Source organism: Athalia rosae, chromosome 2 (assembly GCF_917208135.1).
Source record: "Athalia rosae chromosome 2, iyAthRosa1.1, whole genome shotgun sequence".
Lineage (NCBI taxonomy): Eukaryota > Metazoa > Arthropoda > Insecta > Hymenoptera > Athaliidae > Athalia > Athalia rosae.
In genome coordinates this window covers 22,199,373-22,340,462 of record NC_064027.1, presented here as the reverse complement: position 1 = coordinate 22,340,462, position 141,090 = coordinate 22,199,373, and the positions used below count along the sequence as shown (strand labels likewise).

At 39.3% G+C, this 141,090-nt stretch overlaps 15 protein-coding genes and 2 long non-coding RNA genes across 24 annotated transcripts in view; 6 read left to right on the top strand and 11 right to left on the bottom strand.

Annotated features, from left to right (window-relative positions):
• Positions 1 to 13,606, bottom strand: part of LOC105689281 (serine-rich adhesin for platelets-like) — a 15,766-nt gene extending 2,160 nt beyond the window's left edge. Inside the window, exon 1 of the mRNA XM_048650420.1 lies at positions 11,809 to 13,606. Coding sequence (XP_048506377.1) covers positions 11,809 to 13,591 — 1,783 coding nt within the window. The 5' untranslated portion in view covers positions 13,592 to 13,606. The remainder of the gene's footprint in view (positions 1 to 11,808) is intronic.
• Positions 13,607 to 16,744: 3,138 nt separating this feature from the next.
• Positions 16,745 to 17,903, top strand: LOC125499943. Its single transcript, XM_048650425.1, has 2 exons — positions 16,745 to 16,983; positions 17,123 to 17,903. The coding sequence occupies exon 2, from the start codon at positions 17,189 to 17,191 to the stop codon at positions 17,561 to 17,563; it is 375 nt and encodes a 124-aa protein (XP_048506382.1). The 5' UTR covers positions 16,745 to 16,983; positions 17,123 to 17,188; the 3' UTR covers positions 17,564 to 17,903.
• Positions 17,904 to 18,221: 318 nt separating this feature from the next.
• LOC105689320 (venom acid phosphatase Acph-1-like) lies at positions 18,222 to 20,877 on the bottom strand. The gene is made up of 6 exons (XM_012406236.3): positions 20,478 to 20,877; positions 20,175 to 20,285; positions 19,834 to 20,099; positions 19,130 to 19,413; positions 18,798 to 19,006; positions 18,222 to 18,709 (listed from the first exon to the last, which is right to left on the bottom strand). Exons 1-6 carry the CDS (start codon positions 20,586 to 20,588, stop codon positions 18,572 to 18,574), a joined length of 1,119 nt encoding a protein of 372 aa, XP_012261659.2. The 5' UTR covers positions 20,589 to 20,877; the 3' UTR covers positions 18,222 to 18,571.
• Positions 20,878 to 23,611: 2,734 nt separating this feature from the next.
• Positions 23,612 to 26,442, bottom strand: LOC105689311 (venom acid phosphatase Acph-1-like). The gene is made up of 6 exons (XM_012406226.3): positions 25,818 to 26,442; positions 25,490 to 25,600; positions 25,142 to 25,407; positions 24,741 to 25,024; positions 24,416 to 24,624; positions 23,612 to 24,176 (listed from the first exon to the last, which is right to left on the bottom strand). Exons 1-6 carry the CDS (start codon positions 25,923 to 25,925, stop codon positions 24,039 to 24,041), a joined length of 1,116 nt encoding a protein of 371 aa, XP_012261649.2. The 5' UTR covers positions 25,926 to 26,442; the 3' UTR covers positions 23,612 to 24,038.
• Positions 26,443 to 32,964: 6,522 nt separating this feature from the next.
• Positions 32,965 to 38,991, bottom strand: LOC105689406 (SRSF protein kinase 3). Of its 2 annotated transcripts, none has more exons than XM_012406396.3 (6): positions 38,114 to 38,991; positions 36,423 to 36,633; positions 35,988 to 36,303; positions 35,325 to 35,912; positions 34,931 to 35,243; positions 32,965 to 34,465 (listed from the first exon to the last, which is right to left on the bottom strand). In XM_012406396.3, the coding sequence occupies exons 1-6, from the start codon at positions 38,317 to 38,319 to the stop codon at positions 34,174 to 34,176; spliced, it is 1,926 nt and encodes a 641-aa protein (XP_012261819.1). In that variant the 5' UTR covers positions 38,320 to 38,991; the 3' UTR covers positions 32,965 to 34,173. The 2 variants fall into 2 exon arrangements, with proteins under 2 accessions (XP_012261819.1, XP_012261820.1); XM_012406397.3 differs by having other exon boundaries at positions 36,423 to 36,615.
• A 639-nt stretch (positions 38,992 to 39,630) lies between these two features.
• LOC125499944 lies at positions 39,631 to 40,259 on the bottom strand. Its single transcript, XR_007277051.1, has 2 exons — positions 40,118 to 40,259; positions 39,631 to 39,963 (listed from the first exon to the last, which is right to left on the bottom strand). It is a non-coding gene; the product is annotated as an uncharacterized LOC125499944 (long non-coding RNA).
• A 199-nt stretch (positions 40,260 to 40,458) lies between these two features.
• LOC105689408 (WD repeat-containing protein 13-like) lies at positions 40,459 to 43,207 on the top strand. Its single transcript, XM_020854200.2, has 4 exons — positions 40,459 to 40,600; positions 40,840 to 41,645; positions 41,734 to 42,029; positions 42,104 to 43,207. Exons 1-4 carry the CDS (start codon positions 40,519 to 40,521, stop codon positions 42,354 to 42,356), a joined length of 1,437 nt encoding a protein of 478 aa, XP_020709859.2. The 5' UTR covers positions 40,459 to 40,518; the 3' UTR covers positions 42,357 to 43,207.
• Positions 43,208 to 46,177: 2,970 nt separating this feature from the next.
• LOC105689483 lies at positions 46,178 to 46,920 on the top strand. The gene is made up of 2 exons (XM_012406519.3): positions 46,178 to 46,415; positions 46,501 to 46,920. The coding sequence occupies exons 1-2, from the start codon at positions 46,272 to 46,274 to the stop codon at positions 46,660 to 46,662; spliced, it is 306 nt and encodes a 101-aa protein (XP_012261942.2). The 5' UTR covers positions 46,178 to 46,271; the 3' UTR covers positions 46,663 to 46,920.
• Positions 46,921 to 71,603: 24,683 nt separating this feature from the next.
• LOC105689326 (acetyl-coenzyme A transporter 1) lies at positions 71,604 to 75,003 on the bottom strand. Its single transcript, XM_012406243.3, has 7 exons — positions 74,379 to 75,003; positions 74,015 to 74,304; positions 73,590 to 73,935; positions 73,334 to 73,518; positions 73,153 to 73,270; positions 72,871 to 73,086; positions 71,604 to 72,786 (listed from the first exon to the last, which is right to left on the bottom strand). Exons 1-7 carry the CDS (start codon positions 74,580 to 74,582, stop codon positions 72,607 to 72,609), a joined length of 1,539 nt encoding a protein of 512 aa, XP_012261666.2. The 5' UTR covers positions 74,583 to 75,003; the 3' UTR covers positions 71,604 to 72,606.
• Positions 75,004 to 75,317: 314 nt separating this feature from the next.
• LOC110117187 (keratin, type I cytoskeletal 9-like) lies at positions 75,318 to 78,339 on the bottom strand. 3 transcript variants are annotated; one of them, XM_048651217.1, is made up of 7 exons: positions 77,709 to 78,339; positions 77,363 to 77,501; positions 77,003 to 77,155; positions 76,299 to 76,704; positions 76,030 to 76,203; positions 75,648 to 75,847; positions 75,318 to 75,551 (listed from the first exon to the last, which is right to left on the bottom strand). In XM_048651217.1, exons 1-7 carry the CDS (start codon positions 78,145 to 78,147, stop codon positions 75,431 to 75,433), a joined length of 1,632 nt encoding a protein of 543 aa, XP_048507174.1. In that variant the 5' UTR covers positions 78,148 to 78,339; the 3' UTR covers positions 75,318 to 75,430. The 3 variants fall into 3 exon arrangements, with proteins under 3 accessions (XP_048507174.1, XP_048507173.1, XP_020709929.2); XM_048651216.1 differs by having other exon boundaries at positions 75,318 to 75,560; positions 77,709 to 78,309; XM_020854270.2 differs by having other exon boundaries at positions 75,318 to 75,560; positions 77,781 to 78,300.
• A 4,129-nt stretch (positions 78,340 to 82,468) lies between these two features.
• LOC105689429 (tip elongation aberrant protein 1-like) lies at positions 82,469 to 112,371 on the top strand. 3 transcript variants are annotated; one of them, XM_012406431.3, is made up of 8 exons: positions 82,469 to 83,493; positions 90,261 to 90,421; positions 96,055 to 96,212; positions 106,107 to 106,263; positions 106,353 to 106,649; positions 106,901 to 107,211; positions 107,349 to 107,656; positions 107,743 to 112,371. In XM_012406431.3, exons 2-8 carry the CDS (start codon positions 90,265 to 90,267, stop codon positions 108,395 to 108,397), a joined length of 2,043 nt encoding a protein of 680 aa, XP_012261854.1. In that variant the 5' UTR covers positions 82,469 to 83,493; positions 90,261 to 90,264; the 3' UTR covers positions 108,398 to 112,371. The 3 variants fall into 3 exon arrangements, with proteins under 3 accessions (XP_012261854.1, XP_012261853.1, XP_048507172.1); XM_012406430.3 differs by having other exon boundaries at positions 107,322 to 107,656; XM_048651215.1 differs by lacking the exons at positions 82,469 to 83,493; positions 90,261 to 90,421; positions 96,055 to 96,212 and adding an exon at positions 104,541 to 104,871 and having other exon boundaries at positions 107,322 to 107,656.
• A 791-nt stretch (positions 112,372 to 113,162) lies between these two features.
• On the top strand, positions 113,163 to 115,968 carry LOC105689430 (ras-related protein M-Ras-like). Of its 2 annotated transcripts, none has more exons than XM_012406432.3 (4): positions 113,163 to 113,318; positions 114,008 to 114,347; positions 114,420 to 114,736; positions 114,820 to 115,968. In XM_012406432.3, exons 2-4 carry the CDS (start codon positions 114,158 to 114,160, stop codon positions 114,907 to 114,909), a joined length of 597 nt encoding a protein of 198 aa, XP_012261855.1. In that variant the 5' UTR covers positions 113,163 to 113,318; positions 114,008 to 114,157; the 3' UTR covers positions 114,910 to 115,968. The 2 variants fall into 2 exon arrangements, with proteins under 2 accessions (XP_012261855.1, XP_048507175.1); XM_048651218.1 differs by lacking the exon at positions 113,163 to 113,318 and adding an exon at positions 113,338 to 113,938.
• A 3,774-nt stretch (positions 115,969 to 119,742) lies between these two features.
• LOC125500046 lies at positions 119,743 to 121,948 on the bottom strand. The gene is made up of 3 exons (XR_007277220.1): positions 121,334 to 121,948; positions 119,980 to 120,242; positions 119,743 to 119,884 (listed from the first exon to the last, which is right to left on the bottom strand). It is a non-coding gene; the product is annotated as an uncharacterized LOC125500046 (long non-coding RNA).
• Positions 121,949 to 122,027: 79 nt separating this feature from the next.
• Positions 122,028 to 130,031, bottom strand: LOC105689282. Of its 2 annotated transcripts, none has more exons than XM_048649401.1 (3): positions 129,832 to 130,031; positions 123,133 to 123,337; positions 122,028 to 122,861 (listed from the first exon to the last, which is right to left on the bottom strand). In XM_048649401.1, the coding sequence occupies exons 2-3, from the start codon at positions 123,329 to 123,331 to the stop codon at positions 122,320 to 122,322; spliced, it is 741 nt and encodes a 246-aa protein (XP_048505358.1). In that variant the 5' UTR covers positions 123,332 to 123,337; positions 129,832 to 130,031; the 3' UTR covers positions 122,028 to 122,319. The 2 variants fall into 2 exon arrangements, with proteins under 2 accessions (XP_048505358.1, XP_012261619.2); XM_012406196.3 differs by lacking the exon at positions 129,832 to 130,031 and adding an exon at positions 123,867 to 124,148.
• LOC105689283 (cuticle protein 16.5) lies at positions 125,554 to 127,083 on the bottom strand. Its single transcript, XM_025746743.2, has 2 exons — positions 126,998 to 127,083; positions 125,554 to 126,386 (listed from the first exon to the last, which is right to left on the bottom strand). Exons 1-2 carry the CDS (start codon positions 127,007 to 127,009, stop codon positions 125,694 to 125,696), a joined length of 705 nt encoding a protein of 234 aa, XP_025602528.1. The 5' UTR covers positions 127,010 to 127,083; the 3' UTR covers positions 125,554 to 125,693.
• Positions 130,032 to 132,285: 2,254 nt separating the features above from the next.
• On the top strand, positions 132,286 to 133,322 carry LOC105689284 (prisilkin-39-like). Its single transcript, XM_012406199.2, has 2 exons — positions 132,286 to 132,426; positions 132,514 to 133,322. The coding sequence occupies exons 1-2, from the start codon at positions 132,418 to 132,420 to the stop codon at positions 133,096 to 133,098; spliced, it is 594 nt and encodes a 197-aa protein (XP_012261622.2). The 5' UTR covers positions 132,286 to 132,417; the 3' UTR covers positions 133,099 to 133,322.
• A 740-nt stretch (positions 133,323 to 134,062) lies between these two features.
• LOC105689285 (serum response factor homolog A-like) lies at positions 134,063 to 135,757 on the bottom strand. Its single transcript, XM_012406200.3, has 4 exons — positions 135,495 to 135,757; positions 134,926 to 135,205; positions 134,497 to 134,804; positions 134,063 to 134,415 (listed from the first exon to the last, which is right to left on the bottom strand). The coding sequence occupies exons 1-4, from the start codon at positions 135,504 to 135,506 to the stop codon at positions 134,245 to 134,247; spliced, it is 771 nt and encodes a 256-aa protein (XP_012261623.2). The 5' UTR covers positions 135,507 to 135,757; the 3' UTR covers positions 134,063 to 134,244.
• Between the last annotated feature and the right edge of the window lie 5,333 nt (positions 135,758 to 141,090).

Sequence of the window (141,090 nt, the reverse complement as noted above, 5' to 3'; positions counted from 1 at the left end):
TCTCTTCAACGACTTGGTCGTGTGATTCCGTCTCCTCCACAGATTCGTAGGTCTTGGTGGATTCTTGGGTCTCTTCGACTATTTCTTGGTTCGATTCCGTCTCCTCCACAGATTCGTAGGTCTTGGTGGATTCTTGGGTCTCTTCGACTATTTCTTGGTTCGATTCCGTCTCTTCTACAGATTCGTGGGTCTTGGTGGATTCTTGGGTCTCTTCGACTATTTCTTGGTTCGATTCCGTCTCCTCTACAGATTCGTAGGTCTTGGTGGATTCTTGGGTCTCTTCAACGACTTGGTCGTGTGATTCAGTCTCCTCCACAGATTCGTAGGTCTTGGTGGATTCTTGGGTCTCTTCGACTATTTCTTGGTTCGATTCCGTCTCCTCCACAGATTCGTAGGTCTTGGTAGATTCTTGGGTCTCTTCAACGACTTGGTCGTGTGATTCCGTCTCCTCCACAGATTCGTAGGTCTTGGTGAATTCTTGGGTCTCTTTGACTATTTCTTGGTTCGATTCCGTCTCCTCCACAGATTCGTAGGTCTTGGTGGATTCTTGGGTCTCTTCGACTATTTCTTGGTTCGATTCCGTCTCCTCCAAAGATTCGTAGGTCTTGGTGGATTCTTGGGTCTCTTCGACTATTTCTTGGTTCGATTCCGTCTCCTCCACAGATTCGTAGGTCTTGATGGATTCTTGGGTCTCTTCAACGACTTGGTCGTGTGATTCCGTCTCCTCCACAGATTCGTAGGTCTTGGTGGATTCTTGGGTCTCTTCGACTATTTCTTGGTTCGATTCCGTCTCCTCCACAGATTCGTAGGTCTTGGTGGATTCTTGGGTCTCTTCAACGACTTGGTCGTGTGATTCCGTCTCCTCCACAGATTCGTAGGTCTTGGTGGATTCTTGGGTCTCTTCAACGACTTGGTCGTGTGATTCCGTCTCCTCCACAGATTCGTAGGTCTTGGTGGATTCTTGGGTCTCTTCAACGACTTGATCGTGTGATTCAGTCTCCTCCACAGATTCGTAGGTCTTGGTGGATTCTTGGGTCTCTTCAACGACTTGGTCGTGTGATTCCGTCTCCTCCGCAGATTCGTGGGTCTTGGTGGATTCTTGGGTCTCTTCAACGACTTGGTCGTGTGATTCCGTCTCCTCCACAGATTCGTAGGTCTTGGTGGATTCTTGGGTCTCTTCGACTATTTCTTGGTTCGATTCTGTCTCCTCCACAGATTCGTAGGTCTTGGTGGATTCTTGGGTCTCTTCAACGACTTGGTCGTGTGATTCCGTCTCCTCCACAGATTCGTAGGTCTTGGTGGATTCTTGGGTCTCTTCGACTATTTCTTGGTTCGATTCCGTCTCCTCCACAGATTCGTAGGTCTTGGTGGATTCTTGGGTCTCTTCGACTATTTGTTGGTTCGATTCCGTTTCCTCCACAGATTCGTAGGTCTTGGTGGATTCTTGGGTCTCTTCAACGACTTGGTCGTGTGATTCCGTCTCCTCCACAGATTCGTAGGTCTTGGTGGATTCTTGGGTCTCTTCGACTATTTCTTGGTTCGATTCCGTTTCCTCCACAGATTCGTAGGTCTTGGTGGATTCTTGGGTCTCTTCAACGACTTGGTCGTGTGATTCCGTCTCCTCCACAGATTCGTAGGTCTTGGTGGATTCTTGGGTCTCTTCGACTATTTCTTGGTTCGATTCCGTCTCTTCTACAGATTCGTAGGTCTTGGTGGATTCTTGGGTCTCTTCAACGACTTGGTCGTGTGATTCCGTCTCCTCCACAGATTCGTAGGTCTTGGTGGATTCTTGGGTCTCTTCGACTATTTCTTGGTTCGATTCCTTCTCCTCCACAGATTCGTAGGTCTTGGTGGATTCTTGGGTCTCTTCGACTATTTCTTGGTTCGATTCCGTTTCCTCCACAGATTCGTAGGTCTTGGTGGATTCTTGGGTCTCTTTGACCTCTACTTGGTACGATTCAGTTTCGGTCACTCTGGAGTTTCCTTCGTTGGATACAAATTCAGAGGATACGTTTTCGGCAGATTCGAGAGAATCTTGATTGGATGATGATTCGGAGAACTCAGAAGAGGAAGAAGACACTGAAGATTCAGACGACGAAGAAGATTCAGACGACGAAGAAGATTCAGACGACGAAGAAGATTCAGAAGACCCAGAGGAGGCAGAAGAATCCGCAGTATTGGATTCTACAGATTCGTAGGTCTTGGAGGATTCTTGGGTTTCTCCGACTATTTCTTGGTTCGATTCCGTCTCCTCCACAGATTCGTAGGTCTTGGAGGATTCTTGGGTCTCTTCGACTATTTCTTGGTTCGATTCCTTCTCCTCCACAGATTCGTAGGTCTTGGTGGATTCTTGGGTCTCTTCAACGACTTGGTCGTGTGATTCCGTCTCCTCCGCAGATTCGTAGGTCTTGGTGGATTCTTGGGTCTCTTCGACTATTTCTTGGTTCGATTCCTTCTCCTCCACAGATTCGTAGGTCTTGGTGGATTCTTGGGTCTCTTCGACTATTTCTTGGTTCGATTCCTTCTCCTCCACAGATTCGTAGGTCTTGGTGGATTCTTGGGTCTCTTCGACTATTTCTTGGTTCGATTCCTTCTCCTCCACAGATTCGTCGGTCTTGGTGGATTCTTGGGTCTCTTCAACGACTTGGTCGTTTGATTCCGTCTCCTCCACAGATTCGTAGGTCTTGGTGGATTCTTGGGTCTCTTTGACTATTTCTTGGTTCGATTCCGTCTCCTCCACAGATTCGTAGGTCTTGGTGGATTCTTGGGTCTCTTCGACTATTTCTTGGTTCGATTCCGTCTCTTCCACAGATTCGTAGGTCTTGGTGGATTCTTGGGTCTCTTCGACTATTTCTTGGTTCGATTCCGTCTCCTCCACAGATTCGTAGGTCTTGGTGGATTCTTGGGTCTCTTCAACGACTTGGTCGTGTGATTCCGTCTCCTCCACAGATTCGTAGGTCTTGGTGGATTCTTGGGTCTCTTTGACTATTTCTTGGTTCGATTCCGTCTCCTCCACGGATTCGTAGGTCTTGGTGGATTCTTGGGTCTCTTTAACGACTTGGTCGTGTGATTCCGTCTCCTCCACAGATTCGTAGGTCTTGGTGGATTCTTGGGTCTCTTCGACGACTTGGTCGTGTGATTCCGTCTCCTCCACAGATTCGTAGGTCTTGGTGGATTCTTGGGTCTCTTCGACTATTTTTTGGTTCGATTCCGTCTCTTCTACAGATTCGTGGGCCTTGGTGGATTCTTGAGTCTCTTCAACGACTTGGTCGTGTGATTCCGTCTCCTCTACAGATTCGTAGGTCTTGGTGGATTCTTGGGTCTCTTCAACGACTTGGTCGTGTGATTCCGTCTCCTCCACGAATTCGTAGGTCTTGGTGGATTCTTGGGTCTCTTTGACTATTTCTTGGTTCGATTCCGTCTCCTCCACAGATTCGTAGGTCTTGGTGGATTCTTGGGTCTCTTCGACTATTTCTTGGTTCGATTCCGTCTCCTCCACAGATTCGTAGGTCTTGGTGGATTCTTGGGTCTCTTCGACTATTTCTTGGTTCGATTCCGTCTCCTCCACAGATTCGTAGGTCTTGGTGGATTCTTGGGTCTCTTCAACGACTTGGTCGTGTGATTCCGTCTCCTCCACAGATTCGTAGGTCTTGGTGGATTCTTGGGTCTCTTCGACTATTTCTTGGTTCGATTCCGTCTCCTCCACAGATTCGTAGGTCTTGGTGGATTCTTGGGTCTCTTCAACGACTTGGTCGTGTGATTCCGTCTCCTCCGCAGATTCGTAGGTCTTGGTGGATTCTTGAGTCTCTTCGACTATTGCTTGGTTCGATTTCGTCTCCTCCACAGATTCGTAGGTCTTGGTGGATTCTTGGGTCTCTTCAACGACTTGGTCGTGTGATTCCGTCTCCTCCACAGATTCGTAGGTCTTGGTGGATTCTTGGGTCTCTTCAACGACTTGGTCGTGTGATTCCGTCTCCTCCACAGATTCGTAGGTCTTGGTGGATTCTTGGGTCTCTTCGACTATTTCTTGGTTCGATTCCGTCTCCTCCACAGATTCGTAGGTCTTGGTGGATTCTTGGGTCTCTTCGACTATTTCTTGGTTCGATTCCGTCTCCTCCACAGATTCGTAGGTCTTGGTGGATTCTTGGGTCTCTTCAACGACTTGGTCGTGTGATTCCGTCTCCTCCGCAGATTCGTAGGTCTTGGTGGATTCTTGGGTCTCTTCGACTATTTCTTGGTTCGATTCCGTCTCCTCCACAGATTCGTAGGTCTTGGTGGATTCTTGGGTCTCTTCAACGACTTGGTCGTGTGATTCCGTCTCCTCCACAGATTCGGAGGTCTTGGTGGATTCTTGGGTCTCTTCGACTATTTCTTGGTTCGATTCCGTCTCCTCCACAGATTCGTAGGTCTTGGTGGATTCTTGGGTCTCTTCGACTATTTGTTGGTTCGATTCCGTTTCCTCCACAGATTCGTAGGTCTTGGTGGATTCTTGGGTCTCTTCAACGACTTGGTCGTGTGATTCCGTCTCCTCCACAGATTCGTAGGTCTTGGTGGATTCTTGGGTCTCTTCAACGACTTGGTCGTGTGATTCCGTCTCCTCCACAGATTCGTAGGTCTTGGTGGATTCTTGGGTCTCTTCGACTATTTCTTGGTTCGATTCCGTTTCCTCCACAGATTCGTAGGTCTTGGTGGATTCTTGGGTCTCTTCAACGACTTGGTCGTGTGATTCCGTCTCCTCCACAGATTCGTAGGTCTTGGTGGATTCTTGGGTCTCTTCGACTATTTCTTGGTTCGATTCCGTCTCTTCTACAGATTCGTAGGTCTTGGTGGATTCTTGGGTCTCTTCAACGACTTGGTCGTGTGATTCCGTCTCCTCCACAGATTCGTAGGTCTTGGTGGATTCTTGGGTCTCTTCGACTATTTCTTGGTTCGATTCCTTCTCCTCCACAGATTCGTAGGTCTTGGTGGATTCTTGGGTCTCTTCGACTATTTCTTGGTTCGATTCCGTTTCCTCCACAGATTCGTAGGTCTTGGTGGATTCTTGGGTCTCTTTGACCTCTACTTGGTACGATTCAGTTTCGGTCACTCTGGAGTTTCCTTCGTTGGATACAAATTCAGAGGATACGTTTTCGGCAGATTCGAGAGAATCTTGATTGGATGATGATTCGGAGAACTCAGAAGAGGAAGAAGACACTGAAGATTCAGACGACGAAGAAGATTCAGACGACGAAGAAGATTCAGACGACGAAGAAGATTCAGAAGACCCAGAGGAGGCAGAAGAATCCGCAGTATTGGATTTTACAGATTCGTAGGTCTTGGAGGATTCTTGGGTCTCTTCGACTATTTCTTGGTTCGATTCCTTCTCCTCCACAGATTCGTAGGTCTTCGTGGATTCTTGGGTCTCTTCAACGACTTGGTCGTGTGATTCCGTCTCCTCCGCAGATTCGTAGGTCTTGGTGGATTCTTGGGTCTCTTCGACTATTTCTTGGTTCGATTCCGTCTCCTCCACAGATTCGTAGGTCTTGGTGGATTCTTGGGTCTCTTCGACTATTTCTTGGTTCGATTCCTTCTCCTCCACAGATTCGTAGGTCTTGGTGGATTCTTGGGTCTCTTCAACGACTTGGTCGTGTGATTCCGTCTCCTCCACAGATTCGTAGGTCTTGGTGGATTCTTGGGTCTCTTCAACGACTTGGTCGTGTGATTCCGTCTCCTCCAGAGATTCGTAGGTCTTGGTGGATTCTTGGGTCTCTTCGACTATTTCTTGGTTCGATTCCGTCTCTTCTACAGATTCGTAGGTCTTGGTGGATTCTTGGGTCTCTTCAACGACTTGGTCGTGTGATTCCGTCTCCTCTACAGATTCGTCGGTCTTGGTGGATTCTTGGGTCTCTTCAACGACTTGGTCGTTTGATTCCGTCTCCTCCACAGATTCGTAGGTCTTGGTGGATTCTTGGGTCTCTTTGACTATTTCTTGGTTCGATTCCGTCTCCTTCACAGATTCGTAGGTCTTGGTGGATTCTTGGGTCTCTTCGACTATTTCTTGGTTCGATTCCGTCTCCTCCACAGATTCGTAGGTCTTGGTGGATTCTTGGGTCTCTTCGACTATTTCTTGGTTCGATTCCGTCTCCTCCACAGATTCGTAGGTCTTGGTAGATTCTTGGGTCTCTTCAACGACTTGGTCGTGTGATTCCGTCTCCTCCACAGATTCGTAGGTCTTGGTGGATTCTTGGGTCTCTTCGACTATATCTTGGTTCGATTCCGTCTCTTCCACAGATTCGTAGGTCTTGGTGGATTCTTGGGTCTCTTCGACTATTTCTTGGTTCGATTCCGTCTCCTCCACAGATTCGTAGGTCTTGGTGGATTCTTGGGTCTCTTCAACGACTTGGTCGTGTGATTCCGTCTCCTCCACAGATTCGTAGGTCTTGGTGGATTCTTGGGTCTCTTTGACTATTTCTTGGTTCGATTCCGTCTCCTCCACGGATTCGTAGGTCTTGGTGGATTCTTGGGTCTCTTCAACGACTTGGTCGTGTGATTCCGTCTCCTCCACAGATTCGTAGGTCTTGGTGGATTCTTGGGTCTCTTCGACGACTTGGTCGTGTGATTCCGTCTCCTCCACAGATTCGTAGGTCTTGGTGGATTCTTGGGTCTCTTCGACTATTTTTTGGTTCGATTCCGTCTCTTCTACAGATTCGTGGGCCTTGGTGGATTCTTGAGTCTCTTCAACGACTTGGTCGTGTGATTCCGTCTCCTCCACGAATTCGTAGGTCTTGGTGGATTCTTGGGTCTCTTTGACTATTTCTTGGTTCGATTCCGTCTCCTCCACAGATTCGTAGGTCTTGGTGGATTCTTGGGTCTCTTCGACTATTTCTTGGTTCGATTCCGTCTCCTCCACAGATTCGTAGGTCTTGGTGGATTCTTGGGTCTCTTCGACTATTTCTTGGTTCGATTCCGTCTCCTCCACAGATTCGTAGGTCTTGGTGGATTCTTGGGTCTCTTCGACTATTTCTTGGTTCGATTCCGTCTCCTCCACAGATTCGTAGGTCTTGGTGGATTCTTGGGTCTCTTCAACGACTTGGTCGTGTGATTCCGTCTCCTCCACAGATTCGTAGGTCTTGGTGGATTCTTGGGTCTCTTCGACTATTTCTTGGTTCGATTCCGTCTCCTCCACAGATTCGTAGGTCTTGGTGGATTCTTGGGTCTCTTCGACTATTTCTTGGTTCGATTCCGTCTCCTCCACAGATTCGTAGGTCTTGGTGGATTCTTGGGTCTCTTCAACGACTTGGTCGTGTGATTCCGTCTCCTCCACAGATTCGTAGGTCTTGGTGGATTCTTGGGTCTCTTCAACGACTTGGTCGTGTGATTCCGTCTCCTCCGCAGATTCGTAGGTCTTGGTGGATTCTTGGGTCTCTTCGACTATTTCTTGGTTCGATTCCGTCTCCTCCACAGATTCGTAGGTCTTGGTGGATTCTTGGGTCTCTTCGACTATTTCTTGGTTCGATTCCGTCTCCTCCACAGATTCGTAGGTCTTGGTGGATTCTTGGGTCTCTTCAACGACTTGGTCGTGTGATTCCGTCTCCTCCACAGATTCGTAGGTCTTGGTGGATTCTTGGGTCTCTTCAACGACTTGGTCGTGTGATTCCGTCTCCTCCACAGATTCGTAGGTCTTGGTGGATTCTTGGGTCTCTTCGACTATTTCTTGGTTCGATTCCGTCTCCTCCACAGATTCGTAGGTCTTGGTGGATTCTTGGGTCTCTTCAACGACTTGGTCGTGTGATTCCGTCTCCTCCACAGATTCGTAGGTCTTGGTGGATTCTTGGGTCTCTTCGACTATTTCTTGGTTCGATTCCGTCTCCTCCACAGATTCGTAGGTCTTGGTGGATTCTTGGGTCTCTTCAACGACTTGGTCGTGTGATTCCGTCTCCTCCGCAGATTCGTAGGTCTTGGTGGATTCTTGGGTCTCTTCGACTATTTCTTGGTTCGATTCCGTCTCCTCCACAGATTCGTAGGTCTTGGTGGATTCTTGGGTCTCTTCAACGACTTGGTCGTGTGATTCCGTCTCCTCCACAGATTCGTAGGTCTTGGTGGATTCTTGGGTCTCTTCGACTATTTCTTGGTTCGATTCCGTCTCCTCCACAGATTCGTAGGTCTTGGTGGATTCTTGGGTCTCTTCGACTATTTGTTGGTTCGATTCCGTTTCCTCCACAGATTCGTAGGTCTTGGTGGATTCTTGGGTCTCTTCAACGACTTGGTCGTGTGATTCCGTCTCCTCCACAGATTCGTAGGTCTTGGTGGATTCTTGGGTCTCTTCGACTATTTCTTGGTTCGATTCCGTTTCCTCCACAGATTCGTAGGTCTTGGTGGATTCTTGGGTCTCTTCAACGACTTGGTCGTGTGATTCCGTCTCCTCCACAGATTCGTAGGTCTTGGTGGATTCTTGGGTCTCTTCGACTATTTCTTGGTTCGATTCCGTCTCTTCTACAGATTCGTAGGTCTTGGTGGATTCTTGGGTCTCTTCAACGACTTGGTCGTGTGATTCCGTCTCCTCCACAGATTCGTAGGTCTTGGTGGATTCTTGGGTCTCTTCGACTATTTCTTGGTTCGATTCCTTCTCCTCCACAGATTCGTAGGTCTTGGTGGATTCTTGGGTCTCTTCGACTATTTCTTGGTTCGATTCCGTTTCCTCCACAGATTCGTAGGTCTTGGTGGATTCTTGGGTCTCTTTGACCTCTACTTGGTACGATTCAGTTTCGGTCACTCTGGAGTTTCCTTCGTTGGATACAAATTCAGAGGATACGTTTTCGGCAGATTCGAGAGAATCTTGATTGGATGATGATTCGGAGAACTCAGAAGAGGAAGAAGACACTGAAGATTCAGACGACGAAGAAGATTCAGACGACGAAGAAGATTCAGACGACGAAGAAGATTCAGAAGACCCAGAGGAGGCAGAAGAATCCGCAGTATTGGATTCTACAGATTCGTAGGTCTTGGAGGATTCTTGGGTTTCTCCGACTATTTCTTGGTTTGATTCCGTCTCCTCCACAGATTCGTCGGTCTTGGTGGATTCTTGGGTCTCTTCAACGACTTGGTCGTGTGATTCCGTCTCCTCCACAGATTCGTAGGTCTTGGTGGATTCTTGGGTCTCTTTGACTATTTCTTGGTTCGATTCCTTCTCCTCCACAGATTCGTAGGTCTTGGTGGATTCTTGGGTCTCTTCAACGACTTGGTCGTGTGATTCCGTCTCCTCCACAGATTCGTAGGTCTTGGTGGATTCTTGGGTCTCTTCAACGACTTGGTCGTGTGATTCCGTCTCCTCCACAGATTCGTAGGTCTTGGTGGATTCTTGGGTCTCTTCGACTATTTCTTGGTTCGATTCCGTTTCCTCCACAGATTCGTAGGTCTTGGTGGATTCTTGGGTCTCTTCAACGACTTGGTCGTGTGATTCCGTCTCCTCCACAGATTCGTAGGTCTTGGTGGATTCTTGGGTCTCTTCGACTATTTCTTGGTTCGATTCCGTCTCTTCTACAGATTCGTAGGTCTTGGTGGATTCTTGGGTCTCTTCAACGACTTGGTCGTGTGATTCCGTCTCCTCCACAGATTCGTAGGTCTTGGTGGATTCTTGGGTCTCTTCGACTATTTCTTGGTTCGATTCCTTCTCCTCCACAGATTCGTAGGTCTTGGTGGATTCTTGGGTCTCTTCGACTATTTCTTGGTTCGATTCCGTTTCCTCCACAGATTCGTAGGTCTTGGTGGATTCTTGGGTCTCTTTGACCTCTACTTGGTACGATTCAGTTTCGGTCACTCTGGAGTTTCCTTCGTTGGATACAAATTCAGAGGATACGTTTTCGGCAGATTCGAGAGAATCTTGATTGGATGATGATTCGGAGAACTCAGAAGAGGAAGAAGACACTGAAGATTCAGACGACGAAGAAGATTCAGACGACGAAGAAGATTCAGACGACGAAGAAGATTCAGAAGACCCAGAGGAGGCAGAAGAATCCGCAGTATTGGATTCTACAGATTCGTAGGTCTTGGAGGATTCTTGGGTTTCTCCGACTATTTCTTGGTTTGATTCCGTCTCCTCCACAGATTCGTCGGTCTTGGTGGATTCTTGGGTCTCTTCAACGACTTGGTCGTGTGATTCCGTCTCCTCCACAGATTCGTAGGTCTTGGTGGATTCTTGGGTCTCTTTGACTATTTCTTGGTTCGATTCCTTCTCCTCCACAGATTCGTAGGTCTTGGTGGATTCTTGGGTCTCTTCAACGACTTGGTCGTGTGATTCCGTCTCCTCCACAGATTCGTAGGTCTTGGTGGATTCTTGGGTCTCTTCAACGACTTGGTCGTGTGATTCCGTCTCCTCCACAGATTCGTAGGTCTTGGTGGATTCTTGGGTCTCTTCAACGACTTGGTCGTGTGATTCCGTCTCCTCCACAGATTCGTAGGTCTTGGTGGATTCTTGGGTCTCTTCGACGACTTGGTCGTGTGATTCCGTCTTCTCTACAGATTCTTCGGTCTTGGTGGATTCTTGGGTCTCTTCAACGACTTGGTCGTTTGATTCCGTCTCCTCCACAGATTCGTAGGTCTTGGTGGATTCTTGGGTCTCTTTGACTATTTCTTGGTTCGATTCCGTCTCCTCCACAGATTCGTAGGTCTTGGTGGATTCTTGGGTCTCTTCGACTATTTCTTGGTTCGATTCCGTCTCTTCTACAGATTCGTAGGTCTTGGTGGATTCTTGGGTCTCTTCAACGACTTGGTCGTGTGATTCCGTCTTTTCTACAGATTCGTCGGTCTTGGTGGATTCTTGGGTCTCTTCAACGACTTGGTCGTTTGATTCCGTCTCCTCCACAGATTCGTAGGTCTTGGTGGATTCTTGGGTCTCTTTGACTATTTCTTGGTTCGATTCCGTCTCCTCCACAGATTCGTAGGTCTTGGTGGATTCTTGGGTCTCTTCGACTATTTCTTGGTTCGATTCCGTCTCCTCCACAGATTCGTAGGTCTTGGTGGATTCTTGGGTCTCTTCGACTATTTCTTGGTTCGATTTCGTCTCCTCCACAGATTCGTAGGTCTTGGTAGATTCTTGGGTCTCTTCAACGACTTGGTCGTGTGATTCCGTCTCCTCCACAGATTCGTAGGTCTTGGTGGATTCTTGGGTCTCTTCGACTATATCTTGGTTCGATTCCGTCTCTTCCACAGATTCGTAGGTCTTGGTGGATTCGTGGGTCTCTTCGACTATTTCTTGGTTCGATTCCTTCTCCTCCACAGATTCGTAGGTCTTGGTGGATTCTTGGGTCTCTTTAACGACTTGGTCGTGTGATTCTGTCTCCTCCACAGATTCGTAGGTCTTGGTGGATTCTTGGGTCTCTTCAACGACTTGGTCGTGTGATTCTGTCTCCTCTACAGATTCGTAGGTCTTGGTGGATTCTTGGGTCTCTTTAACGACTTGGTCGTGTGATTCCGTCTCATCCACAGATTCGTAGGTCTTGGTGGATTCTTGGGTCTCTTCGACTATTTCTTGGTTCGATTCCGTCTCTTCCACAGATTCGTAGGTCTTGGTGGATTCTTGGGTCTCTTCAACGACTTGGTCGTGTGATTCCGTCTTTTCCACAGATTCGTAGGTCTTGGTGGATTCTTGGGTCTCTTCAACGACTCGGTCGTGTGATTCCGTCTCTTCCACAGATTCGTAGGTCTTGGTGGATTCTTGGGTCTCTTCAACGACTTGGTCGTGTGATTCCGTCTCTTCCACAGATTCGTAGGTCTTGGTGGATTCTTGGGTCTCTTCGACTATTTCTTGGTTTGATTCCGTTTTTTCCACAGATTCGTTGGTTTTGGTGGATTCTTGGGTCTCTTCGACTATTTCTTGGTTCGATTCCGTCTCTTCCACAGATTCGTAGGTCTTGGTGGATTCTTGGGTCTCTTCAACGACTTGGTCGTGTGATTCCGTCTTTTCCACAGATTCGTAGGTCTTGGTGGATTCTTGGGTCTCTTCAACGACTCGGTCGTGTGATTCTGTCTTTTCCACAGATTCGTAGGTCTTGGAGGATTCTTGGGTCTTTCCAATGACTTGGTTGTGTGATTTCGTCTCCTCCACAGATTCGTACGTCTTGGAGGACTTCTGGTTCTCTTCAATAATTTTACTGTTCGATTCTTTTTCTTCTACTTTCTCATAGTTTTGTCTGGATTTTTTCTTTTCTTCGAATTCGTGTTGGTACGAGTCCACCTGTTCTCTAGTTTCGTATGAGTTCGAGGACCTTTCGTCTTCCTTCAGCTTTTCCTGGCGCGAAACGCTCTCGCTTTCAGTTCTTCGAATATCAGAAGACTTCTGGTTATGTATTCCGGTTTCTGTGCGGGAGTAGCTTTGTTCATCGGTCTCATGTAATTCAGAATGCTCCCGGTTGCTGCCGTGATCCTTCTGTTGTACAGTATCCTCGTCCACAACTGCATAGGATGCATCGCTCATCTTGTGTGATCCATGACTGGAAGAGCTTTTTTCAGACAAATTCGAAGATTCGTTGGATGTAGACAACGATGACGATTCTGAGCTGACTGCACTTGATTTAGAACCTGTGGCGATCTGCGCTTCGGTTCGAGATGATTCGTGTCTTGAGGAGGATCTGGATGACGTGTTGCTAGACTTAGAGCTGCTTGACGAAGATTTTGAGCTTGTCGCTTTTGAATTTCTTGATTCATTCTTTGAATAACTTCGGGACGATTTAGAGGTTCCATCAGCCGAGTAACTTTTGTTCGTCTCAACCGTTTCGGATTTCTGTGAGTTGGTACTCGAATCATCTGACCTACTTACTGAAGTGGACTTTGATGATTCTGATGATGAAATAACTTCATCGACAGATTTCATAGTTGAGATTACAGATTCTGATGTTCCGTCGACCAAGTTTGTCGTTCGATCAGAAGTGTTTACAGTGTCTTCAGAATTATTTGGTGACCTGGTAACTCGGTCAGTTGTTTTTTCATTATCATCTCTCTCCGAAGAGGATTCATTAGTTACCTGATGTGATAATTCCGTTGTGGTTTTTTCACTCGATTTTTCTGAGCCTGCAGCCTTCTCATCCGATGATGCGTCTGTCGATGATGATTTGGTCGTTTTTTTATTTCTCATATCCTCATACCATATAATGCATTTCTTGCTCAGGTCATCGTCAGATGACTGAGTAGACGTTTGAACCTGCTTAAAATCAGCCGTTCCGACGGATTTATCACTGTTACTAGATTCGGATGTCGATTTAAATTCTTCCGCGGCCACTAAAGAAGGTACAGTCGATGAATCGGATTCGTCGCCAACCGATGATGTGACAGATATATCAACATGGATAGGTTGCGATATTTCGTCAGACGCTTCATGCTTTTTACTGTATGATAATTTTTTTTCTTCTTCTGGTATGTGTTGCGATTCTTGTTGATCCGCTTCATTTTTCACAGATGGTTGTTCCAAGTGTTCAAAAAATCTTGCAACATGGCGCTGCCATGCACTTTTGATGCTCTCCAAAGGATTGAAACCCTGGAAAATGCCCAGGTGTGGTTTAGCTTGAGACTGATGGCAAACAGTTAAGAGTGCCAACAGAATAATTAACTTCGTCGACATGTTTATTCTCTGTTGCCAACTTTCAACTCAATTCTTCGAATGAAAATTTTCTGCTTTTATACCAAGCCACAATCGGTGAAGTGTAAAAAAACAGTCGCTTCTTCATTGATGTGGAATAGATCCTCTTCAAAATTCGGCATTATGATATAAATCGTTCATTGCATAACGTGCAAACAAAAGGCGCTTTCGATATCGCCTAGGTATTCACAAATGTGAAATATTTAATCAACGTCAATATCATCCAGGCTCACACGCGTTTATTAGCGTCACCGCAAAATCTTCCGTAGTCAAAATATTGTGCTGTCATTTTTTGACATTCTGATTTCTGTTCAGGAGTTCGCCATACAGCACAATCATGAATTGAGGTCTCTTATACATTCTTTCAGGGGTTGATCCATGGATGACTATTTTGGTTGTGCACAACTAGATGATCATGTGCAACCTATTCATTCAATATCATCAACGGATGGAAAATGCGAAAGATATCTTTTGATCCCGAGGTTTCCGAGTATGATGATTAGCTATCATTTGCGCATGCAGCTACCCTCTACCTTCAACCCCTCACAAGTCCTGTGCCTCGTGCCGATTTTTTTTCTCATTGCAATTACTCAGGTGTTCCAATAACCTGAGTGCACGCGATACATTTGAATGCGAATTAATTCTAGTTTGGCAAACGGTGAATATTTACCCAACAGCTATAAATCTTTCATGATCGATGTATAAACACAATATCTTTTTTATTACTACGTCATTTGTTAACCCAACCTAAACCGCATAGGCCCAATGCTTCTTAATTAAAATAAGCTGCCTATAAAAATGTCAATATTTGCGTTCAAATCGGCGGTTAAAATATCAAAGCCAAAGTGTAAAAACACATTTTGTCTTTTTCAACTGTATTGCTACTTCAGACTCCGTATTCAATAGCGTCTTTCGTGCCAAAGATCCTGTACACCATTGCATACTCTTTTCGCATTCACAAGACCGGTTGTAGAACCAAAACAGCTACTATCGTTTCAAATTTGTTTGTTTGCTTTCAAACGAATAGTAACACGTCGAAGTGTCGCAGATTTAAAGTCACGAAGATCCATTGGACAGAACCTCATCCAAATTTCCCCCTAAAAGTAAACCATATAGAGTCCTATCTCCATGTCCGTAATTCAATCATCTGAAAAATGATGGTCTTAGGAAAGCTAGCTTGCGCCTACGAAAAACAAATGTGAAATAGTGGACGATATCACCATATATTTGTTTTTCTGTAAATAATTTTAATCTCTATTCAAAAAATCTTGTGCAACCAAAGTCCATCTAGATTAGTTAAAAAAAAAAGTTAAAAAGATTAGATCTAGAAAAAGTCTAGGTTTGTGGAAAAAAAATAATGAAGAATAAGAATAAATTTTAGTACTTTCTTGAGGATCTCTTTACTTTTCAAATTCAATCGGTTTATACGAAATGTAAAAGAACAGACACCGTTTTGTCGATGTGGGATAACGTCTTATCAGACATTCGATGGATTCGAACGGGCAAATAATTAATTTAAGCATGTTAAGATTGAACATGTTTGATCGACGTAAATATCTGATGTCAACTCTCCAACTGTCTAGAAATGGTATCTTGAAAATTTCCGTAACGTTCAGGAAGTATGAGATATCGATACCTTGAAGTTTTCGTAGAATTTTATTTTGTCCCCAGATTACTTCCAAAATCCATATATTTTTCACAATAAATTTTTTTCATTGGTACAAGTATAAAATTACTAAAAAAGGCAAATAAACAGGAAGCTATTTCCTATCGTTGCAGGACTCAGCTGGTTTAATAGTATATTCTTAATAGTATATGTAACCGTTGTACCTCACCAACTTTTCCGTCAACTTAGTATCTATCTATTTATACAGTTGCCGATAATTGATTTTACCCAGTGGAAAATGCTCACTGAATAGCAGTGAATTTCTCGTAATCCATGATGCGATCTTACAATAATCATACCTCTACTATGCAAATCTGTATTCGTCGAGCCTTACTCAAACTTCTACGCGATGAATAAAAATTCTCTGAATAAAAAAATTTTCACAACGCAAAATGAATATTGTTAGCAAAACCAGGCTGTCCATATAAAGTAGCTGCTGTTAGAGAAATTATTAACAGAATATTCCAGACTTCTTGTATTTTTCCCCCATTTTTCGTTCACAAAAAACATGCAAATCGAATGAATTCATCACTAGACAGGGTTTGATCGAAAAAAAAAAACGAAAGAAACAGCTTCGACTAAAAATGCTGCGATCAAACTTCTGTTCATGATTGCTCTATTCCGGCTGCAGAATCAATTTAATCTATTTATAAAACATTAAAATGGTTTTGCTATAATTACCGAGGGGCCAATGTAAAAACGAGCAGTAGTATACGGCACGGTGTTTTCTGTACTTCTACCACTTGAACGATTTTTCGCATGAGTTGTAAGTACAGCTGGTACAATTACATATCAGCGATATGTGTACAATTTTTCGGTTGTCGAAAAGTTTTTGGTAGTTGCGTAATATTGGCGATAAGGCGGAAAAATCACAGGTCCACATTACGGTAATCTTACGTCGCAATACGTTTCTTAGATTTATTCAGGACGATAGGAAATTTAAATAATAATCAATTGCGATAATTATATCAACGTTTTTTTACACTTTGAGTGGATTCATCATATTTTAAGGATGAAAAATCTGGCCAGTTATCAATATCTGATTCACAAAACGTGTAAATAAATCGGAAGCCTGAAGACTTATGCTTCGAGGATTTTTTTTTCTTTCCCAATTTCGACAGCTTGCTGATAAAATTATTCGAGGATAAAATTTGAATAGTTTTATTTTGCAAAATCGAAACTTCAAGCGTAGATGACATTGCTAAAAAATTTTGCAGCTACATCGGAAGTTTTCGCGCTAACCATGAAATTTCGTAGCTCGTGGCATCGTACGTAATAATACGAAAGGCAAAGATGGGATTCCCCCTTCGAAACTATCGTATCTGGAATATCTGTGAACACTTTTTACTGTTTCAGACCATCCACGAATAGGATCAACGCTGTTAAAATTAATTGATAGTTGGACGGTTAAAGAAACTGTAAAAAAAAATTTCATGGATATGTGGCCGCCACGTGCGTTACTGATAACAATTGCCCATTTTATAACTAAATATTTTTCCTTTTTATGTTTCATATTTATCACTTCCTTACTCATAAACTCACTTCCTGATAATGTAGTTGAAGACCAAACTACAGCAAACGCGGTAGTGATAATCTTTTCCGATTCAAACTGCAGCCGTAAGTTATTCGCCGTGTTAATTCGATAAACTTATATCGGACACCATGTTCGAAGAATCTGAAAACGTGACGCTTGGATATCTGTGAGTAGGTAATAAATTCATTATTCGCACCTCTTGTGGGCGATGAATTGTTCTGCTACTGAGATACATTTTAGAAAAAATCTATTTCACGCCAACAAAAACCCTGTTGTTTATTGCCTTCCTTTTATTACGTCTTGATGGTCGCAGAGTAATATAAAAGCAGCCGAGCTTCTCCCAGAGAATTAAGTTCCAAGTTCCCTACAAAGTTTCACCATGTTGCGGTTCGTTGTGCTATTCTCACTCTTGGCTGTCAGTCAGCAATCTCCTTTACTGGGGAATCTTCTCAATCTCAATCTAGACGCCTTACTCAACCTCGATCTCAGTCCTGTATTGGCCCTTCTTGGAAAAATAAACCTGGACGTGGACCTATTGTCAAGCGTAACAAACCCCGCGGACCTTCTCAAACGATTAGAACAAATCAATTCTCAGGCAGATGCAGCCCTCGAAAATTGTTTAGCCAACTTGTATGACGTCCAGTTGCTGGGCGACCCATCTGCATTAACTGCTGCCTTGAATGATTACTTGGATTTGAACAAAAATGTTGCAGAAGTTAAGAAACTGTATCAGTCACTTAGTACAGCGAACTAGGGAACCAACCAGCCAACTGATCACTCAACGCCCAAGGCTGTCGGTAAATTGACGTTTTCGCCGATATCGAGTCGGCATTACACGTCAACTCCATTACAGCTATTGTGAAAAGCTTTGAAATTTATTTAACGAATTTACATCTGCCTTCATCAGAGATGTTGCCTAAATACTTACGACCAATTGGAGGATTTATTATTGATTTTACTATTCTATCGGAAAATATGAAAGGAATGCCTCGACCTGGAAAAACTCTTATGTAACGATTCTAAAAACTTATGTTACTTATATTTGTAAAATACGTTCACTTAACTGGTAATAAGTAAAATGTGTATGATCATAATATGATGTTGACAATTAATCTGAGAACTCGTCATCTTCCTCATAATCTGTTCCTGGTGAAGTCAATGTTGAAAAGTATTGGCCCAACGTGATTTCCTAAATCCTGTCAGATCTAGATCATAAATTGCAGATTCAGAATCTTGTTATGGACGATCAGTTGCAAACTTCGTTTGTAGCTAGGGTAACTTTTTAAATCCACAAACAAAATGTGATAAACCAAATCCAGCGTAAAAAATCGTCCGCCAAAATTTTTGGCTGATGTACGAAAGTACGTATCGTGAATCATAAAGAATGGATCGAAGAGTGATGGGTAAATCAATTTTTTGATACCGTTGATTATCTTTAATTTGCCAAAACATGCCATAACACTAATTTTAATAACTCCATCGAACGATCGATAGATTCTGCGATAAAAAATGGCTCAAAACGAATTTCCAACAGACGAATATGGGAAATGATTTTGGTAACGATATTATATCACATTAATACCATATTGATTGGTTGATTACAGGGAGGTATTCGGTAATTATATTTTGCTTATTTTGTACGTCCCAAAAATTCGGAAAACGGAATGACCATTTTCTTTGCGTTCGAAAATTTCCCAGAATTTAGGCTTGATGCTGTGAATGAATTGGCTCACAATAATCATGTATGTAGGCAAAATTTTAATTATTCGCACGTGAGGTCGTCATTGGTGGCAATGAATTTCTTTCTCCGGATAATCAATTCGTCTAGAGGGCATAACTTGGCACACCCTGGTATTTGTAGTTCGGTAAACTTTGCGGGAATTCCAAGATAGTAAATCACCTGGAAAAAAATCAGTTCGAATTACGATAGGTGAGAGAATGTCGAATTGCAATTTTCAAAGTTGATCAATTTTTGCGTTAAAATCAACCTTGACGAAATATTGTTCGTTCTTTTCCAATAGTTCAATGATGATGGAGCTTGAAAATTGAGGTGTGTGGCGTTGCCAGAGACCAAGAACACCCAGGATATCGACGATGTTTACATCATGGCCACTGTAAAGATAGAGTTTTCTGGCTTTATCTAGAGTCCCGTTTCGATACTTGAGAAAGTCGTCGATGATCTTGCGCAGCAACGCCCCTAGAAGCAGGAATTTGATCATTTTCAATAGCTGCGGTTCTGTTCCGGATTCAATTTGTGTTACATGTATAATATATGCAGTGTTTAACGGAACATGAAAAAAAAAAAAAATTATCAGATAACCTCCGTGCAATCTCCTTAGTTCATCATTGCCGTTCCGTACTTGGAAAAAACTACTTGTAGCATCCATCAGCCGATGGCTTAAATAATTCGTGTCAATCCATTCTGGAAACTTCGATCCCTGAGCGTATCGCATGGCAATAGTATTGGCGACTAGAGATAACTGAGCAATATCTGTAAAAACCTTGCCAGTCATTCTTTTAATATAGGCCACCAGATCGCTGAGCTCGGTTAAGAGTTTATCATATTCGGTGCTGTTCCTAAAACGATTGTATGCAGCGATAGTTCTGAAAAAAGAAGAAGCCAAAACATGGAGAATCAAGTCTGTACCTATAGAACGATTTATGGAGTCTATTGGACGCTAGACAAAATGCAAAAGGATGAAAATTAGATACTATTTGCCCAAGATTGGATCACCGTCTGTGTGAAAAAAAAAAGTATTGGGTTTCATAGAAATGTATATTGGTAGATTCAAGGTTGATTAAAATTTTAAATACAGTAAATTGTGTGAACAAATATCAAACACAACAGAAATAGCTGCATGCGTTCCCGGTGGGCTTGGTTTTGCTGGACCCTGTTGTAGACAATGATCGGATATCGAAGGTGCGCCGTCATAATGTTGACGACGCGATCAGTGTCAACGGTTTTCTAGTCTACAAATGAAATTTCGTTTCATGAAAATCGACTGTAGCATTCGCTTTACTAACTTCCGACATATATGGGGCTGCATAAGCACGTCATTATTGGCACGATTGTATTTGGTGGAAAATGGCTGCCAGTCCACCCCGTCTTTCCATTGCTGACTCGGTACCGGAGGAAAAATACCATTTAAAACCAATTGAAGTGACATCTTTGTCCGGTCTATACTTGTGCTGCGCGCTTCGACCAGCTCAGGGCTATAGATAGGGCCCAAGAATTTGTCGTATTTTGATCTTATCGTACGTCCAAGGTTGAATTCTCGCAGTTTTCCACGCTGTGAAACCATTACAGTTAGTTCATTAAAGTGGTCGGTTTGGATTTTGGAGTGGTCAATTTTTCAGAGTCGAACATTTGTCAGCCCCCCTGGACCAATTGGGAAGAAATCATATTCCTCCACCAAATCTTGTGAATCTCCCAATTCCGGGATTTCCTCAGGAGTCCGATCGCCATGCCTGAAAAGCTGCGCCATGAAATAAGAAGAAAAAAAATTATACCTGACACGTCAATCACTCGGAATTATCAAATAACTGATCGATAATCATTGGTTTTTTGACTAGCGAGAATATTACAAATTAAAGATTTTATGATGTCATGAAGAGGTCCGGAAAATTTTCCGTGAAATACCAAAAATACTTGGTCCTCGAATACTTACGATAACGAGTAATTTTAATCGTGCCGTATCTCCAACTTCATCGCCAAATACGACTACTTTGTTCGTCACCGTCACGAGAGGAATTAACAACAAAATGATTCTCATGATCATTATTACTGTTACACTATTCACGAATCAGATTTTTGATAATTAGCATGAAAATTCAATCACAGATAATAAGTTCTCTTTTGACGTATCGATGAATGATATTTTCGAGTTTCAAATGAAAAAAATGCAATACCAGTATACTGAGTTAAGCTGGTTTAAATGACTGACAATGAAATATAATCAGTGAACGAATTCACAGATCTGCCCGAATACAGTCGTGTAGAATAAAACTTCTATTTCATTGACCACAATTTGGGATCTCCCACGTTTTATGCACAAAAATGATCATGTATACCATCAGTCGTGCGATGAGTGATACTCTGCAAATGAACATTGGTCATAATATATTTTTTAACCGACAAGGTCACGCTAACAAAAGTTTGCGGAAACATTTCAGTGTCGATAGTCTTCACGCAACCGCAAATTAAATTTTTATCACTACTAATTTCCGCAACAAAATCGAAGAATTTGCGATATCGAGGCGCCCCAGTAGCAAAATCGTATTATCATGTATGGTTTGCATTTTTTTTCTTTTACACTTTTGTCATGTTTCAATTTTTCAAACCGTGTTTCGTTTCCCATAACTATTTGTCATCGCAACGTATTGATACTTCTATCGCAATTATTCAAATCGAATAATTTCACGAGCTTGAACTGACTGGTATTGGAAAGAAAGATGTCACACAGCGTGAAGAAGTAAAATGTAAAAAATGAAACTACGATAATTCTAAACGAGCTAAATAGTAATTAACAAATTTGATACAAAAGCGATTGATATTAAAAAAATGGCACAGATGATTGCACAGAGTACAATGTTAGGAACTTAAATATTCTTTACGTGCCCAGGACATTTCATGGAAAATCTGTCAGCGACCAGAAACGGATGAATTACCTGAGTTCAAGGACCCTACCATATTTCAAATGTGCGGTTTCGGATAACCCTCTTTGGAACATGTCGGGACGCGGTAGCCACTCTTATTCTGAACGGAAGTAAGTGGTACGGATCAGCTGCCGGTCTACCCTATTCTTTCAGTGGTGATTCGGTGACAGAGAAAACATACGGTTCAAAACTTATTGAAACGACATTTTTGTCCGATCATGATCCGAGCTGTAACCTTGGCACACCTCGTATTAGTAGATGGACCCACATCTGTGGTAATTTTTTGGTTGTGAACTATAGTCTTTGCTAGTTTTTCATACGATTTCGAAGGATTTTGGGTGTGAAAACACCAAAGACCATGGTCTTCGCTGATTTTTCGAACGATTCTTAACGATTTCAGGGTAAGAAAAACTAGTCTTTGCTCATTTTTCGGGTGATTTCTCATGGTTTCAGGGTGGGAAAATCTCGAAGATTGTAGTCTTCAGTAATTTTTCGGGTGATTCCGGAGGATTTCGGGGTCTTTGCTTATTCTTCGGGTAACTCCGGAGGATTTCGGAGTCTTTGCTAATTTTTCGGGTGACTCCGGAAGATTTCGGGGTCTTTTCTTATTCTTCGGGTAACTCCGAAGGATTTCGGAGTCTTTGCTAATTTTTCGGGTGACTCCGGAAGATTTCGGGGTCTTTGCTTATTCTTCGGGTAACTCCGGAGGATTTCGGAGTCTTTGCTAATTTTTCGGGTGACTCCGGAAGATTTCGGGGTCTTTTCTTATTCTTCGGGTAACTCCGGAGGATTTCGGAGTCTTTGCTAATTTTTCGGGTGACTCCGGAAGATTTCGGGGTCTTTGCTTATTCTTCGGGTAACTCCGGAGGATTTCGGAGTCTTTGCTAATTTTTCGGGTGACTCCGGAAGATTTCGGGGTCTTTGCTTATTCTTCGAGTGATTCCGGAGGATTCCGGGATCTTTGCTTATTCTTCGGGTGACTCCGGAGGATTTCGGGGTCTTTGCTTATTCTTCGAGTGATTCCGGAGGATTCCGGGATCTTTGCTTATTCTTCGGGTAACTCCGCAGGATTTCGGGGTCTTTACTAATTTTTCGAGTGACTCCGGAGGATTTCGGGGTCTTTGCTTATTCTTCGGGTAACTCCGCAGGATTTCGGGGTGGGAAAACCCCAAAGATTTTCGTCTTCGGTAATTCTTCGGGTGATTCCGGTGTATTTCGGGGTGAGGGAATACCAAAGACTATGTCTTTGTTGGGTCTTGATACGATTTGGAAGGATTCTGGGGTTCGACAATGCCAATACTTTAGTCTTTGCATATTTCTCGGGTTTCTATTCTAACATAAATTGGTGATCAATTGATGCGACCGGTGACTAAGCGATACCTACTTTTTCCGATTCAAGCTTGCTTATTTCCGTTAAATCCCCCGGACCGACTGGGAAGGATTCATAATCCAGACATGGATCGTCGGAATAAGATTCGACGGTTTGCTGATCGAAAATCATGCCTAAAAAACTGAAATAAAAACAAAAAAGCACCGAGTAGAGCATAGTTTGGTCGAACCACTGATCACAACACCGATTCAATTGCTCATCTACGTTGAAATTTTTCCTGCTTAGCGATAAGATTGTGCTCATCATCAAAAAGTTCAGCTCGTTACAGCTCCCAGTTACAACGGTGACTAGTTTTACACGCACCACATCTTCGGTCGTATGTTCAAATACTCTATCGTTCAACATTATCCAGAAAATGAAGTAGACTAAAGAATCTTTCATGATCTCCAACTGTCTAACCGATACACGATAAGATGTTTCGATTGGCATTAGGTGTGATTAAATACTCAATCGTTCATGATACTACTGGATGATGTACGAGCTCAGCATAAAAATTTAGTCACAGTCGATAAGCTTCCTTTTGATCCATCAATTGATAATATTTTTCCAATTCCGAAGTGAGAAAGGAAAAATTCTCTACACACTGGTATACTTATTGTCAGATCAGTTGGTTTAAATAACTAACGTTGCAATATGATTATCGGCCGAATTCGCAGATCTGCTGAAATAGCCGTGTGGAATAAAAATACCGGTCATATCATATTGTTTCGGTATCGATAGGACTTCGGTCGATTAAAAATGTAAGAATCCATGATATCGAGTGGCCCTAATAGCGGAATAGTTTCCTTGTACGTAGTTTTTATTCATTTTCTTTTTTTTTTGTTGTTTTTACACTTTCTCGATTTAAACATTAGTGGACGGTAATAACTCTAGAGAATCATGTTTCGCTACCCATAATCAATTATAAACACTAAGTATTGATACTGTAATATTATTCATGAAACCGAATGGGATCACAGACTTGTACCTGTTTCTTAAGTATTCTAAGAAAATGAGGAAATCATCTACCGTGAACGACTCAAATCTAAAAAATACTGATATTACAACGGTTTTGAGAGAGTCAAATGGTGATTGACAATATCGATACAACTATGCGACTGAACTACACGTGCCTCGGAGAGGTTCACGTACCGTCACAAGCGAATGGTTCAGCACCTATTAAGCATAATAAGAAATCAAGATGCTATACACATTCCAAATCGTCATCGGTTGCAATGACGTTCTTCATGAGGAACAAGAACTTATCCATCGGGCATAGCTTGTCACACTGCGGAATGCGCACTTCTATGAACTTTGGTGGAATTCCGAGATACCGAACCACCTAGAAGAATGAATGAAAGCACAGTGGCAAAAAAACCTGAAATAAATGTTGAGGGGAGCTATTATAGCAAGCATATTTCAATGGAAATGAAGTCTGAGCGGGTGTCATGATGTGCAAAAAGTTCGTCCAGAACTTAATACAAAACGCACGAATGATTGGCCGATATTCGGAACTAGGATCATCCAAGCCATCGAAAATCTTTCTGGATTGACAATTCTGCTAGATACATATAGACTTACCTTGATAAAATATTCGTCATTATACTCTAATAGTTCCATGATGACGGCACTAGAGTATTGTGGCATATGGGGTTTCCAGATTCCAAGAGTACCCAGGAGAGCAGCGATGTTTACATCATGGGCACTGTAAGCGTATAATTTCCTGCCTTGCTCTAGAGTCCCATTTCTATAACTCTTGAAATCATCGGTAATTTTCCGCAGCAACATTCCTATACAGGAGGAAGTTCAGTTCTGAATTGAATATCCAATGCATCTCGAATACACATATATTGTGGTGTTCAAAAACAAAAACAACAAGTTTCTAAATGACAATGGTTTTTCTTACCCCCAGACAATCTCCTCAGTTCATCATTGCGTGTCTGTATATCAAAATAGAAGGTAGCGGCATCCAATAATCGGCCATTTGGAAAAATTCCTTTGGTCCATTCTGGAAGCTTCCTTCCCGAAGCAGCTTCTTGACTAAGATAGATGTACAACAAAGCCATATCAAGAATAGTTTTATACTCCTTGCCGGTGGCTTTCTCAAGACATTTCGACAAATCTTCCAGCTCGCTCAAGCGTTCACGATATTCCGTACTATTCACGTACGTATTTTTCGCAGCCATCGATCTGGAGGAACAAAAAACCGCTGGTTAAGAAATTGATGACGCAATCGCTACGAAAGTCTTACACTTTGCAAATGAATCTTTGCATAGTAGAATTCAATCGCAACATTCCCTGACTAACTTAGGACACAAATCGGGACGCAAAACCCAGTCTTCCTCCGCACGAAAGTATTCTGTAGGAATCGGCTGCCAGTCCACCCCTTTCTTCCATTGTTGAATTGGTGCCGGAGGAAATAAACCGTTCAAAACCAATTGGAGAGACATTTTGGTTCGGTCATAATCAGTACTGCGAGCTTTGAGTATCGCGGGGTAATAGATGTCGCCCAGAAATTCATCGTATCTTGATTTTAGTGCTCGTCCGAGATTATACTCTCGCAGTTTTCCCTCCTGAGACAGAATGAGATTATCACTTCGAGTGGCCAGTTGAGACTCGTAAGCTCTAAATTTTCGAAAAATTCAACCAGCTTACATTCAACAGATTTCCCGGACCCGCTGGAAACCAATTATTTTTCGGGCTCAAACTCGTTCGAAAATATTCGCCTATGCTTGGGTCGGGAGTGCGATCCCCGTGCCTGAATAACTGGGCCATGAAACAAAAAAATAAATAACAAACTTGTCGAATCATCTGAATTACATTATTAAGTAAGCTGATTCTAAGCGTTGTATTTCTATCCTGTGTCGAATGTGCGAGTTGCAGATTTATTTACCGATGTGCAATGTGCTAACGACAAATAATGTCGTTCAACTCGTGGTGTGTATTATCAAAATATACCCGTTGTCAGTAATCATGTACTTACGACCGCTAGTAATTTCAATTGTGCCTGATCTTCAACCGATGCGTCTCCAAACATGACTACTCCGTTAATCACCATCCACAAACAAATTGCTACTAAAAAGTTTCTCATGATTGCTGGCTATTATAGTTCGCTATCCACGTTTATCCATCCAATGCTCCGCTTGTTACAAACGATGGTAAATCGCACAATGATTCACTGTACTATTATATCGTATGAAGTCACCATTAGAATTCGTTTTGAATTTATATACTCTTGTCACGTTTAAAACAATACGGTAATCTACACTGACTATATTAGCTTAAAAAATATACGCAAGAGTAGATCCGCATTAGTATTCTGAGTTCACCTAGTTTAAATAAATAATAATGGACGTGGTTATTTACTTAATAGATCCGCTTAAATATTTGCGTATATATACAAAAACACGTTGCGTTCAATCGAACACTAATTATATGCCAGAATACTATCAACTATGCCACCAGCTGTTGGACAAAATTAAATGAAAATTGGTGACAAGGTCATACCGAAAGAATTCGCGAATATATTTGACCGTCAATATTTTTCATGCAGCAGTAAATTCTTAGTCCTGCCAAGTAACGAATTCGAGGAATTCACGATATCAAGTGACTCCAACCTCAGCAATTTCGTCATATTATAACTTGCGTTCATTTTTTATGTGGCCATTAAGTTTTTACGTTGTGAACCTATAAGCTCTGGAAATGCGCGTGTGATTGCGAAAATAGATCTGCTGAGCAAACGAGCACCTGAATGCGTGTCATCGGTCGAGATATACGCCGAATTAGCATAACAGCAGTTCTGCCGTTCACTTTTAACGAGAACGTGCAGGCGTAAGAGAATTTATGAAACGTAGAAGGAACAATGTTGATCTTGAGCAGAACCTCACACCGTATACAGGGCCGAGCCCTGATTGCTCAAGGTCTCGAATAGGCGCAACTGCTTACGTATTAGACTTATTTATTCATCTGATCTTGATAAATACCATATCACATTACTGCTCGCGACTACGAGTGGGGGAGTTTTCCTACCATATATACGGAACAAGTTCGAGTATCTCTGTTTCGAGGAATCAGCGAAACGATATTCGCTTTTTCGCTATTTCAACTCCAATTGCACGAAAATGAATTAATCGTATGACGTTAACTATGGTGGATTATTGCCACAAAATGTTGTTATTACAATCACACATATTCAGACCGAATTATGCTAGATACTTAGCCATCGTGCCTAAAAGCTGAAATACAAGTAAATAAGAACGAGCAAAGCATTATTGTATGATCGAACGGTTGGTTTCAACACCGCATCAAGTGCTTGTCTGTACGCTTGAATTTTTTCTGCTCGGCGATAAGATGTGGAAACGGTAAGACTCCTGTCGGAATCTTCTGAAAATCATCAATGAATCGGGCTCACCACCGCTTTCACTTACGACAATGACAAGTTTTGCCTGCGCCACATCTTCGGTCGTAAGTCCGAATGCCCTATTATTCAGACTAATCGTAAAACAGTCAAACGGCGAAATAGGGCGAGTTGATTTCCTTCTGTATCGAAGTAGAGTGCACAGAATCAATTCATTCGGATTGGCGTTTAGAGACACTTGATCGATATCACGTTAATCCGAATGAATCGAAATTCGTACAAATGATGGTCATCACGCAGGACTTAGAAGCGTATTATACCTTTTTCTTGGTAGAAATATTCGGCGTAGCATTTTCTGCCAGTCCGCACTTGCTGAAGTGACACCCCTTCCTTCCATTGATGAATTGATGCAGGCGGGAATAGACTACCGATCAAAACCAATTGGATTGATATTTTTAAATCGCTGGAGAAATAAAATTATACTGGTTTGACCACAGAGACAAAGACTTTTCAAAATTATAGTAAATGATTGAGATATGACTTGCTCTGTCTACGCACTTAATCGCTTTATTTCTTGTAAATTTCACACCACTTATATTTTAATGCATCGTGTTTATCTCATTCTCGTAACCACTGCATCGTACTATTATTATACTAATTAATATTTTCCGTTAGAATAATTGAATACAAACATGTTCAATGTATACTTATAGTATAACATAAAAGGTGATTGCAACATATACACAAACTTTAGGGGGTGGGGGTCATATCCATATCAATAATTAATCGGGCGCAATATTAACTGTCAATAATTTTCTCGATTTAAATAAATGTAGTGATACAATCCTAGTTGTTTTTATTATTATTATTATCATTATTCCAACTATTAATAGAGGATATCTAAATTAATGTGAACGTCCAAGTACACCGATTCAATTCCCGTCATGTTCCAATCCAATCAACAATTATTTATTATATACACATACTGCTTATTAGATGCGCGGAAAGATATTTTATCTAATTCAATCAAATATTTACAAAATCATTTATCTGATCTTATACTTAAATTAAAAACGTAAAACAGCCGGAGAATTAAGAGAAAAAAATTACTCTTACAGAAAAATCAAAATCATATAATAATAGCTCATACTTCAATTTATCTTTATTTTTGATAAAATAAGAATTGTCTTTTTTTCGTCCTTTGCATATCATTCTCATAGTTATTTGTTATCCTTATTCGCAATCTAGCACTATATCATATATTTCGATAATTTTTATGCCCTTGCACAGTCGTCGTTCCCATCGTAGAACTTTAGGATCATTCAAGAATAATTTGGATTTCTTGGCTAGTCGCTACATATCTACGTATAATTTTTTTTTTTTTTTTATAGTTATTTGTTTCATTGATTTCTGATGAAATCTTCAATCCACATACAGATTATACATGTACATAATATATCTATATGTGTATGGTTAATGTATCTATAGTATCTATATGAGTATTCGAATTCATCATTCACATAATAATTTATAACTTATTAAATTTATTATTTATCATCGATACAGTATACACTGATGACAGATATCAGCTAATTAGCATCATGCGGAGTAACAGGTATAATAATTCTAATTACAACGAGACTAAGGCTGTTATGTACCAAATGGATATTATTAATTGTGTTTCGAACATAATACATATTACTTATATTGTTACACTCGCCCTTCAGCCGATAACTTGTTTTTCTTTCATATCTCCTTAAAATGAGCTTCGCGCTGTCATGGTCTCTGAATCATTTACTGTAGGAACCTACTTTAATATTGCCACTGAGGGCGAGCGATCCGTGGATTTATAATCAACGAAGTAGGACAGTTTCCATGGATGAGGATCCTGGAAAGTGGCCGTGATTTGATTCTATATAAATAGTCGAATTTTATGCGAAGAACCACCGATCAGTGGGGTAGTATAGTCGTCATTGGAGAATCTCGCTTCAGATTTTAAACATGCGATTTCCTTTTATCGCAATGCATGTTTTTTTCTTCATACTTCTGGTTTTTTTCAACATCCAAAAATACAAAACAGGTATATTTTCGCACCTTCGACCATAAAATGCGAAACTCTCGAGTAGTTAGGAAAACTTTTTGAAAAAGTTTTCGAAATTTGCAGACAGACTATTATGTCAAATTTCAATTTGATGCTCGTATACCTATACGAACAGCTTTTCCAGTGGTCGTCAAATTGTATTATAAATTTTCATACATACTTTGCTTAAGTTCAATGATTGACTTCTTGTTTGCTAGCATTGAAAAATGTATATATGTATATGTATAGTTATTTTTTATCGTTAATCATTTTCATAATTATACAATTCATCGTATGTTTGTAAAAAATTTGAATGAGCCGGAAAAAATTGCATTAACTTATTGGTGTTACTTTTCATTACATGTCTCTTTAATTTTGAAATTTACGCATCGCCTATGCGTTTACGTAAAGCCTTAACTTCGCATACTTACGTATGTGTGAGTATATACATATTATACTAATGTGCAATCTCGTTGGAAATTTTTCTCCATCAGATTTCAAACAATCGTGTGTATTTATTATGAAGAAAACGTGTACGCTATAAAACATGTTCGTTCCACATTTCATGCCTTTACAGTTTTTTAACTCATTTATGTTGTTACGTGAATTTATATGTTTTTTTTTTATCACCATCGCCAGCGACAGTTAAAATCAGTAATAGCTGTAAACCAAGTATATATAACATTAGTTTACAGCAATAATTTTTTACGTGCAGTGCATCATAATTCAATATTTCTAATCGATTTGATCAGCATTCGTGGTCTCACGTCTCATAATAATTGTACTTTTCATATAGGTATGTACTTTTGTTAAGCATATATCTTCAGCTTGGAAGCGATTGCAGTCAATATACATATAAGTATAGTTATATACGTGGTTTAAATGTCCAATATTTCGTATCATGTTTATATTGATAGTCACCTCAAAACTCGACAATCAAAACATGATTTCAATAATCATTCAGCAGAATTTCAGAATATTATTTCGGGTTTGGTTGTTGAGGAAACATAAAATCATTACTATGCAAATAACATAAACCAAATATAGCAAGGAACGGGGTAGAATATCGTGGTCTTCTAGGCGATCGATTAAAAATGGACCCGCACTCATTTGATCAGCCGCAAAGATCGGATGTCGATAATTATTATCTCCAATGAGGTTTGTTACCAGTGAAATGAAATATCATTGCGTTTGAAAAGTCAATGTTGTTGAATTCGTTTTTCACTCATTACAGGCAGAATACTACCCAACGAAGCATCGGCTGATAACTCAATGTTGCAGATATATCACTTCGGAATCGAACAATTCCGTCAATCGGTATATCCCATCCACTGGCTAGTACTAAAAACGCTTACATATCTTGCTGAAAAAACTAAATCAAATACAGCCATAAAGGTGATACTATATGATAGTGAATTTCATCCAATAATAGAACTTCATATTCAAATTCCAAACTACAATGGATTGAAATCTCTGGGTCCCTCATATATGAATCAATAACATATATCCTCGTCTAACTTTCTGCACCTTCATTTCTTCAATATCAATGCCTAATAATATAATTCTCAAGTCACTCAGAATATAGCGCTGAACAGACCCGATGCCTGATTGCGGTCATTTCAAGTGGTCGGCAGTTCGCGAGAAACGGATAGCTGGTCCACGAGTACATGGAGAGATTACGAACAAATAAATTGTTATGAGGCTCCATATTTATCCATCAGTTATTTATAAGACAAGCCTCCTAAAGAGGACCCTAAATTTCATATTATTTGCGAACGGCGCTCTGTAATCAGTATAATAATAATAATAACAATTTTTATTATCATTAATATTATCATTCTTATTATTATTACTGCTGTTGTTATCATTATTATGAGTACTATTAATTTTTTTGTCATTTTAATTACATACTTTTTACACAGATTATAATTGTGATTGATGTTATAATTTTTCTTCAAGCATTTCAGGGTTTGAACATCAAACTATTGTGCATACGGTTATCATCCTTTTACCTAGTTATCCTATGGCTCAAATCTAGTATATTAAATGTAACACAGATATTATTTATAATAGATTGCTGTTGTAATCATTATTTTATGTGCGAACTACACGATAATACCCAACTCATAATCTGTGGCGTGCAAAGAACGTAAAAATACATGATAAACAATTACTGCTTCGATAAAAAAAATAACTATAAATACGATAAATAAAGAAATTAAAACAACATTTTAACGAAAAGGTAGTAAATCAGCATACGCTTTCCATATACTAGATAAGACAAAGAAAAACCTAGGACCTAAATTGAAAAAAAATTGTGAGTTTTTTTTTAATCTAGTTATTTGTGGGCAAAATTATGTGTATATATATGTACGCGTAGTTGGATATATTCATGTGGGTACTAAAAAATTTCAGTGTAATCTCATTACTGTACAAATTCACGTTGATCATTATTTATATATATATATATTCGTGTTTATTTTGTATCTAATGAAGTGAGTAATTATTACAATGTATTATTTTTATTATTAATATTGTTACTGAAGTATTGATAGAATCAGGGAAGAATTAATAGAGTATTATCGTCCGAAAAATAGGCGGATAGGTAGCCATGAGTTAATTCATGATCCAAGTTTTCTTGAATCAAAGATAGAGAATCATTAAATTGTTGTATCCTATCACACGGGTTCAAAAGTCGTCACTAATTTCAATGAAATCTTTGCAAAAAAGTATTTTTAAAATTTTTCCCACTTAAGGTCAAAAAGGTACGATTCTCAAAATGTAGCCGAATCCTTTTTTGAGGCACGAATATGGACTGAACATTCCATTCTTTTTTTGCATGGACTTATCCAATTATAATTGTTTATCGATCAAATTAGTTCGCCATGCTTTCCGATTATTTGGCCAATGACACAACTCATTTTTATTTATGAAAATAGAAAAGTAATATTATTAAATTGTATGAACTATTGGTGTTCAGACTCACAAATATCGAAATGCTTAATTTACATTTTTCAAAGACGGAAAATTCATGAAGTCGAAGTCAGTCGGCGTGAAGTCCCTTTTTTTGTGGTTCACCGTGACCATGCTGTGCGATATAACAGATATACATATGTATGAGGCAATGTTCATTATCATAACAGTCAACTTTAATTCAGTCAATTATTGACACAGCTATCAAATTTTGAGAAAAAACGAAATTATGAAACACTCAATTGTCCTTATATCAAAACACCAGATCTGCCTACCTACCTATCTTCCGCCGGAAAAATTTCCCTTACGGTTGACTGAAATCTGCTCTCGGAGCTTGATAACAAGGTCTGTAAGTAGCAATTCAAAGTGCGAAAAATCAAGCTGGCTTTTTTCACACTCGAATATGTTTTTATCGTATCGTACAACCTTGTTGAATTTTTGTCTAGTAAAAGAAGCAGATAATATCGTTATATTATGACTACACTCTGGCTCTGGTTCTATAAAAATGAGATGAAACTTTTGTTTACGGCGATGAGACTTCAGTCGCAGGACAAGGGCCGTCGCATTTTAATAAATTCTGCTAAAATATAAAAAACATGAAGAAAAGAAACAGTGTTATAAGTGAACTTGTCACCCTTGGACATGCAAGTATTAATTCGAATGGTAGCTAAATATGATACGATTAATTAAAAACTTATGGACGCAACAAAAGTGCAGATGTAACAAAGTACTAAGGATTTTAATTTAAGTCTCCATCAGTTATGATGAAAAAATATGATTAACAAAGACATAAATACAAATCAGTGACATCAATTGGTAATCTTGTTGCGAGAGTTAAATCGTACAGAGTTGCAAGCACCTCACAGCAATAATTCAAATACAGATATCGATGGAACATGCAAGTATTTTGCTATTCTACAACTGTGCAGACGATGCCGTAGTTGCTCTTCCTAGTACAAAAATATTTAAATTTTTTTGAGAATTGAACTGTTCCAATTGCAAAATTAGCCATGATCTTGTCAATTCGAATGTGTTTATTCGTGCTGTGCCATCTCAACTACAGACAAGAAGAAACGCTTCGATATTGATTCAAACATTATGTGATTATAACGAAAATTGTATTATCAAATCGCAATGTTACCAAATTTCAACATCGTAAGGTGTAAATTTAAAAACATTGGCAGCCATATGTTCGAATAAAAATTCAAAATGTTTGTTCTTCTTTGTTGGGCATAAAACCAAGCGGAAACAAGTTGGTGTTTTGCAATTTGCACAGTAATTCGAAAAAGGATAAATGCCTTACCGGCAAATCCGAGAATTCGAAAAAAATGGAGAACTGCAGATAATTTTGATCAGGTTACGGAAGCCTGTGCAAGTAATTTAATGAGGCACAAGTGTTAGTATTTCAAAAAAATTAAAGCGCGTTTAGACGCTGAAATTACAGAACGAAAAGTGTAAATAATAGACAGACAATTAGTTTGGAAAATATATAATTTAAAATGTTATTATAAATTACACGTCGTACACAACAAGTGACAGTTATCTGAACGCTGCCTGTGTATTATTTATTTTTTTCTTGTCCGTTTTACCGTGTGTCCAACCCAACTTCTTATTGGCACAGGAATTTGAAAAAAAAAGGAAAAGGAAATGGGTGATTAGAGTATATCACGGAAACTTCAGATTTTTGAGACATTAATCGAATCGAATTCTAATCACAACTATGACAACGTTTGCACGGCACACAAAACTGGGTCCTAAAATTTTCAAAGAGTTCTAAATAAATACACTATGCTATTCGGTACGGCTCGGGCGCTACGCTTTTGTATCTAATTAATCGGGTAATGATGATTGGGATTTGAGGTTCGCAAGTTTCAGGGAAACCGGTGGGGAGTTGAAAAATTTTTATGATAAAACAATTAAAAAACGCGATTATTTGACTTGGTTTAGCCACGGATGCTTCAGGCACTCTGCAGCTGTTGCCCGCTTACTGGGATCAAAGTCAAGCATCGGTGTTAGGAACTTAGCAAATTCACGTGCTTCGCTCGGCAGCCAGTCGTACTTCTCCGTTAGGACTTCGTAGAGACTCCAAGGCTTAAGACCGGTTATGTGCCTCAATTCTCCTTTTTTGTTGAAAAATATCCGAGAGTGCTTTCCGGAAAGTGCTATGCGCCGTGGAATCTCACCAAGTAACTCAATTATGTGGGCTAAGTGGTCCTCATCTCTGAAAACAAGAGAGGCGAGCAATTATGTCACGTCTTTAGAATCACTATGTGCTTTTGATTGAAATTTCGTAGTTTTTCTGCATTCCAAAACTCAGTTTGACATTAAAAATATATTCTGAAATTTTGGCAATTCTGCAATAACTCTCTATTATAGACATCCGCACAGAGAATGATTAGAACGAGTTAAATAAACTACTTCACAAAAGTAGAGCTTGGTATTTTGAAATTACGATGTATTCTAAGTACAACAAAGAATCTTTTTAGAAGGCAGAAGTCCCTGACCTCCTTTGACAACAAAAAGTGTATAAATCGAGTCTACATCAAACTAATAAGATTAGCTAACATGATACATAAATTTGCTATAGTGTTTCAGTTAGTGAATTGAGTGAAAAAGTATCTGAAACTAAAAATTTTGCATGCGGCTAATTGGGCTGATTCGAAATTCGTAGCTTCTAAAATCTTACCTAGAGTAATCATCACCACTATGAGGTTCGAATAGGTAATCACCAGTGGCTAATTCAAAAGCCATACAAGCGGTAGACCAAATATCTGCCGAAGTGTCATAGCCAGCTCCCAATAATACTTCGAGGGATCTGTATTGCCGTGTTTGAATATCCTCTGTAAATTTTTTATGAACCCAACAGGCATTCCCAAGATCTGCAATTTTCACCTCGACTTCACACTCGACTATCGCTGGATCCAAAGGTGCTACCGATGCACGTTTCAACTGCTTAGATTCCGGAGGGTTCAGAATATGCACACTAGTTAATGCGTTACCTGAGTTTAAAAAGTAATAAAAGAATATGAATTATTCAAATCTATAATTTAATTTCTTGATTAGGTTACAAATTTAATTACCTTCACCGCTCTCCTCAGTTTCCTCGGTATCAGGCGCAAGGGTGCCTTCACTGCAACTTTGTTCAATATCACAGAGTGTGATGTCTTCAACTTTTTGGTGTTCTTCCAATGACTGATTTTCTATTTTTTCTCCACCAGTAAAAACATCTATGCCGTTTATCCGCAGCGCTGGCTCCGATGTCGGAGGTTCTGAGATATCAGGAGATTCTTTGCTTTCTGTTGTATTATCCTCAATGCTTTCAGTGTTGACGTCTTGATCAGGGCTGTTGGTTTCCACTCCTCCATTTTCTACTGGGTCAACGAGCAGCTTGCTCTGCTCTTCAATTTCTTCTATTTGCTCCATCTGTTTCTTCAATAATTCATTCTGTCGTTTTGCCTTCTTCTTCAATTTTTTTTTCTTATTCTTTGACATTTTCGTGTTCGTCGTAGGCTCCTGGAATTCTTTTGGAGCGGTAGATATTAATGATACCGGCAATTTAAATCCCAAAGAATACAATTCTGTAGCTTCTGATGCCAATTTTCTAATGTATGTCTCATCTACGCATATCAATACGTTCTCTGGCTTTATGTCTGTGTGAATTATTTTACCTGTAAGTAAAAATAAAAAATCGTGACTTGGCCTGACTTGTTTCTACTAACAGATGATAATAGAAACTGGATTACATTTATTATGAAGGTAATCCAACCCCTCGAGAACCTGTCTAATGATGGATTTGACATTGTTCCTTGGAATGCCTCTATAGTTAGATTTTATGATGAGTTTGAGTAGGTTGTGTCCAAGGACTTCGAAAACCATACAAACATGGAGCCCATTGATACCGCTGATTTTAAAATCATTCAACAATTGAACAGTTTTATTCCTCTTTGGGTCATTTGAATCCGTGTCGCGAACATCTTTCAAAAGTTTTATTTCATCGAGTGCAGTCTCTGTAAAGTGTGATGCAGATTTAACAACCTTCAGTGCAACAAATCGTTTATCCTGTAACAGAGACAGATGACAAGATTAGAATAGAAAAGAAAAGTAGTCGTGAAAGATAGATCTGGATTTAAGGAGTCTATATTGACGTTATGTGTGATAAGTTAAACCATCTGAATTACCTGAAGGTCCCAACAGAGCCAGACAGTAGAAAAATGTCCCCATCCAAGTTTACGTGTAACATGATAGCGGTTGAGAAATAAATCTCCAATTTTTACAGGGTGATAACCTCCCTTGCAGTAGTCACTGCTATCTTCCTGCTCTTCGTCGTCGCTACTATAGATCTCATCATCCTCAATCGTCTCATTACTCGAGCTATGACAAGGCTCCAACCTGTGTTAATGTTTAACCGATTTTCATGGGCAATTAAAGGGTGCTCAAAATGATAAAAACTTTAAACTCTGAAGGAGTACAGGTGCTGTATTCCAAAACATAAAAAAACGTGGAATACTTCTCATAGACCACTATTGTAAAATTTTTTGATCAATACGTGATGATTTTAGGGTAGAAAAGCACCTGATAATGATATTGTGCCAAATTTACAACCTTGGTGTACAATACTTTTCAACTCTCACAGCAGTATTATCGTCATGTCATGAATAAAGTAATAGTACAAATCCAATACAGTCCATTTATAATACATTTCATGAACGTGCTGCATTGTTGCTTGATAAGGTTTTATCGCTCCTAACACTCTGATATGGTAATCTAGTTTAGATGAAATGTATTGAAGACATCGTAATGAATGAAAATTGTTCCACCGGAACAAGGAGATAGATGAAAGTTGAAACCCACTCAATAATTCAAATCAAATTGGATGAATCACTTCTGTTTGCAAACTAATCTGTTACAAGGGAAAAGACTCTCAGTGCAAGTCACCAAACTAAAACTTGACCGATAACTAACAAGAGAGATAAAAATTCACCACAACCATTAATGCTTGACAAAAATAACTTTTGTCAATTGTTTAATCAAATTTAGATCCCTCCATGAGGTTTTTATATTAATAAGGTCTGAGGTAAATCCAGATCAAAAGCCTCTGCCTTCCAGGCTTTGCATTTATTTGATTCACCATAAAGCATTTAAGAACAAGTGAAAAGCTTGCAGACTTTTGTCCTATGAATGAAATATTGATCACACTGATACACAAAAACTTGAATCTGAGACTCAATTATTCCGCCACCTAAATATGTGGATAATTATTCTAATTATCGAATGCAAAAATGTTTTAGCAACAGATGTGGAGGTCCTGAAAAGGTAAACGAGATTGGAAGCATTATTCATCTATCCAATGCTTCTTCTATTTATTCCAACCGCCCATGATTTGCTTGCATTCAAAAAAGAATCAGGAACTTGTGGCACAGTTTTTTAAATTCTAATCAGTAGTTATTCTTCGTCTATTTATGTCTTCCAAACAATAATGGAATGTCTCAAAAGTATATTTGTATTTTGATTCATCTTCTACTCTCTGGATTAATCCATCAGATCTCTGTTCCATCGTAAATCTGAAAAATGGAATCCAAATTTGCTTTGACGAGGGGAAATTCAACATATTTCTGTCTAGCCAAGGAAACTAATCCCCACTGATAGTGACAATCACTATAATTAACGACATTCCCTAGCAAAGGAAAAAGAAGCAGTAATAAGCTGCACTTCCGATTGATCGACACCTGCAAATGTGATGATTAAAGAAGAAAACAATCATTCCCTTTTGTCATTCCCTGTCGGAGGCGAACTTGAGAGACATTGGCAGCGTAGATAATAATAGTTGATGGTTTATGGCTTTATCAAGGGAAAATCTGACGATTCATACCTGCTTCCGTTGCCACCGGAGTACGGTCTTGAGCTGGTATTTTCTTGATTTGAAGAGGAAGTCTTTGGTCCCCCTTGAGGTCCGTTCGACCCGGGTGTATCTGTGTCGCCCAACGATCCTTTTACCTTCCGTTTTCCAGGCTTGTGCCGTTTTTTCTTTGCCTGAATAGCGAGAACTCGCCTATTAACATCGGTTTTGGCACTCATCGGTTAACCCACGATACCGCCGTCGCTATTACGCCACTTTTTTCACCGCCGTCCGCCGAGCGCCACGCTTTCCGAGGGATTTTAAAGCCGGAGAAAATAAGTACAAGAGGTTTTTTCCTTTTTTTGACACCACCAGCAAATCTTTCCACACAGCTTTTCAGTTATCAAATTTACGTTTTGAGGGTTTATTTTGTGATGCAAGACGCGATCGCGTAATGCGTCAGGTAAATTATTTATATTTAACCTGGGTTTTAGACATTAAATTCTAGTCGTCGTTCCTAGATGACGATCGGTGATTGTTTGAGTATGGCCGACCGATAGACACTTTCGTTTTGTTCGTTCGTTTTTAGTTTTAGTTTATTCCTTTTTAACCAAGAAGCGCCACTGACTAAAAGTTCGCGAAAATGACACACTGCTCGACGATTACCGGTAGGAAATGGGAAAAATTATTCTGCACGATTTCATAATGTCAACTCGGCCAGTATTTTGATGTGCATATTATTTAACGACCTATACGAAAATAAGTCGCAAATTCCAACACCCTCGATAAAAGGCTCTACCAATATTAGTCTTCTTAAAATCTTACTTACTGGCTCAAGTCAACCGATGTTCTAGCGTTTACTTCACTCTTTTGATTAATTCTGTCCTGCATTTCTACGTCCACAGAAGTACGTACTTCTACGTTCCTACGATTTACACTGGATAGCGGATGGCTTTACTTGTAGCGGTTGTATGTATATGTATACCATGGTTGACGACTTCAATGAACGAGTAGCAGCCATTTTGTAGGAAAAATCCTACCTTTGCGCGCGACATTCAAACAGAGAAGGAAACCGCAGTTGAGAACGCAACGCTGAGGAGCTGAGGATCTGTACGTTGACAGAAATCATCAGTCAACGATTTGTACGTTGACTCGTTAACTGAACATTAGTTGACTGATAATTACTAATTTGCGATTCATGAAATTAGTAATATCTATGGTGTAGGGTTATTTCCGAAATTATTTCTGATGAGAAAGTAAAAGAGTGGTGATACAGTACATGAGTCTGCTTATCGGAAACTACGTAGACCGGTTATAGTTACACGTTATTGATCTTCATGTGTGGCTGATGCATTGAAAATTGTTTGCTACTCTTAAAGTACACACAAATGGAGAACTCAATTGCTATTGTTCACCGATTATAATTAAACCTCCATTAACAGATCTCTCAGTAACTGAAAGACTTTCCACAGAAAAATTAATAAAAAACGTTCTGAACTTGCCTAAAACAAGATTTTTTGAAGAGTATCTAATATATGCTTTGCGCTATGAAGGTTCTTTATATTTTTATTCCATTTCTGTAAAAGCTGAGATTTTTACAATAGAAAACCTGGAATAATTCCGTTGTAGAACAAAATTTCAATACTGGATTGCAGTAGATCTCGGCAAGGAGGTTTCACATTTGCAAGAGATACAATATATCATAAAGCCAAAAATGTTTGGTACATTGTTTTGTTTTCAACCATGCGGAAAATCTTGTGTGGTCAAAGTAAGACTCTTTGACATGTACAGAATATAGTACATCATCACAGCTTGGTCTCCAGTTGTTTTCACTGTATTTTTCAACCCACTTTTCCAGTAGATACAGATCATTATGAGGCAATCTGCACATAAAATTATCATTGGAAGTTTAACAATCATCACTGGTTACTGGTCAAGAGCAGTGCATAAGTAGTTCAAGAACAAAAAATTACTTAACCTAAAATTTTTAATAAACTGGTGTGACTACTTTAGATCATTATTCTGTCAAAAACTCACCTGTGAAATTTCCTTCCGCTTTGCCTTTTCTTCCGTCAATGACAATATTCGCATCGGCCTATTGTAATTTTCACAAGGCCAGTAAAATTGGTATACAAACGAAAGAAACAAATAAACAGAGACAATAGAATAGAAATGCGTTGTTTACACCGATGTTGTACCGATGACGTAACAGCAGGGGTTTTCCCGACAAAATGGACAGACAAAATGGTCACAGCAGTCACACAGTAGGCAGGCTACACCATTGAAAGTAGATAACACTACAAAGCTAGCAATAGCCATACCAACGTCTGCATTCGTTGAGCCACACGCTATCCATTGTAGTCATTTGTGTAATTATCTATCTCAATGTTTATAGTACATCGGAGTTTACACCCAAAATACCAGGATAATTGTACAAGATGGGTTCCATGTGGCGTCAGCAGGTATTTGCGCTCGATGCTAAATACAATTCCCACCGAGCGTTAAATCAACCAAATCTCAGTACGTAGCATAAAAAAAAAATTCTGTCAGTTGGAAATAACCTGAATTGAATGACATATGGTGAAATCATCATGTCCCTTTGACATATTTGACACTTGCTTGACAGATGTCACATGTGAAAATTTGACATGATGAAGTCGGATGTCGATTGTATCGATCTCACTATCGATATTAGCGACTGGCAATTTTTCATTTTTAAATTTGAATTTTCGTCGATGAACAGTCATTCTTTTTTTCAGAAACTTTATACATACGTCGGCGTTCCCAACTACTCAGAGAAAAATTTGCCAAGGAATCCGATGTGCAAATACAGTATCTAAAGATACGCTCCCAGTTATTGCAGCGTAGATATGGAAATATTGGAGAACCTAGTGGTGCTAGTCTTAGCAGCCGGAGTCGATCAGCAAGCATTCGAAGCTGTAGCATTTCGAGATTGTCAGAGAATGACCTGAAAGTCAATTTCAATAGTCCAGGACTTCAATCACCGTTTTCAGAAGGTTCTAGTAGGTTACAAGGAATGTCACAGTCAAAAAAATCTATTGCTGAAAACTATGCCTTTGTTGGAGTTCATCACATATTTGACCAGCACTCTGCAGCTATTTCAATGCTCAAGTTTGCAAACAATGACAGATCAAAACTGTGCTGTTCCTCGTTAGATGGTGTTATTTCAATTTGTGAGGTAACTGGCACTACCGGAACGCCACCCAAAGTGGTTGCACTTTTGAAAGGTCATGAAAAAGGAGTTACTGCTATTGACTGGAGTGTCAGTAACGATTTGATAGTATCCTCCTCTCTAGATGCTACGATTCGACTTTGGGGCGTGCAAAGCACATCGCTTCATTCTGGTGCAGGTGATCCTGATCGCTCCAAAACATACTGTTTGCGAACCGTTAAAGATCAACTCCACGCCGCAATTCTGTGCTGCGCTTTTCTTCCAGCTAACAATAACTTGGTAGTAGCTGGCAACTCTCATGGACTTTTGCAAGTCCTGAATGTGTCCACAGGAATTTATCCACGAGGAGGTTCTGCAAAAATTGGAGGAAAGGTCGGTTTTCTGACATTAAATTTCTATTGTCGATGAAAGTGTTTCCATGGCCTCACAATTACTTATTCGTGGTTTTGTTCGATTTAAGATCTTAGCTCTAGCCTGTGAAGAAAGTGGTGGTGGTTCTTTAGTGTGGGCAGGAAATGACAGAGGCTCTGTAGTATCTTGTCAATTGGAGGTGGGTTCGGGTCATTTGACCAAGCTCCGACGGATTGACAGAATTGGGGGGGCTGTCACCGCTCTTACCTGGCGTTCTTGGCTTTCCAAAGAATTTCCGTGGCCCACGCTCTTATTAAGTAGTGCCTCCAACAGTGTATGTCTGTACCGGATCATTGATAATCAAGGAACGCTCTCGCTGTGGAGGAAATACCCTGTAAAGCACAGGTGAGTAATGAATTTTTATTCTTTCACATAGCTTCACCAATTCAGAGATTAAATGCATATTTCTCAATTACTAGACAATATTTGGTGCGTTCAACATTCTGTCCGCAAATGGGAGCATGTTTGATAGCAACGGGGTCCGAGGAAGGTGCAATCCATCTCATCGACTCTTCTAGAGAAGGAAGTGGAGCTTGTGTAAATCGTCTTCAAGGTCATGCTGCACCCACTCTTGCTCTTTCTTTCAACTACGACGAATCTTTATTGGCAACTGCTGATCATCAAGGCCTGATTATTGTATGGCGGAACCACCATCAACATCATCATCCATAAAAATACATATCAGTACCTGATCATTCTTGCTTTGAACACGGCTTTCAAAGAGAATCTGAAGAATGCATTTTTCCAATGCCAATTTGCGATCCACTGTGTGAAGTGACAACAAAAAGAACGATGGCTGTTGGTATCTCGATTGATTCAGGGATATTATTCAGCGATAAGTACAATGAATAACATTCAGAAAATTGAAGTTCTGTGCTATTAAATCTGTAAATAATTAACTGAGTGAATGCAAGTGCTCGATCAATCGTGTAATTCGCATGAATAATTGCTTTCAATTAGCAAATCTAAGCTACAAATTTATCAGAGATTTATACGAAGACGAATTAGTGAAATAAAAGTTGTGGATTCTATAATCCCGTCCAAGAAAATAGATCTGATGTGGGTCGTAACTTAAGATGATATGCGAATAATGTAAACTTGATTTCTTCTTTCACTGAAAGGTATTATCGTGTTGGACTGGCTCAGCATAAAATCATCCTTTCCTTTCCTCTCGTGACCTTGGGAGACGTAACTCTAATACCTGTAGTCAGTTTAGGTAGATCATAAATATGGTTTACGCAAATAGATCACATGGTTTTTATGAAATCTCGGGCGTGATATTATTGGTATTATTAATACTTTTTTTTGTCTCACCTTGAACTGGACGAATATTGAATTGAAGCACAGATCCTCCCAAAATTTGTTACTTAATCTGTATTTGTTTTAATAAATATGTAAGAGCGTTTTCAATAATAGATACCGCATCTGAATAATTCCATACCATTCCGGCTTAGTGCGTCTGATATGTTAAAACCGCTATTGCATTTTCGGAAAAGTCAATAAAGTCCAAAGCCAAAACATGATTAACTTTGTTTTATTGTTTGTGCTTTTGGCAGACCGCAGCCAGCAGGTCCTGTCAAAGCCGGATCCCATGATATCATGGGCGAGGAAATCTGACGGAAATCAGAAACAGAATACCGATATTCTTATTATCTTGAAAGAAAATGATGGAAGTCAGGAGCTCAACTACAATAGTCTTGTTATCTGAGAAGGAAATCATCGAAGTCAAAGGCAGTACGCTAGTCTTATTAATTACCTCTAGAAAAAATGATGGAACTTTGGAGCACCAAACTGATCTTCGTTACATTGTATAATAAACATATTTTTCAAAAAAATAACCAATAATGATTAGGCTTATAACTCATAGACTTGTAAATATTATATTAGGAAAACAAATAAATACAATACAAACATGGATAATTTTATGTATATTTAAAAAAAAAATAACGACATTTTTTCTGAATAAATTGAGGTATTGAAAAAATATATACTCTAAGATTGAAAATTTTATACGATATTTTACTTCTCGCCTCGATTGATTAGAATCGTTTTGTACACGAAGCATGACCTGAAAATATCGAAACGTACCATTCGTTCGGATGCACTTAACGGGTAATCTTTTCATTATAATATCATTAACTTAATATCGGAAACTGAAATACTGTTTTTGGAATAGCACATTGAACCTAAATTAGGGCGTTTTATCTGACAGCATTTCAGATACCGAAGCAGCACTATATCTAACATACGCCCGGTTAGGTGATTGTGAATCGTTTGGTGGCTAACATTGATCTAATCTTAACATTGGCTAATCTTACATTGAATTTGCTCAGATGTTGTACAGACGATTTGTTTTTTGACAGTCAATTGATCATAATTTTTCTATAAAAACCGTTGTTATTTTCGGAAAATTTTTTACCAGAGGTTCAAATCGGGTACGAAACATAATAGAAGTGTTCTTGATGATTGTATTTTGAGCGGTATGCAGCTAGCAAACACTTTCAAATCCGTACCCTGAACTCTCGATCTGGGGGAGTTCGGATGATGAAAAACAGAATTTCAACGTATCATCATCAACGAACAATATATACATGTTCAATATATCTATGGTATCATTGTTGTACACAACGAGGAACCACGACAGCGGAGAATTCAAATCTTTTGAGGATTCTGTATATTCAGAATTCTTTGAATTTCAGAGTTTAGTTCGATTGGAAGAATATGAAGCATACATGTAAGGACTCATCAATAGTTGCATTTGATGGAGAAGGGGAGAAAAACAAATACGATAAACACAGAAAATCCCGTCGTAGGCTCGGGAACATAACAAAGATGATGTTAATGCTAACGGGTCTGAAAGAGATCCAGATAAAGTCGAAATCATTGCAATCGCCGTTTTATCGTTAGTGAATGCCTATACAATAGTTGCGTTAACTAATGACTTTGCAATCGCTGCTGGTTTTGGAAGGGCGTTTTTATTTGACAACGCATTTTGAACGTCAATTGTGCCTACATTGTTTAACGAAGATCTGATTTTCAAAAGATTCCATCAATGTATCAATTTGTCATAACTTACAATATGACAGAAATCCTTTTAATTTTCAATATACTCTCACGTATTGCATTAGTGAGTCATATTGTTTTTCAAAGACGCAATTTATCGGGCATGGATTTTTCCATCAAAGTTATCATTGCACATGTGGCTGTTTGTATACATTCAGAAGACAAGAAAACCGTTACATAACTTCGCTGACATCGTCATAATCCTGTGCAAGTGGCTATTTTTGAATTTGCACAGCTGTCGAAAATGTCTAACAAGATTTCTTCACAGTTGATTGATTCCTCAGTGAGATAAAACCTCTTGAAGTATTTCGGGAGTTATTAAAATTTTAGTCAAACCCAAAGAAGAAACATGTCAAAGTTTGTCGTATTGCTTATACTTTTGTCTATCTGCAGCCAGCAGGCTCTAGCGAAGCCAAATCCTGCTCACTTGTTTTCAAAATTATCGACAACATTCAAATCTCTATGGGCCAAGTTAACGGGGAATAATGGCAGTGATTCTTCTTCATCTTCATCATCTTCTTCATCTTCTTCCTCTTCTTCATCTTCTTCCTCATCTTCAACCTCATCAGAAATGGATGAGAGTGCTGCAGAGGGAGTTTCGGATCAAAATCAAACGCCTAACTACGATGATTCAAACGAACTAGATTACGGAGGCGAAGATGAAGAATATGATGAAATTGTGCATGTGACTCCCGACTCCTTAAATAAGCCACGTGAAATCAAACCCAATGAGATTACTTCCGACGTAAATAATGCTGAAGTGGTATCTACGAGTTTGGACCCACCTGAAGATTCCGCTATCTCGGAAATGGACACTGATTCTGAAGCTGCTGCTGCGTCGTTCAATCAACCCACCTATCCAATCGCGACGGCCGTAGATCACGCCGATGCTGTGAAAGAATCTTCGATTGCAGACAACGCAAGTCCCGAATGCATATTATATGCGTAGCTGTCACAAATTGTTTCCGTAATATATAAACTGTAATTTGTAAACTGCAATTTCGATTGAAATGTACCAACTGAATAAACACCCTGCCTCGCAGACTAGAATGTCATTCTAACTGATCAATTCGATGACTTGAGATGCAAATTCAGATTCATCAACGATAAGCACTCTATTCTTGTTCGACGCTTTGCATATAATAAACTTAATTCGAAGGGTATTGCTTTTGAGATACGCTCAATTCAATCGAGCTACATTTGACGGTTGAATTGCATTTATTTTCTGACGGCACTCACATCACCGATAAAAGTCAATCAAAATATGATGGCCACCTTGACATTGATGTAACGGTCCTTGTTTCTTGTAAACTAGCTCAAAAACAAAAGAATATAAACTTTCTAAACGATCTATAATCTGAATAAAAACCTATCGAGTTTGCTAAACATCGCGTTTCCAGATTGCGTATAAAAAGGGTAGTACGATACATTGGAGGATATAGTTCAACAACCGTTTCGTTAAAAAGCGAAGCATATAAAATTAATCTGCAGCTCAAGCAATTCGAAGTTATTCACGATTTCAAAATGTACATACGCTTAGCTTTTTTCTGCATCGCTGTATGCGGCATGGCGATTGCAAATAACGTCGAATACATCCGCCAGCAGAAGGTAACAGCCCCTCTTGGAGCAGACCCGAATTTTGATTTGACCTCATTTCATCACAATTCGGTAATTATACTTCTTCTTATCTGCGGACAATGAAAAGACGATGTGATTGGATAGGCTAATATGTTTCTCGACATTTAAAACTCAGGGACACCGTCGTGAAACTGCAGAGGAGTTACAATTTTTACCGGAAATGGAACAGGTCAGGCTTCAGACAGACGAGCCACCAAAAACGTTCAAACGCTCCCCCAACGACGATGAACTTTCGACAAGCACTGTGGCCGCAGTTGCGCCAGGTTGCTGTGGTTAAAATCAAAAATCCGAAGCTGAACAGGTAATGGAAACGGGACGAAGGGCTGAAAATCGATGTTCACACATACTGTCGGAAAACAATGATACTTCTTTTCTCCAGAAATTAGGGTCCTAATGCACAATCTGTAATAGCAGTAATAGTATTTTATCTTCCAATGCTTATGACACTCTGTCTTAGCATCTTTCTTAATTTGATTTCACAGTGAAGATCGTTGTGCTACGTCAATTGGATCAATAAAATGATATTTCCAATAAACAAAATTGCGTAGATATTTAAATCCGAAGATCTTATGCTATCCTATAGTTCTTTTTGATCCTGAGAGATTGTGAACGTTCGATACTTAATTCATCAATTTGCATTACAACCGTACACTGTTATGCAAAAAGTTGATTGTATAAAAACCTTTAGACAGACCAACTACGGCGTGATAACGATTTTATGAACATTCACCTTGAGATGCAGCACTTATAAAACAATGGACGATCAATAAAACTCGAGTCATTTCACTAAGACGCAGTCAGTTAAGTTAGAACTTTCAGCCGACAGTAGTATCATTAGTGAATCAGTCCGTCCAAATTCACTATGATTAGCGCACAGCAATATCTGCTTGTATTGTCAATTGCTTATCCCACGTACGGAACCGCTGACTTCGTAACTGAATCGACGTGGACCCCTGAAAAAACGAAGTTTGATGGGGTGGAGCTGCCGCGTTTTGAACGAAGAGCCGCAGACGACATCGATGTGGCTGGTCCCTTGAAAGAACCGGAGCCGATACTCGCGATGGTACCGGAAACGCCCGTGCGAATATCAGAACCGTGTTTCGGGAGATCAGTTGAAATAATGAGGGAGCAGCCGGAAAAAATATGGGAAATCACTAGCGGCTTGAAACCAGAAAAAGTTCAAGCTGATGATACCCTCGGAAGGGACAAAGGAAGTACATAGAAATGCTGATGGCTGAAATTCAAATTTTAAAAAATCCACTCATTTTTAATTGTAATCGGGAAGCGAAAACAAAGTAAGGGATATAATTGCTGAATGATCTATGGCACAAAGTCGCAACTAATCATAAATAGCTTATTATCTTATTCAGGAGAAAATATTTGTAGTAAAGTGAAGAAACTCGTGTCTCGAGAACGATCGATCTGTCGGGTGAATGTACACCTCCGGGAATCCATCTTGTTAAACGGTTGAATTGAGCCTATAACTTGTTTGAACGTATTTGATGGGATTCGGGCCATAATTTTGTACGACGTATGAGCTTGTGCTTGGAATTTGAGTGGATTGACGCAACCGAGTGCAAACATGAACAGAACGACACATGTCGTTGAACGTAAAAACAAGTTAGGGTAGCCGATCGGAATCAATGAAGCGTTTGGTTCGGATTGCGTCAATTACTTATCAGTGCATGAATCATTCCTCCGTCTTGCACCTGTGTCACCTGATCCGAACACTTGCAAATAATCGAGGTTGGAAAATTCTCCACTACTTTTGGCAAATGATACAGCAGCAACTTATCGCGACGCGAGTGAATTTCATGGAACATGATGGAACGGACTGTTACAAGGATCGATTTGCAGTGGAGCTGAAATAATCTATTGACGGGTCATTGATAGCTTGTAAATAGACTTGCCGAAGCGGTCCCGCATTTACGTACTGGTAACAACAGAAACACTCGCATTTTTCCGCAGCAATGATTTTACCGTTGCATCGCAGCCGTTATGGTTTTCACCCGATAAGGATCATCGCGTAACGAGTAACAGGCAATGGAGAGACCGACATTGGGTTTGTCATAATTGTCGCATTCTTGGCGGTTGCCGCCGAGTCTCGACCCCAGTTCTTCGGACCTTTGCCTGGTGGAAGGCCCTTTTTAGGCTCTCCGATCTCCGTGCTCCACCTCCGGAACTCCCGATGCTACGGCATGCTACGGCCATCGGACTTGCTGCCGACTAATGCACCGCCTCGACCGGATCTAACGCTTGGACTAATCCACCAGCTGATGACCCCTGAACTTCTACAGTAATGAGACTAGGAAATATTGGTCAGAAAGAAATCTGCGTTGCACAGAGTGCAGGATTCAACGCCGGAAACAACGACGTCCCAAATGGCTTCTAATCTGCGGCTAACGCTGAACGATGTGGCACCCCAGAGAACGTCAACGCTACACAAGCTCCAGCTCAACAGTGGAACATACGACCAATACGACAGAGAAGCGACTACAGCCGAACCAGAATTACTCCAGCTGTACCATGTACTCCTACCTGACGAATCCTTGGGAACAAGATTTGTCGAACCATAGAAATATTCGACGAAATTTCGGAATTCGATTCAATTTATTTTGGTGTGTCAAAGTAGTTTGTAATTAGTGCTGGTTGATTAAAAATTATTATTATATTACATGTACATGGTTGTATTTTAGAATCTGGCGACAGTGGTGCGGGAAGCGGAGGATCCACCTTCCAACATTTCGAGGTATTCTTCGAGAAGTTCGATGAGACTGTTGAGGTGATTTCTAGCTGATTCATTAACAGTATTGCTGGCCTCAATTATGAATTCTCCCACTTTATCTTTGATATCTTGTATTCTATGCGCCAACAATTCTTCCTGGAACCCATCGACCCCGTTTTCCGCGTTTGCGATCATCTTTTTCAACTCTTTGATTTGTTGCAATGTGAGTCGTATTAGTTCTGATCCGACATTCACTTCGTTACTAAAACTAGACCAATTCTCCTTTATATGATCCAGGGCATCTTTGATATTTCCGATAATGAAGTTTTCAAATCCAGTTGCAGTTCCCAAAATTCTTTGACATAGACCAGAAGGATCAAGATCGGCCTGGGCCTGGTAGCCGACGGCCAAGAGCGCCAATAGAATGATGAACTTCGACATGTTTGGTGGTGTAGTTGTCGTGCAACTTGATATTTTTCGAACAAAATCCACCGCCTTTATAGTGAGCTGTGAGCAATGGTCTGTGAAAAAACACGTGTGCTTTCATTGAAGCGACGATTATCACATAACAGACATTTGTTACATGACGCACGGACGAAAATCGCTGCCAATACATCCCAAGTGAACGGAAATCGAAACGAATGTTATGTCGGGTTGAACATCAGCAATTCATATTCGTCCGTATCATATATTGCGTAATCGTTCAAATATTTTCTGTCCATACGCAATAGCGTAAATGAAATGTATTCGTTCGACAAATGAGATTTCATCAATAATTCAATATGGCGACCAAACTTTGAAAATAATCATCTCTCTATTGGCCTATCTGTTCGAAAAGGTGGACGAATTGTCCGATGTACGGGTATGGAATCTGGTTCTAGCAATTCCCTACTAATCTCACAATACATCTGAGAGTGTATTTTTATACAATGTGGATAATTTTGATGCACATTTGTGTCAAAATTCAAGGTATGTTTCAGCTCGCTATCAAGATCCGATTGATGTTTGAGTTAAATTTGAATCAAAGCGGGGTTTCGTCCCCCACTTCCCTGCCAGGGGCTGCGCCCCTAGACCCTCGCTGTCCGTAACATCAGTTCATTTATCTTGTGTTTAATGATTGTGATGGACTTAACGATGTGGTATTATAAGCGAGTTACCAATGTGTCGAATTTCGCGCAGCTCGTTGGAAAAAATAGTATACGATACAGGTGCGCATATAGGTGTCTCCCGCACCAATCCCTCCGACTCGTGCGGCAATCACCTACTTTGCGCTCTTGTATCGTGTAATATACTATTTTCGTTCTCCGACTAGGATTCGCCATTTCGTATTCACGAAATTACAACATCTGACTCCAGATTCGCAATCAGCTATGTGGATAACCCTTCATTATGCACTATGGTCAATCAAATGTTGAGTCTTAGCAGCAATTACTTGAGTGAAAGGTCATTGAAGCATCAAATGATGATTTGTTCGAACATCAGAAACTCTGACGTACTTGATTACTTCTTCACACACATTATCTGTTTCAATCATTGCACTTAATTTGTGTTCGGATGATCTTTTCATCTTCACACCCATAAATTTCCCATTTTGGACAATAATTGCAGCGGTCGGATTCTATTTGCAAACATTGTTTGAGACGGAAAGTCTATACTGTTCACGTTCTTCAATCGACGCTGTTCAGCAATCGAAAAGTATTTCGTGACACGTTGGAACGGATCAAACAAAGACCATCATTTAGACAGGATATCGAGATATTTCGAGGTCTCGTCACTTTCGATCAAGCAAGTCATTATAAACCAGCAAAACCGAAGGTACGTACAGTACGTATACGGGGTGAGATTTTCATTTTGGTATACTGAGATTCTTCATGCAAACACGTTCGGTATGAAAGGGGGAGAATCAGGTAGGGAAAATTCAAAGTCGCAATATGGATTGCAAGAATTATCGGGGTGGTGGCACGGTAGTTCGGGGGGGTAATTTTTACAACGAGTCAAAGAAAACGGGAGATTTTGGTACTCGAAGTGAAAAACCAAAAGAAGATTACACGGTATACACACATATGCTATGAATTGATCATTTATTTGCGGTCGATTACAAATATTTACGGGGCAACGTGCGTAATTCGTATGAAAATGTACATGAGTTTCCTACATTTCTAAGTCTTTCGAGTGGCTGGTGACAATCCGCTGAAGTGTGACCAGCGGTTCGAGGATAGTCGTGATGTTTTTGCGGAAGACAGATACATTTCTTACGAGCTAGACAGCGTAGTTGGCGTATTTTCAAATGAATTTTTAGATCTCGGAGACGGCGGAGCGGGCAGCAGAGGATTCATTTTCCAATTTCTTGATGTATCCTTCGAGAAGTTCAACGAGCTTGTCGAGGTACATATTGGCTGTTCCATTATTGTGCTTGCTGGCTTCGTTCACGAAATCTTTGACTTTATTTTTGAGATCTTGTATTTTCTGCGCAAACAGTTGTTTGGTGTTTTCGGCAACCTCGTGTCCGTACCATGCAGCTGCGTCTTGGAACTCTCTGATTCCTTATATTGTATCTTGTATTTCCACTAGTTTATTATTCAACTTATGACTCAAGTGTTCCAAATGCTCCATTACTTGATCCAGGGCATCTTGGAAGTTTCTGGAAACAAAGTCTTCAAATTCAGACGCAGCTTTTGAAATTTTTGCCCATAGATCAGAATTTTCAGGACGGGCCTGGGAGCCGACGGCCAAGAGCGCCAACAGAATGATGAACTTCGACATGTTTGATCACGAGTAGTAGTAGTCAACGAGCAACTTCATATTTTCCGAACAAAATCCACCGCTTTTATACCGAGTTGTGAGCAGTGGTTTGTAAAAAAACACATGTGCTTGCATTGAAGTGACGGTTGTCACATAACAGACATTCGTTACATAACGCACAAACAAAAATCGCTGCCAATACGTCCCAAGTGGACGGAAATCAAAATAAATGTTGGGTCGACTTAAATATTAGCGATTCGTATTCAACCGTGTTATCTATTTCGTAATCGTTACATTTCCTTCTATTGATACGCAATAGCTTCCGATAGCCTGAATTTTTATTCGATCAACCCGGAAGTTCCATTTATTTTATGAAGTTCCCAATTACGTGATCAATTATTCTCTCTCCCGATCAGGGGTAGATATTTTCAGGATGAAATGCATTCATTCAACAGATAAGATTTCATCAAGAATTCAATGTGGCGACCATACTTGAACACAGTCTTTTATCTGGTAATCTATCTGTTCCATTAAATGGTGGACCAATTATCCGATGTACGGGTTTAGAATCTGATTCTAGCATTTCCATACTATTTTCATAACACATCTTAGAATATTTCCACATTGATTCTGATCGGCTTATGTGTCATAATTAAAGGTTTTATAAGTATTCCAGTTGCTTTTCAAAATCTGATCTCAGTTTTATGATCTGTGACATTCTCACCGCAAGCGGAGCACATTTCTCTTCATTTTTTTGCCCCCACTGTTGCGTATGAGTATACCGATACTATCAATCGCTAATTCAATAATTGATAAATAACTAATGATAATACTAATATCAAGTTTGAATAGACCAAGTATCCAAGTTAATGACGATATTCAAGCTAAGAATTCGAGTTAATTAGCAATAAAATCATTCGGACCTGGAAACTTAAGCACTTGAACTTACGACATTCGAATATCATCCAAGTGTAAACACATAAAAAAGGGCGTGCAGTCCTGTAAGCAAAGGGTTCCCCCTGCCCTTTGACTCCATGGTCCGACAGTATACGTACGAACTGCATAAATGATTGCCGAAATTCATTCAAAAATCATTCTAGAAGTTATTGCTACACTGTCTTATAAAGAGGGTTACGGAGTTCTACTCCAACTATCATTTTATATTCTAATATTGTTTCACCGAAATATTCACTTTTTACATCTTATGAACTATATTACAAGTTAAAAGTTTAAAACGTTCATCAATCAACCCCTATACTATTGTAATATTTGCCGGGCTTTGCCCTTTTTCATTATATCCGCCTTCTGAACCAACCCCTAAATTATATCCAATTATTCGACACACGTTTTTGTTCCTTGATTACGAGATCTTTTTTGTCAACAGCGACAGTCAGTCCGAAGCCCGACTTCGGACGAACTTACTGCATTTTCAATGATTACAAAAGCATTTATTCCCATTGCATTTTTCTGCATTTATTGCATTTATCTATTTGGGATTACGTTTATTTCTCGTTGCCATTAGATTTGCCATAATATTTAGGCATCCCAAGCATTTATTTTATTTATTACCGTCGCTGTTAGGATTGTCTATTTGCTCGGCTTCGTTTACTTCTTTGTTCGGCATTGCATTTCATTTTGCTCTCATAGTTCGAACCCGTCTGATTCCGTGTTAGCATCTTAAATACCGCTCGAGCCGTCCTAACACCATCTTAACGAGAACTACTACGGGAACGAGAAGAATCAACAGTAAAACCATCAACGTAAGTCATAATCAAATTGATCTTTAGTTCTCAAAACTCTAACAATTACCGAAAACACCTATCACCAATTTACATGTTAGGCTTGCCAAGTGCTGAAATAAGCTCCTACTTTTTCTATTTTACTTGATATATAGATGCCCAAACACCCTATAAGCGGAGGTATCGAGCCGGAAGACGAATCCGCTCCGAAAGAGCTAGAGCAGCAATACGAACAACAATCAGAACCGCCATTCGGGTAGTAACGCAGCAAGCTGTACCTGAACCAAACGTAGAACAGGAGCCGCCACGTTCCCCATCTACGGATATTCCATATAAATATCAAAACGGACAACCCTTAGCAACGAAATTATACAACGGAATTCAAGATTTCCTGGACCGACAAGACAACGACGATGGCTATGAAACAGCTGATACAGGAATGATACCCCCTCGTCCACCATCGATCCCTATTAGATTAACTCAGCGTTTTCTCGACCCTCTACGCCCTTTCGTTCGATGATATCCACGTTGAATCATGATTGTATCAATATTTGTTACATTATACCCTATTACCCTATTATACATAAATTGTTTGTTGAGGTAGATATTTGAATAAATTTGTTACATTGCTAATGAACCTAGTTATTTGTCCAGGTCCTCGACATCCCAGCACCCAATACAAAGCGACATTGATTGTCCATTCGATGAACCAAAAGTTACGTACAGGTAAGGAGAATTCGATGTCGCTATAGATTCCGAAAAATTATTGGTATTGGTGGCATGGAAGTTTGAGGGGGGAACTTTGACTCCAAATCGAGGAAAACAGGAGATTTTGGTTACTCCGAATAAAAGACCGGAGAAAAATTCCGCGGTAGGTACACATATGCTAGGAATTATTTATTTATTTGCAGTCGATTATACATATTCACGGGGCGAAGTCCGAAATTCGTGTCGAAATGTACAATTCTCGCACGTTCATGAGTCTACCGAATGACTGGTGACAATCAACGAATTCATAAGTCTGAATTTGTTGGTGACAATCTAGGGAAGTATGACCAGCGATTCGCAGATGGTCGTGTCGTCTTTGTGGAAGACAGATACATTTCTTACGATCTGGACAACGTAATTGGTGTATATTCAGCTCAAATTTCAGTTTTCAGCGTCGTCGGTGGGGGGGGCAGCGGGGGATTGACCTTCCAATACTTTGACGTATCCTTCGAGTACTTTGATGAGACCGTTGAGGTAGAATTTAGCTACTTCATTGGTAGTCTTGCCAGCTTCGCTCGCGAATTCCTTAAGGTTATCTTTAAGCTCTTGTACTTTTTCCGCCAACAATTCTTTGCCGTTTTCAGCGACCTCATCTTCCACGCTTTCGATTTGGCTCTTGATCTCTCTGATGGCTTGCAATACCTCTTGTATTTTTTCGATTCTCGCCTTGACCTCGGCGCTAAGGCCTCGCAAGTACTCCTTCATTTTACTCAGGGCATCTTCGATGTGTTTGGTGATGAAGTTTTCAAATCCACTCGCAGCTTCTGACATTCTCGCCCATATACCAGAATGTTCAGGACGGGCCTGGGAGCCGACGGCCAAGAACGCCAACAGAATGATGAACTTCGACATGTTTGGTGGTGTAGTTATCGTGCAACTTGATATTTTCCGAACAGAATCCACCGCTTTTATACCGAGTTGTGAGCAGTGGTTTGTAAAAAAACACGTGTGCTTGCATTGAAGTGACGGTTGTCACATAACAAACATTCGTTACATAACGCACAAATAAAAATCGCTGCCAATACGTCCCAAGTGGATGGAAATCAAAATAATTGTTGGGTCGACTTGAATATCAGCGATTCATATTTGTAATCGTTCAATTTCTCTCTGTCTATACGCGATAGTTTTTGCTAGCCTGAATTCTCATTCGATCATCCCGCAAGTTCCATTGATCTTCTGAATATTCCGATTCATTCAACATTAGTATCGCTTTGTTTTTACGGTCATGTCAGGTATACAAATATCATTCGCATTTTCAGTTACATGATCACATATTAATATACTTTCTACCAATCACGTCTCCTAAGCTATCAGTACATCTTCCTCTAGAGTCATATTGACTGGTATACCATCCAAATATCAGCATGTTAGCGTGTTCATTCGTAAGTTAGTATACCGCAGTATTCCGAATGTAAGACATTATTACATTGCATGTACTCCCTTCGAGAGAACGAAATTGGCAGCAAGTAACGCGTAGTTCGAAGGATATTCTGAAGGTTTATAATTGATCATGAACTCGGATAAATTCTCCAGAGAATTTTCCCTTGAAGATGAGAGATTATACTCATCGCCTATGTAAGGCTGAAATATACTGATTTTCAATATAATATACTGACTTTTAGAAAAATGCTTTTCCAGTGTCGGCCTATTTCGGTGCAATTCTTAATTATCAGACTAAATTTCGGAATTTTCTGTCACATTTTAACGAACTCAGTCTGTATCACATCTCCGAATGGGTAACACACAGCTTTTCTTGCAAAAAATTATAGCATGCGTACGAGATAGCACAATCGTGATCATGTATTTCTGAGGAGAAGCCTGCAGCCCACCCTTATCGAGAAATGGAGTGTAGCAGCAGAAAATTATGTATGTAAATACATCACACGGAAAATACCGGCGCCATAGTGCTTCCCGAGAATGCTGATTTTCCGGAATTCTTGATGGAAATTATCTGTTAGACAACTTCATCGCATCCTGAGAATGAGAAGCCCTACTGGGATGATCGATTAAAAATTCAGGCTATCAAAGGCTATTGCGTATCGACAAAAAGAAATTGAACTATTACGCAATAGATAACACAGACGAATACGAATCGCTAATATTCAAGTCGACCCAACATTTATTTTGATTTCCATCCACTTGGGACGTATTGGCAGCGATTTTTGTTTGTGCGTTATGTAACGAATGTCTGTTATGTGACAACCGTCACTTCAATGCAAGCACACGTGTTTTTTTACAAACCACTGCTCACAACTCGGTATAAAAGCGGTGGATTCTGTTCGGAAAATATCAAGTTGCACGATAACTACACCACCAAACATGTCGAAGTTCATCATTCTGTTGGCGTTTTTGGCCGTCGGCTCCCAGGCCCGTCCTGAACATTCTGGTATATGGGCGAGAATATCAGAAGCTGCGAGTGGATTTGAAAACTTCCTCACTAAACACATCGAAGATGCCCTGAGTCAAATAAAGGAGTACTTGCGAGGTATTAGCGCCGAGGTCAAGGCGAGAATAGAAAAAATACAAGAGGTATTGCAAGCCATCAGAGAGATCAAGAGCCAAATCGAAAGCGTGGAAGATGAGGTCGCTGAAAACGGCAAAGAATTGTTGGCGGAAAAAGTACAAGAGCTTAAAGATAACCTTAAGGAATTCGCGAGCGAAGCTGGCAAGACTACCAATGAAGTAGCTAAAGTCTACCTCAACGGTCTCATCAAACTGCTCGAAGGATACGTCAAAATATTGGAAGGTCAATCCTCCGCTGCCTCCTCCGAAGAAGCTGAAAACTGAAATTTGAGCTGAATATACACCAATTACGTTGTCCAGATCGTAAGAAATGTATCTGTCTTCCACGAAGACGACACGACCATCTGCGAATCGCTGGTCATACTTTCCTAGATTGTCACCAACAAATTCAGACTTATGAATTCGTTGATTGTCACCAGTCATTCGGTAGACTCATGAACGTGCGAGAATTGTACATTTCGTCACGAATTTCGGACTTCGCCCCGTAAATATGTATAATCGACTGCAAATAAATAATTAATTCCTAGAATATGTGTACCTACCGCAGAATTTTTCTCCGGTCTTTTATTCGGAGTAACCAAAATCTCCTGTTTTCCTCGATTTGGAGTCAAAGTTCCCCCCTCAAACTTCCATGCCACCAATACCAATAATTTTTCGGAATCTATAGCAACATCGAATTCTCCCTACCTAATCCTCCCACTTTCATACCAAACGTGTTCGCACGGAAAATCTTGGTATACTAAAATGTAAATCTCACCCTGTGTGACCTTCAAATATCTCGATGTCCTGTCTAAATGATAGTTTTTATTCGATCCGTTTTAACGTATTACGACATACTTTTCGACAGCTGAACAGCGTCGATTGAGAAACGTGAACAATTTGAGTTTGCGTTTGGACCGCTGCATGCATAAATTTCTACCGAAAGCATCATTTTTCGATTGAGGTTGGCTGGCTTCTCCTCGGTAATACATGACTTCGATCGTGTTATCTCGAACGTTTTTCGAAGTTCTCTCTAGTTATCAGTGACTTAAAGATGTAATGCAAACTTTGTTCGTCAGGATGTAAGAGGGAATATTGATTTCCGATCTGATCATTGAGGATCGCACTGAAATAGGCCGATGTGTCTATTCGTTCAAAAAGAGCTCTGAACTGTTGACGACGCAACAGCAATTCTTTCAATTATGATCGGTGCTGTAATGTTGAAAAATCAATTCTTCCTTCTAGATTTGATGACACCTATACATTGCAATAGATACGTCATGGTCTTCCGTAGTTTTCAGATAGTTCATAGAACGAATATTCGATTATAACCGTATTTCGAAAACCTTTCGCATGGATTCGGATATTCCGATGGAAGCGAAAATGTCGACAGCTCGCATGGCTGTCATGAAACACCGGGGCAACGGATGACTATAGTGATAGGACACAATTGCAATGTTTCAACCGTCAGGAATTCTTCGGCGTCACACAAATCTAGCGGTATCACCAAGATTCGACGCGAAAAGTGAAATGCCCATCCGGTTCCGACATATGTCATGTGCAATCAAACTGTCCTCATCGACTGGATAACTCGAATGAGTCTCACCCTAAATCAATGACTTCAAGTTCCTCAGATCAAACTGTCCGATTGAGTGAGGAAGTAAACTTTAAGTAGGTATGCACACGCGTGAGGAGTAACGAATATTTATTTTAGGTCTATCATACATACAATAATTTTGATCAGAAATCTAATATATATTTTTACGAATGCAGACATCTTATTATGACTAACTGCCAGTCTGCACACTGCAGACAGTCAGGGTTGTCGACGTTTATTATAGTAGTAATATCTATGGTGGTATTTCTTGCGTATTTAATAGCCAACAATCTGATAGTAGCTGCGAAAGCATCATTTACACGATTTTCGAACCAAGTGGACTCAGTGATCGTCTTGGTGAGGAAACGGTATGAATGGATAGGGTCCAATGTTCACGCATGATGTCGAACAAAACAAAAAAAATTGCGTGGGAATTTATATCCAATGAACTCATGCTATCCTATGTTATTTTGAATCTATTAACGTTGCGAACGTTCGATGCTTGAATCATCGACATCACAAACGTACACTGTTATAAGAATAGTTGATTGTATAAACACCTTTAGCGCAACAGACCAACTACGGCGTGATAACGATTTTATGAACATTCACTTTGGAATGCAGCAATTATGAAACAATGGACGATCAATAAAACTGGAGTCATTTTGCTAAGACGCATTCAGTTAAGTTAGAACTTTCAGCCGACAGTAGTATCATTAGTGAATCAGTCCGTCCAAATTCACTATGATTAGCGCACAGCCATATCTGCTTGTAATGTCAATTGCTTATCCCACGTACGGAACCGCTGACTTCGTCTCTGAATCGACGTGGACCCCTGAAAAAACGAAGTTTGATGGGGTGGAGCTGCCGCGTTTTGAACGAAGAGCCGCAGACGACATCGATGTGGCTGGTCCCTTGAAAGAACCGGAGCCGATACTCGCGATGGTACCGGAAACGCCCGTGCGAATATCAGAACCGTGTTTCGGGAGATCAGTTGAAATAATGAGGGAGCAGCCGGAAAAAATATGGGAAATCACTAGCGGCTTGAAACCAGAAAAAGTTCAAGCTGATGATACCCTCGGACTGGACAAATCAAGTGCATAGAAATGCTGAAGGCTGAAATTCAAATTTTAAACAGTCCACTCATTTTTAATTGTAATCGGAAAGCGAAAACAAAGTAAGGAATATGATTGCTGAATGATCTATGGCACAAAGTCGCAACTAATCATAAATAGCTTATTATCTTATGCAGGAGAAAATATTTGTAGTAAAGTGAAGATACTCGTGTCTCGAGAACGATCGATCTGTCGGGTGAATGTACAGTTTCGAGAATCCATCTTGTTAAACGGTTAAATTGAGCCTATAACTTATTTGAATGTATTTGATGGAATTCGGGCCGTACTTTTGTACGTCGTATGAGCTTGTGCTTGGAATTTGAGTGGATTGACGCAACCGAGTGCAAACATGAACAGAACGACACATGTCGTTGAACGTAAAAACAAGTTAGGGTGGCCGATCGGAATCAATGAAGCGTTTGGTTTGGATTGCGTCAATTACTTATCAGTGCATGAATCATTCCTCCGTTTTGCACCTGTGTCACCTGATCTGAACACTTGCAAATAATCGAGGTTGGAAAATTCTTCACTACTTTTGGCAAATGATACAGCAGCAAATCATCGCGACGCGAGTGAATTTCACGGAACATGATGGAACGGACTGTTACAGGGATCGACTTACAGTGGATTTGAAATCTACAGGGTTCAGCCTTATCAGGCGCTATTCGATTGCCAAAAGGTAGTTAGCATCCGAGTGCGGTGCTGAAATAATCTATTGACGGGTCATTGATAGCTTGTAAATAAACTTGCCGAAGCGGTCCCGCATTTACGTACTGGTAACAACAGAAACACTCGCGTTTTTCCGCAGCAATGATTTTACCGTTACATCGCAGCCGTTATGGTTTTCACCCGATGAGGATCATCGCGTAACGAGTAACAGGCAATAAAGAGACCGACATTGGGTTTGTCATAATTGTCGTATTCTTGGCGGTTGCCGCCGAGTCTCGACCCCAGTTCTTCGGACCTTTGCCTGGTGGAAGGCCCTTTTTAGGCTCTCCGATCTCCGTGCTCCACCTCCGCAACTACCGATGCTACGGCCATCGGACTTGCTGCCGACTAATGCACCGCCTCGACCGGATCTAACGCTTAGACTAATCCATCAGCTGATGACCCCCTAACTTCTCAGTAATAAGATTGGGAAATATTGGTCAGACAGAAATCTGCGTTGCACAGAGTCCAGGATTCAACGCCGGAAACAACGACGTCCCAAATGGCTTCTAATCTGCGGCTAACGCTGAACGATGTGGCACCCCAGAGAACGTCAACGCTACACAAGCTCCAGCTCAACAGTGGAACATACGACAGAGAAGCGATAACAGCCGAACCAGAATTACCCTAGCTGTACTCGTACCTGATGAATCATTGGGAACAAGATCTGTCGAACCATAGAAATATTCGACGAATTTTCGGAATTCGATTCAATTTATTTTGGTGTGTCAAAGTAGTTTGTAATTAGTGCTGGTTGATTAAAAATTATTATCAAATCACATGTAATACAGGTTGTATTTTAGAATCTGGCGACAGTGGTGCGGGAAGCGGAGGATCCACCTTCCAAAATTTCGAGGTGTTCTTCGAGAAGTTCGATGAGATTGTTGAGTTGATTTCTAGCTGTTTCGTTAACAGTCTTGCTGGCCTCAATTATGAATTCTCCCACTTTATCTTTGAGATCCTGTATTCCACGCGCCACCATTTCTTCGAAGACCTCATTGCCCCCCGAGTCTCCCGCATCTGCGATGAGTTGTTTCACGTCTTTGATTTGTTGTATTGTGAATCGTATTTGTTCTGATGCGAAATTCACTTCATTACTAAAATTAAACCAATGCTTCTTTATTTGATCCAGGGAATCTTGGATATTTCCGAAAATGAAGTTTTCAAATCCAGTCGCAGTTCCTAAAATTCTTTCACATAGACCAGAAGGTTCAAGACGGGCCTGGGCCTGGTAGCCGACGGCCAAGAACGCCAACAGAATGATGAATTTCGACATGTTTGGTGGTGTAGTTATCGTGCAACTTGATATTTTCCGAACAGAATCCACCGCTTTTATATCGAGCTGTGAGCAATGGTTTGTAAAAAAACACGTGTGCTTTCATTGAAGAGACGGTTTTGGAATAACAGACATTTATTACATCACGCACGAACAGTAATCGCTGCCAATACGTTCCAAGCGGACGGAAATCAGGATAAATGTTGCGTCGACTTAAATATTAGCGATTCGTATTCAACCGTCTTATCTATTGCGTAATAGTTCAATTTCTTCCTGTCGATATGCAATAGCTTCCAATAGCCTGAATTTTTATTCGATTATTCCGCAAGTTCCATCCATTTTCTGAATATTTCGATTCCGTGATCAATTTCTCTTTTTTCCCATCAGGGTTCAACATTTTCATGTTGAAAAGCAATCAAGAATTCTAAGAAATTAGGAATCCCGGACAAACGGTATACCAAGCGATACCGGGAAGGCGCACCGAACCAGTACACTATGCAACAAGGGAATATAGCTAAAGTTTATTCCTGCGGACGACTGTACTGCCCGAGCGGAGCAAGGGCAGTATTCATCCGAGGCAATGTTCGGGAGGAATTCGGGAGTCAGAGGGAATAATTAGTTTCATTCCTTCATTGCATATAATACTTCATTCCCGACTCATCTGTAAAGATTACTTTTCATCCCGTTGATTCGCAAATTCACTTTTCTTCATAAAATGCGGGAGCAAAGCATAGTTAGGAATCAGATTCAACATCAGTCTCGCTTTCCAAGTCTGGTATACCATCCAAATATCAGCATGTTAGCATGTTCATTCGTAAGTTAGTTAACTGCAATATTCCGAATGTGAGACATTATTACATTGCATGTACTCCCTTCGAGAGAACGAAATTGGCAGCAAGTGACGCGTAGTTTGAAGAATGTTCTGAAGGTTCATAATCGATCATGAACTAGGATAAATTCTCCAGAGAATTTGCCTCTGAAGATAAAAGATTTTGGAAAACTATGTCTGAATCAAATCTCCGAGTAAGTAGCACACAGCTTTTCTTGCAAAAAATTATAGCATGCGTACGAGATAGCACAATCGTGATCATGTATTTCTGAGGAGAAGCCTGCAGCCCACCCTAATCGAGAAATGGAGTGTAGCAGCAGAACCTTATGTATGTAAATACATCACACGGAAAATACCGGCGCCATAGTGCTTTCCGAGAATGCTGATTTTCCGGAATTCTCAATGGAAATTATCTGTTAGACAACTTCATCGCATCCTGAGAATGTGAAGCCCTGCTGGGATGATCGAATAAAAATTTAGGCTATCAAAGGCTATTGCGTATCGACAAAAAGAAATTGAACTATTACGCAATAGATAACACGGGCGAATATGAATCGTTAATATTTAAGTAGACCCAACATTTATTTTGATTTCCGTCCACTTGGAAGGTATTGGCAGCAATTACTGTTCGTGAGTCATGTAGCAACTGTCTGTTATTCCACAACCGTCGCTTCGATGAAAGCACATGTGTTTTTTTACAAACCACTGCTCACAACTCGGTATAAAAGCGGTAGATTTTGTTCGGAAAATATCAAGTTGCACGTTAACTACACTACCAAACATGTCGAAATTCATCATTCTGTTGGCGTTCTTGGCCGTCGGCTACCAGGCCCAGGCCAATCTTGATCCTTCTAATCTATGTCAAAGAATTCTGGGAACCGCGACTGGATTTGAAAACTTCATTTCTGGAACCATCCGAGATGCCCTGGACGAAATAAGGGACCGTGCGTTGGATTTTGGTGAGGAGATGAATCTCGGATTGAATCGAGTACGAAGTACCGTGCAACAAATGAGAGAACTGAAAAAGCTTATGACCGCACATCTCGAAAACCTCAAGGAAAACGTCAAAGAATTCATGAATCAAGTCGACACAACTCCTAATGTTGATGATAGAATGTATCTTTACAATCTCATTGAACTTCTCGACGAATACGTCAGAATATCGGACAATGGATCCTCCGATTCTCAGTCCGTCGTCTACAGGGCCTAAAAATTCATTTGAAAATACGCCAATCACGCTGTCTAGCTCGTAAGAAATGTATTTGTCATTCGCAAAAACATCACGACTATCCTCGAACCGCTGGTCACACTTCAGCGGATTCTCACCAGCCACTCGAAAGACTTAGAAATGTAGGAAACTCATGTACATTTTCATACGAATTACGCACGTTGCCCCGTAAATATTTGTAATCGACCGCAAATAAATGATCAATTCATAGCATATGTGTGTATACCGTGTAATCTTCTTTTGGTTTTTCACTTCGAGTAACCAAAATCTCCCGTTTTCTTTGACTCGTTGTAAAAATTACTACCCCGAACTACCGTGCCACCACCCCGATAATTCTTGCAATCCATATTGCGACTTTGAATTTTCTCTACCTGATCCTCCCACTTTCATACTGAACGTGTTTGCATGAAAAATCTCAGTATACCAAAATCATAGATATATTGAACTATCTATGCCAAAATGAAAACTTCATCCCGTGTACGTACTGTACGTACCTTCGATTTTGCAGAACTTCAGAGTTCTACTTTATTGTAAACAATAAGACCTCAAAATGTCTCGATATCCTGTCTAAATGATAGTCTTCGCTTGATCCGTTCCAACGTCTCACGAAATACTTTTCGACTGCTGAACAGCGTCGACTGAAGAACGTGAACAGTATTGACTTTCCGTCTCAAGCAATGTTTGCTAATAGAATCCACCGCAGCATTTATCATCCAAAATGGAAAATTCATGGGTGTGAAGATGAAAAAATCATCCGAACACAAATTAAGTGCAATGATTGAAATAGAAAAAGTGTGTGGCGATGTATTTCAACTGCAGTCCTGACGTCCGTCAGAGTTTCTGATGTTCGAACAAATCATCATTTGATGCTTCAATTACCTTTGCAGTAACGTAATTGCTGCTGAGACTCAACGTTTAATTGACCATAGTACATAATGAAGGGTTTTCGACATAGCTGATTGTGAATCTGGAGTCAGATGTTATAATTTCGTGAATACGAAATGGCGAATCCAAGATAGAGGACGCAGAATGTTATTCTAAATCATATTTTGATTTGAATTTTGAGTCTTTGCTTCTGAAACTGCAATCAGATTTTGATAGGCAGCTCAAACAGACCTCCAATTTTGACACTTGTCTCTATTCGAATCATCGTAGAAATACACTGTGAGATATATTAGGGGGATTCCATGCGAAATCACCGAGGTTTTGACCCGGCCCCCTCCGATTTCGCTGAAACTTTCTCAACATTTTTCATGATTCTATTAAAGATATTTTTCTAAATTTTTCCAGATTTTTTTACACAACCCAAAAAAGTTACGTATTTTTGAAAACTTAAAATGTTGAGAGAAATTAATGACACTCCATATTTTACAATAAATATTTTGACTTGTCAAAAATAAATTAAATCTCCGATAGTACAAGTTACGGTTGTTTTCATCCAATTTTATTCAACTTCTCAGCTTTTAAAAACAATCCAAAAAAACTTCAGCGCAAAGTCAAAAAAAATAAGCCACATTTAGATATTTTGTCTTATTTTCAATGAAAAGAAATCGAAATCGAAGGGGGTCGGGTCAAAACCTCGGTGATTTTGCATGGAATCCCCCATTACCAGTTTGGTATGAAAATCCTGATGGATGAGCATACAATTCGGAAATGTTTGCTTCCGTAGCACCCATAAATTCTGTATCCTGGATCTGTTCCATTTGGACAATCATTACAATCGGATTCATATAACATCCATCTTCGGAGTAATCGTTTGCGTAAAAATTAAGGTACTCTAATACCATATTGAATTCAGAAATAGCCTAATAGAGCATCAATATATTGAATCGTTCGAATATCCGAAACTCAAATTAACGTTGAGGCTGCTGTTACGATACTCCGTCACACTCATCATTGTTCGAATCTTCATATTGAAATTGTGTTCGGACCCCTCAATTTCCTATTATGGAATATTATTGCAGCGGTCGGATTCTATTTACAAACATTGTTTGAGACGGAAAGTCAACACTGTTGACGTTCTTCACTCGACGCTGTTCAGCAGTCGAAAAGTATGTCGTGACACGTTGGAAAAGATCAAATAAAAACTATCATCGAGACAGGATATCGAGATATTTCGAGGTCTTGTCATTCTCAATCAAGCAAGTCATTATAAACCAGCAAAATCGAAGGTATGTACAGTACATACACAGGGTGAGAGTACTTTTTCGAGATAGTTGAGTTTCTCGACGACTAAAGATTTTCATGGAAAAACTTTCGGATCAAATGTAGGAGGATCAAAAAAAAAAAAGTTCAATGTCGTTTCAGATTTTAAGAATTTTTCGGTTGATGGCATGGAAGTTTGAGGAAGAGACGTTCTCTTAAAATCAGAGGGTATGAACGATTTTGGTAACTCAAAATGAGAAACCAAAAAAACCTCACGTTACATACTGTGAAAAGTATTTATTTGGAGACGATTATACATATTTACGGGGCAACGTCCGAAATTCAGAAATGAACAATTTCCACACATTTCTGAAACTTCCAAGGGGCTGGTGACGATCTGTCGATGTATGACCAGCGATTCGAAGATGGTAGTGTTGTCTTTGTGGAAGACAGATACATTTCTTACGATCTGGACAACGTAATTGGTGTATATTCAGCTCAAGTTTCAGTTTTCAGCGTCGTCGGTGGGGGGGGCAGCGGGGGATTCATTTTCCAATATTTTAATGTATGCTTGGAGAAGTTCAATGAGACTACCGAGGTATATTTTAGCTATGTCACTAGTGGTCTTGCCGGCTTCGGCCACGAATTCCTGAAGGTTATCTTTGAGCTCTTCTATCTTTGGCGCCAACAATTCTTTGTTGTGTTCAGCGACCTCCTGTCCCGCGCTTTCGACTTTGCTTCTAAGCTCATTGATTACTTGCATTATATCTTGTATTTTTCCAAGTCTCGACTGCACTTCGGCGCCCATACCTTGCAAGTACTCCTTTATGTGACTCAGGCCATCGCGGATGGTTTTCTGAATGAAGTTTTCGAATCCAGCTTTAGCTTCTGCAATTTTTCCCCATAGATTAAAAGGTTCAGGACGGGCCTGGGCCTGGTAGCCAACGGTCAAGAGCGCCAACAGAATGATGAATTTCGACATGTTTGGTGGTGTAGTTAACTTGCAACTTAATATTTTCCGAACAAAATCCACCGCTTTTATACCGAGCTGTGAGCAGTGGTTTGTAAAAAAACACGTGTGCTTGCATCAAAGTGACGGTTATCACGTAACAGACATTCGTTACATAACGCACAAACAAAAATCGCTGCCAATACGTCCCGAGTGGATGGAAATCAAAATAAATGTTGGGTCGACTTAAATATTAGCGATTCATATTCGTCTGTGATATCTGTTGCGTAATCGTTCAATTTCTTCCTGTCGATACGCAATAGCTTTTGACAGCCTGAATTTTTATTCGATCATCCCGCAAGTTCGATTTATTTTCTGAATATTCCAATTCCGTGATCGATTTTTCTCTCTTCCGAACAGGGCTTAAAATTTTCAGGATGAGATAAAGTTGTCTAACAGATAATTTCCATCAAGAATTCCGGAACATCAGCATTCTCGGAAAGCACTATGGCACCGGTATTTTCCGTGTGATGTATTCAAATACATAAATTTCTGCTGCTACGCCTCATTTCTTGATTAGGGTTGGCTGGCTTCTCCTCAGAAATACATGATCACGATTGTGCTATCTCGTACGCGTGAAATGATTTTTGAAAGTTTTCTCTAGTTGCTAGTAACTCGAAGATGTGATGCAGACTTTGTTCGTCAAACTGTAAGGGGGAATTTTCAATTCCGATCTGATAATTAAGGATCGCACTGAGATAGGCCGATGTGTCAACTCGTTTAAAAAGAGCTCTGAACTGTTGGCGACACAACAGCAATTCTTTCAATTATGATCGGTGCTGTAATGTTGAAAAATCAACTCTTCCTTCTAGATTTGATGACACCTATACATTAAAATGGATACGTCATGGTCTTCCGTAGTTTTCAGATAGTTCATAGAACGAATATTCGATTATAACCGTATTTCGAAAACCTTTCGCATAGATTCGGATATTCCGATGGAAGCGAAAATGTCGGCAGCTCGCATGGCTGTCATGAAACACCGGGGCAACGGATGACTATAGTGATAGGACACAATACTTCAAGTAGGAATGCACACGCGTGAGGTGTAACGAATATTTATTTTCGGTCTATCACACATACAATAATTTTGATCGGAAATCCAATATATATTTTTATGAATGTAGACGACTTATTATGACTGACTGCCAGTCTACACCGAAGACTGACCAGTTATTTCCAGCACATCTTCGTCAAAGGCAGATACATTCTTTACTTTCCAGCCGACAAAATCGACGCCGATCCCCACGAGTTAGGGTTGTCGACGTTTATTATAGTGGTAATATCTATGGTGATATCTTTTGCGTATCTAATAACCAGTAATCTAATAGTAGCTGCGGAAGCATCATTCACACGATTTTCGAATCAAGTGGACTCATTGTCAGTGGTCGTCTTGGCTCATTTTTCAATTTCTAGTTGAGGATATACCTGAGATTGGTTATAGACAACGCCAAGAGCAAGTTAATCACGCTTAGTTTTTGCGGTAGTCAACTTGCAGCTAGTCATATATGCTTCGAGTGATACTGTCTACCGCTTTTTACCAAGTTCTGCAGTACTGTGGATCGTAAAATGTCGGTTGTGCTCTCGTAGACGTGGCCTGGGCTCGCTTTTCGAATCATCACGACGTAACAGATATCCGTTGCGCAACGTGCAAATAAAAATTGTGGCCAACAGACCTCGAGTAATCCGAATTTCCAAATATTGGTTCCATCCAAACATGATAGAATAATTCACCTGCATATGTTTTACAGTCAAATTTTTTTTAGTTTGTTGTGCGTATGTGACATCTTCTCATATCGTGATTTTCTTCATCCTTATTCCAGATATTATTCAATATGTTTTCCAAATATTTCAATTTCACGTTAAATATTCTTAGCTGTAAGCCAAGAATGCTAGTAAGTACAAGATACGGGACGTAGCTGCAGGCCTGTTTGAAACCTCGGCAAATTAGGATTCATAAACAGCCCATTAAACAGCAATATAATTTTATTAGTCAAGTACAGGATACAATCAATTCAAACATTAAACTAGATCCAAATTCGTATAAATCTCAGCTAATCCTTTAATCGTAGATTAAAATTGTTCTCCCAACAAACTCAGTGGCATGCTTTCATCGCGCAATTCATCCTGCAGATCTGAAGTACTTTTTCAAAATCACGAGAAATGCGTTTTTCCATTTTACGAGAAAATTTTTAAAATTATTTTACAGGCTGTAAACCACCTCCAGTTGTAACTCTGTTAGAGGGAAAAAACGGATATTGGACAGCGTATGTAAATGTTTATTAGTCCTATCAAACCATACACCCTAGATTATAATTTGAAGTACAATTACTTTCAAGAATCCAATGTACCGATTTAGCCCCGTACGTGATGCATCCATAGTATCGAGATATTTTATCGTTTTCTATCTCTGCCTCAACAACAATCGAGGATTATAACGCTCTGTCGTTATACCCTTCAAATTGATTTTCATCAACAGGTTCCTCAAATATATCAGAAGCTTCGTTCTTATCTTCGATATTTTCTGCAGTTTCATCCGGATATTCGTTGTAAAATTCATCGAGAATTTGGGATATGTCGAAATAATCATCGGTGTTTTCATCAATCTCATCTTCATTCGAACATTCGTCTATTGCGTCATCTTCGTCAATGTCGTCGTTTTCTGGGCTGAGTTCACCACTGGAACCAACGGGATTCGGAGGAAACTGAACGTTGGACGTTCCTGGAGGAGATTCTTCCGAACTTTCAGATGCAGATGATTCGAACTGTTTGATGATGTCGTTCCCTATTTTTGATGGAGATAAAGATACGAACCAACGTTCTAGGTCACTCAATGAGGAACCTCGATTTATATTAATTTGGCTGTTTCCAAATAAAAGTGGTTTCGGAATTGACAGAGTCTGTTGGCTGCAAACTCCCAGAAGTACGAATAATAAAATGAATCGTGTCATGTTTCGTCTTGGGTAGATTCACAATTGATTATTCTTTTGGAAATGTAACGTGTTTTTATACTAAAGAAAAATCACTCAACCGCGATGTAATGAGATTATATAGATATATAATATATTTTGGAATTTATAGAAGTACAAAGGGTTATTATGTAAATAAATTAAGGTCATGCGACATATTCTAACGATATTTGAAGAGTCAAAATTGGTACATAGAATATTCGACGAAAATAATTCGTCACGAAACTATTTACGTCATATAAACATTGTTCCACTCCAATAACCATCCTCAAGGAACTGCGAAGTTTGATAAATAAGTTGGGCAAATGGCCAGTGATGCAATAAGTTTGAGTTAAATAAATGATCTATCAGGAATGAATGCTCCTCATGAATGTCAATACTTATAGTTAGCTCACAATTCTCAAGGTAAACCCTTCACACGCAGCCCGTTTTTCGGCCCTCAATTCTTATCAAGAACATCATTTTCGATTTTATTCGTCTCTGTGAATCGAATATGTCTTTTGAAATCGGTTGATTTTTCTGGGCATAATGTCAAAATTCCACTTTGTTGAACCGTTAAATCAATTGTCTCTTTTGTCCCAAGCAGCAATACTCAGTGATGAATAAGTTAGTGTTGAGAAGTCAATAAATTGACTCAATTGATAGCAATCATGAATCAATAAACATTTTGATCGGATGAGTGCTGGAACGTTGGTAGTAAACGTTCTGAAACAATCAAGCATCCGATTCGAAGTGCGTCATCAACTTATTGGATGATAAAAAATCTTTCCGTTTTGGATCTGTGCGATGATTGAATCAGAAATTATATACGGAAACGTTCGAGAAAGTTTTTCGAGTTTTAGGAATAGTATAACTTGAATCAGTAGTATTCGAATTTTTTCTGCCACTAGTAACGCGTTAGCATTCTAATGCGGAAAGTTTATTTGATATAGTTAAGCTGTTATTATAAAACTCCTGTATCATTTCACTTCGGTGAGTTCACTTTTGTGTAGAAGCTGGTGATCTTCATCCAGAAATTATCAAACAACGAGTAAGAGAGGGAACATGGCTGAGTTTTATTACAAAATTTGCACATTCGAATGTTCCTGGTTACTGTTGGCCCCAACCCTTCTGGTTCCGAATAAATTTTTTCACACCCTCAGAAAAGTTTTGTGATGATTTCGGAGCATATCAAGCAAATATTTTCCAATCATTGCCCAATAGCTTTCAAAATGAAGTTTTTGAACATAAGCCAACACCAAATAAAGAGACAATTATCCAGCCCAATGTTCTCTGGAACTGTAGTCTTTTGACCTACTGCGAATACACAACTACTATCTTCGTATACATATACCTACTATTGGTGGAGGATTTGAGGACTCTGAAAGTGTTACCTCTCATGGAGCTGCCACATTCAATTTAGTAGTCAATGATGCCAGAGGTATGGAGTAGTATCAGAGTCTGGAAATTTCATGTAATCAGGAATCACCATTGCACAAAGTGGCTTTCAATTCGGATACAAAATAGTTTCCAAACTAGAGCTGACACTAGACAAAGCGATCTTCCAGGTCTTTGACCTGGAAATGTGGTCAAAGCAACGGATATTCAAACTACCGGCGATAACAATGAAGTTGTATAAAATGGCATCAACTCAGGAAACGTAGGTGAGTATTAGAGATGGACCGGACTAATAAAAATACTCACAATCAGATTGGAAATGCGATCACCAACTTTTTCTAGTTGTACCCGACTTACCAATCCAAATGAGAGAAAAAAAATAGTTTTCTTGAAATCCAGCATATCGACAAACGTCTACGTATCGTTTCTTCTTATTATTCATGAATAACATGTATAATTAATCGTCAATAAGAAATGCAATGCATAATGGTTGTTGTCGTCGTCGTCGTTGTTATTATTATTATTATTATTATTACATTTCATTTGAATACTCGATTAAAATACAACACTTTGTGAGCGATTTTTCAATCGTACAAAATCCGTAGCACACAATACACCCAATTTTACCGAATAGGCAACAATTGACGAATACATTTTCACATAAGAACTTGTTTCAAATGAATTCTGAAATTCAATAAATAATCATTCATACACCTACGTAGTCATTATTATTATTAAGTGTTTTGAATACCCTAGTGTCTCGTAAAAAGTAGATTGCACTTGCGATTGCACTAACAGGTGAAGGAATTATGATTCATTTTTTCGGTAGATTTAGACAGATGTCACCGACATCATACATGGTATCAAAAATATTTATAATTATATTTTACCATGTAGCATTCAGGGTTGAAGACTATTGCGGAATCTTGGTTGTTGGGGAAAATAGCTGGACGAATACAGAAACTAAAATCGCCAATTACCCATATTAAAAACCCGTTATTTTTTCATTACATTTGACATGTTTACTTGCTGGGAATCTTTTCAACTCGACAAGTTGAACAGTCTAACACACGGACCGAGTGGAGCTCGTCAGTAAATTAGCTAACTTTTCGTGTGAACCTAGTTAACTTATCCCAAGCAATAACAAATTAAATTTCATTCATATTTCTCTTAAAAACTGAAGAGCAGTTGTACAATAAATAAGTTTATATTCGATACAGTTGTTCCTAATTTAGAACACTTCACACAGTTTAAAATTTCTGAACGATACAGTACTACGGTAGAGATAATTTTTATTTGCAAGAACATCACAAAATATTCGATGTCTCTTACCTTGTTTTATGTTTTGTGCTAACAAAATGAATGATGAGGGATATGCATATTATGACTCGCAATTTTTCGGAAATTCAAATTAACGAGTTTTTCGAATTTTTTGATCGAATCACACATGAAATTGGAATTGAAAAATCTAGGCCTTAAATTCCATTTGACGTTAACTTTTAAGGTATGGTGTCACTACTTGCCATGCAGAGTTCGGTTTCACTTGCAAATAGTTGATCTTTCTCCTCGACCACCTCAACCATGCAATACCAATTATTAGGCATAGAAAACTTTCTATGTAGTAACCGTCCAACTGTGTATGGCACTCTCCATTATTAGAATTCAAGCACAGCTGAAATAAAATCAAAAACATCAGATAAAATCCAATTAAATCAGTGGCGACAATATCCTTGGTTTATTAAATGTTACGCCTGACCTCTCGTTCTAAGGAAGTGCTACAATCGTTGTTAGGATCCGTTGTACACTGCCTGAAAGTGAAGGCGTCAACAAGCCACAGAGCTGTTGTAGCTGGCCAATTTCCGCCGAGGTTGCATAGTGTGTTTAGCAGTGTCATATATGTCCCTCCCACGGCAGGGTCACTTATTCTTGCAAAAAATGCCATCACTGATACAAACATGCTGTACAGTGTAACCTAAAATTTAGAAATTTTTCATACGTGACGTTTCCGACAATAAGATCAGTGAATCAAAGTTGTTACCTGATGTATGGAGTAAACAATAATGAGGGTTATGTAGTAGTACAAAGGGACGTCTCCACCCAGTACTATGAATGGTGTAAGCCACACTAGAAAAGCTGCCACTACTCCGAAAGCCAGTCTGTAAAATAAGTTCAATAACAAAATATGATGCCATAATAATCTGTAATGCATTCAGATTTACCTGTAAGGGATGGCTTTTAAATATATATCTAGTGGCCTCGGTCCTACTGTGTATTTTGATATCGCTAGTGGTAGAACAATTTGCAACGGCACCATTGGAACTGCCATAAGAGCCATTTTTTCTTTGGGAATTCCTGCGTCAACCATTTTGAGACCAGTCACAGCATCACAAGCTGAGAAACCAATCTGGAATAATAACAGTACTATTACTGGTCTGATGAGTGCCTAGCTGTACTGAATATTTATGGGTTACTGACCTTGGCAGTTAATAAAATGATTGCCAATGTTTGAATGCTGGGCAACTTAACGATATCCCATAACAGTTTATAGGCATGTGTAACATCCATGTCTGGTTCACCTTTTTGGGGCACTTCTTTATCTTCGTGTTTGAAAATAGCAATTAATGTAGTTGTACCGATGAATACGCATCCCCAGAAATACAGAAATCCTGGTAATGTGACAAGTCCTTCCTCGGATTGAACAGACCTCAAATATCCATTACAAAATTCAGCAGATTCCAGGGCTATAAATAATACGTAACCCAGAAAGTAGCCTGCAGTTTGACCCACACTATTACAGGTCGATGCATGGCCTACGTTGCATCTTGAAAAAAAGGAGATTCTTAGTACTTTGTAGTGTGAATAAATTGATTGTCCTGCTAGCTAACTTAATGGTCAGCTACCTTTTGAGCATAGTAAGAGCCCAACCATCCACAGCAATATCCTGCGTGGCAGCAAGGAAGTTGAGAGAAAAAAACAGCCCAGTCAATAATTCAATGTTAGGAGCATTATGCTGATCGCCTAACCAGACGTCTATATTTGCGGACAAGAAAAGCATGAACAGCCCCATCAAATACTGTGTAGGGATCAGCCAAGTTTTTCTTCGGCCAAATCTTTGGGAGAACATCGAATCCACAATTGGGGCCCATAGGAGTTTCAGTGAAAATGGCCAATTCACAAAGCTAAATTCAGCCTGAGATGTTTAAAATGATAATAAGTTTGTAAAAGGAGAATAGATGTTGCTTACACATTTAATCATCGTATTACCTGTTGGCGATATGATGCTCCTCTGTTTTGGAGTATCATAGGAATAGCACTAGACAAACCAAGGGGAACACCTTGCATAAGGTAGAGAAAGAAAAGTATAGCTATATTCTTTTCATCTCCCCTAGTGTCACCATGTTCCTGTACACTGAATGGTTCTCCACTACCATCTTCGATGCTACTTTTTTTATCAGCTCGACGCTTCATGTCTTTCTTGTAGCGAACACAAAAATACTATAAACAAGTTTCAGTGTAACACAAAATTTTGACTAGATATTTCAGGTGTATTTCTAATTGAGGATAAACATAAATCAAATGAAGTGGACACTAAAAAACTTATTCAAAAAAATTCATTGGCTTTTAAATTATCATTCCACAAAGTAAATTTCGAAATTCTCAACAAGCCAATGCAACCATAAGCTACTAATTTAACCTCAACAACGTTCCTATTGTACTATTAGAGAACGACACGTATGACAGTCGTAATGGTATACGAGTAAAAATAGGGAATCTATTATCTAAGCAGCTTGATAGTCTAGTCGAAAATCATTGTCATTCCACCCGACACTTAACAGTTGAGTGATTCTCGTTCAAGTTGACAAGCCCGCCTCCCATTCTCACTGGGTGCTACCAAGTGCCACGTTGTGTATTTCAAGGTTACTTGCATTGGCTCATAGTGGCCAGCGATCGGGATCGAGATTGGAACACGTCAGCGTTGACTGAAGATTGGTACTTCAGTCAACGATGTCAGTCTGTCTTAAGACGACTTACCCACAATTCACATCTCTGCACGCGATAGGTCTGTGCCGGAAAAAGACAGAAGTCAAAAAGTAAGATGGCACCACCGGCATGTTCACGCGTTGACTGCACATAAATTCAAATCTGAAGTACTTCGCTAATTATTTTCTTTTGATTCTCTTGGATTACAGTGTATTGTTTTACAGATGTATTGGATGCTTTCATTTCTATGAGGACACTAGTTTATACTTAATAATAATTGATAAGCAATAATCATGTCATCATTCATCCGATAGCCGCTATGGTATAATCCTCGATCACTCCTTCGACAAAGCACATGGGAAGATTTTGCAGTTTCCATCCCGCGCTCCAATAGCAAGCGCGAGTTTAATTTCTTTCTTCAGATGTTCGTTCACGTAACTGTTGTTGAGAACATTGCTTTGTACCCTAAAATTAATTCAGGATCAGGTCTAACAAACACAACGATCAGTTTCATCTTCCCGAATCAGTTTCTGGATAAAATGCGAGTCATACAAATCCATAAAACGTTGCTCCAAGTTGTGATATATACTATTCTCCCCTCGATTCTCCCTGTCTCCGACGTCCTTGTAACGCGCCAAATCGGCGAAGTATTCACGTTGTATTTCGCATGCCAACTTAGCCACGCATTTTCGGGATGCCAAAAATTTACTGAGCACAAGGATGTCCTCCTTTTTTATGTCACTCCTAGGAATCTATCAGAAATAGAATATGTATGTTTCATATAATCTGTGCCCATTTCGAATGAACACCAACCATTATTCCGCAGTAGAAAGTTTACCTGAAATAGAAACCAAATTATCAGTCAGCGAAGAGTTGTAATTATATTTACACTAATTTGCTAACTTTTCATTCGAATAGAAGGTCAATGAAATACCTGTGATATGTAGCCCTTGAGTAACATCAAAGGATGTTCATTCCAGAAATCGTCAGCAGCAGATCGTTTTTTTCTCCCATGAGCAACTCCCAGAGGAAGAAGGACGGGATTCGTAGCGAGGGCAGCAGCAGCCCCGATAAGTGCAACTCCAGCGAGTGCCTTTAGTGCCAAAGCCTGTGGAAATGAAAATCCAATATTGATCGAATTGCTGTACAAAATAATTTCACCGCTATACGCATTTTCGGCACCTGCCGCTCCATGTCACACACCTTCTGAGTCTTAATGTGCGCTTCCGAAGGAAGACCCATGCCACCTCCGCCGTCACCAACACCATAGTCTCCACCCCCGCCGAAATGATCGTATGATCCAAAACCGCCAATTCCACTGCCTCCCCCGAAACTTCCTCCTCCGAATCCGCCGGTCCCGAAACCTCCTGAAATTCCACCTCCACCTCCTCCTCCTTCGTAGCCACCTGAACCACCAGCTCCGTAGCTTCCGGCACCTGCACCATAGCCGCTGCCGAAAGCTCCTGCACTACCACCATTTTGGCTACCAAATCCTCCATAGCTGTTAGATCCACCGGCACTGAAACTTGGTCGACCATAAAGCCCACTGGAACCTGCACCTGGACCGCTTGGAGGCCCTCCTCCGAAACTGGGACGAGTACCACCATACCTATGATAAGTTAGCTCTATTATTTACAGGAATCGATTGAGGGATCATTCATTTTGTAGAGTAACTTTATAAAAATCTTTAATCGTGAGATCCCAGGAAACCCCATGAATATTTGTGTCATCTTACATGCAATCTGGTGAAGTCCTTGATATCTTCGAAATCTCAAAAACTCTACATCAAATTCTTCAAAGTCTGATAAAGTTTTACCAAATCTCATAAAATTTTATCAACTCTCGTGGAATTTTCAAATCCTCGACACATTTATGTTTATTTTTCATCGTTACATTGGTCCGTTTACCTGTCCCCATCGCTGCCCCCGCCATACGATCCACCTCTGATTGGTCCATATCTCGAAGGATAAGATCCTCCTGACCCCCCACTTCCGTACAGATCTCCCTCAGGTCGCCCCAATCCACCCCCAGTCAAACCTTGAGAATAACTCGAGCCGTATCTTAAAAAAAAAAAACAAATTGACCATAATTATAAAATAATTAACGGCGGACCTTTATCGTATGAACTACAAAATATCCAAAATGGACTTTCGATTTTTAAATTCAACTAGAAATAAAAGAAAACAAAAACTAGTCATCCGATTTATCTTCGACAGAAATGAAAGTTCAACTCTATTCCCAAAATTGTAAATGTTTCAGTCCATTACCTATCAGCGCCTGGACGTCTAGATGGTCTATCTGGATATCGTCCCCCATCAGATGAATCGCCATAGCCATAAACGTTGGGTCTTCGATCTGATTGCGAATAGCCGGAAAGTCCGTACCTTGTTCCACAACAGCTTAAACCTGTGGATTTATGTAACCCATATATTTTTCGTACGATTGAAAAAATGGCGGGTGTTATTTTTTCATTCACCAGAATCCGATATTACGATACACGCAATATTTTCAATGTTTCAAAAACAATCTTGCCATACACTTTGGAAGCTATTTTATGGAAGTGTAGCTTCCTGGACATGGAAAAAACCGACAAAAAAAAAAAAAATAACTAACCACCAGTGAAGCCACCAGCATCAAAACTGTCGCGAGTATCGTAGATGATTCCGCGTTTTGAATAAAACTTATCTTTCAAGTCCAAACTGAGTGGTCCAAAAAAAGTCCTTGGTTTTTTTTCTTTATTTTTAAATGGTTGCGATTGTTTTCTTCCCTGCAGATGGTGATCTTCTTTCATACCCGTTGTACTAGATTCTCTGATATCATCTTCGAAATTTTCCACCATCGACGACAAGTTTCTTATCCGATCAGCGTCATTTATAGTCAGGCCAGAATTTTTATCCAATAATACCTCAACGTCGTCCTGATGCTGTGTTGTTGGCGATGATCTTAACGTCCTTAATTGATCGCCATTTGATTTTGTTAAAACCGAACGAACGCTCCGGACGGCGATTAAAATCCCGACGATATACCGGAAATAATGCCCGATTAGAAGCATCGTGTCTTTTGTATTATTTATGTTTATGTTTATTTTTTATTTGATATTCTTCTGCCAGATAGACCAAACAAAAAACACTTGAGGATTTCCGTCCCCCCTGATCGTACAGAGGATTAAAAAGTAACTCCTTAGGTTGCAGAGAATTTCACTTCTTATATACCAGCACACGAAATCTCTCGGGCGGGAGAATATATCTCGGCTGATATTTTTTCATGCCCTTCAGGGGCGAAATGGAGAAAAAAAAATTTGTAGTAATAATATCCATAGTAAGATCCTCACCTATAGCAGTATTCGTGTGTGAAATTTTTACCGCCACTAAATATTTTTAAGTATTTTCATACTATTGGCGTATCTGAATGCCACAAAAAAAAATTAGGTCATTCGCCATCTATTTGTGCAGACCAAAAATAACGATAAGAACTACGTGTTTTTACGAGCTCTCAATAGCGCTGTGATGAAGATGCTCATTGGCGATTAATTTTTTTTTAATGAAATTCATCATCGATTTTCTTCGTTTTTTCCGTGTGTTAATGAGACTGAGATAGAAAATTCTTCATTCATTCTCCCATAATTCATCCGTCCCTGATGTGATCACAGGGTATGACGATATGATGAGTCTCAAGCTTTAGGTGAAAACAAAAGTGTGACGAAGAAACCAACCATGCGCTCATTGTCATGCGTCTTACCTTTATGAACCTCTAATTAGACTTTGTGAAGTCAACTTCTTTCTGCAATCTGTATACGCGGTAGCGGAGGCGGGCGGTGAAAAAATTTTTGCAATTCCAACAATAACGTACAACACATTCGTATAATTACGGGCATAGTATGTATGCTATAGGCCTACACACATAAACGTCCGTAAGTTCAACGAAAATCTGGCTGTATTTCGACATATACTTAAATTTTTATCAAGCAAGTAGAATCAAATTTAATTTTTTAAACGCATTGCAAACTCATCCTGTAGGAAAAGTATTTTTGCCAGCCAGCTCTAACAATAAGAGACACAACGACGCTTATATCAGTTCTTCCATGTGACTAACCCGTTTTTAAATACCTACATATGTTGACATTAGTTGATCCATGGGAATTTTTTCTTATCTCAAGTACGGCCTAAAAGCAAAAAGTGACATAAGAACCACAATGGATAAAAAATACACATGAAAATGATCGAAAATTACGTCATGGCGCGTCCATACGGTTGACGGACGTTTCCGTTGAAAATTATTACTCAGATTCGCTTTTTAATTCAATTAATAACGCTAATATAGACGTACGTATACCATGTATGAACGGTATAACGTAGGGGTATCCGGGATTATCGTACAGAGAGAGAATTAATGGAGCGTTTTTGTTTTAAAAATATTCTATCCAAGCGGTACGTAAACTTGTTTCCCATACTCATCTGCGAATGTACTTTTGTATATGTTTTGCTATTCACCCTTTGTCTCCTACGAGGCTTCTATGACGAAGGTCTCACGGAGGTCGAGTCGATCCGTCTTTGAGATTAATTTTAGTCTTGACGCCACAGATATCTGCCTTCAAAGCTCAAAGAAGATTATATTGAACAACCTTTAGGCGCTGCCTGCACTGCTGCACGACTTGTTATGTACGCTACCTATAGGTATACCCATGTGTAGAATTGTCCCTCGGGAAAACTCTCTCATCGGCTTTTATTTCTCACCTTCCTCTTTTGCTGCAGTGAATAACCTACTATTTTTTTTATTTTTACTTTTTTTTTCTCAGTCTTCCTTTTTTACACATTTATTCCCCAAACGGCGGTTCCCCCCCTCCTTCTCCTCTTCCTTGTCGCAGAACTCGCTTCTCCTATTTTTTTTCTGGTCACCAGCTATAGTCCCTAGGGATCGAAGTTTTAGCCTCTCCAGCTGGGACGCGCGTGCGACGTTAAAATAATGTGATCTTGCAGCTGAGAATGACATGAAGTGTTTGAAAAAACATCTAGCTGAAAACGAACTCAAAATCAGCCGCGAATTACCACAACGTCCCGGTTTAAACATTTTTTTAAAGAGAGAAAAATAAATAGAATAAAATAGAAAAATCACGCATTTGTGGAACAAGTTAGTACAACGAAGATAATTGGTTGTAATTACACACCTATTCGCGGTGTAACATCACGTGCAAATAGTTTTGAAAGACAATTTGGCTGACCCGAACCGTTGAATTACGTCCTGCTCGTTTGATGTGATGAATGCGGGTCTGAGATCGTGGTAAAATCTTCACGCTATAACGTTTATTACGAAATGATAATAGCTTGTAGAAAATTTTAGGATTAGTCGTTATCCGGCGCACACTATACGTATACATCATCTAGCGACCTTCATCCTCAGAAACATTTTCGAAGCTTAAGCCTCGAACTAATAATATAGTTGCATAACTTTAACAAAGTATGAAGGCACGTACAGATCAATTTTTTTTCAACGAATCTCTAAAACCACGCATTTGGACCTTGGAGATTTTTTTTTTTTTTCATATTTTGAAAGTAGTACTGATACCTTTGAGAATAGGTATGCACCTTATCTACCCTCAAAGCAGATATTGCATTGGACTTTCATTTTTCGTCCACATGATCTCAGCGAGAGGATCGCTAATAACTGAATCGTTGTGATTATTGATTAATTGATGACGGTGATCATTCGCAAATCGATCGCTTCGATCGTGAAATGTCACCGGAAAGCATGGAAGCTGTAGAGTTTGTGTTTCCCGATGCGTACTGTTCCTGTGCAGTATCCCGTAGGAACATTGGGAATCGGAAGCACGGGATTGCCGAGCAGATACGGAGATAGAGATGACAGGATAGAGAGTAATCAATACGCATTCTTGCGCGGTCGCTCCGTGTCTCCCTGGCAACGGACGCCCGGCATCGCGACGCATGCGTCGTGATCTCGTTGCTACCGCCGAACCACCGGCGACGAGGGGTAAACGCGTAACAAAAATGAGTAGTCGATGCTGGACGCAGATCAGCCACGACTTTCCAGTAGAAACGGTCTGCAATGGTCCGCCGCCGAGCTTCGCGCAACCATGTTCTCAACGATATTGTGAAGAAAAATTAGAGAACAAAAGAAGAAAATTCAGAGATCTAAAAAACCATGAACAGGTTTTAAGAAATGATGGAAATGATTGAGGCTTCAGACAGACAAACGAAATGCGCAATTGAGGATGGTCCATTCCTTGTTCCTTGATCTTACCATCAGATGCCTTGATATTTATTATGCTCAAGGGTCACGCGCGTCTTAGGGCACAATGAAAATTTTTTTTGCATTGTGCGCTCGCTTCTCAGAAATTTCAACTCCCTTCGACGTTGTATGAAATTACCTGTGCACACGTTCAGATGAGATGAAATTTCTTTGTGCTTTGCGCATCATTGCTCGCTGGGTTTCTTCGAGGTCAACCCTTGTCCTTTGTTCTTTTAAGATCGTGTACTCGCCCCTACGCGCAAGGAAGAAGTCGAGATTGATAAAATCATTTGCATTGTGCGTTCAACCACGTAGCAAATATGTATTCTTTGTTCGTTCATCGATTGTTTGGGAAATCGCTAATTTATTATGTTTAGCACAATGCGCACAAGGCTCGTTTCCTAATTTCAAAAATCCGTTGGCGCGTAATGATGAGTAATAATAATTGGCAAAGAATTATGGTTTGACGTAAACCCTGAGTATATGCCCAGTACAGTGCAGTTCAGGGAATAGCACACCATGTGTCTTTGTTCTTCCTTTTCATTACTGACAATGAATCTTTATATCGGTTGCCCCGAATAAAGCGGTATTCACTTTGACAAAAGGCATTTCAATTTTCCCCGAGATATAGACTCCATTTCGGCTAATCACTTCGCCGCAGGGTAAGATTTCGTCTTATAACGCGACACTTGGAATCTCGGTCCAATTAAGAAGCCGGACGTATACCTAATTGAAACGTCCCCATAAATACCAAGAGAATCGTCATAAAACGAACGATTTCGGAGCCAAGCGAGCAAAACGACAACGGGTCAATTCTTTTCCCGATAATCGAATTGCCGTGAAAATTCCACCCTTACGATAAAGATAAAGAATCAAACACGCGCACAAAAAAGTACCATGTACTTCGTACTCGGCGATTGGTCGTACGTGTTTTCGGTCAGATAATTCCCTTGTGCTTTTCAGGTGTAAAAGTCCAACGACAGAATTGTGCAGAGTAAATGACCGTCGAAAGTTTTATGGGGTGGTTTGAAGAAGCGCGTGCGCGACGTCGGGACGCCCGACGAGCGAGCGTTCGACGTCGACGACGTTCTAGGGGTCGACCCGGCCGTGCAGTAGAAAACCGACGGACGGTAGAGCGTCGTGTTCGGTATGTCTTCGGTTCGACGCTCCCAGATGAAAATATAAAATAATTGAAACGACAGACCGTCGTATAATCTGAAAAAAATCAGTACAATCGAAAAAAAACGTAAAAAATAGACGTCCGCCGGTACCTGACGGTGTTTCATGATTACAAAGATCGAGAGCTGAAACCTTGCGACAAGTGAGAAAGATCAGTAGTTAAGTTCGTGTTCAAATTGTACACATAAATGTAAACGCGAGCTGCCCTTCAAATTCCGTCGTTTTCGCGACCCCTACATGATCGGAACGGAGAAGATAATTTCTGAAGGGCAAAAATCCGCAACAAATAAAATGAAACATCGGTCGAAAAATGACTTCGTTTCCGATCCATCGCTTCCTTCATATTCGGATGCAGTTTAAAATTTGAGATTCTAATGACGATGCGACGTAATCGTGAAATTAATTTTCGTCAAGTTCATTCCGTAGATGCTCACGATGCCAAGTGAAGATTGTTCGTCAATCCCGCATGTAAACATCATCCGTATAAAGGTGTGAAGGGTACGCATAGTGTGTTTACATGACGACCTGTGGACCTACACTATTACGAATACTGTAGTAAATGATAATCATCGATAATTAAGTGATTGTCTTCAGAATGGAATATCGAAATAATCAAAAATTCGAATCCAATTTCCGTTTGAGAGGATGTTGAATGAGAAGGAAAAGACGAAAGAATAGTAAACATAAAAAATTACAGTAATAATAATCAATATTAATTGAACGCGACGATCGTAATTAAAGTCCAAACAAAAAAAAAAAAAAAGAGAGAGCGGCGAGCCAAAGAAGAGGAAACGGTATAATTAATTGGGAAAACGGTATGGAGTTGGATAAATTAAATAGAACCCTAAATTAAACTTGATGTGCAAAGCTTGCATGCATGCGTGGGTCATTTCACGGCATGGTTGCAGGAGTTGCAACTACTACACTTATACACAGAGCGTAATAAGATCACCACGGAGTTCACCGAGCTGAGGAGGTAAGCCTGTTAACCATGCGTTGTACTCATATCTACAGCCTGATGCGATATAAAATAGTACCATATAACGAGATGTGGAACCACGCATCCGTGCGATATTTATTTATTTTCGTGATAAGTTTCATTTAAAATTGGATATCCCGGGGATTCCCCTGAAAAGTTATCGCTTACTGGACGGAGGAGGGATTCGTTAGGAAACGAATTCATTCTCCCACGGTGAATAGAACTCATAATATTCAGTGTCCAAATTGCTTTAAGATCAAAAATTTCCTGAAAGTTCGTTGGTTTTGCGTGAAAAGGGTTCCAATGAAAATCTGGAATATGTTTAAAGGAGAAGGTCGCCTCAGAGTTGCTGAATCAATAAAACTATGATCAACTTCTTATGTCATAACTGCAAACACATCAACATCACTCGACGCGTAGATGCATCTATAAGTACATTTGCATCGTTGTTATGTAGGTAGAAGATTTAAGAATATCGAACGCCCTAAAAACACGGTTTCCTTAGGACAGTAGCCAGGACCATTATCTTGCATTCTCCTATTCGAAATGAGGTCTCCGATTGAAAATGTTTTTTGGTACCTCGTAAATAAATTCGATACAATTGTATACTCTCGTTATGCACATTTCTCTGGATAAAAAATCAGGCAACTAAAATACATCGGGCAAAAAATGCACGTTATACTTGTAGGTACCTATTAAACAAATAATTTGATCGGAACCAATGTTCGCATCTGATTTCCAATCACTCCCAAATGCAAATTCATTCGTCGTTTCAACGTCGTTATAATTAACCAACAATTATAATCTTCTGGTCAACGGTATACGGGATATCCGTTTTGTGCATCCATAACGGACTGCGGGTTAGGCAGAGACTGACGAACTGCACGAATTCCTATGCCACGTATAATACCGTATCCAATGATGGGTGTCTAGTTTAATCCGCAGACTATGCTATAGATTAACTACGTATAATTTGATCAACCGAAGGATTACATTTCGCATCGTCGATCTACAAAGAAGCCCTTTACCATCGACGTTATCCACGCATTAATCACTCTGCTCTCAATCACTCTCTGATATACGAATTGAGAATCTCGTTGTCTTGTTCGGACGTTGATCTGTGGCCCGGAATTCCACATTTAGTTTTTCCCTGAAAAAAAAAAAAAAAAAAAAAAAAAAAAAAAAACTCCAGCCTCCAATAATATGCGCAACGTGAATTAGCTACATGCGACGATGCAGGGAGAAAGTTCCGGCTTTCCGAACTAAAATGAAATCGATATTTTGATTAGTCGACTACGATTGTTATCACTGTTCAAAAATTAATGGACAGAGAATTTTTTCCTTCCGCGAGTATGTTATAATTCAAGTCCATGGTCGTTAAGTTGAGGTCCAATAATCGATGTCAAAGTGGAACAACCAATGTATATATTAAGGTTGTTACATGCAATGTATAACCAGGTGTTGACTGTCGTCGTTGAAGCAGGCACACAGGAAACAAGGACATGAGACACGTTTTAGTTTATAGCTGAAGTTGTTAACCTGTGGCATTTTTCCGGCCCGGCATGCACTTCGGCGCAATGATTTTTTCTCCCTCTTTTTCCGTTGTCTTTAGCCGATTTCAATCGTTGCGCGGTTCTTTGTCAGCGCGGTATCTTTCAATCCCAATGGGAATCGAACTAGTTGTGCGGACGTTCGCTTTTGCCTGAGAAACGAAACTGGCGGAAGAGCAGTAGCGAGGATGAGCTGAGATCTGTAAGGTACATCATCGGTGAAAATCAAATTAAAGAACATAGGATGTGATTCGAAAAATCCAAATGTTCTTTGACGATAAGAAACAAAAAAAAAAAAACACACTCTACAACGTCGTCTACGCAGCGTCTGATCCAACGATGAGTTCAGATGTGAGCATGTCAATTTTTCCGACCTCCGAGAACGTTATCTATCTCGTCCAGTGGCGAAGTGAATGATGTCGAATCGCAGAGCGACGAAAGGAAAATATATCCCCAATTTCGACGCCGCCACTCCCCTGCAGCTGAAAGTTTAAAAAGAGGCAACGGGGGTTCCACTTTTCCCCCGGCTCTTTCCTCCCGCCGAACACGAGGGGCCATTAGTAGCCCTAACTCCTGCTGCTGAAGAAACGCCCCGAACTTGCAGCGCTCGATGGGGATTACCAGCTTCACCCTTGCAGCTACAACTTTACTCCGCTACTGCAGCCCTTACCGAATCCTGCAGCCACGCTCCCTAAACAAACACTGCGGTTTTACTCGTTACCGAGTTTACACGAGGCCTACCTACTACGGTGTACGTCGTGCGGCGGGTACCCACTTTTTCTTCATGATGTCATCTCTTCTACGCGAATTTAGCAGAATTTAATCCTCGCCTTTTGTTTACATCGTACGTTCTAGAGGCCGGAAGGGACGAAGGAAGAGGGGCGATGATTAAACATCCCCATGCCGTATTAAGAACACTACAGAATAACTTTTGGGTTGAAGCTGGTATTTTTGGTTCGACTAGACGAAAACGACATTCGAACGCGAATGCGACGATGTACCCGCGTTCGAAAATCCCATATGTTATATTCGGGATCTTTTTTCCGCGCGAGGGTCTCCAGCGGTTAATCCCCCTTTTAAAAAAATGAGTTTATTGAACCTCGACCGAATTGCAAGGCGTAACCCAGGAGGGAAAAAATTCATCCCCAAAGCACGTAGTTCTGGGACCTGGACGGCGGTGGTAGCTTATGTTTCAGACGCCGAAATTACTAAAAGTTCGCCCTTATTGAGGAGCGTGGAATATTTTTAAAGAGCCGGATTTGAGGAGAGGAAGAAGCGGATCTTTTAAGGAGAAAGACATTTTCGAGGCAATCTTTTTTTCAGCTGAACTAAAATAAATCGTGGTTAGCAAATATTTAACAGCTGGAGTTCTCTTTCGAAGGCGGAGAAATTCGTTTCATGCATTAATTTATACAGGTATCAAGTTTTGTTTGATTTTTTTCTTTGTGTTTTCATTAAAAGATTAGTTTCTAGAAATGAAGCTTTTTCGAGAAGAGAGATTTTCGGAGCGTATCGAGTATTGTAGAAAGAGGAATTTTTGTCTTCATACCCCTGCGAATAAGTTTTGGTAACCGGATATTTATGCGTTGCAACGGGGTTAGCTGCTGCTGTATCGCAGGGATTATCCTCCTCTTTTTCCTCCGTATCTCGATGCTTTGCGGGGGTGCGTGTGGGGTTCAACTTTACGATTCTTCAACGGTTCAGAAGATCAGTTCCGAGATTGCCTTCGGAATAAGCAAACCCTACCGATAAATCCCTGAGCTTAAAGTGCACGCGACTGATGTGCCTGCGCAGTGCATTACACGGTGATGAAAAGTCTGACACTCTCAGTTTCCGGTTGCTAGAAAAAATCTAAAAATTGACGCAGATAATTTAACATCGCATACTTCGCTCGGTTATGGAAATTTTTTTAATTATTTCTTCTCACTCTGTATACCGAAGTGGACCGTTTTTCGGCCAATCTGTATACCTACAGAAGAGCTTGATCGCGCGCAAACTTCTCGTGAGGGTGCAAAATTAAGTAGTTTGCTAAAATGAAAGTTCGGTGCCGTTCTGACTTATTAATTCGTTTCACAGCTGGTCCAGTTCGTGCGGAACTTTCTTCAAAAGTTATCACTCACAATCAGACTTTGCGAACGTTTAATATATAAAATCATTCGAACTGAATACACATTACCTTCAGAGGGCCCATATAACTACGGTTCTATTTTCCACCTTTAAATCGACCATTTCGAGACTGGTGCTCGAGGTGCATGAAACTCGAGACAAAGACGTCATTAGTGAAGAAAAGTTGAAGCGAAACGATGAAAAAAAAAAATTAGAACGCCGCAATCGTCATCACTGACTCACGTGACCGAAATAAAAAAAAAAAAAAAAAAAACAAACTTTTGCAGGTCACTCGGTACGAAAAAGAAGTTTGTTTCAGCAAAGCAACCCCAAGGAACGATTTTTCTCGCACTTTTGAGTCTCGAGATTATGTGGATATTATGTACCTGCCAACATTATTTATTTTTTTTTTTCTCAACGACGGTGGCAGGTTGGATGAAGAATTTAATAGGAAAAGGCGCGACCGAAACGGGATCAGAAGTTACCGGGCTGGTAATAATTGAAGTGCGTTCCGTTGCGCCCCGAGAGTTAAGCGTAGCGGTGGAGAAATTGAATAACTCGAATATCCAGCCCTCCCTATAGTTTGTTGCTTAGCGTTAAAACCCTGCACGTCTGTAGTACCCTTTATGGTGCGACGCAACACCGCCTACCGTGCCCTTCCCTTATATTTTCGCTCTACGGACGCACTATACTTTCTGCTACTAAAATAATGAAGGGATAAAATTTCATCTCGTATATTTACCGTGCCATTAATGTACTCCGGCATTACGCGCCGACGACGGATAGAAATATATTTTTACACGATTTTTCGTTGACGAATTTTCGTGGCTGATGTGAATAAAAGTTTTCATTTCGAGCTTGATTATCCCTTCGTGACAATTCTAGATTTGTTCGAAAGGTGAAAAGTAATATTTCTTAACGCACTCGATGTCCATTTTTCTCGAGATTTTCCAATGTAACAATAGAAATAACAAGACAATGCGGAAGGTGTTGCGTGATTCGAGGCCTCGTAATATCCGTTTCCGGTTTCCGTATCACCGCGTAACTGCACGTACGGCTATTCTTCCTAGCTGTAGACATGCACGCGTGGCTAAAGTCTGCGGTCGTATGTGGTTCTCGTCAAGTTACGCGTTCACGTGTACGAACGGTTGATGTCGCAGCTGTTGCGGAATTCATCGAAATTCAGATCGTTTCGGCAAGTTTCGGGGAACCGATTTCTTTCAATGAATACAAGATCTGTTGACCCAAATATTCACCTATCCGAGGACCATCGTCACGCAGATTTTTAAAATCATACCTGACACCAGACTGATTCTGTTCGCGAGTAGTTACGGCCCAAAGATTGAGCTGCGTCAATAAAGCGACACAGTAGTTGACGGAGAAAGTTTCTGAAATGAAAATAAAAAGTTAGCGATAATGTGCCGCGCGGAGGAAAGTTCGCTCCAATTAGATTTGTTTCTTCCTGATTTGTAACGTACATCTGTCGACGTGAAAAGAATTTCGCAATTGAAAGCCAAATTCACAGAACAGTGAACATTTTATCGCACACTGGTTACTTCGATATTTAACTTCATTACTTCTCTTTGTTTTGTCTGTTGTATTTTGCGTTTTTTAATCAAAAAAAAATCGCTAAGCAAAACCTACGTATCTGTACGTTATACCGCGTAACGTTTATTCAAATGCCGCGTGGATCTAACATAAGTACGCTTTAATGAAAAACACGTAGTCGAGAGAACGAAAAGAAATATTGCAAGGAGCGTGATATACTCCATATTGAAACAGAAGCCACAAATGTGAAGAAAACGTTGTCCTATTTTCCAGCATACCTATACCTGCGCATTCTATAAGTCCACAGCGTATTACTTTTTTTCTGCTCAAAGTTGTTTTTTTTTAATCATTATTTTTCTGCAACGCTTAGACACGCGGTATACATACATTATACGTATACATATATGAGTGTTTCTGGTATACACACAGATATCAGTTTTGTAACGCTTCGACGAAATCATCGAAAAAATTGTCGATCGATCCGAATGAGATGAATAACTCATGGCAGGAATCGAGTGCGGTACTATTGAATCATACCGTGTGCGGTAACACACTCAGATGTCAATCTGCAGATTTATCCGCATCAGTTTGTTAGCTAGGCTAGCCGCGATCGTTTGAAATGGTAGCGCCATTCAATCGCTGCGGTTCATGGCAGAATGCTCACGTTGAAAAGACGGAAAACAGGATGAAAACGATCGAGTGCGCCACATACATACGCGCACGTAAAGGGGTAGTTCGACAAAAATGCGAGATAATAATGATAATCGAAAAAAAAGAGCTAAAAGAAAATTTTGACGACTAGAGAGACTGGTTGGCGTTCCAAATAACGAAGCTTGTACGCGGTATCCATGGACATGAGTATACATGAGACACACGTGCGCGGCTAAGTGCCGAACACCATATCAATGTAACCCCACTTCGGGACTCTTTTGTGGAGAATTCTTGCTAAAAAGTCACGGGTTCCAATTATTTTCAAAATTTCAATAGGCTCGGATTTGAAGAACGGTTCAAAAACTTCGGTTTTCTTTCTTCTCGATCTTCTTGACAAAATTCACACCATTTACACCCCTTATATTTTTTCAAAATCATGTCGGAACCGTTGAAAAAAAAATGAAGAGAAAAATAACAGCAATCGGGTCATGCCTGTTTCAAAGATAAGTTTTCACTAAGGTCTGTAGAAGAAAGGTGAAAACATTTTCGCCTCGAGAAATGTTAATTACGCGGCAACAAAGGAAGAGCGCTTATCGTTAGCCCGGGTCGGTTTGTTGTTCCCCTTTCGGATGAGATCAATGGAAAAAGCGAAGAGCTGAAGCTGTAACACAACATTTGCATTTGGATAATGGGCTCCGGTGCTTGAGAATAAAAGGGTCTTCGCGTGCAGAGGGTGCGGGACGCGGTTGTCTTCGTGTCATGAATGGATGGCACCTCGTACTATCTTCGATATTGCGTGATTTTTTTTCTCCTGCTATAAAGACATTTTTTTTGTAATGTAAAACTAAAAAAACGAAAACACGCATCTATCCATTGTTTGATTTTTTTTTATGATTCGCCGTGTTGCAGGTGAATGATGTGGAGTTCCGTGACAGCTGCGGGAACCGAGAATGGTCCGGCGCCACCATCCAGGAGTAAGCACAGCGCGACATTGCTCTCGGGTCACGTTTATCTTCTTGGAGGTCGAAATGGAAACCTACCATTAAAAGATCTATGGCGGTACAGTCTCGGTGAGTGTCTTTTTTTTTCCATCTTTCAAATTTAAAGAGTCACGCCTCAATCGAGTCCCGTCAAGGCCGGGCCGCGCTATACCCCTTAAAAGCTTGTTTTTCCACTCGCACGAAAATTTACCCTAGGAGATCGTTGCAATACCCGCGATGATTTATAAGAATCGCCCTCGTCAAACCTGAGATCATACAATTAAAATAACAATTTTCGTGATACACATGTAGTTTATTTTTGGTACTGAAACTTGTAAGTTCAGTCACCGTTTGCGTTCCTGCGTAGAAAAAAAAGTTCAGTATCCACGGTGTTTGCCTGATCGATACGGCCGTACGTATGTATCACCACCAAAGGACACGAGCGTCGAAGCCAGAGCGAAGAATCGAGTCGGATGAATTTCTGCAATTTACGGGGATCATTGGCCACTCGAAATATAATCGCTCTACACAGCTCGGAACCCAGTACACGAGCTCGATATCGTCCCCTGCAGCTCTTTCATGAGAGACAAAGTAGTACCAAGCTATAGTGAAAATCTAATCGAAGCTCATGCAAGTGGAGATGAAGCATATTCAATAAGTAATCCGTAACGTAATCTATGTATACCTATATTAGGTACATGTACAATGTACGTTCATACGTGTATTCCTACCACATCTTTGAGTATCTACATACATATATTGCATTGCTGGAGGGCTTCAACGATGCGCGGGATAACGGTACTTGTATTATGGAAAGCAAGGGATCAATCGTGTACACCTGTTATTTGAAGTATCATGATTTCTCCGAGGTTGAAATCACGGAGAAATTTTTCCGTTCCGTACAAATTTCATGACAATTATCCTCACGCTGTAATCCAATGGATATAACGACGAAATTTGACCATGTTTGAATAGCATAAGTATACATATAGTTACCATGTTTGACATTTTCTTGGAATCGTCTGAAATCATGAATTAATTTGTGCAGTCTGTTTCGCATTGAAAAGTTTGACAAAAAAATTTTCGAGTATATTCTCTGTACCGTAGAAAAAAAAGTATACGTCTTCCTTGCTTTATTTTTCAAACCAAAGTCCTCAAAAGCTATATACCGTAAGTATTATACTTATGTATTCTATGTGATAGTCTAGCTCTTGCTCCCGTTTTTTTCGATAACATAACTGAATCGCTTTTTCCGCTCACCCTCATGATTTTCACTCAAACAAACATACATAAATATTGCGATAAGATAAAGAGAACCTTCTCGTTAATCTTCGTAAAGCGTTGTGCGGAATATTTCGGGTGTATAAGGTTCCTAGACGATATACGTGAAAACTTTTTCCTAAATTTCATGCGCTCGCCTACTTTTACAGGTGCGGGAACGACTAATTTCATATCTCATGAAAAAAGCGACAGACTTGTTCAGAGAATAAACTAAAATATGCAGTTCGAAGCATATGTATTCTTCTAAAAGTTCGAGATATATATTGTTGTTGTTTTTGTCTTGTTTTTTCAAATGTCGAAAACTCACAAAGTTATTTATCTGTTTTGTTGGGTTTTTTTTTTCTCTTGAATCTAAAAAAATTTATACCATCAAAAATGTAATCTCTGAAAATCGAATCGTTTACGCATCGTCGCTTTATTCGCATGAAGGTACAAGGTTATAACCAGAGCCGAGATATAAGCCGATCACTTTGTCGCCCCGTTTTCAACGCTTTACACACCATAAATTTTATGAATCTCGAGTATTTCTGAATTATGTGCATAACGCGTGTGCACGGCGCATCCCGATAAACTGTATGAGGAAGGTTCGACGGTGTGTTGCATAAAATGAAGGGTGGAAAGGGCGAAGGACCCCTCTGTAAAGATTTGAAGAATTGAGACAAGTAGAAAAAACATATAGGTAAAATTACTGTAGTGCAGGTTGAAATGAAGCATGGTTACGAAATATCTGATTTTTCGCCTATGCTAAGTGCCGCAAGCATAATCGATAGAGTTAATCGAAAAAACGCTCCGTTTTAGATATATTCTTCCCCACGTATACACAGGTATGCATCTACATATCGGACATTTGCGGATAGACCGCGTATACTTTATCCGCGTTGCACCCTGCGGCAATTAATCAGCAAAGAGGATAGAAGAGGATGAGGGTATGAGGGGATGAGGGTGGCCTCCTGCAAATTTCTAGGTATGCGTGCATGGGTGAATATTAAACGAACCCCAGAAGGGTTGCACCCCTCACAGACGGTTATCCCTGGGGCCGAATATCACGCGGTAAAACCGCCGCGGGGTGTTCCAAGGATATCATGCAACAGTCGCGCAAGCTAGCCTAGCTTATGTAACTCAACCGCTCGAGGTGTAGAAATGGGTTTGGTTATATGATACTGATTTTCGACATCAAACCCCACGATTTCTGGAAATTAACTTCGAATGATCCACGATTATCAACTGCTATGGGAAACGGAGAGATGAAGAGAACGCTTTGATCTACCGAACAGCAAAACATCAGCTTGATATACGGTTGATGCAAACAACCGACTGTTCGTTAAATTTACCCTCAGCCATTTTTTATTGACGCGCAGTCCGGGTATGATTAGATAATAGGAAATATGAATAATATTCGGGGAACTCGGAATTGTTCTTCCATATCGAATGAACAAGAATCATCCCCCGTGCATTTTTGTAGTACCTAGGGATTACAGGTAGTGTTTCTATTTCGTGTATACGTCTCTTGAACAAACTGGAGGTTGATTGCGGAAATGGCGGCAAATTTGGCGCTCGTTACGACAGCGATACGAAAACTGAGCGAAGCTCAGGGATGTACGTTCAGAGAAATAATGAACTACATCAATTCGGAATATGGTATCGACGGGGGGGAAAATATGCGACATCAGGTTGGTGCAAATTTCAAAATTCCGTTCATCCATATTTCACAATTTCGATTAGAGTTCCATCCGCCCGCCATAAATATGTTTTATTCGGATTTAAATATCTAGAACTCCGGGTCGAACCCTTGCGAGAAATTTTTGTTTTTTCATCTCCGCAGTTGAGAGCGGTGTTGAAACGTTGCCAGCAATATAAAATTTTGAAGAGCGTCAACGGGCGTTTCACTTTCGCAGAAACAAACGAAATAACTGGATCGGAAGAGGCTTCGGTTGGACCTAGCGCGCGTAAACGAAGCAAAAGAAATAAAAGTTCAAGGCGGGTCGACGATAAGTGCGTTGAGAAAAATCCTCGATCCGCAGGGCGTCGTGGCGGTGGCTCAATCGAGCGCAACAAACGGAAAGAATTACGACGTGACTGTAATTACGATGGTATCACGAAACAGTTAAAGAGATGTAGCGACTGTAATCGGCATTGCATGAAAACTCGAAGTCACGTGAAAACCACTTGCTGCCAACCAAAGGCTGAGGTCTAAAGGAATCGGAGAGTACAAAAAAAACTTCAAATATTCCCCAAAGCTGCATGCCGCACTACGATTTATAGAAATTACAGTCGTGTTCTCTTTTGTTCCGTATTATAGATTTCTTTGTACTAATTTTATGGTCAAAATGTTCTGAATGAAACAGGCTAATTAGACTTTCCTTTTCTTCTTCAAAATTTAGATATTTACAAGCGGGTTGTACAATTTTTCGAAAAGATGTCGCATGTGACTTGTCAGTGATGTTGTATAGTCTTCCAGTCGGAAGCTTATAATAGAAAATAAATAGAAAAAAAAGTGCCTGCAGTAAGACTGATGCAATTAAATTTTGCATTACGGTTAAAGTATGCGGGAATATTTAAATATGGTAATATCTGTCGAGTAGAATATATACGAGATGATATTGCAGCAGTGCTGCCACCCCTTCGTGTAAGAAAATAAAATGGCCGCATGTTCTTCCGCACTCTAAATATTGACCATACACGGAACGAGAAGGAGAACTGAATTCATGCAATTTGAATATATATCCCCTTAACTTTAATAAAATGCGTATCCCTTAGGAGAATAAAATAAGAGGGAGATGATGAGGAAGGGGGTCCTTGAACCCTGGGGAATCCGTCGATGCACCAAAAGCGGAGAAAGAGGGTGGCTCCTAACACAAAGAACATGGATCTTCAAATTCCTAACAATAAAGCCTCGAGTTTGCAGGATTTTCTTCTTCCTATAATTCGGCTATACTTACTTAGACAGAAATCGGACCATTAATTATCAAAACTATAGGAAGGCACTAAATTAGGACATGGTAGGCAAGTAAACGGCAAAATTGAATGTTCCCACGCAGAAAAAATGTAACTGATTTTCCCTGGTATGTAATAAAATGAAGAATAAAAATAATAATACTTAAGGTACTTATATAAGCGAGTTTTTACGTAAGCCTTATACCCGGAGGTCAAGAGGAACCCTGTCGCAAGTGATGAGTTAGTTATAGCGTATAGCACGTGCTTGAGAACAAAGACTTGTAAACTTTCATGTTGGCGTTGTATCACGTGCCTATGGAACCAACCGTACCCTCTATACCTATCTGGTGCCCACATAGCGAAGTAGATGTACATGTACGTTCATAATAATGAAAGAGATGCCCGAGATTGATTGCAAACACGTGTCGTATCTTCCTAGTCTTCTCCTACGTCTTGAACCGACGGGACATAATGTCTCCATTGTTTTAAAATCATTAACTGACTCTGCAATGAATTTAAAAATCGGTGAAATTCAGTGTGAAGAAATTATACAATGACACAGTAAGTTGTTCGTTGCTGGATATTTCTAAATCTGAATACTTTTCAAACCCGGTTTACCGCGTATGTAGAAAAAAAAATCAAGCGTTCGATATCACTCATTTTAATCTATGATCTGAGTTATTCTTTTTGGCCGGTTTTCGAAAAAAGTTGAAAGCATTCAACGTGTTGTGGTCGTTTCTTACAACATGGCATCTCGACGCGGCCGTATATTAGAGTCAGCTGAGAGCCCCATTTTCTACGTTTCCCTCGTCAGCTTCCGCTACATAACTGCAGCCCCTGCAAGTCTAGCCATCCCCATCAGCGATGCATGCTTCTCTTCTTGGGGGGAAAAAGTTGAATGCAGTCGAAACTGCAGAGAAAAGCTCTGCGAAGGAAAGAATTTATGTCATAACTGCGATCCCAACCCTCCTCAATTTTTCCCCTATAGCTATACGCAGGAGTCAACTGCTCTTCACATTAATTTCTGACTGAGCTTTTTTGGTTGAGCCCCGGAAAATTCCGGTACTCGTCTGATTCGGATTGTAAATTCTCGCGAAATCGTATATCTAAATCCTGAACAATAGGTAATTTTAATTTCACGTATAAATTTACCTGCTATTTCAAGAATCTCGTCTGAAACCTCAGCGAATCCTTTGCATTAGAATCTTTGGATTCTCCTAAATCACATGAAATCCGTTCAAATATTTTGGATCCCGTAAATAATCCATGATTTTCTCGAAACTCTAAATATCTCTCGAAATCCCGCGAGTCGTTGACATCGAATTTCCGAAAATCTTCGTAATCCAAATAATCTCGTCGTCTCGAGTCCTTGGCATCCAGTTAAACTGTAGAATTTGAAATCAGTTGAGCCTCAAAATGTTTAGTTGAGTGCTCAACCCCTCGATTCAAACTTCCAAGTACCTCTTCGTTCGTAATTACTCACATATTTCTATCCCTGATTATTTCAGCCGACAGCAGATGGGAGGAGCTTCATCCCGGAGGCGAAAGACCTTCGGCCCTTCAGGAACACAGCGCTGTCGCTTACAAGGACTGTCTTTACGTGTTCGGCGGAGAACTCGGATTTTCCGCAGGCACGGAAACGCCACTCTGGGTTTACAACGTCAAGGTAAAGGATCTGACAAGAACTACCGAAGTTAGAGGTTTCAAAGTTCGGGACGTTTCTCACAATATTCCTAGCACGCATCCCATACCGGATGAATTGACTCCAGAATGTTGTACGCAATTCGAGTGTTCCGGCAAATCCAAAAGGGATAATAAATCTTGAATCCACCCCATTTTCAAACACATTTCACGGTGTCTACATTTTACTCATGCTGCATCTGTGACATCGAACATGATTGCCTTTCATCCAGAACCTGCCGATCCGTGTAGTGTACAGAAAATACAGCCCGCAGGGACCGAGTTCGTAAAATCGATCCGATAGCCCCTCAAGTACCGTGTTTGTTTTAATTCTAAACGCACATGTCCCATACAAAGAAAAATATAAAAATTATGAGAAATAATCGCTATGCATGGTAACGCTGAAATTGTGACAAATTTTATACACGCGATGTACGCGGTGTATAAAATTTATGGATCGTAGTTTTCTCATAATCAGGTTGGGACGGATCCAGTAAGCTCGGGTTGATCCAGGTCATTGTCTCGTAAAGTTGAGCTAGGCCAAACAGAGATCGATGGGATTGGTATAGGGTTTGTAAAACTTCTACAGAATTTTAGTTAGTTCAGGTCGATTTTGGTTAATTTTCGAGACAAATGATGTACGATATATTCCTCGTGCGTATCCTATAAACTTCTGTATCCTCAGTGTTGCTCAATACGATAATGCGAGTCCCGTTCGTTCGCCGTCCCCTTCGCAGCTGAAATTCTCCTCCCTGATTGGTCAGGGACGTGTAAAACTTGTTACTGATGACGATGCTATTGATTTAGCGGTTTCTTGGGGTGGGCCGACAACCCAGTGACATAAACGAGGGATGATCCCTTTCTCAAACCGTACGGGTTCTCGCAGTATATATGAGAGACAGGCAGTTAGCGGGCTGATATCAAATTGTTTTCCCATCAAAGATAGATCCTGATCCACCGCAAGGGGATCCTCCTTGACAGTGGACCGCAGCTGAATTAAGGAAAAAAATCATTTCCGAGGTTAAAATTTTCAAGCCTCCTGCTGATTAATGACGTTCAAGTTAATTGAGTAGGATTGACAATGAAAGCATTTTCAAATCGTGATGAGACATGTGCGCGCAGGCTATAGTGAAGTGAGAGACCCATCCAAATGGGGGAAAAAGTTGGGGGGGGGGGGGGGGAAGGGCTCGTCTTTCGACGTGTTGAAAAGACTAATGACCTTCCGATTCAGAGAGAACTCTGGAATCGGGAATTGGGACGTTGACAATAGCGATTGATTGCTTCCCGCGAATCCGAGTCGGTAGGGCCAGTCCGACTGACAAGATTACCCGTAATAATTCATAGCGCGGATTTTTTTTTCATTCCTTCATTGTCTCTGAAAAGTGAAAGGAACTGGATTTGAAATTCCTGAATTCCTGAAAAGAGCTTTCTTTTGATTTCCCGATTTCCTTATCACGCTACCTGCACTTTTCCAATTCAGACGCGGAGGGTAATCAGTGAAACCTGCAGCTGGCATAAATAAGATATGGTGGGGAGGTCTGTGAAGACTTTCTTTTCTTTGGCATTTTTCATTTTTTAATTACTGTTGAAGATATATCGAATATTGTGTTCAATGTATCTATGATTGCGCTCAATTCGAGAAAGCCTGTCTTAAATGAGGAAGTTTAAAATGAATCATCGGAAAACTATGACTGGACATTCATTACAATAATGGTATCTGCACTCACGAGACCACCCACTGCCCACTTCATTATTTGCCTGAAAACTTGCAACTGCCTATAAGTCATTTCCAAACCTAGAGGAAATTTGATTGTCTGATATGATAACTATGACGAAGTGAAAAATTGTCGATTGATCGAATCAGGGGCGGTATTTAGGGTTCTAGACATGATTGCAGACGTTGACGGAAGCAGGAAACCAGAGATCAAAATGCTAGAATGGAATATTTTTTTTTTTTAACAACATAGTAATGGTCGAAGTTCGCAAAAATAATTTGTTTAAACAATATTTTGTTCTAGTATCTTAGTTTCATTATTCATTTTGTTTTCAGTTATCGTTTTGTTGCTATATAAAAGTAGGTATATGGGGGACGCAGACAATGTTCAAAGTTCCTACACTTACAAGTGTTGCGCCTCTATGGGCGATGACATTTTAATTTCACTCAAGATTTACAAGTATCGTGCCCCTCTAGTATTATATCGGCTAACTGGCAATCTGCACGGAGGGTGGTTTTTGGTAACATCTGGTGCTAACGGACGTTTCGCTCCTTTTTGCGTCATGTATTCGTAAGGGATCCAGTCTACACCCCGGAGCATATGTTGTACAGTGTATTACAGACGTATAGTAGTTGGTGTAAGAAAGTGCAGAATACATTGAAGTTCTAGGGAAAAGTTGCACGTGTACCGAATGTTGTTAGAATGCATGATGAAACAAATGAACTAAAATTGTCACAATTTTACATATGAGAATTCTAAACGGTAAATAGTCTTTTACAATAATCAAATCAACGGCATAATGTCCGCGTCTCTGACATAATTGAATATCTTACCGAACGGAAACATATTACGTACACGCGTGCCTTCTAATATACAATAGATTCTACCTTTGCGTATATAGGTGCCTATAATATCGATCGGTGGAACACTGAGCCCCGTTGTTTTAAGAGCGGGGCGGTAATAGGGGGAGAAGTTGAGCAAGCATGGACATCAGGTCACGAGTAGACAAACAAGCCAAGCAAACGGCAAGGATGAAAGTATAGATATATATCTACAGAATGAGGATTATTGAAGAGGATAAAGTTGCCGGGCTTAATCGTCCACACGCTCCTGTGCAGCAGCAGCAGAAGCAGCCACTCATATTATCCGGAAAACTTTATCTCTTCCCCGCGCATCTTATTTTCTTCTCCTTTTTTTTCTTCCATCACATCCTCTTGTTACCTACTCCATTTCTGCACCCTTTGGGCCTCTGGCTAGTGGTTTTCAACTTCCGCTACCCGACTTTTGAGTTGCACGAGTTGCCATGGTACGATCATGCAGCCACTTTTCGAGCTCTCACAAAAAAAAAAAAGAGAAAGAGAAAGTGGAACAAATCGTCGCTTCAGAAGCAACATACACAGATAAGTGGGAAGGATATTTTTCAGCTCCGGAAGGGTCGAAAAAAATGGAAAGAATTGGCGTGTCATTTTATAATATATATAACATGATTGTTGACTTTCAAAAAAGGCATCAAATCGATTTTTTTGAAATTATTGTACTAGTGCTGCGTGTGTGGTTTTTTTTTACCAAGATTGAACTTAAAAAATGTTCGTGACGTCTCCATTTCTTAGCAGGATCCAGTAAAATTTCAATCGCAACGATCACTGGTACCGATAAATATTATCGAGAATTTTTCGAGACGTTTTCCCTTCGTCCTGTACAATATGGCTGCGCGATAACTCTTGAATTAGTCATGACTATAGCGTGCAGAAAAGAAGGAACTTCTGGAACATGTGCTGAGGGGTGCAGTGCAATTTTATTTGAGAATATCACTTATTACTTTGCTTTTGAACTTTCTGTGTATTTTACCCCTGTGTTGTGCTCAGTCAATCCTTTCATGGTCGTACAGCTGTGTTGGGGTCGTCGGGCGTCGGATCGTCGGATCGACGGAGTCGTCGTCTGTCTCGTCGTGTTGCTATGACTACCACATTCGTTCATTTGTTTTTAATCACTGAACCACTGAAAAAAAGAGGAAAACAAGGGAGTTTACAGGATCAGCGAAGTTCCATGGTTCGCGTTTCGTGTCTCGCTTACTATTTATGTTTCGCCACACCGATCCTCGTCACTCTTTTCATCCCATTTTTCGCATAGTATGACTAATATTTTATCAACTCGATGTACCTCGTGATTTCCAACGAATCGCCGAGTTCCCGCATATAGTTATATTATGCCTATAATTTTGCGTACAGAAAGCGTTCAGAATGATCACACAAGATATGTGAGACATTGTTTATTCCACAAGAGATTGTTCTTTTTTCTTTCTTTAAAATCGGTATTGCGCTGTGTCATGTCGAATGGCATGAACATCGCAACTCCGAACAAAAGGTTTTGAATATCTGGTTCTCGAGATCGGATGATGGATCAAAAGCTTGAAATGTCTTTCTGTTCTGAATTGGTCGGGTCGCTGATTATTAGCGCGCTTTTCCATATTGCTCGCGCTATGCGCTGATCAATGAAATCGCACAGGTGTCTATTATACGGATACCACACAGAGTGCAAAGGTGGGATCGGTGAAATACTGTAAATTGTTAAATCGAAGGAAATTGGGACTCGGGCGGAATCGGAAGAATCTGATTCATCAGCTTTTACACGTATTTTGGCTCGAAAAGCTCAAGACACAGTCCGCTGTCATGCAGCAAACAGATAACGAGATAACGGCAAGGTGACCATCAGACAAACGAATAGATACATTGAATGACCTTGCCGCTGAAGTAGACCATGCCAAAATATACAGGGAGATTACTAAAGTGTGTCGGATCGACCGGCGTAACAATATATTGTACCTTCAGTGAATGTTTATTTGTGATCAATGACATCTTGTAGGCAGTAGACAGAGATGGTAACAGTAAACAAAGGAGTTGAGACATTTTAGCGAAATAATTTTGTGGTTAAATTTGCATCTGATGTAAGGATGCGAGCTGAGGCTAGAAAGTTCATATAATGAAAAGTGATGTCAATTTCTGGAGTTTGGATGAAGCATAAGCATTGTTTCACTCCCAGCAGAAAGTTATATTATTATTGTATCTCTACGATCTATAAAAGTGATTTCAGCTACAACCCTTGGAGAATTTCATGAGATGTTTTTTCTTTTGATTATTGAATCCATGCCTTTGCTTGCTTTGGAAAGTTTTCGGAGTAGGTGATGAAGATTTCGAGTCCAGGAGTAGCAGTTACATCATCGCTGATTTCATCAAAGAACGCAACGATGTTGTTATCCTCTGTTGGGGTGACAGTAACTGCAGAAGGAGTCACAGTAACATCATCGCCGCTTTCGTCAAAGTACGCAACGGTGTTGTCATCCTCTTTCGGGGTGTCAGTAACTGCAGAAGGAGTCACAGTAACATCATCGCCGCTTTCGTCAAAGTAGGCAACGGTGTTGTCATCCTCTGTCGGGGTGTCAGTAACTGCAGAAGGAGTCACAGTAACATCATCGCCGCTTTCGTCAAAGTAGGCAACGGTGTTGTCATCCTCTGTCGGGGTGTCAGTAACTGCAGAAGGAGTCACAGTAACATCATCGCCGCTTTCGTCAAAGTAGGCAACGGTGTTGTCATCCTCTTTCGGGGTGTCAGTAACTGCAGAAGGAGTCACAGTAACATCATCGCCGCTTTCGTCAAAGTAGGCAACGGTGTTGTCATCCTCTGTCGGGGTGTCAGTAACTGCAGAAGGAGTCACAGTAACATCATCGCCGCTTTCGTCAAAGTAGGCAACGGTGTTGTCATCCTCTGTCGGGGTGTCAGTAACTGCAGAAGGAGTCACAGTAACATCATCGCCGCTTTCGTCAAAGTACGCAACGGTGTTGTCATCCTCTTTCGGGGTGTCAGTAACTGCAGAAGGAGTCACAGTAACATCATCGCCGCTTTCGTCAAAGTAGGCAACGGTGTTGTCATCCTCTGTCGGGGTGTCAGTAACTGCAGAAGGAGTCACAGTAACATCATCGCCGCTTTCGTCAAAGTAGGCAACGGTGTTGTCATCCTCTGTCGGGGTGTCAGTAACTGCAGAAGGAGTCACAGTAACATCATCGCCGCTTTCGTCAAAGTAGGCAACGGTGTTGTCATCCTCTGTCGGGGTGTCAGTAACTGCAGAAGGAGTCACAGTAACATCATCGCCGCTTTCGTCAAAGTAGGCAACGGTGTTGTCATCCTCTTTCGGGGTGTCAGTAACTGCAGAAGGAGTCACAGTAACATCATCGCCGCTTTCGTCAAAGTAGGCAACGGTGTTGTCATCCTCTGTCGGGGTGTCAGTAACTGCAGAAGGAGTCACAGTAACATCATCGCCGCTTTCGTCAAAGTAGGCAACGGTGTTGTCATCCTCTGTCGGGGTGTCAGTAACTGCAGAAGGAGTCACAGTAACATCATCGCCGCTTTCGTCAAAGTAGGCAACGGTGTTGTCATCCTCTTTCGGGGTGTCAGTAAGTGCAGAAGGAGTCACAGTAACATCATCGCCGCTTTCGTCAAAGTAGGCAACGGTGTTGTCATCCTCTGTCGGGGTGTCAGTAACTGCAGAAGGAGTCACAGTAACATCATCGCCGCTTTCGTCAAAGTACGCAACGGTGTTGTCATCCTCTTTCGGGGTGTCAGTAACTGCAGAAGGAGTCACAGTAACATCATCGCCGCTTTCGTCAAAGTAGGCAACGGTGTTGTCATCCTCTTTCGGGGTGTCAGTAACTGCAGAAGGAGTCACAGTAACATCATCGCCGCTTTCGTCAAAGTAGGCAACGGTGTTGTCATCCTCTTTCGGGGTGTCAGTAACTGCATCGGGGCTCTCAATAATTGTCGCATCATTATCTTCAAGGGGCCTATGAAATATGTTACCAATGGCATCTTTCACCGTGGAAAACACGTCTTTCATCGATGATGCGATGCCCGCCGTCGCGTCGTGTACGATATTAGTGACATCCCAGGCAGGTTTGGCCTGGGCTTGATGGCCCACAAGCAAGAGTGCTAATATCACTATGGACTTCGACATGTTAAGTTAACGAAATCAAATTCCTACTTAACGCTTGGCCGAAATACTCGGCGCTTTTATACGTAGACGAAATCTTTGAAGTGTAAAAAAACAGGTGCTGCTTCCATGACGTGGAATCTGTGGTTCATTCATCCAAATACGACATGACACTTAATTTAGCAATGCAAACAAAAATACCAAACAACCCATTACTCGTACCTTTAGCTTTGAATATAGATACTTACCATCCATACTCAAAGCCTGTAGTCTGCAGTAGAGTAAAATGAAAATGATACACTTGAACTTAGAGTGAGCTAGTCATTAAAAATCCAGCTCGGTGCATTAAACTTTTAAAAATCGGAATCTTCATACGCGAAATTTTCTCTTTAGAGATTCTATGAACAGAGTTTGGAGTTCTTAGACGTTCACAGAAGGCACGAATTCTAAAAAAGAACCAGTCGCCACGTTTTTTCGCCTCCGACATTTTGCCGTCCTAGGCCCGGGCTCGATCACGCGATAGGGTGATTCGTCCCTGCACAGAAAATTGTTTTTCATATCTCTGTGCTGAAATACATAGAAAGTATACTCAAAATTTTTGTGCCCACTTGCAAACTTCGCTCTTACGAGCCTTGTGCTAATTTTTTTTAGAATTAAATAGTCCTAAGTTTTATTTTGTCACACGGAAAATGTTTGTGCAAATGCCACAACTTTTGCAGTGTGATTAGTATGTAATCACAGTATTATCCTTACTCTTACGTCATTGGCCTACCTCTAAACTGAACCACATGTTCAAATAGTCACAGTTATCTGATGAAAACGAAACCGTTAACGTTTAGACAATGTGTAAACTTTTATATGTGCGACGTAACATTCATGCTTGGCTTAACAAACTTTGAATTAGAGGAAAGCTTCCATTTCCATGTAAGATCTTTCAGTCGAAAAAGTCTGATGGATAATCGACAAATTAATCGCCCCGTATCTCCTTCACGATTGAATCTCCAGATTCTGAACTTTTTCATCACGAAAAAAGAGCGAACTAAACAAAACGAAATGGACGAATGAATATTCATGAGTTAATCTAAAAAAGTGGTGTAAAAGAAGCTGAACCTGCTGAACTTACATATGGGGCATTCTCGCTCAAGCGGATGACCTTTCTACCCATAAAGGTCACCGATTTCGATGTCCTTCGAGATTCTCGTTTTTGACTAATCGTTTACAACGAATCCAGAAAGATAGACCCAAATTCGAAGTCATTCGGAAGATATGAGCTTTCCAAAATATGATCAAAATCGCTCTAAGGTGCGCGGAGCTATCTTAATACGCATGAATCATCGGTTTATTTGGTTCGAAGAAAAATTTTCTATAGCGATTCTTGATTGTCAAAGAGTTACCTTTCGAGCCCTGATGGTAAAACAAAAATTTGAGAATTTTCTATTTAGCCATTTGGAATTGAATCCATTTTTCATTTTTCGATCAACAAAATCCTAAAATTGAAGGTTTAGCGTAACCATGAATCCCTGAAGTTTACAGGAGGGTATATTGCAACCAGAAGGGCCCGCTTGAGCGAGAATACTCCTTATACATTGATGCCTGAAGGGATCAAGAATATGGAAAAAGTCGGTAGATAAAACAACAAGCGTGAAGAAGAAAAAGTTCCATCGATGGAAAAAGCAAAACGAAAACAATTTCTCTGTGAGAATCTGAAGCGGATTTGAGGCTTGATTGTGGCTTCCAAAGTCCGGCGTAACTGTCGTTACCGAATATCTCGGTGACACAGATAAAGAAACATGAGAAATGTGGTTAAGAAAGTGCAAATGCCGCGCTATAAGTGAATTCGCGAAACTTTTCATGCGGGATAAAGAAATTTATTCATCTAGCCATCTCATGAATCCGCAACTGGCGCCATATAGAAATATGGGAAAAGGGGATCAGGAATCTAAATATAGTGTATGTATGCGTTACATAGTTAGACTTGGTTCGGACCGACGCTTCGGCTCAACGTTCGCTTATTATGTCTGAAAAACGCGGACGACTTCCTTATTTCAACATTTTTCGACGCAGAATGCTTCTTTTTTTATTTCTTTTTTTTTGTTTTCTAATTTCTATCCATCCACTACAGTGATCCACAGCTGGCCTGCATAATAATTCTAAAGGCGAGCGATAGTGACTGTCTCCATAGCAACAGCATGAAACACCCGTATGAATATTTAAACTTCGCTTCGCTGGAGCTCAAAGAAATTTATAACTGGAGTTCCAAGTGAACCAACCAACCACGTAAATGACATACCACGTTTTGAAAGACTCCTCGGATTTACATCGTGAGACGAATTTGTGTCATCAACTTTTTAGCACATCTTTTGTAATTTGGTCTTGAATTCATAATGCACGGGGTAGTTTTTTCATTAAATTACTTTTCCTTTATTTGAATAGCTGATAATTCTGCAGCCCGGAGTCGTTTGAGGTTGTCGGATTAGAAATACATCCAGTGGGATGGTTTTTTTTCTGCTGATGCAGAAATCAAGTGAAACTAACAATAGGAGAAGACAAATTGCTGCAGAGAACCAATTCTCTAGGCCTTTTGTCCACGACTTTCTCCCCTTTTCTTTACTCCAATCACCTACTTGGCAGACCATTCGCCAGCCTAAAGTATGGATTTCTATGGCCATTGTTAGACCCGCTGCACATTTCCTACTGAAAGAGATGTGAAATTTGACAAAATTCGAGGCAATCTTAGGACATTTTGTGTACATATATGATAGAGAAAAAAATAAGATAGTGGACACCCCATAGCTTGAAAAACTTTCATCCACCACAGTGCCGTTGTTATTTTTGAAATTTTATGAAGAATGTAGCAAGTTTTGGAAGATTTATACGAGATTGTGGAGCCCTTAGAAATTTCGATGAAAAGCTTGCGAACAAATCGACATGCTCAAAGAAAATTTCCTGTGACTATGGTTTTTTTTTCTTTTTCCTATTCTTTTCGAACTTATTTCCAAGTTACCGTGTTTGACAATTCAGTTATTGTTTTGAAAAACACGGTAACGGGCGAAGTTCAAAACGAGCGGATACAAAAAAATTCCGAAACCTCATAAATCTATTAATTTTAAACTACAGGCGAAAGAGTCTCGCATGACCAATAAGTGGACGAATTTTTAACAATAATTTTTTTTTAATTATTTCAGAGCAATTCCTGGAGGAAAATAAGGGCACAACGAGGTTGCGCGGTGCCAAGAGGACGTAGAGGACATACCGCTCTCGTCCATAAAGGTCAAATGTTAATATACGGTGGCTACCAGGATCTCAGAGGCAGTTCACCTGAACTCTGGGCTTTTCATTTTGGTAAATTGATGCTTTCTAACGATATTATTGATTTCCTACCGCAATAATATCGAAAAAGAATTTGTGGTAATTTGGCACATTCAATCTAGAAACGGAATCTTGGCATCTGCTCTCATCCAGCGAATGTGGACCAGCGGCAAGGCACAAACACTCGGCAGTGCTACACGAGGATGCCGTTTACATTTATGGAGGGATGACGGATCTTCAGGAAAGAAGCGACTGCTGGAGGTGGGATGTTAATACCGCTTCGTGGTGCATACTAAAAAGCAAACCTGGACCGGGACCTCTTCATGGACATGCTGCATGCAGACTCCCCAGCTGTATGCTACTTTTTGGAGGCGAAAGCGGGGGGCTACCTACCAATGAACTTTGGAGGTTTCATTTTGGTTGGTATTCCGTTGAATATCTCAATTTGTTGCAATCCCTTGATTTTGTTGCAATGAATAAAAATCCTTAAAATATGCAAGTTATCGGAAGTTGTCATGAGTCATTCTGACATTGAGCGTTTTTAAGCAGTTGGAGGATTCTAGAAATGATTAAAAGTTCTATCATTGGAAAGGACTTTAATTCCAAATTTTGCTTGGTACACTTAGATGTAATTAAGTTTTTCAATTTCTTTTTATTATCCCCATATCAGGCACTGAAACATGGGAAAAACTGAGCGTGCCTGGTCTGAAGCCTCAACCGCGTGCCGAAAGTGTGGCTCTCGCAGTTTCCGATCTGCTGCTTCGAGGTTCTTGCGTCGACCATCCGAAAGCTCGTTTCCGAAATCAGCGCCCCAGGTTATCCTCAAACAGAATATCGCCCTCCGAAGCACCAACGCGGCCGAGTTTCCTCAAGGAAATATCAAAATTCTCTCAAATAAACCTTTCCAAATTAAGCCACCCCACTAAGTGCAGCTACTCGGTACTCAGTGGTCAAGATGACCATGAAGAAAGTCCTCAGGAAGTATGTACGACATAAAAATGTCACGTTTCAATCTCACTCAAAATCATCCGGCCCGCTACTCATTCACGCTTTTCGCCAAAAGAAAAATCCATAACATGTCTAATTCACAGGTAAACTCCTACTACCCATTTCAACAGGTGGACGTGGAAGTGGCTGAACCAACGACAGGAATGGTGAAGTCTCGTAGTGCAAACGCGTTGGCAAGACGCCGTCAGAAGCTTCCGGAACTTCCAAGGTCAACGGTTGAACACCGTTCGACCTCTGGAATGATAAGAGATCCGATCTCAGTGCCAAATTTCCGCGCCTTAACGTTACCAACACCTGTATTAACACCCGTTGAAGCTGCTAGACTGGTATTCGTGGATCCAGACGAAGACACCGACGAAGAATACCAAAAAGACCCGCCGACCTCAAGGTTAATAGAAGTCGCGGAAGCGGAGAAAAGGTGATTAGAAGCAAGAATAATCTTTACCCGAATTAGGGAGTGTATTTTTTATTCGTTGTTTTTTTTTTTTTTATTTCATCGTCCAGGGACTTCGCTACGGTTCACCAAGCTTATCAACCACCGGCACGAGGGGAGAGCTACAGTTCACATTTATATGAAGCAGTTCAGACGCCGAAGACACCAACAGCGCCAACGAAAATTCCGACATCAGCATCTGTGCGATTCGCTGACCTTGAAGAGGGCGAAGAGTCGACGTCAGATTATGCGAGCATCGAGGCTAGGAGTCCTGGAGATCCTTTGGGAGACGACGACTGGCTGAAAAAATCGAAACAAAAAATAATACGCGAGGGACAATTCGGTTTTTGTAACCCAAACTACTTGGGTCTCGAAATGAATATGGATCCGAAGTATGCGAAAATGCTGAATAGTCCTCCAGACAGCGTTCTAGAGGACGGGCCTGGAAGATCAGCCTCCCAAACATTTGAAGAACTACTCGAACTTCAGGAAATGAGACCTCGGGCTCCCCCGAAAAGCTTGCCTCTAGGATCACCCTCGAGACGCGCCCTGAGCGCTTCGAGAGCTGAGAGACAAAAAGCCAAAATGGCTGTAACCGAATCGAGCACACCTGGTCCCGCGCCATTATATGTTTTCTTAGTTGGCGGTAAGGAGAAAGGCCAAGTTACTGTGTTCGCACGGCCAGTTTCACTTTGGAAACTCCAACTTGCACCACACATATTCTAGTGATAATCGATTAGTCTCGTAGTCACGATAATCTCTGAAGATCGTAAGACGGTATTACGCATACCATGGCCGTCGCGGATGCCTAAATTTACGAAGAACTGCAGAGATAACGTGACCCCAATCATCGCCAAACGCGATGCTACTTTAACGAAATTGAAATGCCAGAAATTTACAAACGATTAATTATTATATAGATCATTCTAGACCTAAACTAACCACGCTCCCTTGATAAACGCAGATTATATTTTGAAATAACAACTATAAATGACATTGATAATCGTAGAATAATTTTGAGCCAATGATGATTGATCTATCGAAATAAGATCTGCTGTTCGTGTGTATAATTACACTGACACGTAGTCATTATTGTGTTTATAGAAATCGGTTGTGCGATCAAATTCATGAGGTATTATACAACGATCGATAACGATTTCTGTACAAAAAAAAAAATCAATAATAATAGTAACAACAACAACAAAAACATCAACAACAACAACAACAGCAGCAGTAATGATGATAATAATAATAATGATAATAACGATAGTAATAATAACGATAAAATTAGTTACGATAATACCTACAAAAGAGATGAGAGGTTGAAGAAAGAATGAGAAAAAGAATTAGTGCCATTATCACTATAAGCTCAAAACAGGGCAATATACTATACACGGATAGACCGTATACTTATATTCGAGAGTGATTTCACGAAAAACTGAAGATAAAAAAGACGTAAAAATTATTATAGTGTAATCGTATGGGACTGAAATGCGCCAAATTATTGATGTAGTAGAAAGTTCTGGGGAGTGAAGTAATTCTTACAATTAGGGAATCTTGGAAAGTAAAATAGGTATATGCAAAAAATTATAATTGACATAAAGAGCTTACGGATAACACTCTCAAATATCGGAAAAACTAACAGTTAGAGTAAAAAAGAATATAATTATGAAGTAATACCGCAACAATCAAACCAAATGTTAAACCAGAACATAATCGTTCCATGCGTAACAATATCAAACAAAAATAGAGTAATCTTAATTCCGCCATTTTATTACTTATTTTTAACCTATATAATCTAACCTACGGTATCCGCAAAAGAGTTAATAAAGATAAATGCTAGTCAAAATATACTCGGAATTACTCATCTAAATGAAAAGTTGAATAAAAAGTAATCGAATAAATAAACGCTCTGCCGGACCACATGTGAGTTCGCTGTATGATAGTGATAACGATCATAATAATAATATTAATAATTATGATAACAATATCCTTAGATATGCATAAAAAATATGTGTAAGTATTTAAATACAACAAAAGCAGGAATAAAACTGCTCGCTCAGGATGTATATGTTGCATGTTGAATAGTTGTAACTCGTATACTTGTATACATGTAAAGGTATTTAGGTAAGCCGAATAATCGAACATGTAGTATTATAATTAATGGTAGTTAATTGTCAATTAGTTATGCTATACAATGATAAATCAATACAGTAATTAATCGTGATTTTCACTTATGTCCATAGGTATTATAAATGTATCGTAAATAATCGTATGCCTCAACTTTATTCAACACAATTCTATACAATCTATATATTTAAGAACATTGCGAAATTACTCAACAAAATTGACGAATATAGAATATACGAATTAAACCATAAGTGAATAAAAATAACAACAAACAACAACAGCGACAACAATAATTATAATAATAACAATAATCATAATAATGATAAAATAGACTGTACCTAAATCGAGTCGCAGATCAAAGCTCAATCGATTATTCAAAATTTTACGCTCAACGCTTCTTATGTCTCTACTCTTTTTCTGATGCGCGTCAAATGTCTGAATTAGAACATTCGGTGAATGGATTGTAAGCTTTGATAATTTTGATCTCTATGATAGTGATAAAAATAAATTTACAAAATTATCGTGTTTAAATAGAGAGAAAAAAGATTATTAATTTATTCGATATTATTGGTTTCTCTATTTATGATCATCATACGCATCATACATTTTTGGTAATTAACAGCGATGATTGCGGTCAATATTCTGTACGTACGGCCATAGATATATTGAACATATCTATGGTACGGCTATTATTATTTGAGTGACATAATAATATTCATAATTAAGGTATGAGTATTATAAATTGAAGTTCATAACGATAACAATAACAATAGCGATAGCGATAGCGACAACGACAATGACAGCACGAAAACGACAGGGACAACAACAAGAATAACAATTACAATAACAATAACGATAATAATGATATTAATAGTAATAACAACAGCAAAAAGAATAACAATAATAATCATAACAATATCAAAAACAACAAAAAACATAATAACAATAATAGTAACAATAAACAGCTAGTCACTTTTTCAAATTAGGTTTGATATAGTATGAACAGTTATAATTAGATAGAAGTAATTAGAGCTGGTAGAGCTGACAACGATACGATGTATGCATTTACAAAATGTATATCTACATCACATTGAGGGCTCAGAATCGGAAGGGCATAACTCACTGAAAAAAACTTCAGGATGCTTCCTCGAGAGCTTCATCTTTTGTTCAACTCAGAATAAAATTCAAAGACTTAGATACTACATTCGGTACGTACAAGAGCTGGAATTTTTAGATTCCATTCGACTTGTTGTCAGACGGATAAGAAATTGAAAAAGTGTGAGCTGGACACCCTTACAGTTCTTAGCACCCTATGTATATTGTAGATCATAGATGAAAGAGTTTCTCGCGTGTAGAATTTTTACGCCCAATAATAAAAAGGCCCACACATATAATCCATCCATACACGTAGTAGAAATTGGCGAACGAAGTATTCGTTAACTGGACGTTGTTCGGAGTCGCTATGATATTATAGGTACTTCAATATTTGTATTCTGTATAGGCGTGCGATTTTCGCCAAATTTTGAATATATCATGTACAGGCCGACTGCAGAAAAGAATGTGAAACATAAAAAAATCCCTATGCGGCGTAGTATAAAATGTCATATACAGATAAAACTTTTTTTTTCTCCTTAGTCTTAACTACAGTCTATAGAAAAAATGAAGGTTTCATCTGCATTTGGCCTGTCAAAGACGAATCTTCAATTTTTATCGATGGTCAAAATACCATGTTCTGTTTTTTCAATAATTTATTTTCTGTTAGATCAATTATATCCGTAACGTACTACGTAATTGTAATAGAGAAATCGGGCAATGTGCAATATTAAACATATGAAGAGGCGAAAATCGGAGAATCGGGTGGGTCGCGACCCATTCGACAAGAAAACATTTTACAGTACTTTGAGTTATCGTCGGTTACACCCGTCTATCCCCGTAGTTTTCATATTTTCGAAAACAATTAGCTGTCCACTCGAAGCCTGAGAAAATATAAATTTCCAATTACGCACATTATGGTATATATTAATTTTTTGTGCGTCATGTTATACCTAATCGTGCCACGGTTAATTATAAAAAGCAGACAATAAGAGTCAAATGAATGGTATAGTCTTTATTTTGTGTTTTCGGAAGTACATGAAATTCGACGTGAAGTTCTCATTTCATTTTTTTGTTATTGGTAATATATAATATAGATGAAAAGATTAGCATTGATTTTTGAGCGATTTTCAACGTCCAGTTAGGACTTGGCTAAAGATGTCTAAAAATCCACGTTTTCCATTTGTAGATTTGTATACTGTTTTCGAACATCTCTATCTATAAATCTTTCTCTAATTCTCTGTACAAAGAATTCCAGTATAAACATTGTACTTGAATTATTTTTCCCAAATACTGTGAATACGAAAATTATTTTATTATAATCAACAAATTTTCCCCTCCCATCTGCACCCAACCAACAGTCGTAAACCCACACTCATTGTCACCGATGTATATGAATACAAACTTATCGTTAGCTTATGTATAATATATATATTTTGAGAGAGAAAAGAAAATTAAATGAAACTATGAATGCGTAAGCTATGTACGTTCAATTCAGCATTCCGTCTTCGTTGGATAATTATAACATTCTGGTGCAGATTTTATAAGGAATCATATACATATGTCTGCACTGCCTTAAGTATTATTATTATGATGTTGTTATTATTATCATGTACTGTGAGTCTTATATTAACTTATACGTATAAGTAACGGTACTTCAAAATCTAAATATATTCCATATATCGGATTGTGTCATTGATATAATTGCAATTAATGTAATTGAATGAAAATGTCAAAATAGTATTATTATTATTAGGAACAATATATGAAATGAAACACATATATATATGATTCGATAAAAAAATAAATAAAAATGTGAAAAAAAAAAACGCTGCAGGAGTAATTGTGTTGTCTTAGCAATAATTTCGACAACCGAGGCTAGACCATGGCCATTTTTGAGATGATCTAAATATTGATTATAGCGTTGAGTGTAGTTCCTATCTACACTTAACGTTTATAGTCTCTTGCTAGGAAATAACCAACACTACCTATTTCTTCACTGACAATGAGAGATAAATTATCGACTGTAGGGCACCTCAGAATTTTTTATACCGGAAAAGGGTGCCGAACAATCTAGAGGTACAAATAGGGGAGTCTCTACTCTCTGGTAAAAATTTTCAGGCAACGCCAGAGGGATGATTCTGCTGGAATGATCATCAGACCAAGAAGATCATGACTTTCCAGGATCTTTCAATTTTCCAACGTTTTACCGTTGGGAAATCCATTCGCAATAGCAACGGTTTTACCACGGAGGTGTAGGGAAGTTTTACATTGTACGCTTAGCAGCGCAGGCGTCGTCTGTCAGTGGCGACAGACGACGGACGACATAGTCATACCGTTCCGAATAGGTCATATCATAGATAATACATTGAGAACTCAAGATCGTGAGATACTTTGGTCTGCCGAAAGTGACAGACGATGTAAGGTGAGCAAATTGCCGATTCAGCGTAATTAGTGTGTCTTTAATCCCTAATGAATAATAAACGCTATCGTAACAACTTTTTGTGAGGTAGAATTTTCCATTGTCACAGTCTGATCATTGAATTTACATAAAAAATAACAAATAACACCCATACGCCCGAATGACTGTAAACACTGATTTTTCCCCCAAATATGTACACATTTTTTTTCTCTGGTTCTCATTTTGGCATTTTAAAGTATAGAACTAGAGTATTATTTTTTAATCCAATTTTTTCTCCGTTCATTCCCTAATATGTAAGGATTTTCGGTAGCTAGAGCAAGTAGACATTTCTTTTCACAAAGAACCATCCCAATGCAAAAAAATTATCCTGTTTTCGTTGCTAATCAGACATTTGATTCATTGGGACACACAGTTGTAGAGTTTGGAAATTGTTGAGTTCTTGTCGGAGAACTAGTTGACTAACACAATAGAGATGGCTAATAAAACTTAGTATACTGCGTAACTTGACACCCAATCATGAGCAAGTAGCTAAAGTTACAACAATGTGAAGACTGTAATATTGCGTTTCCAAGTTCAGTCTTTGATGTTTTAAAATACCCCATGAATCTCCTTGAAATTCCCAGGTACAGAATACCCTATGTTTCGAAGTTGTTGTAAATTTTATGGTACTGTTATATTTCTTTGAATTTAAGGCACAACTGCTGACCAACAAAGAAGAAAGTTACACTGTTTTGTAGCAGCACAGTCGTGGAGGACACGATACAAGGAGTCATATTGGGTTTGACAGAATAGGTAGACGCAGGCAGAGCGGAGGAAGCGGGGGTGGAGGACCTAGGGGTGGCATGACGCGACCTCCTAACAATGATAACCTCCTGACCTTCAAACTAGTTGTTGTAGGGGATGGAGGTGTCGGAAAAAGTGCTCTCACTATACAATTCTTTCAAAAATTATTCGTTACTGACTACGATCCAACGATAGAAGATAGTTACATTCAACATACAGAGGTAGACAAACAATGGTGCATACTTGATGGTAAGTCAATTTGTTTTTATAATACTTGAGTGAGATCTCCACTATAGAATTTCATAATTCAAATTGTTCCAGTGCTGGATACAGCTGGACAGGAAGAATTCAGTGCAATGCGCGAACAGTACATGCGAAAAGGGGATGGATTTCTATTAGTTTACTCGGTTACGGATAAACAGTCATATGAAAATGTTGTCAACTTTTACACTCAAATCCTCAGAGTAAAGGATCGCGATGTTTATCCGATGCTCTTGGTTGCTAACAAAGTTGATCTAGTACATCTTAGAAAAGTTACCGAAGAACAGGGCAGAGAACTAGCACACAGATTGGGGATTCCTTACATTGAAACTTCCGCTAAGGATCCACCGCTCAATGTAGATGCAGCATTCCATGAGGTAGGTTGAATTTAAATTCAACAACGAATATACAGGGAATTGCATGCCTTAATTTACAAATCTTCAATTACTGCTGTTTACAGGTAGTACGTATAATCAGAAACCAGCCGCCGGCCGAACTGGAGAAAAATCGTCGGAAACGAAGACGTTCAGGAAAGTGTAATCTTTTATAAACACTACCAGCCGAATAGAATCGTAAGAACAAGAAATTCGCCGCATCTACTGACCACAGATCTCCGTAAGCAAGTATCCATAAATTGCAACCAAAATTCAGCGTCCTTTGACTTGACGGTTCGATTTGACAATAGACAAAGCTTCGTCCGTAAGTAACCAGTCCTTCGAAAAGTTTCTTCAGTTATGGAATATTTATGTCTTATCTTTTTACTACAGAGATAACTATAGAGACAATAGTACGAAGATCATTGAGTTTCACCGTTTTGTTTTCTGTGGCAAAGTTTAATTTATTGTACTGCTTAAAATAATATCCAAACCCCCCATTGCCAAATGGCCAAAAAATATATTCAAAAATCATCTATTTATTGGCTTTTTGAATAATTAGAAGGAATAAACCTTTTAATGGGTTGGCTATTTATTCCTTTTAATTATTTTTGTTCGGTTTTTTCCTCGAGCTATGAAGATATTTGAAACAACGTTATACAAATCAATTTTCTACCAACGGAAATTGGTAAGGAAGAAAGGTAAGAAAAAAACAAACGGAATTGATCGTTTTTCATTCTGTAAACTCGTAATTTTTCTGGGAAATGTTATTGCGATTCCCAACACTGTAATCTGCGTCATCAAATGACTATAATGGTTACATCATTTGATTCTTTCTTCATTCGCGCTATATGATGTGCAATTCAGAGAAAATTAGTGATGATTTTTGTGATTATTTCGTGCAAAACAGACGCGCATGGTTAAAAACTTATGCCTCGCGATTCTTCATTATACCAATATACGTAATGTTTTTACGCTTTCTTCATGTTTTCTAAGACTTATTTATCACGCGTAATTCTAATTTAATTGTTCTATCTATTTGTCTTTATTTTATTATGAAACTGTCGGATTTTCAGCTTCGATAAGTAAATTAGAAGCCTTTAGGTTTTGCACCTCAATTATACTTTCATTGTCATTATTATTATTACTCTGAATAGAGAATAGAATGTATTTAAGATAAGGCAATACTGTCTTTCGTATTCGCATTTTGGGCATGAAAAACTGTAAGGGTCTGATAGTTACAATTTGTTTTCCAGAGTTGACTCAAAAAAATTAGATATGGTTCATTTTTACCTACAGTATTATGAAAGTATGACCAAAGAAGAGTTATTTTCCGGCAAATCCTCTATTGTAACATATCTAAGAGATGGAAGAACCGTTTCTTTCGTTATGTCTGAACATAAGAAAAACCAAAATGAGATAAATCAATAAAATATCAGACCCTTTTAATTTATATGACGAAAAAAAATGCCATGGCCTACATTAGTGTTTAATCGTGGAATACAACAAATAAATATATATAGATGTAAAATATTGTAACGTAATATATGTCTGTGTGTGTGTAAAAGTTGTATGGTGTGTGTGATGTAAGAGAAAAATAACAGTAACAACACAGACGGCAAGCACATTGAGGGAATAGATGGACAAACAATAACTTGTAGAAACAAAAACGAAAATGAATATATATTATTATATTATCGCTGAGCACAAGGTTTGAAGAAAAAATTACACACAAGAAACGAATGCTTTGGCGCTCATATGAATACCTCATAACTGGACTGCATAAATTGCATAAAGAAGAATGACATAATTTTGTTTGTTGACGTGGTGGCTAGTGCATGGAAACTTATGATTTTATTTGATAGTGTACTTCATAATTTGTTGTCGGTCCAACAATATGTGCACAAAACAACACATAGAAGTTTATTCGTCGTCAGTTACATTTCTACCAAGTGGAGAGAATATGACTCGTTTATTGCTTTCAACAGGTCATTCCCCTCATCCTATTAAATAAAAAATAATATTCTGGATCGGCACAGTTCGTCAGCTCGCATTTGGCAGTGAAAATGTAATAAAAATCGACGAGTTTTCTTAGATATATAATATAATGTTGATCTCTCTATGCCGTTGAGAATGATAAAATAATAACGAAAACACAAAAACAACTCACGCGGCATGCTGTGTTTATTTTTATCGCTAAATGATAGAACTGTTATACGAACTATATAAGTATATACTGTTTATTGTTAAATATATTAGAAAGCTTTTCAATTGTACGACAATAATGTAATATTCAAAACTTATGGTGGTGACATAGAATTGTATTACTTGCGTTGTGCTTAGTGATGAACATTTTTTTTTTTTTTTTTTTTTTTTATCTGCAATCAACTATTTAGAGATAAAAATTGAATCTTTTGTTCTAGCCTTTTTTGCTGGCACCTTGATACTAGATACAGGCTTACTCAATTTCATTTTTATTCCGTAACGATAGCACAGAAATGTATTAGCATTTTACATTTTGCAACAAATCACTTTGGATGATGAATTAGGGGAAGTTGATTTGCATTAGATATAATTAAATATTTGTGTGAATGAGACGTGATTTGGCTGCTCTTAGTTATTGCCGCAAAAAATCACAAACACACAAAACTAGGACTTTTAAAGAGCAAAGCGCATCTGCCAACCGAGAAAAGACAAAATTAAAATCGAAATCGAAAGAAATATTTGTTCCAATTGAATTTTATTAGTATGAATTCATCGTTAGGCAGAATATAGAGTATACTTGGTTAAACAAATCAAGATTATTATAACAACGACATATACGTATATTTTTAATCGATCAATCATGTGATTTGAAAAGAATGTGTAAGTAGCTTAAATAATTGACTATGTATGAATATTTGTAAATGGTGCCTCTTGGTTTATACGAAAGAAAAAAAAAAGAATCGAAGCGAATTTCTGAATGCATGCAATTGTTGATTGTTTTTTCCCTAAATCAGCTAACAAACGAATGATAAATCTGTTTCGCCGATTCAATCGTAACATCAACGGAAAAAGAGGCACAAAATATCTACTGGCGACATTATAAAATAATTTATAGCTTGCCGATGTCTGATATAATATTTCACTTGAAGGACTAAGATACATATTAGGGTGGTCCTTAACAGGGTTGTTTTCGCATTTTGATGCTCCCAGGGGCTTAAACGCTTACAAATGAATTCAAAAAAATTCCCTAAAAATCTGAGCTTTTAATATCAACTCTAATTGTAAGATAGTTCGCGTTGCCACCGAAGTTTCTTATGGGAATAACATGAAAATAACATATCTTGTTCTTTGAAATTTTATAGGTCGTGGACGAAAATATAAAAAATTATGAAAATACATATTGGTATAAATAATTCAACGCTCTACAAACAAAGTCTTTTATGAGTTTTCGCTAAATCTACTGGTTCCTAAGTTGAATTCGAGGTCAAAGTTTAATTTATATAAAATTATCATTAGAATAACTTTTGAAACAGTCGATTTAGCAAAACATCATAAGAGACTTTTCTTGTGGAGCGTTAAATTTTTTATGAAAATATGTATATCTATAATTTTCTACATATTCATCAACGACCTATAAAATTGCAATAAACGAACATGTTATTCTCATGTTATTTCCATAAGAAACTTCGGTGGCAATGCGGACTAGGGAATTTTTTTAAATTCATTTGGAAGCATTTAAGGCCCTTGAAGCATCAAAGTTCGAAAACGACTCTGCCCTAATATATATATATATATATATTATAATAACTATCTAATGAATGTACGTACAATTAATGCATTATATGATCTTCGTAAGAAATCAGTATTTGGACTAAAAAAAAAAATCAAATTTACACCTGCCATTTTTTAAATTTGAACAAAAAAGAATAGAAAAGAACAGCAGCGAATATACATAGAAGAAAAAATAATATAAGAGAATAACGCTGACGATCACATACTAACGATAGGACATCGTTTCTATCTTGGATGTAACATGGAAAATTCAAATAATATACACCTATATCATATAGACGAATAAATTAATATTATTTCATGATTATTATTAATTGTAATCAAAGAGCCATATTTGAGCCTTCAATAGCTGTGCCAAGACCTATAGAAACTAATTATGGAAACAATGAATATTGAGAAAAAAATAAAATTTACTTAATTGTACTCTTTATACAGTGGTTATGTTTCGAAACTGTATAGTGTCAACTATGACATGGAAATATGTCTTCAACCAATTACAAAACAGAAAACATGAAGTAATGAACAGTTCTATCTCATGCGAGACTACCTGTAAAACATTATAACAAATTTTATCAAGGCTTAAGCAAATGCTCATGAAATATCAATTAACATTCATTTTCTCAACCGTTGATGTCTGCAATAAATTTTAAGTCGCCTATTTCAACACTAATGAAAAAAATCGTATTACTGAGATGCCATTACTAAGATATCTTATATTTCTTTATAACGATTCTCTTAAACAGTCATCTGAGAATCGATAATTAAGTATTGTCAAATATACATTTCTATTATGTATTGGCTTTATCAACATTTATTTCGCAATATTCTAAAGAGAACTAAACACAAACAAAAGATTGTCGACTAATGTTCCATACCAGAGTAATATCGAATTTATTTATCAATATCATGAATAATATAGACTCCACTTATTAACGAATTCGCCAGGAAAAAATTAGTAAATGACGAACTAAGAGATGAATATGGAGAATACAAGAAATCGTACAATGTTAATAATATCGTCGTCTGAAACGAAAAAGAAAATAACTTTCACGGATTTATTCCACTACGAGTTTAATTCTAGTTGAACTCGACAAACAAAGAACATAATTACATATTCTGAGAATGTGAAAAAATTTCTCCGTATCCCGAAAACAGTTTTGTTATAAATAATAATCATCAGTGAGTAACAATACTTATTCAATGTAATATAATATACTCACTCAGATACGATTCATGTAGTCATACATTTTTCATTTTTTAATAAAGAATTGGTTGTGCAGGTCAATGTGTGCAGTATACAAAAGATAATAAATTATCCAAATGTATTTCCAATAATTTTCAGATCATTGATTTTTGGTCATCGTTCATTTTGTTCTGTGGTATTTGAAAGTATTCGATAAACGATTAATTTGAATTCACGGCGCTGCACAGTAACATTGAAAATTCTTAACTACTTTCACCGCTCTTACCATTTCAGTCAACGCTTTTACCAACGCTCTCTACTATGAAAGGCCGGTAGGGACATCTAACTGACTGTGTGTCGATGTTCCCATCTACTTTGGTAGTAAAGTGCCGCGAGCTTTCGCCCTCTCACTGGCCCAGTCAACCAGTTTTTTGAACTAGCAGCACTTGAAGCCTTTCTTGGACTTAGGGGTGCATACCAACCGCAGTTAACGTGATCATTGATGTATCAAGCGGTTAAAACCAAGGAAATCATTTTCGCATTCGCCATCTGAGATGTGGGAGAAATATAGGATTTTTTTGAATACATATGTGGATAATAAATGCGCCTCAATTTAGCAAAAGAACTAGAGACAAAACCCTAACATTTGTAAGATAATTTATATTAGAATGAAAATTGAAAACAAGAAATATTGATCAGTACTTCTAAGAAAATTTTCTTATTATCGATGGATTGAAACGTGGAATTCCGATTGGCGTCTTAGAAATAGTCGCGTGGAAGTCAAGTACCACGCACAGAGTTGCGAAAGCGCTTGATTCCTTACAATTTTTGCACGTTTTGGGTTCAAAACGCATTAAGCGTTACTAACAATAAGAATGTTTCAAGCACCAAGTCCGCGCGCGTACGGGCATGCGGCAGTGACGAAACTTGGGTTTTTATTTCTCTTCAAATTTCTGGGAGAAAATCTCTCAATACATAGTCCCACCACTAATATCGGTCAAGATTTTAAAGCGCCTAGCAAGATGGCAAGTCAAGCTAGTTATTGTTAGCTGCTAAATTTGATGTTGTGGATGAATAAACTTATGTACAATTATTCGCACTCAAAACATGACCATGATCAAACATACATGAATATACAACTCTATTAGAATTGACTTATCATGAAAAATGACTAAATAACACATAAATAGTCATCAGCTGTGACTGCGCGCAGCAGCTAAGTGTACGCAAACTTGTTATTACTCGACATCTGAATAACATGTTCGCGTACACCCACCCTTTGCGCAGCAGCTAAGTGTACGCAAACTTGTTATTACTCCACATCAGAATAACATGCATGCGTACACCCACCCGTTGGGCAGCAGCTAAGTGTACGCAAACTTGTTATTACTCCACATCAGAATAACATGCATGCGTACACCCACCCGTTGGGCAGCAGCTAAGTGTACGCAAACTTGTTATTACTCCACATCTGAATAACATGTTCGCGTACACCCACCCTTTGCGCAGCAGCTAAGTGTACGCAAACTTGTTATTACTCCACATCAGAATAACATGCATGCGTACACCCACCCGTTGCGCAGCAGCTAAGTGTACGCAAACTTGTAATTACTCCACATCAGAATAACAGGTACACTCACCCGTTGCGCGCAGTTAACCCAAATGACTCTACATATAGACACATCTACATACAATACAAATGTTGCTGAATATTGAGACTCAGAATCCGATATTATAGGGTGTAATTAAATGAGAAGCAAAGCTCGGCAGGCCTCGGTATGTGTATATGTGGCCAACAGGGCCACATACAAAGCTAATCAGATGTCCCCACCAAGCTTCCGTAGAACACGCCTATTTTATGCCACAATACAATGAATTAAATAACCGCGATGCCACAGCATCAGACAGCAATTTAAATAGTTGATGAATGTGCGGTCATTTCTGTTACCATAGAAGTTTCGCTCAAACCTCTAACTTATCGACAGAATTCCTGTCTTGCCAACACGTCGCCATTTAATATCGAGCCTAGCTGCGTCATTTGAATTGCAACAAGGAATTAACAATACAAACCCTCACTCCGGTGCTCACAATCAGTCAACGGATAATCAAACTCTATATTCTAGCGCAAGAACCAATGATTTCTACCAAACATCTGTGCACAGCTTGATCACCATTAAGGAATTCATTATTTATGTACATACGTTAAGATTGGTAAAACGAATGGTAAAGTTTGTATAGCGATCGCCAACGGTTGTACCTCAATGTACCTCAATTTTATTCCACAAATGTGGAACAGGTGGAGGGAAAATAAAGGTATGTATATGAGTATTGTTTTTGTGCGTATATTGTCAATTATCTCCAAATTGGATTATGGTCGATCGTTTGACAATGAGTTCAGAGTACATGAAGAGATAATTACGCTAGTAATCGCATCAGAAACAGAGAAACTGAAGTGGTTTTCAGAATCAATTGAAATTTCTACACGTTTCGATTTGAAAGAAATGAACATTCCTTTCTTCACTCTGAGTCTCACAATTAGGAAATATTCCTCCATTATATGTATACCTTGTCGAATAGTGTACGTGAATTTAATGACACGTTGAAATACATCTCTAAAATGGAAGGATTATCCTGCTGACGCAATTGCACCTAAATTCGTTTGTAACTGTCTGGATACAAAGGCCGCAATCCCATCAATGAGTTTGCTCGCATCTTCCAGCCTCGTAACAGCCGGAAAGGACGCCGGATGCAGCCACATATCATGCCCGGTACGGCCGGATGACTGCGACTGACCTCGGTTGATTGATTCAGGCTGATGAATTTTAGATGGAGAAGTACCCGAAATTGATGTGAACGGAACTACAACTGGCTGCTGCGATGATGTGATAGAAAAAGATCCGGCGGGTTGAATAATCGTAACAGCGGATGATGCGGGTCCAGCAGCAGTTGCAGAATTATGGTGAATTACAGGTGTAGATAATTGGTGGGTTACGACAATCGGTTTTCGATTAAAGTTAACGACGTGATAAGACGATCCTGGGAAATCGTTGGATGTAAAAATTCTTCCGGAATTAATGCCGCCGGAGTAGACGATTTTTCCATTGCCATTCCCGTTGTAAACGATGATTGCGGGGCCTCTCGTTCCTTGAATCGAAACAAACGACGAAGCTGAAAAACGATTGTAATAATTACGAACTGAGATCAAACAAAATCGCACAGCAACTGTATGGCTCCGCGTTTAATAATTTCGTATTTCTGATATGAACCGATCGTTTGATGATGATTCGTATCTCATACGGTCGCCGTGGGATCAAGGGAATCGTTGGGTTTCCAGGTCGTTGAACCGGAAGATTCAGGTGCGTTCCTGAATCCTGGAGGGTGTGGCAATAGTTCCTCCGGGAATATTGTTGACTGTTGGAATAGTTTAGGATATTCTGACCTGGATAACTTCCGCTGTATTTATTCTTCTCCGATCGAGCAAAGTGATTATCCTGAACGGGAACTTCTGCCATGGGTATCGTATCACCGATATTCTTGTTTGCGGTCGTCGTTGAAAGCATTTCGGAAACGGCATACTCGGATGCTGGAGAGCTGCTGCTGCTGCTGTTGCTGCATCTTGTTAGGATGAGAAGCATCATCACGCCCTGAAAAATCGAGAATCACCGTATATTTGGAGAATCAGTATTTTTGGAAACGGAAATTTTTTCACTAATGAGTACGAAATATTAAGTATGTAGTGACAATGGAAAAGATTTGACTAATTCTGAGTTTCGTGTATGTTTTAGAATTTCCGGGCTGTGGAAAGCTTGACGAATTATTTTTGCGTTTTCCTCTTTCACAGCGGTATATGTTAGTCAAGAGCTGCATCGTCGATTCAAATGTATGCCGATATGAACCTCTAGGAAAACGGGAACTCTTCAACCATAGATATCAATTTATCTGCGTTTCAATTTCATTAGAGCGAAATAGTGAGTTTAAAACGATCAACTTTGAATTGTTCATGGTACTGTACCTATCCATATAAACACCGCATCCGTATACCGCATATTGAAAATAACATTAAGAAGCAGAAGTATATTATCGTAGCAAGCAGCCGGAACTACATAACATCGTTTGTTCAATCTTTGAATATTTAGTTCACTACATTTTATCCAAGACTCACAATTATCTTACCTTAAAGGTCATCGTTGCCGATCAGTCGATGTGATTAGATAACTAGGACGATGTTAATCTCGCTAAGATTCACAAGATACTGAACTTCTTCCGATTTCATACCAGAGTATTTATATGCGGTAGATCCGCAAAATAATTGAAAAATTCGAAATTTATCCACGGAAAATTAATATACTGGGTATGGAAAATATTTTTTGTTCGTTAATTTTAATAATTTTAATGGAGTCGGAGGATAATCTTGTTGCTGATATTTGCGTTGATCATCCGCGATTCGTACTTCGCTTCAGCTCGACAGCAGAATAACTGGAAACTCGTTTAGTCATAAACCCTTTACACCTTTCACCTATAGCAGCTCGGATCAAGGATCAAGGATCTATACGTACTTGATCTCTGATCCTTAGACGGTAAAAATAAGTGCTCTGTTATTAGGAGATTATACAGGTACATGAGGCGTTCCGCGTAGAGCCCGCGGGCTACCTACAAAAATTGACACCTCAGATTTTTTCATCCTTTAAGGATTTCGTTGCACTCTTCGAGAACGTTTTCAGATGTATTTTCCAATATATTTCGAGCCTCCGTTTCCGAGGAATCAAGAGTAAAATTTTGGTGGTATTACGAATACCGAAAATTTTTAATTAATTTGATATGTAGTATCAGCAAAAACCAGGCGGTCGTTGAATTCACTTTCCAAAAATCAAATATTTTTGTATTTTGGATAGACGTTTTGGTTGACATTTTATCTATGTTACCCTTATTTGAAGATATGGGATCATAAATATATGGGATCGTGAAAATCAAGACTAATATTCCTTGGCATCATGTGGTATTCTGGCAATCAGTTTTTCAAAGATCTATATTTTTCAGTCAATATTTCTCGATACTTGATAGAGATTTTTTAAAATCCATCGATTCAGTCATTTATTTTCTGTTCGGTATAATACGTGAATACGTGTTCAATAATCTAGAGGTACGTGTTCATTTCATTGTGTTTAGCCTAGTCTAGTTTTGTAAAGGGAAATCAATCAGATTTTACATCACTGTTGTACAAATCTCGTTGGTAAGGATTATTATTTCGATTATCAGATTACGAGTATAGAATAAATCGCGAGTATACAGCTCTGTAGGGTTGTTACGCGTCGGTAGAAATCAAATAGAAGTTTACGGAAATAAATTGATGCACTGTACAGAACTCAAAATTACAGCGCCGCTGTTGTTAGTGTGCAAATATTTTCCGCTCTCCCACTCCATTTGTACCCGATGTACGTACAGGGTTGCGGTTGATATAATCTGCGATACCCTTTCGATCATGTGGTAGACAGCTATTGTACAGAATTGCGGATAATTCTATTGTCACGCCCCTGTGACCCAGACACGTGCTTAATTCCATATGAAACGGATGTTTTAACGATAGAGATAAAAAATGGATTATGAAACGAAAAATTCATTCTGGATTAGCCTACTCGATACGACAAACGACCTTATGAATAAAGCGCAGTCTGAAAGATTCGCTTTTTTTTAAACTGTGAAAACCTCTTTCGTAGGATACAGTTTTACGGATTTAGAAGGATTTGAAAAATATTGAATTTTCGGTGTGGTGATCGATGAAATGCTTTGAGCTTTTTACATGACGAATTTGGAGCCCGTATGTGTATAATGTACGATCATATCATAACACCTTTTGTAAATATATATACGAATTGGTTTTTATTAATGCGTATTTATACATGGATAGATTGAAAGAAAATTATTTACATTATTTCCTAAAGCGGTTGAAATTTTCTAATTCCTCTTCAATTCTTCCCTACATTTTCCTTGAAAATGTGTGAATTACCACGCGTAATGGGCACCAAGACCTTCGAAGGTGGTGTGAGCGACTCCGGTTCCAGCGTATCCGTAAGCAGCTGGGGCAGCGGCGTATCCGTAAGCTGGAGCGTGAGCGTAGGCGGTTTTGGCGATGAGGGGAGCAGCTGGGGCAGCGGCGTATCCGTAAGCTGGAGCGTGAGCGTAGGCGGTTTTGGTGATGAGGGGAGCAGCTGGGGCAGCGGCGTATCCGTAAGCTGGAGCGTGAGCGTACGCAGACTTAGCAATGACTGGGGTAGAGATTGAGCTGTAGGAGACAGCTGGGGCGCTTGAGTAAGCTACAGCTGGGGCGGAATGAGCGTATCCGTAAGCTGGAGCGGCGTGAGCGTATCCGTAGGAAGGAGCGACTGCGTATGCAGATTTGGTAGCGAGAACAGTTGGGGCTTGATGAGCGTATGTCGTGTACGCAGCTGGTGCGGCTGCTACGGTGTGACTGTAGAGTGCATCGTTGGTTACGCGGTTGTTGCTCACACGAACCGTTGAATGAGGAGAATCGACTTGCTTGCTGAAGGACGAAACTACGTTCTGACCCAAATAACCCTTGTGGGTTGATTCTTGGGTGTAACCTACGCTTCCGTAATCGCCTGACGCAGTCGCGATACTGTAAGCTGCTGGACCACCGGCGCTTGCTACTGCCAAGACGGCGGAGAGGACGATGAGCTGCAGGATTGAAATTTTTTTTTTAGATCAATATTGTGGAATTCTAGAACACTGAGTAGCTTGATGTTAATAAAATAGGCTTGCGAAGCCAGCTTAACACTATCCGAAACCGAATTTGAAAAAATTATTTGTCTGGGTTTGTGCTAGACTTCTCATGACTCGTATTGCAACAGAAAAAATGACTTCCGTGGTTCTCGAAAAAAATTTCGGTCACTCCTACCGAAATTGTGCTACTTTGTGCTGTATCCGGATTTCGAAGAAAACTTTAAGCACAGTCGAATGAAATAATAATTCAGAATAAATACAATCTGAATACTTTGGACGAATCAAAATTACAAGAATTGTCCCGGAGTAAGGAATAACCGAATGCAGTACAAATGTAGCACAATAATTCTTCACACTCCTTTGGATTGTGATCGCTCAAAAGCGATGAATATGTAAAAAAAATGTTTCCCCATTTTTTTCGTTAACCATTGAAGTCGGAGCAATTTTCGTTTCTGTCGCAACTTAGCACAGATCTGTGAGCACGAACCCGCACAATTCTTTCAATGAATAACAATTTCGTGGGTTGTTGGGCCAGATGCACACCCGTAAATATGTTTTTTTAATACCTTGAATGCCATGATTCTAGTATATCTTGTTTTCGAGAGCAGATAGAGTTCTGTCTTACCGCTAAACAGAGCTTGGTATTTATACAATTTTCATTAAATGACGTCACAGGCTTGTCTCCTACCAACTCCTTCGATTGATACTTTTTTTCTATTTTTCGCCCCTTGAATTTCAGAGGTCCATATTCAGCGCAACATTCATCTGACAGAAATTACAATCTATTTACATACAGACATACACATACAAAAATCATTTCTTTGTACATAATAGACGAGTAGGTAGCCGGAGAACCATTTTTGAGGCGTGGTCCATTGCATGGCCCGAACGGGCTGTTTGCAGATTTATGATCTCCTATCTAGATCAAGTCTGATCGCACGCTCGTACATTTGGGAAGGCCGAAAGAACGATCATTTATTGCAACACCAGTACCATGATTGATTTTATTCTTTTTTCTATTCGGATTGGTTCTTAATTAGCACGTCATTCTCTATTCGCGAACATTTTTGTAACATTGTATGTACGTGACACATTGCATGTCAGTAACCCTCACCAATGGTGATTCCATGTGGCTGAACGTGCATGTCTGAGTACCATTTATAACGATACGAACGTGGTATATGGGTAGGAATTTTATCACGAGCCCGGTAGAACGATTGAAAAGTAGGAGAGAGGTTTAACAAATGAAATCAACCAATACATATTCTTTTAAAAAAGAAGTGAATTTAATGATTATACTCACGTTTTTTATCCGTGTTCAATAAACGTATTTAATGGAGGGCACCTCACGTCAATTTTTCTGTTTAATATCGCAACGAAGAAAATTTTTTAACAAAAACATGGGCCTTCTTCAACGTAAAAATGAGAAAATTCATTCCAATTCTGACAAATAGTGATTCGATTCGTGGAAATTTTTTTCTAATACACAAAATCATTAAAAAAAAACCAAGTTGGCCTTGATCTTTTTCGTACTACCTCATCTTCTCGAGTAATCAAAATGGTTCACTCAGAATGGGACACCCTGTATGTACAGTATTTGTCTTTGGATCGATCAACGATCGGTGTTCCGTGGCAGGTTGTTTGTAATTAATAAGAAATTGACTGCATAACGCATACCCACCCATCACTCATGGGATTTCCGGCTGTGTAGCTAATTTAAATTTTTGATCGGCAGCTACCACATCGAACCCAACTTGACATGTAAAAGCGCGATGGCTAAATTGATTAAACACAAACTATTTGTAAATTGAGTGATTTTAAACAGAGCCGCATTTTCACCGTCAAAATTATTCCGTGGATAACGAAATATCACAACGGTGGGTGTGATTCGAACATTTTTTTGGATTCTTTTTTCAATTTCGTAATTTAATAATTTCGTCCGAAATATTTTTTTTCACGCCGGAACGTTCTTGTCGATATAGGTAATTCCAAACGGATTTAGTCCTTTCGCGTTTTTTCCTTTTTCTCGTTGTTCGCCCGATTCCTACGGAGTTTAATTAATTAATTAATTAATTTGCAAAATTATCCTTCGATTCACCGTGGTATACGGTATCTGAAATTCACCTTAATTTACGTAATTATATTTCATACGCCACGCCTATTGCGCGATAGGTATATGTATACAGATACAAATCGCAGATCAATTTTAATACGAGCACAGCTGACAAATTGAGAATTGGAGAAAGTACGTCCTTGACTCACGACGTAGGTATACGATCTCGTATATTACGTAGCAGTCGCAATACAGTTCTCTTCGCAACAATCATTATCGTCGTTGATTTTCTTTTTTTACTTATTGTCTTTTATTTAATGATGTCTTTCTATCCCTTTTCGTTTGTTCAACGGTAGTGTTGGGTGTTATTATACGCAATGTGTAGATTGATGTAGAAATAAAATAGAACCTCGCGGATATTTAGGAAATATTTTTTTCATTGCTCCACAAAAAAGGATCACCCCTAGATGTTCAAACCATCCAGGGACGACCCTCTTTATTTTCAATAATTTTTCAGTATCAAATAACGAGTTATTTATCAAATACACGTAGGCGTTAGAATTTTCGCCTGTGATCCTATTTCAATTCTGAATTTTGTTCCAACAATTTTCCATAACTCACCTATACCAGGATGTGCTAGATAAAATATAAGGTTTTACCTGTACGTACCACATACTATATTGTCTGTTCACACAATACATATACCGATTTATACCGCAATATTAAATCACGCTCCGAGCTGTAGGTCAAGGAAACGATGACAATTATATACCTATACGTATAAGTGTTTTCTGTACATATTGTTATAAATTATTGCATGTATACGTAATCATTTTTTTCTGAGTTCCAATGAGACGCGTATTATTATATTCACCAGGGGGTAAGAGGGCGAGTGATCGTCTGGGTTCGCAGAAGAAAAAACATATATACGGTATATATATAATGATGTTGATAACGATAAAAATTATGACGGTAATAATAGTGGTAATTAAACGTAATCGTCTCGTGCTGTAGGTCAGCTCGTTTGGGATGATTTTCGAGAGTTATTTTAATGATTTCTGATAGTACGGTGAAATATATACGTTGTATTTAAATTGATTTCACATCTGTAGTCTGAAACCCTTTCACTTAATTATACGTGTCCGAGTATTGTTATTTTTAATATAGTCTATTCGTTACATCTGGTTACGTAATTTCAAATAGCTTTTGGCATAATCCCGCCGGGGCATGAATCTATTGATAGTATCACTTTGCTTAATATACTACGTGTACCTACGTGTGTGTGTACACTATGTGGATGTATAGTTTAACTTTTTGCCACAACACTACCGGCGAAATACATCTTACCTCTGTGGAATCGTTCTTCTTAATTTAATAATTGATGTTTAGACAGTCGAAATGAAGGTCCTAATTTATTCTAATTAATACTTTAACCGATCAACGGACGTTGAAATACGACTGATAGATATGATCGATGAATATACATACACCGGTATAGGTATACATATAATCCGGTAAAACGGGTTGCGATCATCGCATGCGTCGAAATATTCGAATTTCTCGTTCGAATATACGAGATCTATGATACGAGCGAACCCGAGCTGCGCTGGAGTCAGCTTAGCCACCAGCGTAGGCGCTTTGTTGCGAGGAGTCACCTTGAGGGCTGTAGATCACAACAAGAGGCCTACGCCTGTGGATACGCTGACTCCAGCACAGCTCGGGTTCGCTCGGAGACCGAGAAATTCGAATATTTCGACGCATGCGTTGATCGCGACCCGTTTCACCAGAATCGCACTGTATATCCGTTAATCATTCGTTCACTGATTTTTATATCGGTAATTTTCAGTGCATGAAAAAAAAAAAAAAACGGATACTAGAACACGATTGATCTGGGCATTTTTGGCATTTTTAGCATTTCATGAACTAGTGCAGCTGGTTTACCGGCCACGATGATCACATTTTCGGCCTCGAACAAATACAGTTTTATGTCAAATGTAGACCAAAAACGCAGATTCATACGTGGAAACCAGATAACAATAAATATAGAATCAAATGGCGCGTGAGCGATCGAATTCAGAAGTTGTCTGCTGCGTTTTTAGATTATTACGTGTACATCAAAGTTAGTTTTTTTTTTTTTTCCATACACCAATCGGCGAACCGTACACGTGTCACTTTGAATAAAGAGATATTCGTACGGTACATGGGCTCATAAATCGCGTGTCAAATGGAAAACTTTTAAATGAAACGCTTTTTTTGAATAAGTCAAGTCGCACGATATGTATCAAGCTCAGTTCGTATATTCCTTCAAATTTCATCAACACTTCTCGTTAATCATCCACGCGCTTATAGATTTATCAGCATTACAATGCTCGGAGAACAGTGCGGCGACTTTAGATTTCGTTGCCGATCAAAATTTTAGAAGATGCCTGGCTTGAAAGTTGAATAAACCAAAAAATTGAATAAACCAAAACAACGTCCGGACTGAACGGAATGTTAAAAAACTTAAATGTTTGAAAAGAAGCCGAAGAAACGTGACAATTTTTTTCCTTCTATATTCACCGGCGCGGCGCTGATTTTGATTCGTCGTAAAAATATAATATTCGCGAATTTTTCGAAGAAATATTTCATGCATAAAAATAGCAATCAAGTACGCATATGAATGTACGTACATTTATTTACAAATTAATTGTTATTCGAAAAAAAGAAAATAAACAAAGATTAATAAATATAAGATTCTAGAAAATATGATGTATAGGGGTTGAAGACGATTTTGAGTCAATTTGAATGTGAATAATCGTGGCGACGCGCTGCGCAGAGTGAAGAAATTATTCTAATACCTCGAGCTAGAGCAGGTCTTTATATAGTAATTTTGTCGGCTTTTCTATAAAGTTTAGATTACACGAGAATCGAGGTCATTATTATAATATGTACTACAATATGCATATGTCGATATTATTACAGCATTACCTTCTTTTACACCGTTATTTAATATATTTATCATGACGTAGATAAAATTTGTATGTCAACGGACACCGAAGACACCCAGATTTGTCCCACAAAAAGGGATAAAAAAATAAAATAAAAAACAAAACATAGCGATAGAATCTACGCGGAGAACAATAAACAAAATCTCAGGTTTCGAATTCATATTGCGAAACAATTTTAACTGGCAGCTGAGAACAATACATCGTTCGTATATCATTTACCACCGCTAAAAATACATACAGAATTACAATATTGATCCAAAAATTTTTGCTCCGACATCAGATGCGACGATCCTGTGAGAAACTGTGGGAAAAAGACGAAAAATCAACGGACAAATAAATAATGACATCCCCGCATCGATAGATGTGCGAAAAAGCGAGTACAGATTCATGAGCTTTTCCCCCTTTAATTCTACAAATTCTAAAATTGAAGCTCGACTATTTTCCAGATTGGAAAATAAATCCATTTTCATTTCCGTATTGGTTTTGGGAACCGTTTAATGTTGATAAAATGACTGACATATATTTTCGGGTGAATATTAAAATCGGTAAAACCGCATAGCATGTGGGTATCGATTGTATCATTTCAAATTGTGTGACTCCAATACCCACCTATACCGTTTTGAATAATGTATATACGGGCATTTCGATATGATCGTCGATGATCGTATTAAAATTCACATCATATACGTATAATTTTATCGTATCGTATATAATATAGTAAATAGACAGAGGGGAATTTTGGAGGGGGATATCTGTGTGTAAAATTGATACCGAAATGGGGATATCCATTGCAACTGTGCAGATATAAAAGCGACAAAATTTTGCGATTGTTAGTCAGATTTAAATCGATATTATATTAATAAGCTTCAACTTGCATACAAAGTACGCGTCGTTACATAATTTGTTGTTGTTATTTTTTTTTTTCTCATTCAAACACGCCGAGAAAATGTTCAAAGTGAGTCTCTCAAGTATCCGATCCACAAATACATAGAATAAAAAGAAAAACGAACAAATAAGAAAAACCAAAAAAATCTATTTTCAGCTCGCGTTTTTCGCCACCCTCCTGGCCATCGTTCACGGCAGTTATATAAACGGAGGAAATCCTGTTGGCCAATCGCTGGGCGGTTCTTACGGTTCGAACACTGGACTTCTTCGAGGTTCTGGATCTCCTTACTCTTCGGCTTACGGTTACGGAGTACCCGGGGTGCCCGGTTACCCCGTTGGTTCAGGACGTTCTTATTCCTCGCCGGTATCCACACCGCTCCAAGTTGTAAGACAGGGATATTCCGCGTCGCCTTATTCTTACGGTGGCAGAAATTTGCCTTCGGGAATTTCTTATCCCTCGATTCCGGGAGCGGTTTCCACTTACGGACAGAAAAACGGTTACTCCGGCGCATCGGGAATTCAATATCCTACTCAAAATTTTGCACCCTCAGTTCCTCAGCTGCTGAAAAACGGATATCAAGGCTACAACAGCTTCAATGGCGGATACAACGGATACCCTCAACAACTGAATTATCCTCATCAACAACAAATTTCCTATCCCCAACAATCGTCGATAAATCAACACGGACAAGGTGCTCCTGGTTACAACGGACTACAGGGATCTGGTTATTCAGGATGGTAATTTTCGAGCCTCCCGAAAGTACAATCAAACACCAATTACCATGGATTTTTACGATGAAAATTATTACTTTTACACCGCGATACATACATATGTAATAAATCACGAACCATAGGAACGATAAAACCAAAAAAAAAAAAAATACAAAATACAAAATATGAAACGAAGAAATATTTTATACTCTGCCCCGATAACGATGTCACGAATTAAACGAAATTTTGGGTCAATTTTTGTCTTTCCCACCGTCCATTTATTTTCTTTGATGTCCTTGCGCAATTATTTGCGAAATCTACTCTCTTTCTATACGACTTTTTTCATAGTTTATTCATTGAGTGAAATGGTCAATTTATTGGAATCCTTCCATTGGTTTACTGATTGGTTGATAGCGAACGACCCAACAAAGGAGAAGGAAGACCACGAAATGAAATTGATTAACCACAGCAGTCGAATATCATTACGTATTATTACGTCCTTATCGTAATCGTTATCATCATCGCGATGATTATAATTACCTTTAGCATCAATAATGTGATTATAATATCGGTAACAGTTTTGCTTTCGAATAATTTTCGACGAAAGTTCGATATCCGTTGATAATTGGCACGACGAATGCCCGATATGTAATTATGAAAATGGAATTTCCATGACTCATGAATTATCTATCTACATACATCAAACGACGTATTAAACATCAAATAATTCCTGTTACTACAAACTATCCTTGTTCAGGCAATTAGGAAGCTTTGATATACTTACTCAAATAATTACAGTTCTGATTATGCTAATGGGATTTAGTGTAAGTCATTAGAAATTGCGGTGAAAAAGTTAAAATTTGAAGCACCCTTCGTTTATGGCTGCTGGAGAATTATTCGATCAATCTCAGAGTTTTAATGGCAATGATAGGTACAAAAAAAATATCAGTATCATATAAAGCCAGGTAGGTGTAAATTTGAATAGTCATTAAAAATCCGTTTTTTCATCATCATCGTCATGATCGTTTATTTTACATTTTTTGTACGTCAATAAATAAAAGGGATATAATATCTTTGGTTCGTATCGTAAAGTTTTTTCATTTTTTTTCTGCAATAACAATATCTATAATCTAGATATATTGTTCAATGAACGTATGTTAAACGTTGTATTCATGATCTAAAAGTCGAAATTGTATCCATTTCCGGTGACTTTCACATGCGCTACCGATGGTGCAGAAGAGTAAGCTACGCCGAGTAAATCTTTAGTTTGTTCTTGTTGCTGTTGCTGTTGCAGTTGTTGCAGTTGTTGTTGTTGTTGTTGTTGTTGTAATTGCAGTTGCTCGGGAACCTGTAAATTAAGTTTTCAAAGAACCGATAGAATCAACATCGTCTCATACCTTCACGTTGTAACGAAGGGAATGTATTTTACCTGTTGGAATTGCGGAGTTTGAGCTTGGGATTGCCTCAATGCGTAATATTGCGCTGCAAGCTGCGCCTGATAATTAGCTGCTTCTTCCGCCGTCGCCTGATTATCGGAATTCTGCAGCTGATTGTACTGCTGTTGTTGAAGATACTGTTGCTGGTATTGTTGCTGAAGATAGGCAAGAGCGGTTGCCCGCTGGAACTGACCTTGATCTTGCGTTACAGGAGCTTCTTGAAAGCTCGGTACCTGCGAATTACCTTGTATCGGTGCAGAGGGAGCGTAGGCGGTGGTTATTTGACCGGATGGAAAGTAGTCTGGAAATGAGAAAGTAAACGTGAAAAATTTTCACCCGTTCGGTAAAAAGCGATCGAGAGCTTTTTTCTGGATTTCCTTTCATTGGAATCGAATTATTTAATGATTTTATCGTGCGGTTACCGAGCCCGGGATTTCTGTAAGCCAACGCGTGAGCGACGCTCGGTAGTACTTTTTGCGCCAGATGTGGATTTCCAATACTAGAGCTGAAAGCTTGATGCGAACTCGGACCATTGAAAGCATAAGAAGTCTGAGTAAGACCAGGTCTTACGAAACTAAATGATGCGTGCTGTCCCGATCCTCCTAAGACGTTGGAAGGTCTTATTCCAACTTGATGTTTAACGACCGGAGCCTCCGCGACGGTCGAACCAACGACGATGCCCATCAATATAAAAATCGTCTTCTGCAAAACAACATTTTATCGACTGAACCAGCTTTCCTTCGAGTGTTAACGCAAATTCACTGTAACTAAGTTTTCACAATCGCAGGACTACGGTTGCTGGATCCTTGGTGTTCGAATTCAAATTTTCAAGATATAACTAATTATAATCAAAGCGCGAAAAAGTTTCGATGCGTGTCGAAATAGGTATCTTTTAATTATTGTTTCGACCGTGAGTATCTCGGCACAAACTTATCTACATCAAGATGAAATTACTCGTTATTTTTGTTTTGCAAAGTTCGGCAACACTCACCGTGATTTCCATAATTATTTATTTATTGATTGTTTTTTTTTTTTTTTTTTCACAATATGTAAAGCGTGTAACGAAAAGAGAATTAATTACAATGGAAGAAACTGTAATTCGGTTGAAATGAACTTGTATTCAAATTCTTTCACTGATTTCAATTAATCATATTTCACAAGGTATATAATGTTGCCGGACTTGAAATTTCGATCAAACTGCTCGACCGTTCGAAATCATCCTGATCCAAAGTAATATAGCTTTAGGCCGATGTAGCTGTATGTGGGGAGTTATATACGTCGGGACAAACGAGCGTAGGTAACAAACGTGATCAGAATAGTAATGATAACAATAGCAGCGATGATCATCATCGATGGTGAATACTGAATCAGGTTCACTTTCACCCGGAGAGAAACGAGACGAGAATAATTCACGCAATGTACCCGGAAAAATGACACTTTTTCAACCACAGGATGAAAAATTTTCACCAAACATCCCAAGAGCGCGAAAGTCGAATGAAAATAAATGAATGGTATCGACAGAAATTTCCACCTCATGAAATTTGTGGTACAGAAAAACGGCAGATGTGTATTTAACGCAGGATACATTCCGAAAACGAAACCGGAAATTAATGCAAACAGCCCAGAGCGTACCGATTAAAATTCTACATTGAACTTCGTACGAAGTGCGAATGTGTCTTGGTTACGCGATTAATGATCCTCTCGTATCCGGTTCAATTGTTTGGCGTTACGTTGAATTAGCCAGGAACTTTCTTCTAGTGTGAATAATTGGTTAATTTATAGATTAATTTAACCGTTCATTGTTTTGTTAATTTCTTATCTGAAAATGAGGTACTATGTTTTCAATTTCCGGCTTTAATTTCCGTTCTTGTACTTTATTTATATGTATTTTTCTTTCATCGTCAACATTTTCGGTAAGCAAGATTCTTTGTTCAAAATTGCTTCCGGCGTGTTTTTGATCAATTAGGTGATACCTGATCTGATGGAAGAGAAAAAGAAAAACAAATTGAAAATTAAATATTGTTGTTTTGGATAGAAATTGCTTCATCGTATGTATTAATGATCGCTCAAAAAGCACTGAAAGCGACGTGAAAATGACATCAGAGAAAGTTCAGTTGGAATTTTAATAATTATGGTACACCTTCATCAGCCGATAATTACCGTTAGAAACTCTCGAGATACTCGGCCGACCATCAAAATTTTTTTTTTTAAATTTATGAAAAGTTTCGAAGAAGCTTACCGATAACATCCGAAACGTTTCCAATGCATGAAATAGCAAGGAAATTTTTAAAGTCGGATCTAATTTTTACAGAGGTATGTACATCATGATTAAATTAACCAAATGAACCTCTGAAACAACGAATGAAAGAGATTTCGGAAGTTATTATACCTTTCAAACATTGTGAAAGTTTTTGATAATTAGCAAGGTCAGATTTCTCTGCTTCAGAGCTTTTCAAAGCTCATATCCATTTGATTATAACAAACCGGTATGTTCACAATGAGATTTTTCATTGCAGAGCTTTAATGAGCTTCTATATTATTCCGTTATATACGCGTCGAGAAGTTTTACTTAATAATATAATTAGTTACCCAATATACATTTTTGGTACACTGTTTATTTGAAAATATCATCGGTAAACACTTTGAAAAGGCTTATACATCTATGCTTATACTGTTTGGCAATTGTTACATAACATTCTTTCCTTTCAATAAAGCTTTGATAACCTTTTTTTCATTTACACATATATTTGTACAAAACCATCTAATCCCACAATAATTGTAAGCTAATACTAAAAATTTTTGCTTCGAAATTTCATGATTCGAAGTATGGTAAAAACTTGAGACTAGCTTCTGATTTTCGATAATTTAATTAATTCTTTATTATACGATTAATTATTAATAAGAATTACCTAAAAACTTAATTAATGTTTTAAACAATAAATAATCTGCAATTATCCTAAATAAACTCGAACTCAAATCAATCTTAAATTTTTCTAAATATAAATTGAATTTATTCATTAGCGGAAATTTCGCTGTTCATAATGAGTTAATGATATTTTTACTGAAAAACCAGCGAAAAGATCACTTTCTTGCGTTTCGGCCACAGGAGCGTCGAATTATGTAGACAACGAACTCATTATCAGACCGAAATCTCATATACAATCTTCGAATTTTCGCTGTCACTGACATTAAAAATTACGTCCGAAAAATTGCCCTGGATTTGTTCATTTTAGGCTTCCGTATTATACAGGTGTAAGTCTATACAAATGTATTTATTGTTACAGTTGAAAGCAGCTGTGTCATTTCAGTCAACGGGTTGTGTGTACATATACGTTGTGCACACATACCAAGAGTAAATGATCCTGTTGGATATTTGGGATGAGGTTTTGGGCTTGGTTTATAGCCAACATTCTCTGGACTACTAGGAGATTAGCAACCTCCATCTAACGCGAGACAGGGATTACGTGACTGCGGTGTATCCCGAGCTCAACATATCAGGCCGTTTATAGGTATACCGGGACCTTATTCTAGAAAGATCCTTCGAGTTCATTCTTCATCATCTCCTGCAGTCAGAAAAAATTGGAGAGCCGTTGCAGTTTTTCGTTTTTTTTTGTTCTCATTTTAATAACACCTTTTTGGAAGTGCCTGTGCTCTTGAGCGACACGAAACACATAATATGAAAAAATAAAAAGAAGAAAGTACACTCGTTTCTCTCACCGATCGAGTATAATCGAGCTGTATAGCTGAAAAGAATAATATTGGAGATGAGAAATAGAACGTGAAGAAGAAAAAGACAACATCGTTCTACTTCTGCGGATCTTGTTTTTTCCGCAAAGTCACGAGCAATTAGATGACTCAGACTTCTCGTCTTTTTCCCTTGATACGAAGGGTTCGAAAGTCGATGAATAAAGAGAGGCGGGAACCGTCAGAAAAATGCTTTCATACCCTTCATTCGATTTACGGACGATCAGAGGAGGGGAGGGAATGTGATTATAACGAGGGTATAAAAAAATATGTATGAAAGCTTTTCCTTTCCCATAAAAAATACTTCCAGTTTAGCATCAAAAAACAGTTGATCGAGCGAAGAGAATAGAACATACAAAAAGTGTAAAGTTATCAAAATAAAATATCATAATTCTTCGTCGTTAGGGGATTGGTTTATAAATTATTCGTTTAGTGGTGAAATAAATCACCCCATATAAACTATATAACTCTCTACAAACGTCCTCGACCATTTTGAGGTGAATAGTATTTCCGATTATTTACATGGGTGTGCGTTATATCTATGTGTCTAATCCATACATTAGGGTGGCCTTTTTATATGCAATTCCTTTATTAATACCGAAAATATTTTTCTAAGTGATGGGGAAAAAATGTATGCAAAGGGAAAAAATTTCAAATCACATTCAAACTCGCCAGACCTTCGTCAAAGTTTGAATGATAGATAGGGAAGTTCGATAGTTTCAGAGATATCTACAATTTCGGTCGAGTTAAAAACAATTATTACCACTGTTGGCTTTGACAAGCTTTAATGGACTCGAAATTTCGACTCACCAAGAACAATATTATCGAAATTAACGAACGAATTTGAAAAAAGCGGATTTTTGGCTCACCCTAATCGGTAGTGTGTTTAACATGAAGACGAAATTACATAGGACAAGGGTTACGCAAATATCAACTTAGGGTATATTTGGTTGGGTTGGGTATAAATTTAGGAGACAGGGGGTAGAAAAAAACGAAAATACGAAAACTTGTTTAAAATTGTTATCGTTATAACGATAGTAGTTACTGCTAAGGAAATTGCAGAGAAAATTTCGCCAGCGGGACGATTTACGGTTTCAGGAAATGACCATTAATTATTTCTAAAACTATAGATATAGTTTAATATATATCTATGCTAGAACATAACGTCCACAAAATTTACCTTCTCTGTTGCCCCCGAAATTTAACACCTCTATCCAAGGGGTGTTAAAAATTGAGAAACATAAATGAAATTATTTCGTTATTCTAGAGCTTTTCTCACGCAAATTTCTACTCATCAATTCACCACAAGCATCCACAAGTTACTTATAGGGCATACAGTTCACTTGTTAATCAGGCTTTATTTCCTTTTTATGATTGTTTTTCTTCTCTTTGTGGATAAAATAAGAATACATAAACAATTTATTATCTCGAAACGAATGCGCAACGTTCGGAATTAAAAACGATACACCCCTTGGTTTTATGTCGTAGGTACTCAACTAAGAACCGGACGTCTTTTATCATGCAAAACCTATTTACGCTGTCATAAAAGCGTTTCTTGTAAAAGTGTGCAAAACACGAGAGAAAAAAAAATAAGAATACCCGTTTTACGGATAAAATATGCAATGCGAAAAAAATAAAACTTTCTCATAATTTTTCGAATATAATGTTTCTCGTCCTTTCCTCGGCGCATGGAACTTGAATTTTTCACGAAAGCGCGAAGAGCAATATGCCAGAAGGGCGTCCCAACACCGTGAGAAAAAAAAAAACAAAAAAAAATCCTGTTCGAAAAATTGTGAGAATATTTTTCTTCGCGTCACATTTTATTTGAAATACCGTGATTCTTATTTTCTCTCCTTAGCTTGTATCCGCGCACGCGCCCTTGTGCCAGAAAATTTCTTCAAATTCCAAACAGTTCAGGTTTTTTTGTCTGGTTTTATCCCTCGACGACATGAGCATTCTTTCGGGCATATAAAGGACATCGAATTCGATAAAATTACCGACATTGGTTGCTAACAGCTTTTTGGAAAAAGTCATTTGTCAACATCTCTTTCACCAAAAGTCTACGAAACTTGGGTATTATTACTAGCCTAAAGTGCCCCGAAGAGTAAAATGAAAAAAAAAAAAAAAAAAAAAAAGGTCGAAAAGAGGGACCACTCTCGTCGGAGAAAAAGTTAATCGTAATATGAAAAGACTGGGGAAAAAAGAAATATTCCAATAATAAAACCACATCATATTGAGGGGGAAAAGTTCGAGAGGGGCGCTCCGCACAAGCGCGGTCGACGTGTGCGTTTTATGTATTAGCCCCAGGTAGAAATCGAAACTACCTGTAGAAAAGCCGGCGGAAACTCACGTTCGTTCGTTATTCTAAAAAATGCTCGTATTCTCCGACGGTATGCTCATTTCGGCGAGAACGCTTTGCGGCAGAAAAACTTTCAACTCTCCCCGGTTTTCACGTGTAACAATGGCGTGCATATTTATTTGCTAGTCGGAATACTCGTGGGATATTTTTTTTTCACCAACGTTTTCATCGATCGTCGTATGCCTGTATTTTTCGGACTCACCCCATAAATATCACGTTGAAAAATATCAGATCGTCCGAATCGATTTGGAAGTAGGGAACGTTGAGGAAAAAGTAAAAATCAATCGATGGACCCAGCACCTGCCTACGAGAGTGAGAAGAATTATTTGAAAATTTGAAAGGTTGAGGATGAGACCCGAACGAATGTATATATGGAATGCCCCGTGCATGTAATTTTCAGCACTTGTCAATATAACGCTCCGAGGAATGAAATTCTTCCCCCTCTGCCTAATTTAGCAGAAAGGGTCAGATTGGAATACCTTGA

Bases quoted from the DNA above. Each gene is read 5' to 3' on its own strand.
- LOC125499943 (XM_048650425.1), top strand. From the start codon at position 17,189: ATGTTGCGGTTCGTTGTGCTATTCTCACTCTTGGCTGTCAGTCAGCAA.
- LOC105689320 (XM_012406236.3), bottom strand. From the start codon at position 20,588: ATGATCATGAGAATCATTTTGTTGTTAATTCCTCTCGTGACGGTGACG. The intron at 19,414-19,833 runs GTTAGTAAAGCG...TTCTTTTTTCAG, and splicing joins CAGCCCCATATATGTCGGAA to AACTATCGCTGCATACAATC. The intron at 18,710-18,797 runs GTTGATTTTAAC...ATTTTTTTCCAG, and splicing joins ACGAACAATATTTCGTCAAG to GTGATTTACTATCTTGGAAT.
- LOC105689311 (XM_012406226.3), bottom strand. From the start codon at position 25,925: ATGAGAAACTTTTTAGTAGCAATTTGTTTGTGGATGGTGATTAACGGA. The intron at 25,408-25,489 runs GTAAGCTGGTTG...ATTCTGTCTCAG, and splicing joins GTCCGGGAAATCTGTTGAAT to GAGGGAAAACTGCGAGAGTA. The intron at 24,177-24,415 runs GTAAGTCTATAT...TCATTCTTCTAG, and splicing joins ATGACGAATATTTTATCAAG to GTGGTTCGGTATCTCGGAAT.
- LOC105689406 (XM_012406396.3), bottom strand. From the start codon at position 38,319: ATGAGTGCCAAAACCGATGTTAATAGGCGAGTTCTCGCTATTCAGGCA. The intron at 36,634-38,113 runs GTATGAATCGTC...ACATTAACACAG, and splicing joins TCCGGTGGCAACGGAAGCAG to GTTGGAGCCTTGTCATAGCT. The intron at 35,244-35,324 runs GTAATTAAATTT...TTTTAAACTCAG, and splicing joins AACTGAGGAGAGCGGTGAAG to GTAACGCATTAACTAGTGTG.
- LOC105689408 (XM_020854200.2), top strand. From the start codon at position 40,519: ATGGGTTCCATGTGGCGTCAGCAGGTATTTGCGCTCGATGCTAAATAC. The intron at 40,601-40,839 runs GTACGTAGCATA...TCTTTTTTTCAG, and splicing joins GTTAAATCAACCAAATCTCA to AAACTTTATACATACGTCGG. The intron at 42,030-42,103 runs GTGAGTAATGAA...CTCAATTACTAG, and splicing joins AAATACCCTGTAAAGCACAG to ACAATATTTGGTGCGTTCAA.
- LOC105689483 (XM_012406519.3), top strand. From the start codon at position 46,272: ATGTACATACGCTTAGCTTTTTTCTGCATCGCTGTATGCGGCATGGCG. The intron at 46,416-46,500 runs GTAATTATACTT...TTTAAAACTCAG, and splicing joins CCTCATTTCATCACAATTCG to GGACACCGTCGTGAAACTGC.
- LOC105689326 (XM_012406243.3), bottom strand. From the start codon at position 74,582: ATGAAGCGTCGAGCTGATAAAAAAAGTAGCATCGAAGATGGTAGTGGA. The intron at 73,519-73,589 runs GTCAGTAACCCA...TTATTATTCCAG, and splicing joins TCATTTTATTAACTGCCAAG to ATTGGTTTCTCAGCTTGTGA. The intron at 72,787-72,870 runs GTCAGGCGTAAC...ATTTTATTTCAG, and splicing joins GCACTTCCTTAGAACGAGAG to CTGTGCTTGAATTCTAATAA.
- LOC110117187 (XM_048651216.1), bottom strand. From the start codon at position 78,147: ATGCTTCTAATCGGGCATTATTTCCGGTATATCGTCGGGATTTTAATC. The intron at 77,502-77,708 runs GTTAGTTATTTT...ATAAATCCACAG, and splicing joins TGCTGGTGGCTTCACTGGTG to GTTTAAGCTGTTGTGGAACA. The intron at 77,156-77,362 runs GTAATGGACTGA...TTTTTTTTTAAG, and splicing joins AGACGTCCAGGCGCTGATAG to ATACGGCTCGAGTTATTCTC.
- LOC105689429 (XM_012406430.3), top strand. From the start codon at position 90,265: ATGATGTGGAGTTCCGTGACAGCTGCGGGAACCGAGAATGGTCCGGCG. The intron at 96,213-106,106 runs GTAAAGGATCTG...TAATTATTTCAG, and splicing joins TCTGGGTTTACAACGTCAAG to AGCAATTCCTGGAGGAAAAT. The intron at 106,650-106,900 runs GTTGGTATTCCG...TCCCCATATCAG, and splicing joins ACTTTGGAGGTTTCATTTTG to GCACTGAAACATGGGAAAAA.
- LOC105689430 (XM_012406432.3), top strand. From the start codon at position 114,158: ATGACGCGACCTCCTAACAATGATAACCTCCTGACCTTCAAACTAGTT. The intron at 114,348-114,419 runs GTAAGTCAATTT...AAATTGTTCCAG, and splicing joins ACAATGGTGCATACTTGATG to TGCTGGATACAGCTGGACAG. The intron at 114,737-114,819 runs GTAGGTTGAATT...TGCTGTTTACAG, and splicing joins TAGATGCAGCATTCCATGAG to GTAGTACGTATAATCAGAAA.
- LOC105689282 (XM_012406196.3), bottom strand. The intron at 122,862-123,132 runs GTCAGAATATCC...ATCGTTTTTCAG, and splicing joins ATACAGCGGAAGTTATCCAG to CTTCGTCGTTTGTTTCGATT.
- LOC105689285 (XM_012406200.3), bottom strand. The intron at 134,805-134,925 runs GTAACCGCACGA...TCTCATTTCCAG, and splicing joins TTACAGAAATCCCGGGCTCG to ACTACTTTCCATCCGGTCAA. The intron at 134,416-134,496 runs GTAAAATACATT...CTTAATTTACAG, and splicing joins AAACTCCGCAATTCCAACAG to GTTCCCGAGCAACTGCAATT.